The sequence below is a fragment of the Esox lucius genome, chromosome 11 (assembly GCF_011004845.1).
Source record: "Esox lucius isolate fEsoLuc1 chromosome 11, fEsoLuc1.pri, whole genome shotgun sequence".
NCBI lineage: Eukaryota > Metazoa > Chordata > Actinopteri > Esociformes > Esocidae > Esox > Esox lucius.
In genome coordinates, this window is record NC_047579.1 from 40,021,861 (window position 1) to 40,163,902 (window position 142,042).

The 142,042-nt window shown below is 42.2% G+C and overlaps 6 protein-coding genes across 12 annotated transcripts in view; 5 read left to right on the top strand and 1 right to left on the bottom strand.

The window, feature by feature from the left end:
• Positions 1–8,033, top strand: part of ube2z (ubiquitin-conjugating enzyme E2Z) — a 13,622-nt gene extending 5,589 nt beyond the window's left edge. The window contains exons 4-7 of the mRNA XM_010874655.3: positions 1,855–1,966; positions 2,982–3,094; positions 3,434–3,524; positions 4,505–8,033. Coding sequence (XP_010872957.2) covers positions 1,855–1,966; positions 2,982–3,094; positions 3,434–3,524; positions 4,505–4,681 — 493 coding nt within the window. The 3' untranslated portion in view covers positions 4,682–8,033. The remainder of the gene's footprint in view (positions 1–1,854; positions 1,967–2,981; positions 3,095–3,433; positions 3,525–4,504) is intronic.
• Positions 8,034–21,277: 13,244 nt separating this feature from the next.
• Positions 21,278–76,492, top strand: igf2bp1 (insulin-like growth factor 2 mRNA binding protein 1). Of its 4 annotated transcripts, none has more exons than XM_010874659.5 (15): positions 21,278–22,012; positions 23,241–23,301; positions 63,079–63,127; positions 64,015–64,066; positions 64,715–64,778; positions 65,471–65,758; positions 66,002–66,136; positions 66,345–66,467; positions 66,926–67,061; positions 67,796–67,912; positions 68,096–68,212; positions 68,384–68,458; positions 69,495–69,626; positions 69,843–69,956; positions 70,098–76,492. In XM_010874659.5, the coding sequence occupies exons 1-15, from the start codon at positions 21,838–21,840 to the stop codon at positions 70,248–70,250; spliced, it is 1,791 nt and encodes a 596-aa protein (XP_010872961.1). In that variant the 5' UTR covers positions 21,278–21,837; the 3' UTR covers positions 70,251–76,492. The 4 variants fall into 4 exon arrangements, with proteins under 4 accessions (XP_010872961.1, XP_010872962.1, XP_010872959.1 ...); XM_010874660.5 differs by having other exon boundaries at positions 64,724–64,778; positions 67,790–67,912; XM_010874657.5 differs by having other exon boundaries at positions 21,279–22,012; positions 67,790–67,912.
• A 965-nt stretch (positions 76,493–77,457) lies between these two features.
• On the top strand, positions 77,458–85,271 carry si:dkey-225f5.4. Of its 2 annotated transcripts, none has more exons than XM_010874662.2 (9): positions 77,458–77,556; positions 79,768–79,864; positions 80,592–80,715; positions 82,436–82,593; positions 82,874–83,016; positions 83,778–83,949; positions 84,119–84,258; positions 84,615–84,777; positions 84,985–85,271. In XM_010874662.2, exons 1-9 carry the CDS (start codon positions 77,534–77,536, stop codon positions 85,048–85,050), a joined length of 1,086 nt encoding a protein of 361 aa, XP_010872964.1. In that variant the 5' UTR covers positions 77,458–77,533; the 3' UTR covers positions 85,051–85,271. The 2 variants fall into 2 exon arrangements, with proteins under 2 accessions (XP_010872964.1, XP_010872965.1); XM_010874663.2 differs by lacking the exon at positions 77,458–77,556 and adding an exon at positions 77,572–77,635.
• A 1,201-nt stretch (positions 85,272–86,472) lies between these two features.
• nr1d1 (nuclear receptor subfamily 1, group d, member 1) lies at positions 86,473–103,483 on the bottom strand. 2 transcript variants are annotated; one of them, XM_010874666.3, is made up of 7 exons: positions 103,393–103,483; positions 89,534–89,827; positions 88,988–89,221; positions 88,212–88,864; positions 87,912–88,097; positions 87,576–87,786; positions 86,473–87,400 (listed from the first exon to the last, which is right to left on the bottom strand). In XM_010874666.3, the coding sequence occupies exons 2-7, from the start codon at positions 89,763–89,765 to the stop codon at positions 87,204–87,206; spliced, it is 1,713 nt and encodes a 570-aa protein (XP_010872968.1). In that variant the 5' UTR covers positions 89,766–89,827; positions 103,393–103,483; the 3' UTR covers positions 86,473–87,203. The 2 variants fall into 2 exon arrangements, with proteins under 2 accessions (XP_010872968.1, XP_010872967.1); XM_010874665.3 differs by lacking the exon at positions 103,393–103,483 and adding an exon at positions 93,241–93,711.
• A 2,913-nt stretch (positions 103,484–106,396) lies between these two features.
• msl1a (MSL complex subunit 1a) lies at positions 106,397–114,506 on the top strand. The gene is made up of 9 exons (XM_010874667.4): positions 106,397–106,455; positions 107,104–107,909; positions 108,505–108,710; positions 111,422–111,687; positions 113,026–113,090; positions 113,188–113,255; positions 113,401–113,525; positions 113,658–113,730; positions 113,843–114,506. The coding sequence occupies exons 2-9, from the start codon at positions 107,244–107,246 to the stop codon at positions 113,931–113,933; spliced, it is 1,560 nt and encodes a 519-aa protein (XP_010872969.2). The 5' UTR covers positions 106,397–106,455; positions 107,104–107,243; the 3' UTR covers positions 113,934–114,506.
• Positions 114,507–115,012: 506 nt separating this feature from the next.
• casc3 (casc3 exon junction complex subunit) lies at positions 115,013–127,097 on the top strand. Of its 2 annotated transcripts, XM_010874670.3 has the most exons (13): positions 115,019–115,231; positions 116,256–116,280; positions 116,383–116,438; positions 116,931–117,152; positions 117,235–117,380; positions 117,844–118,008; positions 118,176–119,059; positions 121,914–121,975; positions 122,126–122,234; positions 122,872–122,970; positions 123,101–123,303; positions 123,385–123,588; positions 125,490–127,097. In XM_010874670.3, exons 1-12 carry the CDS (start codon positions 115,046–115,048, stop codon positions 123,544–123,546), a joined length of 2,319 nt encoding a protein of 772 aa, XP_010872972.2. In that variant the 5' UTR covers positions 115,019–115,045; the 3' UTR covers positions 123,547–123,588; positions 125,490–127,097. The 2 variants fall into 2 exon arrangements, with proteins under 2 accessions (XP_010872973.2, XP_010872972.2); XM_010874671.4 differs by lacking the exons at positions 121,914–121,975; positions 122,126–122,234; positions 122,872–122,970; ... (1 more) ...; positions 123,385–123,588; positions 125,490–127,097 and adding an exon at positions 120,611–121,900 and having other exon boundaries at positions 115,013–115,231.
• Positions 127,098–142,042: the final 14,945 nt, after the last annotated feature.

Genomic DNA, 142,042 nt, shown 5'->3' on the forward strand with positions numbered 1-142,042 from the left:
CCTAAGGTACACCTGTGCAATAATCATGCTGTCTAATCAGCATCTTGATATGCCACACCTGTGAGGTGAATGGATTATCTCGGCAAAGGAGGAGTGCTCACTAACACAGATTTAGACAGATTTGTGAACAGTATTTTATAGAAATAGGCCTTTTGTGTACATGGAGAAAGTCTTAGATCTTTGAGTTCAGCTCATGATAAATGGGGGCAAAAACAACTGTTGCGTTTATAATTTTGTTCAGTGTACAGGGGCCCATTATCAGCAACCATAGTCCTGTGTTCCAATGGCACGTTGTTTGCTAATCCAAATTGATTATTTTAAATCAAATTGATCATTAGAAAACCATTTTGCAATTATGATAGCATCGCTGAAATCTGTTGTGCTGATCAAAGAAGTTATTAAACTGTCCTTCATTAGACTTGTTCAGTATCTTCAGCATCAGTGTGGATTCAATTACTGTGTCAAAATGGCTAAAAACAAAGTATCTTCTGTTACTCATCAGTCTATTCTTGTTCAGAGAAATGAAAGCTATTCCATGAGAGAAATTGCCAAATAAACTGAAGATCAGTTAGCCTTTTAAAAGGATGAACTTGGATTAGCAAACACAACGTCATTGGAACACAGGTGTTGGTTGCTGATAATGGGCCTCTGTACGCCGTCTGTTTCCTGCTGCAAAAGTAATTTACAACATTAAGTGTCTGCATTAAGTGTCTGCACTGTATTTCTGATGAAATTGATGTTATTTTAATGGACATAAAATGTGCTTTTCTTTCAAAAACGAGGACAATCCTAAGTGACCTAAACATTTGAATGGTAGTTTAGATGTTCGGTATCTCTTCACGCCTAATCTGGTCTGAGCAGAACTGTATGTGTTGGCTTTGTGTAGTGGTCTTCAATTGGTTGGAATGTGGCTGTTAATCACATCTCTCTATGAAGAGACAGACGTTCTTGCATGCCAGCGCTTCCTTTCGAATGTCTCCATCACTGTCAATATGTGGGGGACTTTGGCCCATTGCCGTCACTCGTCCTCCTTTAGTGATTAGACCTTTTACTTTGATAAGTATAATGTACCTGGGGATCATAATGTTTTCAATTTCGAAGTTGTCCTGTTGAATTATCATTTTCCACGGTGTGTTTGGACTCAAATTATCTAAAATGCCTTAACATGTGTTCATTCGTTTTGAAGAACAATATATAGAATGCACCATGGTTTGGGCAAACCATGGTGCCTTCCTCACTAGCCTAGTGAAGGCACATTGTGTTTGACACCAGTCATCCGATCAGACTGAGTAAAAATGCCAGAGGTCAGATAAACCAGTCCGAAGTATGAACAACCACAGCCCATCCCCTACAACTCAGTAATTTAAACTTAATTTGGCCACACTTCACTTGGAGCCTTATGTCAATATAATAGCCTGGTCATAGTCATGCAATAACATGAAAACATTTGACAGTTAGGCCTGTTGTGATGTATGGCAGTTTTATGACTGGTTATGTCCCCTACATGCATTTAAAAAAGATAAAGTACCCCAGAAGGCTGAATATTCATGTCATCGCAGTCCTGCATTAAGTCAGTCGTCATTCACCAGGAGGCAGAGTCATGACCTGCATTAGAAATTAATCCCAATTGTCAAAACGGAGCCGTGGGCTTGGTAGATGCCTGACGCTATGGCTACAGTGGTTATAATAGGGTTTGCATTGAGTGGTGGACTCCGCCACTGCCATGTGTTATGTCCAATGGTACAACATGGCCCATGCATCAACTAAAGTTGAACCCTTTGGCACTGCATACGGCCTCTCTTCCAGTCTGTGCTGTCCTTTGACCTTTGCTGTTTTCTCCGTGTTGTTATGTAGGACCTGGACTGGACCAGCGTGGAGCCCGGCCCAGAGCATCTCCTCGGTTCTGATCTCCATTCAGTCACTGATGACGGAGAACCCGTACCACAACGAGCCGGGCTTTGAACAGGTAAGCTTGTAGTAGCCTGGCAACTCAGCTCAACCACAGTCCAGAGGATGCTGTTCAGTCCCACTGCCTTACAGGAAAGGCTGCCATGATTGATGAAGCTGCTATGTGCCTGAGATGAGCAAGGCTTGTTGAAAAACCGAGCTTCGTTTGAAGCAGGAGGATGTCGATGGTGGAAAGTAATGATGGGAACAAGCTATAAATTGATGGACCCCTTGTAAAACGTCACTCACTGCTCTGGACGGACCTCCAGCAACACTCAGCAAATTACTGAATGGTTAGCATATCAGGGGTTTAAAACCACAAGAATCTTGATGTATGCCACTGTAGATGCCAGAAATGTGCTCTACAATGCAGCATCGCAGAATTACATTTTTGCAAGTTAATATCTTATGTGGCTGAAATACTATAAGCTCTCTCCCATATTTCCCAACAATCACTGCCCCATTGAATAGCACCGTCCCAGAGACCAGATGAGCGTTGGTGGACACATAACGATTTTTGATTCTCCTGAACCCGCTGGGTGATATGACACGGCTGTAATCCCACATTGGAAATTTTTTAATTGGGGTGTGGACAAAAATAAACTAGTTAAAAATAGGTTATCAAACTACCATTAGTCCCTTCTCTCAGTTTACAAAAGAAATACTGGTTTCTCGTTGGTCCATTTTGCTCCAAGAAATGCTTGCTTCTGCAGGATTTGGTGTTATATGACTCAGTGAGCGGATACGGAGCGATTTGGTTCCATCCATCTAAACCTCAAGGTCTAAAGGGCAGTCCACTGATCCACGCTCTATGAACTGCTGAGTCGCTGTGTTCATTCACTGATTGATGTACATCAGTGCCTTCGCTAAATCCCCAAGATGGTTATCTCCGTGTTAACACCAAGCATATACATGCATCTGTTCAGTCAGTTGCTTGACAATTTAGCGCATGTGCGTGCGTGTGCACGGCGAGCGTCGTTACCTACAGACAGGCCTGCGTCTTGAGTGGTGTCCTTCTGACTGTCCTTTTCCAGGAGAGACACCCCGGGGACAGCAAGAACTACAACGAGTGCATCCGCCATGAGACCATCCGTGTGGCCGTGTGTGACATGCTGGATGGGAAAGTGGCCTGTCCTGAAGCCCTGTGGTAAGTTATCTCTCCAAAATAAAAGTTTGGAGGCAAAATGTCAGCATCGTACCGCATTTCTTTCCCTGAGCAATTGTATTGTTCTTTCTTTGTTTTCATACAATATAGGGAAGCATTTGTATTAACAATTGTAGTAATTACCTTTTTCTTAAACTTTTTTTTTTGTGTTCCAAGAATTTTTTACCTAATTTACTCTTCTTAACAATTTGCCAGAGCCATGTTAACATTCACTGACTCTGGACTACATTTACAACACAGCTTTTAATGGTGATTCATTTAGCCATTGTTTAGCATGGGTTTTTCTGGTAGCCTTCTCCATTGACTGGGCCTCTTTTGCAGGAGCGTAATGGAGAAATCATTCCTGGAGTACTATGACTTCTACGAAGGGGTCTGCAAAGAGAGACTCTACCAGCAGGGACAGAACATGCAGGTACAGACGGAGAGCCTTCCTGCAGTATCTACGGTTTATATTCAGCTGCTGAAATTTGCCACCCACATTTTGTGAGGACTGTGGGTATCTTATAATTAGAAGTGAATGGTCACATTTAAGATGGCAAATGTGCAAGTCAGCTTCTTAAAAAAACAAATACCACCCTTTATTTTTTGAATGTATGACAGTAACTAACTTCAGCCACCAGGCTGGCCGAGTCAGAACCATGACCTAGATATACATCATAATCAAAAGTGGTTTCCGTTCTGATTTCTAGACTTGGCCTATATCAATGAATGGGCTTAATTCTATTAATTCTACATGCAACTGACTGAAGAGGGAACACACTCGCCTTGTTAAAGAGAACAAGCTCGCCAGTCTGTGTCTCTCAGAGTCTTGTCTTGCAATGCCGCAAATTCAAGAAAGTAGTCCAAGGGTTACCTCTTCCTCTCTGGTTTATTTGACGGACACAACTGCCCTCCGGCTGTTTCTTATTGGTCTAGTTGGGCTGTGACATGGCAAAGAAAACGAGTGAGAGTCTGCTTCATTTTACTAGTGGTTCTGGCAAGGACATCAAAAACAATAAAGCTTCAGAAATATCAGCTGTGTTAAAACAGCCTACCGCCTTGTCACTTCCTAGCAAGGAGTAGCTTGTCATCTTGCAGTTAGTGACCCTTGATTTAAGGAATTTGTTCAAAGAATGCCTTATTTTCACCCGCCGGTGTTGTTCTGTTGGCGGGTCATTTGACCTGAGGCGGCATCCTAACCTGGATCTAGAGGAACACTAAAGGATCTACATGCCTGACCTGTAAACACTAAGGGAGGTGCGCTGCTATTCGTGTACCGTCTGTAAATGTCGATACACAATTTTAACAGTCTCTGCGTACATGTAGTAAGAAAGCAGACGCAAAGCGAAATATCATTAAGCCTGCATCCCAACCCTAACACGCTTATAAAACTCATGCAACCTTTCTCTCCAGGACCCGTTTGGGGAGAAGAGGGGGCGCTTCGACTACCAGGGCCTACTGGCACGCCTGGGGGCAATTCAGAGGCGGATACGAGAGAAGTGCCCGCCTGAGGACAACGATGCCGACTCGGACTCTGACAGCAGCTCCTCGGGCACCGATCCGGACAGCCAGGGCAGCGCCCAGCCTTAGGCAGCTGGTGGTGCCAGAATGCCACCATTATTTCTGTGTCCTTTCAGAAAATGCCAGATGTTGGGGAGGGGAAAGGCCTGATTTTGGGAAGCACTTATAATGCCAAGGCATGGGATAGAGCCTGTCTGTTTGGATTAGTTATTTTCTTTCCCTTCCAATGACTGCCTTTTGATATATATTTTTTTCCAACTGATACCGGTAATCCATGTGTTAACTTGGATGGAGCTGGGAGTGTTTGGAAGCAGTTTGAAATCCATTTCTGACAACCTCTGCCTTTTGTTACCGTCTTTGTTTCCTTGGCCGTATTGGATTAAGTAGAGCTGACATCTTAGACCAACCATGCCATTCACACACCGTCAATACAATCATAAAAATCCACTAAATCGTATCACTGAACTTTTACTGATTTATACATACCTACTGCGCGTGTGCTCAAACACAAACTTTGCTGGCTAAAGGGTCCCTTTTTTATAAAGGCTCAGTCTGAACAAGATTACAGTTCTTAATACAATGAAGAAAACTCATAATTACCTGAATTTATTATAAATACCTAAATACTAGTTTAGATTATGTCCAGTTGTGGTCAAATATTGGTTGCCTTACAATTGACCGATTTCTCCATTCTGGCTAGTTTTGTGCTTAAGGCTGCAAGTCATGACAATTCAGATAAATTACGCAAAATAATATCTTTACCAAACAAATTAATTGGAACCTGCAGTGATTTATTTCTGGAATTGTTTAACTTTGAAGTGGAAAATTTTTATTCTGATTGTTTGCAAATGTCTATCAAACCAAGCGATTTATTATATTGGCACTGTTGCACACCTCTGTACTTATTGTAAGAAGTCCTGAGGTGTGCAAGAGTGCCGACATTTTGCTGCTACTCTACATACACAGACAAATAACTAAAAGGCGACCAGATTAAATCCCCAGGAGATAAATTAGGGAAATAATTGTTTGGTCATTGAGTATGGCAGTTATTCCTTATTTGCTCATCTCGATAATTGACACACATGTTAGTTATTGTATTATCATCTATCAAAAATGTATTTCTTGAGTGACACCTGAAGCATTCTTTTAAAGAGTTTTTTTTCTGAAAGAAAATTCTGTCTGATGTTTGACGTCCGTAATGATCAGTGAGCTGTATTGTTGTAGATTCAACCCTCATGCTTTTCCCCACTGATACTAGTATAAGATTCTAATCGCCATTCACAACGTTATTTTGTGGTGATTATAGAAAGCTGGAGCAGTGAATGTGTCCCGTTCCACCGACGCCAGGTCGTCATTGTGTTTTATTAGGAGCAGTTCCCCAACTGCCTCCAGACTGTTTTGGCAACATCAGCCCATCCCCAACTGTGACACTGTTTCACCTGGCTTCAGTTTGTTGAAAGCATTATTTATTTTTTTAGGATTGTTACAAAACCACCTGATATTTTGAACTGTCACTGACTTCAATGCTCAGAGTATATTTCATTTATGTTTCTTTGGAAACAAAGGTATCATCTGCAATGGATTTCTTTTGATGGTTTCGTACAATGATTTCTTGTGCTAGTTTGTACATTGGGTGCCAAATCTCCTACCTTGGCTTACATCAATGTCCAGTGGGTCTCACAGGCTGAAACATAAGAAACAAGTTATATTTACACCTAAGGTGGCATTCAGAATGACATGTGGATGTCAATTGATCAAAGGGGGTCGTCTTGGAAAAACCTCTTTGTGATCCATTAGAACAGAGGTCTTGTCCGTTCTCTCAGGGGACGATCTCTTTTTCCAAATGAATATGGACTTTTGGTGTCCCTTCTTGTCAACCCGGTGAGCCTGATGAAATGCTCAAGCACTACAGCTTTCACAATTGTCCCTCTGCAAAGTGGCTCAAAGCGTCCTGCTTAAAGCAGCTTACTTCTATGGGGGTCTTCCATAGAGGCACTCAAGTCTTTCTGATTGTATCGACACTGCTTAAAAATACTGCGTGCCAGACACCTTTACGTCACCAGGGAGTCCTTTAGTCCTGTCTTGCAATGGCGTGTTGAGAACCAACAGAGAATTATATCTGTGACTCCTGCCTTCGTTCCTTAAGGTTTTTGAAATCTGCCCACTCAGGATGTAGCACTGGCTTTGTAACAGCATTTCTGGACCACAAACATGTCTGCCCTGTCATGGTAATCAGGCCAATTCCAGAACGGCACCAGAACCAGAGTGGACCACCAACATACATCTACCCTGTCATAGTTATCAGGCCAATTCCAGAATGGCACCAGTACCAGAGTGGACCACACCCTTATGTGTTTCCATTCCTGGAAATGTTCTTCTATGCATTTCTTCTCTGCCCTTTCAGTCGATATAGACTGGGACTTCCTTGCACAGGAAATATCGCATTTAATAGGACTTTCTTGCCTGAGAAATAAAAATGGATTTTATAACTCTAGTGTTTGAAATCAACCTGCTAATGTTCTGTTTGAAGACATTTTTCTTTTCATCTATGAATCTCCTTCAAATGGAATGTTCAAAGCAGATGTTCTTCTGACCAGCTCTACTGGAAAGGAGTGGGTGAGCTGTGACACGCCTGTAAAATGACCAGTCTGTCTGAGGCCTTGTTCTGGTTTGGTGTGAATCCTGTCACATTCTGACATGATCTTCCCAGCGACTCTTTTACCCCAGCTCAGTGTATTGGTGAATCGCTTTCCGTATGGCGTCTTCAGTTCATTATGGTATGATTTTGTATATAGGCTTCTCCAGGAAGCGAAGTAGAGATGTCCACAGCAAGGTGATGGCAAGGCCAAAATATATATGTTAATCTGTAAGCCATTTCAATCAAATGAACCATATTCATATTGCGCAACAATGAGTTAGATATCTAGTAGTACATTTCGACCATAGAAATAGGATATATTGAATGCTTAGTAACTTCCTGTGATCTCTGTGATCCTGACCTTCAGCCTCCTTTATGTTTCTTGAAATGGACAGCTACGGTACACTGCAGCCAGTTCCCCAAGATTGACCCTGGCACTTTGAATGGTGCAGAGAAACTGCTAGCGGACTGCGATCGACGGGGCCCCTAAAGCTAGTTGTCACATTGAACAGCTGCTACACCACAGTAGAATTCCCACAGGTGCTCGTGGTATTCTTAATGGCCGTTCACCCTGTCAGTTGGAAGTGAGTGATTTACATGTTTGAGTTGACAGAAGATGTGGGACCCAGTTTAGGCCTTGACTTGATGTTTCAGGCCAAGGCATTAGCCCCAAGACTTTGACTGCCAACTTTATGCAAGACTTTTCATCTGACTTCATGTCTGTTTTCATTTTATTGTAGGCCTATATGTAAAAATTAAATAAAAATATAGACTAATAAAATATTCCAATGGCCATTTGGATTTGTGACATTCTGTTTTAGTGCTAATTTATATATTTGACATAATGTTTGTGAAAACTTATGTTTTGTCTTGAGGGCTCTAGCTTGTGTTGGTAAGGAGGACTACAAATCCCATAATCCATGTATGCACTGTGCTACTCCTGCAGTCATGACACCTAGAACATTGAAAATACTGCTTAGAAAACAGAACGGCAAGTTGTGTGCATTCACGTTTTGAACTTGTTAAAAACACATTGCTTGATTTCAAACAAGATGCATCAACCGTTAGCATGCTCAAAAACTAATATTTTTTATGACTTGTTTTGTACATCATGGCTGAAAATAATGTCATGGTGAAAGTTCACACCATTAAATTCTAACCACATTCATTGATAAAGGTAACCCAATTTAACAAATAACAAGAAAAAATCAGAAATAACCAAAAGGCAGTTTCATAGTGCAAAAGAAAGATTAACTATACCCCTACAATTACCATAAGAAGGCAAACATTTTAATCAATTCCATTACAAAATCATTAGAAAGTACAACCTTAAACAAAAATGTAAAACATTGTCTGGTTTGGTCTTAGCCATATGAGTGGTAACACATTATGCCAAGATCAGAAGAGTCCCTAAAGGTTATTGATGCCCATGAAGAAGAAAGTGTTGTCCGTGAGTCTGTGAGAATTTACAACAGGTCTTCCCAAACAATTCAGATCAGGAGCTTATGCAAAAATGCTTGCAGAATTCTCCAGGCAATACCTGGGTTAAGACCAAACCAACTTGAAAAGTGTGCTCTGGATTTGGCTGAATTGTTTGGCTGCGAGGCCAGATGCCATGTTTGATGAAAACAAAACACTGCCTTTGAGCTGAAAAAACTCATACTAACAGTAAAGCATGGAGGCGGTGGCATTATGGTCTGGGTTTGTTTTGCTGCCTCAGGAGCTGGCCAACTTGTCATGTTTGAGCCAACCCTGAATTCCACATTGGACCCATCCATACCTCTCAGGAATTATGTTCATATACAACTAATTTGTAAACCACAATGACTTTCAGAAATAACATAAAACCAGTGTTATTGGTTCTTAATAACTCACTGTTATGTTGTTCCTTAACGTTTCACTATGTAATCAATTCAAAATGAAAAACTCCTCATAATGAATAACATTTATGGTTAAGGTTATGTTAGAGTTAGAGTTTGGGTTAGGCATGACAGTACTGGAGTAGGGTTAGGAATAATGTTAGGGTTAGGTTATGGTTAAGGTTAGGCATCACAGTAGTGAGGTTAGGATTAGGATGAAGGGTTAAAGGTACAAAAACACGCCTGTATAAACCACACAATTCCACATCAAAAAATGTCTCACCTCTCACTGGAATTGAACTCGCCATCTGTAAAAAGCTGAAGCTAAACCCAACATGAATCTTTCAATGGGACAATTATCAAAGCACACAAGCAAAGCTACAACAGAACGACAAAAGAAAGAAATGGGGTATTATGGAATGGCTGATACATAGCCCAGATCTCAGTCCAAAACTGTGAAGAACAGTGGGCAAAACAATCTTCCCAGTAGATGTAACATACTGTTACAAGAAGTTACAAGACATTTCTAGATTAAAAGTAAATTTAGCAGAAAAAGAGGCAGCATTAGCTATCAATGATAGGGGTGTACTTTGCAGTTTGAAATTGCATTTCAGTTCAATTTAGTTGAGTATATGGTTTCCAAAAACATTTTGTGTGAGACTGGTTAAAGTGAGTTACTTTTTGTCAATGAATCTTGAGTTTTATCAAAACACATGTCCATGCCTCAAAATATGTTAAAAATAGACTTTTCAAGGGGGTGTACTTACTTTTTTCAAATGGCTATATAAGGTATTGGTCGATACTGATCTGGGGAGATTTTTTGGAGTTGTGTAGTACAGCCATTTAATTGAAACCAGCTTCTTGATGTGGGTAGTTGGCCCATTACCACGTGCTGCCGCACAGGGTAAGAAACTTTTTAGTTCGCGGGGCACTCCGGACAATATTTAAGATATGTTATCAGATTTCCGATCCAGCCTATAATAACTGTTGTGTTGTTCACGACGTTTAACCTAATCTCTCCCCAGAAGCCCATCATGGCATCTCTCCACACCAATTCGGAAGGTTTAGATTAAAAGTAGAAACAAAATCTGGGCGGTGTGTGTGCAAATATAATTTTTTTCCCAGTACGTTGACAGCACAAAAACGTATAGAAACATGTCCAACATTATGAGTTTGCTTGGCCTCAAATAATATAAACGATGAAAGTGATTAATTTGATCGATTTTATTGTAAGTGGCATATCCTCTTTAATTTCACTTTCATATCGACACACAGGATTTACTTCAATCAGCAACTTCCTTACCTTACCTAGTTAATGGTGTTCCTCACACAGTACGGCTGTAACACATTTTACCGATTTTTTTTATAGATCGTAGCTATTTCTTAGCAAATTTTAAGTTGTGTAGCAGTTAAACACAGGATGAAGCCCAGGAATATGACTATCGGTGATAAATAGTTATTCAATAATACAAGAAAGCCTACAACTTTTTAATGAAACGTATTGTTGATGTAACTCTCTATCACTACTGGGAATATTAATTGTATGCAGCCTTACTTGAGTTATTGAGTGCCTCGTCAACACTAACATGTCGCTATTGTTATATTAATTTTTCTTTAGTTACATTTTTAAACGACTTGAAGTTTCCCGAATGTATGGTATGCTATCCTTCTGTATTAATAGTGGCCTTCCTGTAGTAAATGCTGCCAAGAATCAAGGGTACAAAATCCCTTGATTCTTGCCACCCTCATGCGAATGTCGCACACTTGATTACTTAATTGATGGGTGATAAAACGCTTTTTTTCCGATCTAGAGCTACACCCGACAAAAATAATTGAATTTGTGAACTGTTGCCTAAATGTTTGTAATTTCTAATTTGAACAAGATTCAGTCAGAAAGTAAATAGCATCTTCGAGGTAGCTCCAAACATTTAGGTTAAACGCCTTTTTTCCTGTGGTGTAGTGGACCAAATATTGATTAACTCTCTTATGAGGTTTTGTAGATATTGAGAAGTTGGAATGTACTAAGCAGACAAGAATTCATCGCGTTTGGTGATCACCCTGAATGTTATTAGTCATTAATTTCTAGCCTATTATATATATCATTATTCAAAATATTATCGCAACTTAACTGTCATGATTATTTTCATTATTGCACAGCTTACAATAAAAAACTCAGGTTAACAACAGAGCTGTTCATGGAGGTTTTCAAGACTTTCTGTAATGTTTTAGCCTTGTGTTTATCAGATTTCGTTAACTTATATGTTGAGCTTTAAAATGTGTTTATTTATTTTTGATCGCTTTTCGTTAAGGCTTTCAATCAGACTTTTAATATGGGAATTAAAGATTGTTCTTTCGTTCCAAAACACAATTTATCATATAATAACAATTTCATTACACAATAAATTACCATGACTTAAACAGGATTCTCTGTCGTATAGTGTAATACATTTATTATGATAATTAGAAGTCAAATTATTTTATCAAGACAATCCAGAAACCTTCATTGCCAATTTTGCTCTAAAACTTTCAGGTAAAAGTTAGCTAAAATGCGTGTAGTCATTAAGCATGCCTCTTGTTGTGTTTTTGTTTTACGTTTACTTCGATGTGCGATCGAAATTAATAGTTTGTCGTTGTCCAGCGTACGTATAAAGGTATAACATATGGAAAAGGGTTTAAATTATGTTAAATTTTCATTGTTTTCTAGACTATGACATAGTGTTTTATTCAGATATGTAACTTTGCAGTTTTAGCTTGTATTCAATGTAAAAATGAACGAAATAAAAACCTCTTAAACAGAGGATGAATGGCTGTATTGCTAAAGTGATCATTTTATGAACTCCCTACCCAACATGTAATTGGATTACAGTTTTATTGAAGGACTACACAACACAAGGAGGACGGTCTTGGTATGTTGTGAGGTCATTATAAAACCATGCACTTGAAAGCATGTGTTTCGGTTCATGTATGTACAAATGCGATGCGTTATCTCCACATGTCCACTTGGTGGGGGTAGGTAGCTACGAGCAAAACACCCTTGGTGGGTAAAGCATAATTTAGCACCACCTCTTAATCAAGCCTTATTCTGAACACAGAAATGTTGATTTTCCAAAATATCTTCCGTAGCCAATTACAAGTGAAGAAAATTATTGGCAGAATTACTCAAATTGCCAGAAACTTTGACAAACAAACAATAGTATAGTTCATTATGTGGATCAATAAAATGGCAAACGCTGAAATTCCAGTGACAAATAGTATTTGTCAAGATGTTTAAAGCCATTCGTTTTAACTGCAGGTTCTGCGACGCAATGATAAAAAGTGGCTATGCTTTTTGGCCAACTAAAACTTTGTAACATAGGAAATAACACTAAACACATAGATTTTTATTTAGCCTACATGTTTAATGTTCAGTTAATACCGTTTTCATTGTTTTGCTCGAGTTTGTTCCTGTTCGCGCGCTCCTCTTTGGAAATAAGTTTCTTTCTCTCCCTTTCCCCCTCCCTCCCTCTCTCCATTTTGAGCATTGACTGAAACAACAGAAACTCTCCTATTCGATTGCAACACAAGAAGCATGAAGCAATTCAGTGGTAAGAATCAGATCTTTGAATTATGTTGCTGTTTCTGTTGGTTTACTTGCCCGTGGTCAGTTCCGTTGACTTTAAAATAATATAAGCAAACCTATAATTTGTATTCTGTTTATATCTTTCTTTTTACCACAAAGATCCTATAACATTGTTTTGATCACTAACCAACATCTCCAATTGATAATACCGGATTACAGGAAGCTCTAATAATGTTTTGCATCACATCATCAGAAGTAGGTCTATTCTTTGCAAAATTGCAAAAGACAGTATATAAACTGTAAAGTTTTGAAAAGTAGTATTTTAATAGAAAATAACATTTCATAATACATAACTTTGATGTTTCCTAAAACCTGTTTTGTGACCTTTGATCTGGCAGAATTACTCAAGCTGCCAGAAACAATAACAAACAATAAATCATTTCTGTAATTAACAGAATTAAGTTTAATAAAATTATTCGTTTTTTCTATTTAAAAAACAGAATCAAATTCACTGAAAAAGGTATAATGTTTTCAACAGTTTTTTTTGTCATGAAACTGAGGCTGAATTTAAAAAATGTAACTTGGCTGTTTGTAAATTTTCCAAGCCTGGACTTTTATCCTAAAAATGCAGGTTTGGTTGTACTTTTTTATTAACTTCTTGCAGTAAATGTTCAAATGTTGTTACTCTTACAACATAGATATTAGTTTTATTTTCATTTCCACTGATCCTGTATCAGGTTCTACAAACTTTTGGAATTTGAATATTTGTTTATATACAGCAGCTATGTCTCTGCCTGTTGCACTTTCAATGCAAAGCCATTCAGTGGTCAGTACTGACAAAGGGCTTTGCAGTTTTGGTTTAAGCTTTCTAAACTGATGTTTTAAACTGATGTTTTTTCTCACATCCCGTTTGATCTGAATTATTTTGTTACATTCCATTCCGGAAATGATAAGCCGAATGCTAAATCTGGCTACATCCTCAAATTGTCATATAAAGTTGAGTGATTTTGTATATATAAACTTTACAGATGAATACCTAATCAAAAGCAAACTGTGAATGTCATTGATTCAACCCTTCATTGATTCATCATGTCGACCTCTGTTCTGAGATGCAACCAGGGGGAAATCCCGAGTAAACACATAAAACACATAATTGTCAGGATCAGCTCGACCCAGCGATATCACAGAATAGATGCCCCTGAAGATGTCCTCAGTACAGATGATGTAAGGGGACCACAGGGACAGCAAAGAGACTCCTACACCAGGCCCTGTGGAGAACCCAGGGACACATCAGCTCAACACTGCCCTGTCCCCTCATTCAGATGCATTTATATCAACTGATCCTGGGATTCCCGTCAGCGAGATTACTTGTAAAACAACATCCCTGTAAGCTAGGCTGTGCTGTAACTCGCACACAGTTGTAACACTGTCTCATTGGACATTTCAAATGTGGAAACAACAAATGCTAAATGATGTTCTTGGACCATCCCGAGTGTCTGTTGGCCTCTGTTCCCTCCCCTGTGTCCAGTAACTCACATGCTACATTGTTGATCTCAGTTTGTGTTATTGTAGACAGCTATGTCAATGTGTGCCACCGGTGTATCAGCTACATCAAATTCTGTTCCCGGGTCTCGACTGTGTCTCACGTCATCCTCTTGTCCCTCTTGAATGTTTACAGTAGTTCTTCAGCATGTTTACTATATGTCTCTGTCCTACTTCTAGACATCAATCGGTCAATACCGTCATGGCCCTGAAACAAAAGTGGTGAGTGCACCCAGGCAAACTGACCGCCAGTTTTGGGCCGGGTTCCAGGACTCCCCCCCCCCCCGGCAGCAGCGGTGTCTTAGTGTCCTTGTTTGGCACCAGCGTGCATTTTTCTTGGGCACATTTGATTTCAACTTGATTTCCCTGTGTATCTTAGCTCATTTCATTTGAACCTGTTTAATCAACTGCAGCAGCTTTCACTTGCACTGCATCACCGATGTCACTGGTAGTCCTGGAATAGCATTTAATGATTACAGTGCTACACCGGAATGTATTTCACAATTACCGGACTGTATACAATACGCTATCTGTGTCAAATATGTGTTCGCAGTGATTTGTAACGTAGGTGTATTTTAATTGTATTATCGCTATATTGAATTTGTAAGGAAAAAACGGAAAAAGTTCAAATAAATCCTTTTGTTTCTGGATTAACATGCTCTTGATTGTAATTATTTCCGCATTGGTTATCTTTGGTAAAATAATTTGGGGAAAAAAGAATACAGTCCATGCTGTGATAAAATGTTTATATGTTTTGAAGGTTGCATACTGTAATTTTAGTAAGAAGGTCATATAAAAGGGGATTAATCATGTTAGGATGTCTTAATAGTATAATATTTATTTTGCCATTGTGTAATGATTGACTGAAATAACTTGATATAAGTTTTGATGCATGTAATTGCATGTAATTGATTTGCAGATTTTACTGTCTTTGTGGGTTTTGTAAATACTACTTGTAAATTTGGCAAACTGTTTCAGTTTTGGCCTACATGTAAACTATTTTGAAAAAGTGGATTCTGTTTAGACAAAAGTGCTCAAGCACAGTACTCTTTATTCTCCATCAGTTTGAGCCTCTGAAAAGGGTACTTTTTAGCATTTTAAGCAGAGATTATGATAGTCCAACTTAAATCATAATTTACATGAAATATATTACGATTAAGAAAGGCTAGTCCTTGACAACATTCTTTCCATGTAAGAGTAGGCCCCCATTAATGCCTTGTGTGTTATTAAACAAACAAAAAATTCTCACCAACTTCCTAGGTGTAATGTATCCTACAGGTTTTGGATTTCTTAAGATGTCTGTATCTGTCAGCTATAAGATGGAGAATCCAAAGAAACCCGAAACAGCTCCACAGAAAGTCTTGAGAAGACTCAAGCGATACCCTGAATATGGGAGAAAAGGCTACCATTGTAGATCTATGCATATGAACTTCTACCTTGGCTCAATCAGTGTTGTTTAGAGTGTTCCTTCCATTCTCAAAGTTGTCGCTACTTTTGTGTGTGAGGCAGTGTAACTCAGACACACCCTTTTTTATTTGTATTTTACCTGTACTGCATATTCACAGGGATTTCCAATTCCATTTATTTATTTATTTATTTGGATCCCAATGAACACTTATTGTAGAGCAGCTGTTATTGCTGGGGTCCATTCAAAACATAGAACTATTCAAGTAACAACACATACATTAAAATACACTTCTAATATAGAAACTATATAAACAAAAGTTGTAACTTTATTCATTTAGAAAAACAAAGTCGAGACCCAGGTCCCTTCTATAGTCAAGCTCTCTATTACCACAATAATAAAATACAAATGCACAGATAAGAAATACACACACACGTTAAGAAAAACAATCACAGTCAACTGAAAAGGGTAATTTGTCAAACATTTGGATTTCCTTATGGGCACCAGAACATCTATCTTAAGAGTACCCTGGAAGACATTTCATGAGCGCGGTTCATGGTAGTCAAAAGCAGTTTAACCTCACCATGCGCTCTCTAGGACGAGCCAGTCAGATTACTGCAGGCTTCCCAGTTTATTTTTAAGTACAGACAGTACGGACACTTACGCAGTAAAGCCTACATGAACATAAACAAGTGACTAGCCCTTCTTGAAGTCAGTGAGTCCCAGCCAACTCAAGTGTATAGGAGACAGTGATGTTTGTGAAGGTTTGCAACAGTGACTAAATCTATAACAAAGTACTGACCCAAAAGTGTCCTGTCCTGTTTCGATTCTGTGCTGGGATGCAAGATATTATTTGTTTCTATTAAATAAAACAGTCCTAAATGAAAAGAAAGGAACCTGTTATGTATTTTGAAATCAGCCAGTTATAGATGTTGGGACTGATAGCATATTATATAGCATATTATTATTGTTACTTGCATTTGGCATCGACCTAAGATCCACAAGTTAATTTTGTAACAATTCAACCAAAGAAATGTGTGGATAGTGTGTATGTGTTTATTTTGTTCAGGGTTATTGCACCTAATCATACTGTTTTTCTGAGTAGATTAGTATACCTAATCAATCCATGATGTTTTAAGGATACAGTATCAAACCTACTAAATCTACTAAAGCTGTATAAAAATGCTGTCTGGTATTCTGCCACCAATATTTACCAGGTTTTTCACTCCATGCAAAAAGTCCATTATTCTTCTTCTGCATTCCCGCCCAATTTATCCTCTGCTTATCCAAACCTCTTCAACTCTTTCTTTGCCTCTCCCCCAAAACACACACACACACAGTGACACCACCAGAGTTGGAGAAGAGGTAAGCTGGGTCCGTTAAGGAAATCAAATTGAAACACGAGTGGGTATTTTGTATTTTTTTTTGCATTGCAACTTTCCTAATACTCCAATTGTCTTTGTGTCCAAGCCAAAATCCAAGCCACACACCAGCCTTCAACCCAGGCAGTTCAGCCTGGTTGTTACAGAAACACACACGGTGCTGGTAGACCAGTAAAGAAGCAGAGGGAAGGGGAGGCTTTTGTGAACCTGACAACGAAGGACATCCTCATGGTGGGCCAGCGGGTGTCCACTGAAATTGCTGTTTTTGTATGCGCTAAATCCTTTTATCGGGGTGGCTATAGTGACTGACAGTGCATAACACTGACCGGATGGCATTCTCTTGTGAAACCTCTACAAGGAGGTTTCTGTCAAGTTGGCCATAAAACAGGAGAGAGAGATAACTGCAATTGATCCACTCAGTGTAACGAATTCTGGTCCCTCTCACTTGTTGTATCCTAGGGGGCACTGTTGTTCCCTTGAGCAAGGCACCTAACCCCTATACGAGGGATATCGTATCATTGCTCACATCTGTTTTTACAGCTTAATTCTTGGTGTGTTCAGGTGATTAGCCTTCTGGAGGGGTTGGGATGAAGCAGAACACAAATCCCTGCTGAAGATAATCATTTTCAATAATTTAACAGCCTTATTGGTTTTGTGACACAAGTTATAAAACTTGTGTCAACATTAATCAGTGTTCAAATATATTATATTTTTTCTAATAGGCACAGTTGTTTTTATGTGACTCCCCTTAATAGCTACACTGCATGAAACATTTAAATGAGTGCAAACTTTGGTGGCAATAAATAAATGTCATACCTAATCATTAAACCTGACTTTCCATTTAGAACATTACAAGTTGCTCAAGTTATTTATTTTCTTAACCTCAGGGTATTTTATTTAATTCATGTTAGTATTTTGTCTATCTAGAAACCTTCCAAATTCCCCAATACTCTCACACTGTAACAAAAAAACTCCCCACTGCCCAATACTCTCACACTGTACCAAAAAGCTCTACACTGCCCAATACTCTCACACTGTACCAAAAAGCTCTACACTGCCCAATACTCTCACACTGTACCAAAAAGCTCTACACTGCCCAATACTCTCACACTGTACCAAAAAGCTCTACACTGCCCAATACTCTCACACTGTACCAAAAAGCTCCCCACTGCCCAATTCTCTCAAACTGTTACAAAAAGCTCCCCACTGCCCATTTCTCTCAAACTGTTACAAAAAGCTCTCCACTGCTCAATTCTCTCACACTGTACCAAAGAGCATAAGAAATACTGAATCATTTAGGTTTTGACAAGACAGTTGGTTCTTGAGTTAAGTTCTTGACTTGGTACAGCAGGAGCTCACTCAAGCTGAGTACTCACCCCACAGCTGAGACAGGTAGTCGGCACCAAGTACATGATAGTATTATAATATTATTATTATTCTGCCCTATCATTCTCAACATATTTCAGTCTAAACTCGTTTTATTGCATTCACTAAGGTGACTTTAAAATGAGGGATATGGTACAAAACAAAGTAGTGATCAACAACAGGATCACTTCAAACCAATCTGAGTATCAAAAGCAATTAGGGTCCAAGCATTTTCTTAACATTGCTTCACTTATCAGTTATCACTTATTTTAGTTTTTATGACAAAATAGGTTCAGAGGCTGATAAAAAAAAAATGGTTTGGAGATATCTTACCACTTCTACATTCACACACAAGGCTGATATTAAAAGAATAGTTTGATGTTTTGTAGCTATTCAGCATTTGATTATACTTGCCATGGTAGCAAACACAAGATTAAGACAGTAAAACAGGATTACTTCTGGTGGGATTAGAATGTCAGACATTTTTAAATTATCAACTTCATGTTCTTCCAAAAATTATCTGGCTAATATTTTACTTTCTGCATCAAAGTCAGCTTGATCAGATTACCTTTAAAGACTCAAGATGTACAATTTATACTGTACAACGATCATAAATGACCAGAAAACACATGCAACGAAAGGTTTAAGTTAACGTTTCACATAATCTTTTTCACTAACGTGTCTGAGATATTTTCCATTGAAACATCATCGCTGATCCGTCTGTCAGTTTGCGTCAACTTGTAGTGCTCATACTCGCTTTGGACACACAGTTCTATCCCCCACAATCCCAAACCCACTCATTTTCCATGTGGACTTGTTAATACTATTCTGGTCTCATTCAGTAAGTGGGGAGGAGTCAAATCGGGCTGTTTTTTTTTAAATGTAGTCTTGTAAATGTTAGAGACAAACGTTCTACACAGTGCCCCTTTAAGTCTCTACAGTGAATGGACAACATTTCATGGTGTGACATACCAGTAAAGGTTATTGGTGTAAAAACAAACTACAAAAAAACTACAAAAGGTAGCAATAGGCTTACTAAAGGTTAATTTGAAAATAATTTGGTCAGTTTACTGTCAGTAGGCTACAGTTCTTACACTGTTCAATCTGCAGTAACTGTGTGAAGACAAAGCTGTAGCAATATCAGCTATAGATGATGTTACAGATTATTACTATTTTTTTTGGGGGGGGGTCACCATATTACAAAACTTTTTCAAGGTGGGACCCTTTTTAATTCCATGTACAACATTTGGTTTCAGAATTCTGCATTGAAACCTTGAAAGGGTTTAAACTGGAATCAATGGGGAATCTACTGGAACTCAAAATGTTCTACCTGGATCCCAAAAAAGGGTTTTGTGAGATTGTAATAAAACATTTTAAGTTGTGTCATTAAAATATAAAACTAATAAATTCAATTAATCTACTATTTTGCACAAAATAAGAAATAAAAGGGCTTTCATATGGGGAACCCTTTTTTGGTTCCAGGGAGAACAGTTTTTGTTTCCATTAAGAACTAGTAAGAATTAGAACTAGTGATGTACAATCATTTTACCTAGAACAATAAAGGTTTTCACCAAAACCAACTTTTTTTTAACCAGTGTAGCATCATATTATTAATAAATAACGAGAAATCAGTTTCATAACACGTGTTAAAAATTAACTGGGTTCGTTGCCCTTTGTTACAGATAATGACATTGTTGTTACCCCTTATTTAGACTTTCTTTCAACCCTGCAAAGTCTGTTAGCAAAAGTAATTTTACAACCGAGAGGTATAAGCTATACGTTGGAGCTGCTACAAACATGTCACGGTCAACTTTCTGGCTTAATTGTACTTCAGTACATAATTTATTAAGAGTAGCCCACAGGTTCCGTGGGAAAAGAGAATTGCATTATTACATTAAACGTATGTATAACTTCAATATATGCGACTTTTGATTTATCACAACTATCACGAACGCAGGCTGCAGAAACTGCATTACGCCTTCCACTGAAATGCTGCTCTCGGCGCTTTTGGGGCCTGCGCCAGCGTGTTCCGCTGGGTCCTCCATTTTGAAATTTCAATCGGGAGATAGGGCGTCTATCGCGTGTAGGAATCGTAGGCAATGCACCGAGTGGCTCCAGTGAGCTGTGGGCTTCCCATAAAACCTATAGAAATATAATGAAAGCGGAAGCAACTGAGTTATTTTTTGGCTTTCATGGGTCTCAGTTATGGATGTGTTGTAACCGTATCGGCTTGGGCGTATGTCATTGCCCTAAGTATTTTATATGTGCCTATTAATGCAAATTGATAAGAGGCCTGTATATAGGGCGAAATAATGGCCCAAAATGACGTATGGGTCCAGTAAGGCCTACCCCATGGTGGGCAGCGAATGCAACTATGATATAATTCTAAAATAACACAATGTAACGGTTTTCTTCCACACTCCCCACTTTGTTACAATGTATTTACACTGACTGACGGTTTCCTCGTTGCTTAACACCGTCCCTCAGCCTTTTTGTTCGAGCCTCTACTTTCGAAACTGACTTGAAGTTCACCACATAGGTCATTTATGTAACATCATAAGGGAGAGCAAATTCTTTACCACAATGCATATTCATAGAGAGGCGGGATGAATTCCAGGGGTGGGCTTAGGGAAAAAATGTCATGACCAAATGCAGTTACATTAATTAAACTGATGAACTAAGTCGACCTCAACTCACACACGTCCGCAGACATCCATTGTGTTCTCCGATCCGAAACCTGAGAATTCAATCTAAAAAGACAAAACACACATCCGTGTCTTGGAGGAAGTCTCTCCTCCCAGTGACTGAAATATTCAGCGCATAAGCAGAGCATACTCGCGCATGTGTGGGCTACGTATGCATAAAGCCTATAGGCCTACGCACACAGCACCGTGGAGCGCATAGCACGGAGGCTCGCTTCTCACACTCATCTGGTGAGCCGTTCGGCCAGGAGGCTGGCCCTTTCTCTAGCTACTCCGATACCACGTGGTTTCCTTTGCAAATAAAAAAAAATTAGTGAATTCGAGTCGGTTTAGAGGCGGTGCCATCGCCAGGCAGAAGGATCTGTGACAGTGCAGGGTACAACTCGAGGTAGAGGGGCAGAGAGAGGAAAACAATTCTCCCGATCCCGCCATACTTCTACCACTATTCCACCATAACCACCATCAAATTAATTCAAATTGATCAATTTCTACATAGTGCGATTAATTCGCTTAGGTTTGGTGCAGTCCAGGTTTCTCCACTTCAGTATTGGACGTAATCAGACTACAACATTACGACTACTTTCAACTTTTTCCTTTTTCTTTTAGTTGACTTTTCAAAAAAAAATCCTTTCGTTTTCTTTTACTGCTTGTGGACATTTGCAAGTGCTTTCAATCTGTGATCGTCCTGGGTAGATCCATCTTGTTGCGTTTTCAAAGAAAAAGTTTAGTTACTCAGATTTTTCATTTCAATTGAAGGACCTCTGTTTTTCAACATGAACAAGCTTTACATTGGAAATTTGAATGAAAACGTGACTGCAGAGGACTTGGTTAAAACCTTTGATGATTACAAGATTCCATACTCCGGGCAGTTTCTTATGAAAACTGGTTACGCGTTTGTTGATTGTCCGGACGACCAATGGGCTATGAAAGCCATTGAAACATTTTCTGGTAAGTAATTGAACGTAAATGAGCCCTTTCAATAGCGTCTGCCCTTTATGTAATTTCATTCGATGGGGAAATCACCTAGGCTCAAATATATGGGTTTGCCCATTCCCCTCACATGTCCAAATTTTATAATGTTCCGTAAGAAGGGGCGATCAAATGAAGAGACATCTAGTACAACAAATATTACATTTGTTTTCATTTAATGATCGAGGGGAGATATGAAGTGCCTGGCTGAACAACAAGATAGGCTACTCAACTTTTACCGGGAGACGGGGCACATCACATCTATTTGAATGTGGACATCAAGATATACAGATTTCTAATAGAATCATAATCTATTTTAGTTCCATTTGCTTACCCTGCTACAAATGTTAGTCCTGGATAGCCAGATGCCTATATATTTCGGCCTGATGTCCTCACGCTTCTAGGCTACTTGCCGAAACCATGCACTCTTCTTCCTCGCATGACAAGGTTCTGTGTACTCCGTAGAGCTATAGAATGAAATCGTACCCCTCCCCCTTTTGGCCAATAGGCCACTGTAATAGCTAAAATAAAAATGCTATTCTCTCATAGATTAACGGCTTTGATTTTAACATTATCAAATTAGTCTATCGTTCAGCTCGCACCTCACGGATTGGCTTGATTTCCTTAAATGTATTTTCATAATTTCCTGCCAAGCATGTGATGTGTGTTCTATATAGCGAGATGATCGCCATGCTGTTAGTGTGTTAAGCCTGAAATAGATCATGGACTCAAGGACAGGCAAAAGTGTATCTTCAGCTGTTATTAAATGTTTGACAATGTCATTTTCAGATGGACTATTAAGTTACACAAATATCAGAATGAAACACTTTAATAAGTGTTTTGTTTAACTGCATTAGGGCACGCGGGAATGGTAACAGTGAGTTGTAATAGATCAACAATGTTCTTAGGACCTGATATAGGAGTTAATGAGTTAATACACAGTTAAGACGTTGAATTACTTTTTCAATTTTGAGCCAGCAGTGTAAGTTCTTCAACCAAAACAAGCCTCTCGTGGCAGAAGGCCTCAGCTACATATTTTGAACACACTAAATGCATATTAGACATTACAGGACACAGAAACACACACAACTTAGTCAGTCACATGGTATATATTATTTGCAGACCGCGAATACTTACATAGCATTTTGTGTACTCTAACTGAAGGACATGGCCACGATGTTTTTCAACATACACATTTAATTCACAGGTAAAGTGGAGCTTCATGGGAAACGTATCGAGGTCGAACACTCTGTCCCTAAGAAGCAAAGGTATTTAGCACCCCTCCCCCAATATGACTTAAATTGTTGCACACTGTAATGTATGGCGTGTGGCTGGAAAAGGGCTATGTTGCAATTCAAGTTAATGCATCCAATACATGTCGAGTTGTATGCTGGGTGTGTGGAAAGGGCCTCGCCAATCCAATATTTGTGCTGTGTTTGTGTGTATGGCTACTCTTTAATGGCATTGCTGTAAACGGTAGCTTACTCATGTGTAGAGTATGTGGTGTCACGAGACTTGTCTGCATAGGCACGAAAGGATAGTGTCCAAAGGAACACTCTTTGGTCACTTTTCTTGCATAGAGAAGAGAAAATTTGTTGCAACGTCATCCTTAAATTGCGTTTGTTTTACAACGCGAAGGCCCCAGTAATGCCTTGCATTTAGGCCTTCCTGTGTACGTAATTATTTACTCGAACTGTGTAGGGCCACATACCTACTTTTTACGTGCAATGTTTACGGCTGTGTTATTAGTTACGTGATTGTACTGGCCTACTAGCCTACATGTTGACATTTAATTTAACTCACAGCCTAGTGACAATTGATTTGCAATGCCTATATTTGATTGAAACTTGATAGTTTGTCTCGCTGCTGTTAGTCATTACAAAGAGCGAACCTCTGAAATAACATTTATGCTTTTATTATGCAAAGATTAGAGCAATATAATGTAACGCAAGTGGAAGATATTGACTTATAATGTTGATTCAGCATTATTTTAGTCTTATGGGTAGAATTTTGGAGGAAAACATAAAACAAACATCAAGTACTGTAGCCTAGAAGAAGACGGTTAAGTGCATATACCTATTCTTCCTCTGGTTTAAATCGTGTTTTGTACCTAAACAGACATATTTTTGTGTGTGTTGCAGAACACATATATATTGTGATGAAATGCAATGCTCACGTGAATTTAATGAATTTTTATCAAAAATAATTTGGGTAGATCCCTATATATATCCCTATATATTTACAGCAACAGTCCTAACAAAATGGTGATATGTCTCCTTCGATTACAGTTGACCCAGCTAAAGATATTTCGAAATGTTTGCTTGGTTTAAAAATCATTAAATCTACCTTTTAACATACGTAGGAAATTGAAATTGTTTGTAAATGAAAAGACCTGTTGACGACTAAACATGAAATACATCAAAGACACATAAAGAAGTACCCAAATAGCATATATTCACGTTTTTTCTGTAAAACTAGTAGGCTATGTAGTCTGGTGGTTGGGCGTAGGCTAGGTACACTGTATACAACTCAGGAATACGAGGTAGCCATCAGCGTATAATTATGTGCATATAGAAGTCTGAATCAGCACAGAAATATGTTTTGCAACGAACGATTCCAGTATCATTCTTGGGTGGATTCTATGTCTATATGTGAAGAAAAATATTATACTTTTAATTAATTAATGGGTTATTTGCAGTCTTTGCCCAAGTAAATAATTCACAGATATGATTATAAGTGATTCGAATGAAGCTGCAAGTTACCAAACTTGAATGGCACTGAGAAATACAGTTAGAGGATACTAACTTAGGTGATATTCTGGCCACAACACGTGGTCCCCAGAACTCAGATAAGTCATCCAACGTCACTTGAGTTCGAAAAATGGCGAGCCTCAGGAATGGCAGTTGGTGTAATTTTGCAGTGTCGTTTATTCGCTGCTGCAAGGCACTCAACCCTCTCTGCTTCTTAATGAAGCTTTTGTAGTTTTTATTTTTTGCCACCGATAGGTCTTTATAGGCTTTAATGTTAACTGAAATATTATAGGCTAACCGTTTGTTTTGAATAGGCATCATTTATTGCTCACTCAAAATGGCCGCAATACCTCAACTACAGCGTAGGCCAAATTATCCTAAAACCTGAATTAGGAATTTTATTTCACGTTGTATATTACTTTCAGGGCCTGGGTAGTCTGAAATCATTCGTACCTTTTTTATTCAGTTTAAAAATCACCTGAAAATATAAAACATGACCAATTATTTGAGAATAATGTAAATGGAACGACAGTAGGCTATCCGTTGTGTCGTGTTATTTCAGACTTCCAATGAAAGCCAAGACTAATTTGATGTTGATGAGAAGCAAGGCCTCGCGGGCTTTAGTGAATACAGAAAAAAACAATTGAAGAAAGTGGTCACTTTATGAGGCACTGAATATTGTTCAAAAGCTGCTCCTTTGGCTGCAACCTGATGCTTTTCGAGGAATCACGTGACTTGACACGAGTGCAGTACCACCTCATTGTTATATTTCACCTGTACTGTAAATACAAAGTCTACTTTTGACTACATTGCTTTTAAATATTTCAGCGTATGATATTGATGTAATTTGTTGTCATGACGCTGGTAACTATTCAAACTTAAATGCGTTGGCCTATGTGTAATTGATTCTTTACATTGGCTTAAGCGGATTGATTCATACAACGTATATCTTCACAAGGTGTGTCCTTTTTGCAGCTGTGGGGGGGGGGAGCTAAGGCCTGTAAGTGACGTAGACCTGCTGTAGTGTAGCAGAGTGTGTACGTGAGTCTTGGGTGTGTGTCAGTGAGAGCGATAGAAAGAGAGGGTGGGACAGAGGTGGTGTCTGGGGAAGGGTCTTCAGAGGGAAAGTCCTTTCCGATTTTGCACTCCCCCTTTGCTCTGTCCCTCCTTATATAACTGCACTAGGAATAAAAAATGCATGCAGGGGGGAAAACACCCCCATTGCAAAGAATCTGGTGTGGCCCTGGGCATTGAAATGGCTCACGGTGTGTTGTTGTACTTGTGACAACTCAGTTTGTGTTGGATGTTTGGAGAAGTAAAGTATTATTTTTGTTCACTAACTATCTCGTGGACTTGGCTTGCCAAAGCTCAACAAGCAACTGTTGAACATTAGACTACGTTTCTCTTCTGCAAGTGTGGATTCGATGTAGGCTACGTGTGTTGTGTACGATACATTGTAGTATGTACAACACTTCATCCGCTTACAAACCCCAGGACCCGCGGTCCTGCTTCACCGAAAGCCTAATGGGGAAACTGTAACTTCCATTTGCAACTACAAAGACGTTACTAGAAACAACAATCACTGTGTTAACCACATGTGATTGTACAGCAGAATCTTTACGGTATCGTGCTTTTACCACGTTAGGCGACACTTTCTCACCTCAACTTTGCCAACAACGAAACCGATAACAATGGCCATGGGGGGGGGGGGGGGGGGGGGGGCATGGCCCTGTTTCCCCTTCTGCGGATTCCATATTTTTAGGAGGAATGCTACATAGCCACGGACCTGGCGGTTTGCTGTGTCCGCCATGTTTTGCTGTGCTGACACTTAGAGATCTTGAAATAGAAGGGCAGTTCCAGACCCTTTCTTAGATGCCAGTTGCTAGTAAAATATACATATATTAAAACAACAATAGCCTTCTCCTACTCCTACCTGTGAGGTTCTAGCATCACCCAACAAAAGTCAGGATAAAATTGAAAGAGGAAAAAGAAAGGTTGATTTCCTATACTGTGACTTCACGGTCGTGTTTTATAGGCTGCCAGGTCACTTGTTTCTGCCAGGCGGGAGGAAGGAATTCGCCATTAAATTCTACGCACATCTGTATTTGGGTGGCATTGTGGTCGCAGGAGTGCTTAGTGAAAATGAAAGCGTGCCCTTCGCACTCCTGATTGAGTTCATTACAGTAATTGTTTGTTTTGTAAAACTGTTCTGTAATTATCCTCCCATTTGCCTGCCATCCATCCTGTAAGGCTGCCTGTTACTGTTGCGCTGAAGTTCAACACCTACATTGTCCTCTGGATTAAAGTTAGACCAGACGTTGATAGAACTGTAGCTAATTGTGCGAGTATAGTTGGTTGCAAAACCCTTTTGCCTTTAAACGTTTTAAATTATGCGCTTTTAGGGTTAAATGAAAAAAAGATGCCATGGCGGAAAGCCCCAGATATGATTATAAAAAAAATTATTTTCTTTGAAAATAATTGAAATGTCTTTGAAACATATCTCTGAAACTTTGAGTCAGAAATATAGGATTGTTTTTATTTAGGCTATTCCTTCCTGCGATGTTGCAAACAACGGCCTAAAATAAGTGGCAAATGCATTCAGATGTAAAGTCTTTATCTGGTTCAATCAAACCCCTTTCTTGTTGGGTAAACACGTAGTACCGTAGTATAGGTCCGCTTTGCCTGTCTCAAGCCTCGCAGCCCGCACACTCACTCTTCCTATCAGGATTGTTGTACGACCAAAGGCTAGGCGGGGGCGTTGGGAGAGAGAGGGGTGCGACCAATCAGCTGGCTGGAACACCTGTGTGCAGCGCGGAGTCAGTTGACGCTGCAGCACATGAAAAGGCTGTCGGTCTCCCAGTACGTACGCATCCGGCAAAAAAGCACGTTCTGTGCTTGATTACATTCCAAAGACGTAACTTTTTGTATGCCTTGCAGAACGAGGAGAGAAAACAGTATGCGAGTGTTTCAGTGAGTGAGTGATAGAAAACGATACGAGGAACCGTCGCACACTTGCACGCGCACTCCCCTATAAGGTTATACGATCAGCTGCTCTCAGTCCCCTTTTTTCTCTTCGCTGTCTCTCGATCTTTCTCTAATTTTCTCTCTCTCTGGGGCTTCCGTTGCAGAAGAAAGTGTAGGGGAGGATAGGCAGGGGCGACATCCTTATGAGCTTTCAGAAGGAAAGAAAAAACGAGTGGGGGGTTGTGGTTTGGTGTAGATGGAGTGTGAGGGGGAGGGGTTAAAGAGGAGTGGGCCCATTTGTGTGTGTGTATGGATTTGAGAGGGTGGTGGGGGATCTGTGGGTGGGGTCTAGCAGGGGCAGAAATGTGCACCATCTCTTTAAGAAACCCCCAACCCCTTGTAAATGTGCCTTCTTCCCTCCTCTCTGGGTTGAACCATCTGTCCTGATTTTAAAGGGGCTGAGTCCCACTCCCCACTCAGATCCTCTCACAGTGTTCGGCTCCAGCCCTGACTTGCCATGTCCACCGCTAGCCCCTGCATCCACCCCGACTCCGCCCCCCTGCCACATCAACCAACCACAGCTGCCATGTGGAAAAAAATGCAGTTTGATTGAAGTCTCGTGAAATTTGGTACAAATTTTTAACCGTTGACCTGGAAGAAGCCAAGGGTGAAAAGGAAGAAAAGCAGAGGAGATAAAAAAAACTACAAGCTCTTTGAGTTTTGCAATGAATGGGCGAGCCTATATATTGTGTAAAGGAGTAATTCACTCGACTGGGATCATTGTGCGGCCAAGTGGATTCCTCGCCATGTATAAGACCCGGGCATTACTGAGCTGCAATTGGAAATTCAAGGGGAAACCAGCCCCAAGCCCCTCCCACCTACACACACTCGTGCAGGCGTCGCAGCAGCACATACATGAAAATGATGTGTTGTAGTCAGGAAACACATTCTGCCGAGCATGTGAGTAATTGTGACTCAGAAACAAAGGTGAAAGAGAGAGGGAGGGTGTAGGGTCGAAGCAGGGAGGCCCTGGGGTAGAGTCCCTGTGTGGATGAACAGAGGGGAAGGGGGCCCTCCATTTTGGAGGCTTGCCTCACCACCGTGCTCCATTCCACCCCACCCCACCCAACCAAGGGCACGTCACCCAGAAGAAGCCTCCTGGAGAGTGCAGATGTCCAGGGGTGGCGTTGCACCAAACAGCTGGAGAGGGGGGCATTTGGTGGGGGATTGAGAAGCACAAAACGCACTAGCTCTTATAACAAAATTATTAGGCATATGTGATGCATATAAGTGTTTTTACAAGGATACGTCAATGGGAAACTGAGGATGTTTTTCTAGACAATTAGATGGTAATGTGTCAATGTTAATTTGGTTGCGTTGTTAATAATAAAATTCACAGGTGTTATAGTTCCACATTTGATGGAGTTTTCTCAAGATTCATTATGAAAGTTTCCTGAGAACTGTTGAATTGTGAGAAACACTTTATTGAGTGGTTTCCATACCTTTTGAAAGTCTATTGTTTATAGGGGTAGAACCTTTTTCTGTACACCTGTGATCTTAATTCTTTCTAGTTTCATTATCATTCATCTTACTGGTCTTTTGGACCATCAATTGAAAAGCCACATTTGGCTGAGGAAGAGGTTTTAAACAAAATGACTGAAAGGGAAATCCAGTCATTTTACTTTATTTTATAATATTGTACGGACCATTTCAATTTGGATAAAAACATCAGAGTGTGGTGTAATTAAAGCTGTATAATATTTCATGAATGGAATAGAATTAAAAGTGGCCTCAATCTGAAGAGCTTTCATGACTGAACCCAGTATTCGTTCACTTTCACTTATCACATTTACAACCCCAACCTTTACTTCCTTCCCTCACCGGTTCTGGAATACTAACTCCTCAGGCCGGTTCAGCCTACCAGAACGTCTCAGAAAAACAAAAATAAAAAAACATTTCACTTCCTTGTGTAAGGAGTGCTCCCACCCCCAACCCCCTCGCCCATGACCTTGTCTGTTGGACTGGCTTTGCTGGAGGCTCACTGGGGTGAAGAATACAGTGAACTCATTCAAAAGGGCATAGGATGGCGGTGGGGTATGGGGAGTGGGCACTCCCCTTTGCCTTAGTTTAACAATATGTATTTTTCCGTTGCAACGAGAAATCAAGATCAAGGGACCTATGGGGAGGGCGTCCTTATTTGTTCTTTGAGTAGTAGCAGGGGAAGAGCTATTCTCTTACCCAAATGGATCTTGATGAACCTGAAGTGGACTGCTTCAAATCGTTTTTGCTGGCTTCCAAAGGACATATGTTTGCCAGTTTGTTCCCAGAGTGCAGCAGGTGCCGTGGGGAGTTTGTTCTGACTAGCCCTAACAAAGAAAAAATTCAGATCACAGAATAACTGCAGAATTTCTGTAATTACAGCCTTCAAACTTTCATAGTTGACTGCAGTTACTGCACATTTACTGCAGTTTTCCAAATCCTCTTTTTAGTTTTTTTGGGGTACAACTAACGTAACTGAGGTTAGGTTAGTTGTAGACAAAATTCAACACAACTGGTGTTCTGGGTTGATTAAATAAAACAGACATGATGTGCCTGTAGCGGATGTCCCATACCAGGATTGCCTACCCACTGATGTGTGCCAAGAACGTTATAATAGAAAAATATGTCACAGGGACATGTTGCAGAAGTATTGCTGCTAACATATAAAGATGCTGTGGCCGGCTGATGTTCACTCTTTATTTTGCTTCGGCTTCAATATGCTGCAGCTTTCTGTAAATAAAAATGAACCCGACGCAGTAATGGCCAGATAAGACTGACATCCTGGTGTTTGGTTTACTGTGGAATGAGCCAGGTGTTGTTGTCCTTCCTACAGTTACAGTCTAAATGACTGACATTTATATTGAGGAAAGGATTAAGGCTACAAGGATACAAAGTGTTTTGTAATCGTGAATAGATCTTCCCCTCCAAAGTGTGGAGCTAGTTAAGAGATGAATAATGTCATGGGTGGGCATTCTGTGCGATCTTGTTCATTTTGCAAATCGAGTCAGTCTGCGGGTCAAGCATCCTTATTGGATCATTCCTTCACTTTGTGGCTTTGAAAACTCAGCGCAGACACATTTGTCTTGTGGCCTTATGATGGCTTGTTATGGAACTGCCTATCACTGCTGTGTCTACCACGGCTGTTCCGCTGCGTCCTTCCGAGTTGATATGGGAAAAGCGAGGACAGAGTGAACAGTTCAGGTGAGCCCAGCCTTCAGGCTGCATCTCTGGATGTGAAACAGTAGGTTGGATGGTACCTGCTACATCTCTGGATGTGATACAGTTGGTTGGATGGTACCTGCTACATCTCTAGATGTGATACAGTTGGTTGGATGGTACCTGGTACATCTCTGGATGTGATACAGTTGGTTGGATGCTGCCCGCTACATCTCTCAGCACATTTGGCCACAGTCTATCCTCCCGTGGTTCTATAGGAACAGAGAGGGTGTGATAGTAAATGACTGGAGAGAACATTTGTCCACTTTGTGCTGCATAAGGTTTGAAGTAGTTATATGCATTAACAGATTAATCCTAGTTTAAAATAATATTGTTGTATATTAATTCTTATGAATTTAAAATAAACAGAAGTTTATGTACTCAAATATTTGTGCTAAATTTCAGAAAACAGAATAGAACACAATAGAATTTCTTTCCACAAATAGGTTTGAAGATATATGTATATGTATATGTATGTTTTGAATAAACAAATAATTAATTCCCAGATTTTTCATACTATTATTAATTACGTTAATTTGGATCGGGATAAACTGCAACAAAAACATAAATCTGAGAAGTGACTGAGAGGTGATGACACCAGATTTAGCCAACAGCTAACTCACATCTTTCCTCCCCAGGCTATTGAAAATACACTGTTCAAAACCAGTTCAAAACGTGTCTAGGCATTTAGAATTTCAATCCATACGCATTTATTTGGTGTAACTTTTTTCTCCAGCACAAGGCATTCTGGAATTTAACCCTGTACGTTACCATGTTTGCATATGCTTTCAAAGTGATGTGAGAGAAACGCCCCACAAACAACGGTGTGGGTTTCAATTAAAAGTCAGCCCTTTATGACCACATATTGAACATTTAATGTGGCTTTAAGTTATGACCTAGTTCTCTTCAATGTTGTGGTCTCAAAATCCTAGCTCCTGGGCCCTGCCAGACCTACAAGTCACAGTATGCCAGTTTGTGAAGTGATTATTAACTTCCATCAGGATCCACCCAGAGGAAGAATATTCAACAATTGGAACATTTTATCACCCGCAACTACACTCAGAATGATTGACATGTGATGAAGAATTTTGCACACATCACTATCTGAACCATCTAAACCGGGATCAAACGTCCCAGTAATGGGTGCCATAAATCCAAGCCATTTCCAACTTAATGAGTTTAGAATAATATATGTTATTCACCAATGTATAGTAGATCAGTAAATCAAGGTTCTCAGGGGAAAGTGTAGATCAGAGGTGTCAAACCGGTTCCACGGAGGGCCGAGTGTGCAGGTTTTTGCTCTCTCCTTGTACTTGATTGGTTAATTAGGTCACTGATTGGTTAGTTTCTACCCTCACCTGGTTGTGTAGGTATGAACTAGGAACCAATTTATAGGAAAAACCAAAAACCTGCAGACACTCGGCCCTTTGTGGAACCGGTTTGACACCTGTGGTGTAGATGTTAAACAAAGTGCTCTGAAAAGAAATCTACCTGCAACAAAGCATGTTGGGATTAGGATAAAGAGGTCTCTCAGATCTTTTTCCACTGAAAGGGTTAAGTCCGGTTAAATATGAAGTCCTTTTTCATTGTTGAGGCTTATTTAATCTAATTGAGTGTGATACAAACTTTGAGAAAATTGAAAAACGACATGTTGAAATAGCCCCATGTTGAAATTAAACATGGTCTGCATATTCACAAGTTTACCATCAACACCCCACATTGAAAATACTAGAAAGTATAAAAACGAGTTGTATCCATCAATTCAAGGGAGGCATTTGCGACTTAGTGCCTGTGGAATCAGAATTTTCCCCGGACAGCAAATTCCATTGTAGGAACATTTGAATCTTGTATTCAGTTTCTCTGCTTAGACTGTATACCATATGATGGGAAAGTAAATGTTTGTGTTTAAAATCTGTAACACTTAGAAAATACACTGTCGGTATGCACCTGTCTAGAAACTAAACAGGTAAAACTCACAATCATGTTACGTCAGTTTAGGATGGAGCTCATCTGGCATATCAAAAGGTTATAACCATGTCATAACATTTCAGTTTTATAGGCGTTGACCGATATTCACAGTTTCTGTTTTTGCTTCAGTGTCTCAATGGTTCCTCACCTAGATTTAGTTCACATTCAGAAATTGACTCACTACCTATTTTGCCTTTGATTACCTCCTTTCATCAAAGACCAAATGTATTCATTTTGAATGTTTACCATCATCCACCTGATGGATGAGCTAGGGCGACCATTTTGTCTCAGAATACTTCCTCTACACTTTAGCACCAATGAGCAGAGAGTGGGTGGAGCTTCCCATCACTTCCCTTGCTGTCCTGCTTTGAGTGGTGTTGTATTTCCTGAAGTAGGTTTGGCAACTGTTCCAATTTCTCCCTGCTGTGGATATCACCGTGAGGCTTGGCACCCTAAAGTGCCGAAACATGGACAGTTTGGTTTTCGGAAAGTGATAGTATTTTTGTTGCTGGTCTTCAGAAATTCTTGGCCCATTTTCAAATGGTATAGTCCAGGGGTTGAGAAGCAGCGGAGATCTAAATTGTTTGCCAATTTCTTTACATTTTGTCATATATTGTGTCCACAGTTTGTACATCTGCAACAATCAAATTCTGATTCATATGCACAGGTTCCCTGAGTGCTGCTCTGTCATTACAAGGTGGGGAACATTTTCAGACTACAGATGTGGAAAGCATAGGTGTGTAAACCTCACTCATGAGCCAAACAAAGGACAACAGATGGAATTCAAGAGCATATCTTTTATGTACTGCAGGTCGTCAAAGCACAGAGAGAGGGGGAGGGAGAGAGGGAGAATTGGAAGTTTGGCAAGTTCCTTTCTCGGTTAAAGGAGAATTTGAATATTTCACGACTTATTGATGAGTGGTTTCTCACCCAGAAAGTGGTGAAGAAGGGGACCAAGAAAAACTCTTTGCTGTTCTTCTTTAAATAATCATTTAACTTCAGTTAACTTCAGTCATCAACAGCAAAAAAATCTATGTAAGTTATGTAACAAATAACATGAACACAAATATGGAGTTCATTTAGTTAATTTAGAATTTTAGATAGTCGTGGTTAAGGTTAGCAAAGGTTTATAATGGCTGTTTGGAAACAAACTGAACCATGCAAAGTGCATTTTTAAAAACCTCCTTACATTGTGAAATTATCCTTTAATGGATAATTGAGCATTTGTTGTATATTGAGCATTTGTTGTATCTGTTTAATCATTTAAAATAGTTCAATGGAATTACAAAGAGGTTGTCGGCAGTGCATGTTTCTGTGTGAAGACGTGTTATATGTCTAAAATGGAAACATGATATTAGTTGATACTTCATCGGAGCAACGTAATCGAAAGATTGCTTGGTTGTTGTGTGTGTATAGAATGCATCAATTCAAGTTGTTCTCATTTGATTGGGTTTTTGGAAGTTACTTGGAATTTGTACCATTTTTAAACAATATTCAATTATAAAATATTATTTCCAAAATGAATAATTTTCTACTGCAGGATTTTATGAACAAGTTTCAACCCATTAGAAAATGTGTATATACTTTTACAAACCGTCTTTGAATGAACACGATGAATCTTAGTGACATTTTCCATTGACTTCATGGGATTTCTAACCTTGCGGCTTTGGGGCAGTGTGTGTTACTTGACAGAACAGGTGGGAGGTCAAAAACTACACTCATGCATTTTACATTACGTTTAGACAGTTATTGGCTTTCAAGGCTAGTTTAATGCCCTGTTTAATAGAACGATTGTCATTATTGCATTTTATAAGAGAAAAAACCTAAACGAGGAAAATTGTTCTTTGGCTAGCTCTACCTGTAGTCTATGGTGTCAACAACCGTTGACGCTTTAGGTGACAACTCCTGGAACCAAACCAGTGTTTTGTAAAGATCACAAGTCTACAATGTTTACAACTGATCAAGCAGTAAAATTGTAAGCGCTTGAGAACCAGACAAACAAATGTGCCTTTGTTTATATATTTTTTAATTACCTGTGTTTGGTGCATCCAAAATGTATGCCCTATCAATGGTATTGTATTTTAAAATAAGTGTTTGCCCTATCAATGGTATTGTATTTTAAAATAAGTCTGTAATACAACATCACGTGTAATTTTTTTTTAGCCTACACACGTTTAAAACTACCTTCTGTATTTTCTTAGCTCAGTTAAAAGAATTGCGAATTTAAAAATGTTCAGTTTTTCTGCTCTTCAAGACATCCAACATATCCCACTGATTATTGAACAATTACAAATCTTTTTTTTTTAATCATTATCACTATTTAAAAACGGCTTATGTCATGGTGACCAAATTTCTCTGGAGGCATTTCTCTGGCCAGGTTTATTGTCCTTCGATGTTGAAGTGACAGTTTGAGAGTTTTTGGAGGAAATAAATAAAGTAATGAAGGACTCTATTCAAGCTGAATTGCTGAAGTGTGAATAAAATGTAATGTTAATTTCCGTTTGAGCCTACATACGCAACATTTCCTGTAAAAACAGTCCCGCTAACAGGGTTGTCTTTAAGTTTTAGTCATGCTGTACACAAGGTAGCCTGTAGCTTCATCATTCTAACCGAGCGTTCTAGGTTCAAACCCAACTTGGGGACCAAGAGGATCCATAAATAAATAAATAAATAAAGTCCTTCTGGATAAGAGGTAAATGTGAAAAACCATAGAACCATAGAGGTAAATACAGATTTAATAGAGCTTAAAGTAACTCACCTCTCAAGGAACAGTTTAAGATTTTCGCAATTAATTAGTTTACACGTCTCTTGATCCCTCTATAAAAGATGTTAGTGGTAATATCGTTAGCCAACACTAATCCCAAACTATGACTTTCAATCTCTCATGTAAACATTACTCTAGTTTTTAGATGTGTATAATCCAAGTGTGAAATCAAGTGATGGAACCATTGGTAACAGTTTTACATCAGTGATCATGATAATTGTTTTAATAATTTCATGTGGACCCCTCTCTGCTGCTAATGTGGATACAAGTGTGTGTGTATGCATGTCTTCTTATTTTTTTATTCTCTCACAACTCTAGCTCTATTATTCTCTTATGAGGGCTTAAAACTCCTTGTTTTTATTCTGTTATGAGGCCTTATAACTCTAGCGTTATTATTCTCTAATGAGGCCTTATAACCCTAGTGTTATTGTTATCTATTGTGACCATATAACTCATTTTGTTATTATTCTCTAATAAGGCCTTATAACCCTAATGTTATTTTTATCTATTGTTACCATGTAACTAATATTGTTATTATTCTCTAATGAGGCCTTATAACCCTAATGTTATTGTTATCTTTTGTGACCATGTAACTCCTATTGTTATTATTCTCTAATGAGGCCTTATAACCCCTAGCGTTATTATTATCTATTGTGGCCTTATTACCCCTATTGTCATTATTGTCTAATGAGGTCTTATAAACCTAGTGTTAATATTGTCTTAAGAGGACTGATAACTCTACTTTTAATGTTCTCTTATTTGGCTTTATAACCCTTATAGAACCAACACCCATTTTCACCCCTTGTTTCTCTTGCATTCATTCTCTTCCCCTCCATCTCTGATGTGGAGTTGGTTAAAATGGAGCCCACAGGTCACATGTCTGCAAAACAGGCATGTGCTGGTATGGCCATACTATCCGCCTGGGCGCACACACACACATGCACACACGCACACACACACACACAAGGCAGACGGAGTGAGGGGGGGCTAAAACCTCTTTGCTCAGACCCCCTCCCCCATGCCTCGCCCCCTCTTGCTAGTCACTTCACCGTAGTGGGAGTGGACCATATCACACACAGGAGATACGCTCGCCATAGATGTGAGTGCAGTGTTTAGTTTCTGCATTGGACCCATTTACTGAGTTGTGGAGCACATGGACGGCAGAGCGACGAGGTCTAAATCCCTTCCTGTATGATGCATTGAGATACAACTTTGTCTGTCTGGAAAACATGCTAACATTTAACATGTGTGAAAGCTTTGTTATTTGGGACTGTGGATTATTTATTTTTTACCCCCCAGTTGTGGTTTAAGACAGCTTTCTTTAGTTTCATTATGTGGGGTGGGTGTCAAACACACTCTGACCGATGTTGTGAATGAAACCACATGCATTGGGGTTGGGGGGTTACGGTATAAGTCCTATTAAAATAACTGCTCCGTTGGCATGCCATGGAGTCATCTCTTCATTCCTATGTGACTTCATCGCCCATGTAGGTTTCTTATCATGAAATATATTTTTTTGAATTGGCAACCTCCGTAAGTTACTTCTTTTTTTTTTTTAAAGCAACTCTCTGTGCTTTCAATGTTTTTTCCACAGAAGGTGGAAAAGCTGGATAAAATCTGTTTACTTCCATCTATACTTCTCTAGACCGCTGTTTGTAAAGGTGTTGACTGATGTCTACATACTGGTTTGAAATGTGTTCAAACTCCTGCTCAAGTAATAATTCAGCTACAGTTATTTAGTCAAACAATTCCACAGATTTGGGGAATGTTAATCAAACACCCATCCACATAGAATCCACACAGTTTGCTAATGTCTTAAAAGAACATGTAATACCTTAAGTAAATGTCAAAAAGACAGTCTAGAAATCTACCTAAAACACCCTGCTCTGCTTTTGCAGTTTTGAGCAAAATGCACAAAAGAGAACTTCTTGAATACCTAAGAACTAATTCAACAATATTAGATGCAGACTAGGTTCTGAGGCTGTGTGGTCTCCCAGAACGAAGCTCCAGTGTGTCTTTAAACCCAGACCCAAATATCCCTGTCATATTGATCAGCAAATTCAACTCTGACCCGACGTTCCACTATCCATGTTTGCTGCAGCCACTGTGGCGTTCGGTTGTGCGTTTGAAGTTGCACATAAGAAGGAGATGAAATGGGATGGGGGTGGAGCGTGGGAGTGTCAGTGTGGGCTCCTTGCCTGTTCCTAGTAGTCATCTGCATATGGAGGGGACTGGCCCCGACATTCTGGACGTTCTATAGGTCCTTGGGGTTCATTGATTCAAAACAAAGTCAGCGCTGACGTCACAAGCTCTGACTGAGAAACCCCCATCTTGTTTCTGAAACGCAACACATTGTGGGCTGAGTTCTCTCTTTCCATTTCTCAAAGTGTACTTTGAGTTTTCATGTGCTTATTATGTTTAAATATTTTTCTTAAAGAGGTCTGGAGAGCTGTTAGTGGTAACACTGAGCAATGTGGATATTTTTGTTGAATGTTTCTGGAGGCAGGTCTTCCTATTGGTTGTTTATCTGTGTTGAGGGGAACTGTGGTTGTAGTGAGTGATTAGCTTTCTCACTGTCACTTTTGAAGGGTTCCAATTTCTTCAAGCACTGTATTTAAACATTCTCTGAAATTAGGAGCTGTTACATGGTAAAACTCTTTGATGTACCTTTTTAAAATCTCAACTGGAAGGACAATAGTAATTCTAACAAAAGTTATGTCACTACCAAATTAGACCAAGTTCATTGTTGACTAAAGATGATGGTATTGACAGGAACGAACTTATAGAACTTGGCACTTAGTAGTATTGATAAACAAAACAAAAATCAGAAATGCAATAAAAGAAGAAAACAATAGTCTTTCAGTTGTAGTGCTTTTTGCACAATTGAGGATATTTTACACAACTTGTATGTCATACAAATCGAATACATAATTTTTCCTTTCAAATTATATTCTTCACACAAATATATTTTCTGGTGTCCTTTTAGTTTAACAGTACATAGTGCTATATAATTGAGCATAATACAATAACATTGTATTCCTCTTTTTTATTGTTCAATTATTTTTATTAAAGTATTTACAATGGCAACCTCATAAACTATGTTCTAACTGACCAGTATGTTATGTTAAATATTTTTTAAAGGTTTCTGGGCTTCATTTTTATGTAGATAAATTGTATTGAATTCAGGATATTCTAGTGTTCACATTGTGGTTGTGTTGGGTTGGTGGCACCAGGCTTTCATACTACTCAATTTAAGACAACTGGCTAATAATATATTTCTCATTTTTCTAAACAAGGAGTAACAGATGTCCCCCTGTTCTCATGTATATTCATGTTAATTAGTGTGCAACATTAAGTCACTTTTACAGTTGATTCATATCAGAGTTAAACAGAAAATGCAATGTACCTTCATAGTAAAGTCCTAAATGTTATTTTACACAATGTTCAATGTAAATATATATAGGCTATATACATAAATATTTCATCTTTTATTTAAACAAAATTATGACTGATTTAGCAGAACTCAATAAGATTTATGCCAATTATTTCCACATTGTTAGTTCCACATAATTGTTTCTTTGGTACAGTACTACTTTATATTAGTTATATTACCATAGTATTGAAAAAATTATTTAGTTCTGAATTATTTACATCTCTCTATATACATAGATTTGGAATTTATGAATTTTTAGGCCTAGTCTGAGGCAATTAGTTGACAGGCAAAACATTGTGGACAAACTTGAGAATTCTGAATTGCATTTGTGTGCAAATAAGCTGATATTACCTGTTTCATCTAGATGTACTAATTTAGCATTTAATTATTTGTATACAAATCATTTTCATTCTGTGCAACATGAGTGAGAAGTTTAGCAGTTTAAAGTTTGGCTTCAAACGTTATCGTTTCAAATATACGTAAACACATGCTTTCAGTGCTCGATAACGAAATCTCAACAGCAATTAAACGCTTAAGCTTTTATCCTTAAATTGTTATATATTTACTGTCTGTCTGTAATCGCAAATGGATCTGGTATTACACACATTTCAAGTAGAGCTTTCAATGGGGTTTTATCGTTGCTTTCAAAAAATTATTAATCTGATCAAACCTTTGATGAAAACTGATACATTGTGTGACTGAATGGATTTGCCTTAGCATTCCAACTGCCAGCAGCCTCCCATTAAAGGCAATTAGGGCGGTCATTTTTGAGGTTTGAAGTTTCGTGTAATCTATAGGCTATAAGGTAGATATGTGTAGTCTACTCGTTTGAACACTCCTATAATCTCGACGCCATTAGAACCTACAGACACGTAAAAAACAAAACAAATGAAAGCTAATGGAAGTGGGGCCATGTTTTCACTTACACGAGTCGTTGTTAACTGTTAAACCGTTTGCTAGTAAGTGGTTCGCCTATATACTCTAGTCTGTGTCTTGACTTCTGAACAGTACAGCGTCGGAAAAACTAATTATCCCCGTCTACGTGTAGGAATGAATACTCTAAACTAAGACACTTCTAAAACAGGGCATATATGCATATCAGAAATGGGGCACTGTTAGAGATCATCAGCATGGTGAACCTGGCTATAGATAGCTGTTTGGTTCAGGCGTATTCTCTGGCATACATTGCAGCCATGCCCTCCGTCCTGTGTGTCTCTCTCCCCCGCCCCTCCCTTTCTCTTCGCTGGGTGGGCGGTACTGCTGCTTATAAAGAACCGCCTCTTCCACGATGCTGTAGTACTCTCGAGTAGTTACTGACTTTATGAATGAAGGCAGGTTTTCCTGCAAGCAGCAGCGCCGGGCTGTAGTGTAGAGCGAGCCGCTGGCAGCTGAGCAATGGGGGAGGTGTGTCGGTCGGAATAGCCACCGCACGGACGCAGTGAGAGAGAACTAGGGGGGTTCACATGGTCACAGAAATGCAATAAACTGTCATTCGTTTTCTTGGTTTTGAATGAATGAAAAACGCGGACCTTCATTAAGTTTACATTTAGGCAAAAAAAATAATTTGCATGTCTGTTGCCAAGTATTCTACAATAATAATAAAAACGGTCGTTGACAAATCTTTAAACAATAGTGATAGTATGGCAGGTGTGTTGAAAGGGTTCTGTGAAATGCATGAATATCTTAAGCCTTTGTTTTAGACTTGGTTAACCATACCGTAACCTAATATGTGATTGGGTGATTGACCGTGACACTCACGCATATCAACTTACTGAATAGGTGATGCTCAGATGAATATTAATTTAGCTGATGTTGCAACATGTTCTGGTGTAGCCTATTCTGCGCTGCCACATCACGTGACTGTATTTCATTGTGGTAATTGGGCGTTGTCAAATAAAGATGGCTGCCAAAGTGCTGGCACACATGGTTCGGACTTATCTATTGTCGTATCAGTCACTATGAACTAAAAGAAGCGGTGTGTCTCGTGGGTTGTAGGGCTATTATGTTCATTGTTTTTAGTCTACAGTCATTATTATATAGAAATAATAGAATGCACGTACCAATTCAAGTCAATTATGGCATGTTGGGTTATAGGTTCCAAGCACGAGAACCTCTAGCCTATTTTCTAACAATTATTCGTCAAGTGACTGCAGAAACATCCCAAACCAATCAAACTGCATTTACGTTTTAGTCTTTTTGCAGTCACACCGAATGGTAGGCTACTATGCCGAATCTAACTTGTAGGGTTTTTTATTGATTCTCACGTCAATATAAATTAATTGACAATACTGGGAACTGTTATCGCACGTGCTGCACATTCTGAATAGGTTTAAACGGGTTGCAGGGTATCTGAGGAAACCATAGAGCCACGAGCGCCTCTGGGCTGTGACTGACAAACTGAGGAGTTGCCGGAGAAGGGACAACGAAATGTGATTGTTTTTGAAGAGGCGTGGGCCTACATGCAAGAGAATCGACTAGGTAGCCAACTGCTACAAAGATACGTTTAAAGGAATTATCCTACCCGGTTTCACCTTTTTCCCTCGGCGATTTCTTACCAAGTCCATGTGACATATTCGTGTGATTATCAATCTGTATAGAACGAGTAGGCCATTGATTAACATTTTTAAAATGTATGGAATGTAAGTTGAATTCATGCACATTTCTGTATACCGAATAGACTGTGCTATCTCTAAACCACGCAGTGCATAACTATAAACTCCGCCACTGTTGCTTACCGGGGAGTGGTGAGGCATGTCGTGACGTTTACGTGTGGGTTCAGTCTACCCCTGTGGTCTATGTGCAGTGGTCACTGAAAGGATAGAGTACTGATTGCAGACCACACACACACACAGACGGTTCAAAGTTTTAGGGGCTCTGCTCGGCGGTGTAAATAAAACGATAACAACTGTCATGCATAAAGATGTATTTAGTATTCCATATCGCGCGTGTGTTAGAGATTACGGCACTTCACGCCCAGTGACATGCGTGTGGCCATTCCAGCCTACTGTTTAACGGAGACAAGTTTATGTGTAGAAGTGTATTTTAGTCAGCAGAATACGCAACAAAATATACAGCCTACAATGTGCGTTGACAAAGTGACAATTTGCCTGGAAGAATTCAGTGGAGAGCAATGCGTCGTATTCGAATATGGAGATTACGCACTGTTGCAGTGCGCTCCACACAAAATGGAGACCGTGCGGCTGCCATCTTCTGATGGCGACTGGGTCACTGCAGAGCTAGGCATAAACTTTGACCTAGACTACAGGAACGTCTCTCCATCTCCACTACTAAATTAATTCCAGTTGTTGTTCTTGCAGGTTCAGGTTCCTCTCTTCCTACCACCCATAGTAGCGACCAACCCCACCTCTTCCAAGCAACGAAACGACTGCGCTCTTTTGTGTGTAGGTCAGCCTAGTAGACTTACTTTCGACAATGAACAAGAGGGTCTTAACACAGCGCTTCGCGTCATTCCTACAACTGTATTGTCCTCAGCACTTCAGTGTATACTACTTGAATGTATGTCCGTATTTTGCTATAGAACAACGCTTAGCATACGGAAGCCACAGCTCGAGGGCAGAAGTACACATACACTAGGCCTACTTAACCAATCTTCAAAAGCAACTAAATGCATATCATATGTTATATTCTGTCTTTTGTTTGTTTACGTGTCATTTTGTATGGCTTTTATATATATATATATATATATATATATATATATATATATATATATATAATATATATGCATATAGGCCTATATATATATCTAAGCAATTACAACATTGTTGGTGGGAAAACAAATCACGTACTATAATTTAGATCACTATTCGTGATTTCATGTTTTTGTGAGTCACAGCTTTGGTCACCGAATGAAACGTGAAACTCACGTATCCCGGTAATAATAGGTATGATGTAATGAAAGAGGAGTGCTAGGGGAAGCTGTGAAAAAAGAACAGTTGTGCTACGGTGTTCCACATATCCCGGCCTGAGCGGCCTATTTTAAGTCAAGGGGAAGACCCACCCCCCTGCAATGGCGGCTGCACCTCAGCTGAGGCTATGGCCCCTTTGAGCCATTTAATTGTTTTCTCCAACCTCCTGCCCTCGCATACCCTTTGGCCCTGTCTAAACTCTTAACCTAGAGAATTCAGGGGGTCGAGATGTATGGTTTGGATTCACTGTGATGGAACGGGTTCGGAGGGAAAGCCTCCATAAAGTTTTTCTTTTGGAGGGGGGCTCGTGAACTGTGGAATTTTTTGGCGTACGGCAGAGGGAGAGGTGGGGGGAGGGAAGAATAGCGGGAGCTCCAGGAGAGGGAGGGGGTGTGGGGAGGGAAGAATAGCGGGAGCTCCTAACGTGATAACGCAGGAGAGGACCTGTGTTCTCACCCCTGCTGGTTGCCAAGGCAGAAGCCCCACATTCCTCAGCTGAGCAGCGAGTGTTTGTTACCTCAGCCCATTTGTGTGTGTGTGTGTGTGTGTGTGTGTATATTTATGTGTACGTGTGTGTGCGTGTGCGTGCGCACATGCGCAAATATGTCTGTGTGTGTGTGTGTGCTGCACTGATGCATGAGAGAGATGGTGACCATAAACACAGAGTCCCAGGGGCCTCAAACTGTCAGGACTAACCGCACCTCAGACGCACACACACACACACCACAGGGAGACACTCACACTCCTCCAGTTGAATGACCTGGCCGTTGTAGTTTCACATGGTCGTCTGCAGAACGTACACAGCACCGGAATAGTCACAACAACTCACCATGCCTTGGATTTTGGTGAACCAACGTGACATTAACGGTGACAACAAGTTCCCGGTCAAGTTATCTTTTAAGGGTTTAATGAACATTTACATTTCAGCCGTTTACACAAGTACCACTGAAACTCCACTGTTATTTATGGTGTTCTGTGGCTGTGTACACTGTAAACGTACTGGGCATAACTCGTGCCTTGAAGTGGGCTGTTAATGTCTAATAGTATGTTCTTGTTCTATCTGAGTATTAGTATGTTTATAACATTTCTCCGGTGCTGTCACTGGTCTGTAGTGCTAATTAATGTATTTAGCATTTGCAATTTGTTTATTTGTTTTTTTTTATGGCACTGTCAATAATATGGCAATCATATTTGATTACTATGTATTTGTACTCTGTGTATTAAAATAAAAATAATTTGAGCTTTTGTGAATCTGAAATAAATGGGCTGATAAAATTATTGGTGATATTGACAGTACTGTACTCTACTGTAACAAATTATGTCTTCAAGTCAATGTTCAGTGGACACAAAAGAAACTCCCCTTACCAGAATCAACAATTATCATTTTCTGAAAAGTAAATTTTTTGTATTTGTATTTGGCAAAAGAGAGTGAGCTATATAATGTTAGTGGTTCATATACGTATGGTTTGTTCTGCTCCTTTATTTATTTATGAATCATGAAATACTAATGTGTGGAAAGAAGCAGGACAACGTCAGCACCAGGGGAATCTCTATCTCTAGCTTCTGATCTCCACAACAGCACAGCCTCTCTCCCTCACAATTGCAAACAACCACCTCCTTCCACATCCAATACCACCATCGACCATCTCCTTCCACATCCAATGCCACCATCGAACACCTTCCACATCCACTACCACCATTGACCACCTCCTTCCACATCCAATACCACCATTAACCACCTCCTTCCACATCCACTACCACCATCGACCACACCCTTCCACATCCAAACCACCTCCTTCCACATCCACTACCACCATCGACCACCTCCTTCCACATCCAAAATCCCCATCGACCACCTCCTTCCACATCCAATGCCACCATCGACCACCTCCTTCCACATCCACTACCACCATCGACCACCTCCTTCCACATCCAAAACCCCCATCGACCACCTCCTTCCACATCCAATGCCACCATCGACCACCTCCTTCCACATCCAATGCCACCATCGACCACCTCCTTCCACATCCAAAACCACCATCGACCACCTCCTTCCACATCCACTACCACCACAGATTAAATGTACTTTTCTCGGCCGGCTGACGTTGTCTGAGCATTTTTAACTCTACTGGCCGTTTGTTCATTTTTGCCAACTCTGAGCTTTCAGAGGGTATAGATCCAGCGTCTATTTATGACATAACACGTATCCACCACGTTTTATCTGAGCAGGTGTGCACTGGACGCCAGAAACCGCACCTTAGTTGAGATTAAAATAACTGTAATATATTGACTCTAAAATCTGATGCCAGTAGTAAAAATTTAATGTAAAATGTATGAGTACGGGAGCCTATTTGATTTCCAATGATGTTGTGGTATCCCCGAACGCACTACGGCTTAGCGTGCGCGAAGAACCTGTCACCCCTGTTTTCAGTTGACTGCCTGAAGGAAGATCACCTAGCACTTCCTTCTCCCCCTCCCATACCCATCTTTTCTGTGCTCTTCGCTCCCTCTCCCTTTCGCCACCCCTCCCTCTTTCCTTCTCAGTCTTTCTGTACACTCGCTAGCTATTTAAAGGTTGGTGTACAGTATTACGGAAGGTTTCATGTGTCGGTCTTTGAGTGGCACACTGAGGAGAATTTACAGTTCAGGCTCCAGCAGCTATATCAATCCAAGCTGAGTACAGTTCTATAATATTTGTTTGGCTTTGCACCTTCACATTAACAATGAAATATTAATCTCAGATTTTATGCTTACTAGATAACCTCCATTAAATATTTACCCTAGCTACTTTTCTGTCCCATGTGCAAACTGCTCCTATAGCAAACAGTGTGAGGATCTTTTCAATTTTGTTAACGTTAACATGCAGGCGGCTTTTTAGGGTTTCCATTTCCCTTCACTTGGCTCTTTGCAAAATGTGAGTGAGCATCCTGATGAGCTCTTTATGTTCTGAAATGTCTTACGTTTTCAACATGCGTAGCAGTTCTGTGCAGTCAAAGTTTTCGGTTTGTTAAGAACTTCAAACTGTTGCTGTTGAGCCAGGTTTGGACGTGCTAACCAGCTGTTATGGAAATAATTCTGGATTGGACATTTTTCAAAACTCATGTGAGCTCCGCTGGCATTTATGTGTTTGTTAATAATGAGCACTGAGATCCAAACCTGCCCTTGTTTCCCTGTTATTGTTTTTGCTCTGTACCTTGTTTGAATTTGAGATTACATCCTCAGTAGGAATATCAAGGTCCAGCTGTTGTGATGGCATGCATATTTAAATGAAAGCAAAGAAAATCTTGTTTAGAGTGCCTTAGACATGAAGGACAGTTTTCAGGTCTCCCAGCTAGGATGGCTCCCCATTTGATGATAGTTCTACCTGGAAAATACCTTCTTCCTGTTGGGGTTTGTGTCCAGAGAATGTAGAGTTGAACTGTCCTTTTTAACTAATATTTTACAGTTGTAAAATGAGTATATTACATTTTTCAAAGATGATCATGTCCACAAGTTGTCATCCACAAGGTTGTAATTGGACTAAGTGGGCATAACAAAATTGGGTGTGACGAATAATTGGGAAAAATGTTGAAACTTCCAAAAAGCCACACCTCAAATAGGACAGGCTGGCAGCTATATGGTGCGTTATTGAAAATGTTAAAAACCAATCCCTTTTCCAAACATTTTGGTTACATACAAGTGTTCCTAGGTGACACTTCTCAGGCGGGTTCCTACATGACACTTCTCAGAAGGGTTCCTAGGTGAGACTTCACAGACGGGTTCCTAGATGACCCTGCTCAGACGGTTCCTAGAGAAAAAACTTTTAGAACCTTTTAAAGGTTCCACCAGTGTGGCAAATTCTAGAGCCACGTGAGGGTCTTCCAAATGCAAAAGTGTATTTTTGCCTCTGTAGTCGCCCAACAAGTTTCTCCACTCTTGACCTCCGTTTTCTAAAGTGTAGGCTACATTTCATTGAATTTCACTGTTCTCTTTCTTCCAAATTTTAAGGGCTCAGATAACAACTTTTATAAAACAGATATAGTTTTTTAGTATGAGATGTTAATGCTCGTAGGGCCTATCATTTCCCATATACCAGCTACAGATGTGGGACTGTTATTTGACCCAGTTTGCTACATCAGGGTTTTTATCCTCATGCAATATTTAACACCACATCTGCAGTGTCTTCCTGTCTATGTTCAGTGTTGGTTTTACTTTCGTTTGTCTAACCCTAATCCCTATTAAAAATATAAGTGGAATAACAGGTTTCTTTCCCTTTAAAGCAACATCCTGAAGTGACAGAGAGACCAACAGAGACCGACAGAGGCGGAGTGAGAGAGAGACAGAGAGAGAGTGACACTAGGAGAGACAGAGAGAGAGTGACACTAGGAGAGACAGAGAGAGAGTGACACTAGGAGAGACAGAGAGAGAGTGACACTAGGAGAGACAGAGAGAGAGTGACACTAGGAGAGACAGAGAGAGAGTGACACTAGGAGAGACAGAGAGAGAAATAGAAAAAGAGACAGAGAGCTTGGCATTCTACTGGCAGGTTTTTCTATATATTTGGGTGAATATGAGCGGTAGGAGTAGGCAGTGTCATGGCTGCCTGTTAAAGCAGTTAAAAGGCCCTCTACATGTGGTTGTGTGTGTGTGTGTGTGTGAGAGAGAGGTGGATCCTCCCACCAAAGTCCCCCGGCGTGTTGAGAGTTAACATTGCGCCTGCGCCTCCTCATTGCCGGGCGAGCAGAATGACCTTTCACCCCGATCTAGGGCAGGGCGTGTAGCAGCCTGACCTTTCACCCCGTTCTAGGGCAGGGCGTGTTGCAACAAGGAGTGGAAAGAAGTGGGGTGTGCTATCAGGTTGTAAGGTGAATGCAGATACGAGGGGGGGGGGGGGGGGTCAGGTGATGAAGGAAGGTGGAGTTGGGGGAGAATCTGTTGCAATTATACAGAATACTTTTTCGCCTGAAGTCAGTGCTAATTGCTTTGCTCCGTACGTCGATGGAGTCCTTTGGTCTTCGTGCTTTGTTGACATCTTCTCGGATGGCAGGCGACCTGTGTCACAAAGAACTGTGATTGAACACATCCACCATGTGTTTACTGAGTAGCTGGGCTCCACGGGTCTCATCGGTCCTGTCCTGTGAAATGCCTTCCTGAAGTCACGGCAACAATTACATCACGGGCTGGACCGCGTGGAATCTCTCTGTGTGTTCAGAAATACTGCCGTGTCACTCCTTTTACCATGTTCAACCAAACTGCTTTGAGGGATATATGACTGAAAGGCTTGTTTTAATTGTATTTTGTTTGATAGTTCACTCATAACAGTTTACGCATGATCATCGTCAGAGCTTTTTTCAGCCTTAAAAATCTTGAAAACCCAACTGCTGACATGCACACAGTGTTTGGATTGTGTTATGGGTGTTTTTTTAGTATTATATCCCTTTAACTAGTCTTTGGGAAGCGATTCTAATTTACTTCTGTAGTCCGCTTGTAATCTCTCTCTCTCCCAGGGCCTAATCAGCTTAGAACTTAGAGCAACCATTGGCCTGCTGGCTGTAGCTTCCCAGCTCACCCAAACTAACAGAACACACACAGACCAGGTCCCAGGAGGGGCAGCTGGGCTCCGGACCCACACCCTATATTGTTGCCCCAAGGCTCGATTAATCCTTACTACTCTTTGAAGAAACAGCACATGATAACAGACTCACCTTTGGTACTGGCCCCCTGTGGGAATTGAACGCACAATCAAGGAGTTTGCTCTGCCAACTGAGTTACATGGGACCCCACATGTTGGACATTTTGTTAACTTTGCTGATATGAGGGCCGGTACATCAGAGACGGTGTATTATTTTGTTGTGTAAAATGGCATTTTTCGATTGCTAGAGGTGCCACTTTCTGAGGAAGCGTGCGCCACATTTTCGATAGAGCTCCTTCTAGAGTTTTGCAAGTGTGAAGACAACTGTATCATAACTGTATCAAGTTTATGTGCATTGCTCAGAAGCTGGCATCTCTAGCTATTTTCTGCATTTACATTACAAATGTAGTGTAATGTAAACAAGCCCTCCATTTTTTAAGTGTTACAAGAAAAACACTTGACCGTCATCAGTACTCTCCCATCTCGAGGTATGATTGGTTATTAAGTGCACAGCTGCATCTCTCTTACCATTCCAGTGGTTTCCATAAGTATTTTCAAAGTTAAATAAAAATATCATCCTCCAACCCAAAGTGTCTCGTTTGGGAGAGTGGAGCGAGAGGCTTTCGGGTGTATGTAGTTTGGCGGTACAACAAAACACTGTGACTTCCTTCAATTGTGGCAATTAGTTCAGCTTTTCATAAAAATTGTACACATCTATAACACTGGCTGGCTAAATCCCTGCCATTTCATGTCTAAAAACCAGTTCTATCTGGCCCAGTTCAAACATTGTGTGTTAGGATTGGATTTGATTTCCTTAAGGGTTAAAATCCTCTGTAATTTTCCATTGCATCCCTCTGAATGACTTCTACCTTGTTTGGTTAGAGAATGGTTGTTAGGAATGTGAGATTCCTCTGTGCTGAAATGTTTGAATGATTGTTGAAAATCAAAATCAGTATTGAATTCCCCACTTGGTCAAATGACGCACTGTAGATTGCAGCATTAGGTGTTCAGACTTTACTATGTGAAGAATGCTCTGTATGTGGGTACTGTATTGTAATAATGTTTCAATGTTGCCAAATTGGTCTTCTTCAATGTGAACTCAAAACATTAGTTATTTTTCAAAGAGTCAGATTAAAAGTTTTTAATACCAAATACAGTCTATATCAGATGTTTTTGCTCATAATGGCCTATCATCTACCAAATCCCAGGTACAGATGTGGGACAGTAATTTGACCCAAATAGCTACACTACCATTCATAAGTTTAGGGTCACTTTGAAATGTCTCTTTTTTAGATTGAAAAGCAAATTTTTGTCAATTAAAATAACATTAAATTGATCAGAAATACAGTGTCGACATGCACTACATATACACACAGTGTCTACACTGACTTCCTGATAAATTTGGTGTTATTTTAATAGACACATTTCCTTGTTTTCTATTGACAGTATAGACATTGTTAATGTTGTAAATGACTATTGTAGCTGAAAACTTTCTTAAAGATTTCTTATGGAATTTCTACATTGACGCACTAAGGACCATTATCAGCAACCCTCACTCATGTGTTCCAATGTATACATTTTTAAATGCATACTTTTAAAAGGATAATTGATCATTTGAAAACACTTCTGAGTATATTTTGGCAGCATTGAAAATTGCTGTGCTCATTAAAAAAGCAATAAAACTGTCCTTCTTTAGACTCGTTCAATATCTTCAGCATCAGCGTTTGCGGGTTCGATTAGAGTCAAAATGGCCAGAAACAAATAACTTTCTTCTGTAACTCATCAGTCTATACTTGTTATGCGTTATGAAGGCAATTCCATGCAAGAAATTGCCAATAAACTCTCATACATCGATCTACTCCTTTCACACAACAGCGCATAGTGGCTCTAAACAGAATAGAAAGAGGAGTGGGAGGCCTCGGTACACAACTGAGCAAGAGGAAAAATACATTACAGTTTCTAGTTTGAGAAACAGATGCCTCACAGGTCCTCAACTGGCAGCTTCATAAAATTTTACCCTGAAAATACCAGTCTTAATGTCAGCAGTGAAGAGGTAACTCTGGGATGCTGGCCTTCAAGGCAGAGTTGCAAAGAAAAAGACATATCTCAAACTGGCCAATAAAAAGAAAATATTAAGGTGGGCAAAAGAACACAGACCACTGGACAGAGGAAGAACTCTGCCTAGGGCCAGCACCCCATTTTCTTTAAAAACAAGGACATTTCTATGTGACTCCAAACTTATAAACAGTAGTGTAAATAAGGGAACATAGCCATACAGCAAAAGGACATTTCACTTGTCCATTACATTCAACCTTTTTGAGTAGTACTCGGACAAGACAAGTATCGTAATTATATGGAGAATCTTCCGAATACGACTATGATATTTTTGTTGTTATTCGTGATTAAATGTATACATATATTTTTCAGCCTTGTATATCATTCTAAAAACACAATTTGGCTAGTTTGGCTGTTTGTCAAGAAACAGGTGGAATCTAGGTTAAGCCTGCTTCCACGATGGCTTTGAACAAACACCGTTCCTATTCCCTCATCACCCCGAGAGACACACACCTGCACACACACACACACCTGCACACATACACACACACCTGCACACACACACACACACACCTGCAAACAGAACTCGTCTCCAGTCCATTCATTTACTCAAACCATATCACCCCCTCTCTCTTAAAACAAGTGAGGATTAGAATTCCTAGTTAGCTAGTTACTATTGGTATTTGTTATCTTTTCTGTCAACTTTGTTGAGGCCATTCCATAGTTGTTTCTGTAGCAGTTAAAAGCAAACTTTCTCTGTTGTAGCTGAATTACTGAAGTCTTGTTGCTAAAATGTGAGCTGAGCCACTGCTGGTTTGCCAGTGTAATTATTTATTCATGCATATGAACGGAGCAATCAGCAGAAAATAAAATGACAAATGTAAATGTGACTGGACAGAAGTTGCAGCATGACTGAAGCGAGTGGTGTGCTCTTCTCTATAGTGCAACAATATGGGTCGATGTGTTGACCTTTGTCTGCAATTAATGTCCTGTAGAAGTAAGACCACTGCTTTAAGTTGAACAACGTGTAATTTTGTGAAGTCAGGAACGCGCACTTACTCCCGGTTGTATGTTTTATCAGCACGTTAAGCATACTCTCAGGTTTTTTATCATCACAAGTAAGTACAATTGCTAGTGTCAAGTGGGATCGATCAGATAACACAACGGATATTAGTATTTTTTTGTATGGGAAAATGTAGTGTTACTATTTAAAGTCAAATTTGTAAACTTTAGAAGTCTTTCCAAACCCTGAATACACTTTTAAGTTTGCATTTCCGGCTGTGCGGGAAAATTCCTGCTACACCAGGGTGGTGAAATGAAGAGACGGCGTCTGTATAGGAAGTCGACGTGAGTGTTGTGATTGATGTGCCTGTGCAGCGGCAGTGGGCCTACAGAGCCAGGATATTTCACAGATCTGGCAGTTGGGTGCGTAATGTCACCACTCCGCTGTTCTATAGGAGCTGTTAATCAGTAGGATCTGATGTAAAAAAAAACTGTTTTTAAACAGCAACAAAAAATAGGCACCTTTTACAAGTTCCCTCCCCTCTGCCCTCCCATCTGCCATTCCCCGCCTCTCTTCTCTCCCCATGCATTGAGAGGAAGTTAGCTGGGAGGGGGGTGTGTGCTATGGGGGAGGGGTATAGCTTTCGGATGGAGAGAGAGAGAGAATGTGCTCTGCTGTCTTGGAAGCCTATCTTTTTTTTCTCTCTCAACCCAACCCCCCACCATTCTCTGGGCTTCGTTGCTGATTGGCCAAGCCCAGGAGCGGGTGGAAATTAGACAGGAAGTAGCTCCGGATAAAAAGAAAAAGCAAAGCGGTGCTACATGACTGGGACTTCCTGTGTGCTCCGTTTCCTGCTTGACCTTTCACCTTGCCCATGGGCCTCACATGGTTAATTGGGTGGGAATTTGGAGTTCTGGAGCGACCCTGAGGCGTGTGTGTGTACACGTATGCACTCCTTTCATTCCGCAATGTGAGTTAAGCTGTTGTGGGCCTCTCTGCGTCATGGGCTGTATGTAGACCGCGTGTAGGCTGTATGTTGACTGCATGTAATCCTGTTAGGTAATTGTGTGAAATGTGCACCGGCTTCCCTAAACTGACTTTGGTCTTCAAAACCCCACTGTCTGCTGTAGTCAACCTCCAAAACAAATAAAGGACAGTTAGGGTTAGGGCAGTTAGGGTTAGGACAGTTAGGGTTAGGGCAGTTAGGGTTAGGACAGTTATGGTTAGGACAGTTAGGGTTAGGGCAGTTATGGTTAGGGCAGTTAGGGTTAGGACAGTTAGGGTTAGGACAGTTATGGTTAGGACAGTTAGGGCAGTTAGGGTTAGGGCAGTTATGGTTAGGGCAGTTAGGGTTAGGACAGTTAGGGTTAGGGCTACACAAGTCAACCACATACTTGTTTAAGGGTATTACTTAATCAGTTAATCACAGTTTTGTTTGTGTGTATTTGGGTGGGTACCTTGTTTTTGTGTGTGCGTAGTATTTTATCTATAGGTAGGTGCCCTTTGATTTCAGCTGCTGAGCTCAGCCCTGCATTTATAACGTGGCTTTTTGTGTGTTCTGCACTATCTTCTAAATCAAGGGTAATTTTCAAAGGGTGTATATTCACTCTAAGCATTGTGCGCGGGCGTGTTTGTGTTTACGACAAGTTGTGTGTCTGTGTGTGTGTGTGTGTGTGTGTGTGTTTTTATACACAGTATTTAGCCTAAATAATTGTGAGTGTTTTCTACTTTTTACCAGACTCCTCCTGACATATGTTCCAACGTGTTGCGTGCGTGTCTGTGGATGTGCGCGTGGGTATGTTTTTCTTCAACGCGTGCGTCTGCAACAAGGTCTCACATTCATCCTGGAATCCGATGTTTTTCAGCAGGAGATGAACGTTCAGGTTGAGGTAGTGAACAGAGGTAACAAGAAGTAAAGTTAGGAATTCCCTGTAATCGTTCAAGTCAGGTGCAGTGTCTGCAAAGTCAAAAACCTATATGAAATAATAATTAAAAGTGATAGGATTTGAATTCCAAACACTTGAGAGTCGGAGCGGGGCAGTTCCACAATCCCCAACCGTGCCAAAGCACCCCTGTATTTAAGTGTAGTGTCTGGTTTTCAGGTCATGTTTATAGAGGTTCTCCCCCACCTGGTGAAACGTCTGATGTTGTCTCTGGGCCTTGCGTGGGCTTCTGAACGTGTGTTTGTCGTTACGGGCCATGGAATGCTCCTCATACCGGGAGGCCTGTCCTCATCCACCAGACCCCGCTGAGATTGACCCGTCATGCAGGGTGACATACGTGCCTGTGTAGCAGCTTAGTGTGTGTGTGCGCGTGTGTGTGTGGTTTTTGTGTGTGTGTGTATGCATGGGTGTGTGTTTGTGTATGGTGTGTGTGTGTGTGTTAGGAGGCGTGTGTTTGTGTGCACACAAGGTTATGTACATTTTACCCACATCTAAACTCGCCCGGTTGGTTGTGTGTGTTTTTGCAGTGTGTGCAGTTGAGCGTTGTTTCGGCATGGGTGTCTAGAAGTGTGTAGGTCCTGATTTGAAACGTCTCCAGTGAAAATGTAAGAGTTCTATTTCACTGTTGTTGAGTTTTTGTTTTGTTTGTTTAATGGTGCATTGATACTGTAGGACAGATAGGCCTGTCGTTGAGTAAAATGTTGAGTCAGAGGTCTTCCAGAAATTGTGACATCACTGTAAAATAAACTGTTTATTCAATGTACGATTGTAAGGCAACCAGCTGCAGGCGGATTGCAAGGTTTCACAACAACTGAGCAATTACAAAAAGCAACACACATTCTGCTAAATTGTTCACTTTACCAAATATGAGCATATTTACCAATGTAAAATTAAAGCGACAGCCCAGTATTTTCAGATTGCTGTGCTTTATTTCTATAGAGACAGAAGTGAAAGATAGAGGAGACTTGAACGCCCAGCAGATTTCATCTGGATAGAGAACAAGTTGTTTAAACCACCCCTGTTGCTACATCTGGGATGTGACCTTTATGCTATCGTAACCCAAATTGCTGAAAAGTAAAACATTTCACTGGCTTTCCAACAATTATCATGCAGGCCATCACATGATTTAACATATGATGGGAAATTTGCTAGAATTCCACCTCTGGGCGTTTTGTTCTTTCTGTGGTCCGGGAGTCTAAATGGGTATTCCATCCACCTATGATTTGTTTAACACAAACATGATGTCTTCTGTGCTTTTCAATAGATTTATTTTAGATTTGTGGCCTGTATGGTTTTCCCTGGTTTGTTACTCTCCATTAAGTTAATTGAAGTTAAAAAATAACAGCCTGTTGATATTTGTCAAATCAATTCCTGGGTTAAAAAAAAACCTATGCTTCGTTCTTTCCTTACGTGAATGGAGAGGGAGATTTAGTAAAAAACAGTAAGGGGCTTCTCTACCTAAATACAGTATTGACAGTAAATTCACGCACAGAGGCTTCAGAATCTTTATTCTCTAAAGGTCAGAAAAAAGAGATCCACAGCCATGGCTTAATATATTCATGACAGTTAACCGCTGATTGGTCAGTTCACCATCCTCAGGACTGTGACATCATTCTCTGAGGCATTTTTTAAATGGTCTGTTGGAGATATGTTTGAGGTGGGTTCTTTGAAGGGCGTTTCCTCCGATTTATATTCTAGACACAAATACGGTTATAGTATGACTCAACAACATTGTCTGGGTATGAGTTAACAGAGAATCGCCTTTTAAAAGGGAGATCTTGATTAGGCACTTTTCGACGATACATTATTTAAAGAGGCAACCTTTGCTTTACATTTTTTGCTTTGTTATATAAGAAAATGTTCATGATACATTTGCAATAAATGTCAAATGTTACTCTTTAACAACATAACGTCAGAAATAATTGTGGGTTTGTTCACAAATGTGTCCTAAAATGCAACATTTCTATTGGTTAACCGAAAGCACACCGGCTTCTGTTGATAAAGGGGCACCCTCCCTTTACCGTTATTAAAGACACCTGATCATCTCTAATCAAAGAAACAAAGAAATCCCTCTTAATTTCCTGGTTGCTTAACTTTACTTCACTCAATTTATTTTAAAATGAGAAACCAAGCAGTGAAGAGTATAGGGCACCAATGTGCCATTTAAAACCATTATTTTACTAATTTAAATGTATGCTGAAATTGTATGCGGGTCGACCAAATGTGAAAGTCAAAATTGCCAGACTGATGGGTAGAGTTAGTTTGAATGCAATATTACCGAAATTCCATTAACTTACATAAGTTACATAATCATTGAGGGCCTATTTACACCCTAATATAGTGATCTGAAACTTCTGATTACCAGGCCACATCAAACCAGCAAATCACATTATGTGGGCTTGCAAAGTGATTTGTAATTCCTCTAACTACAATCTAGCCAGGATGAAAATATCCCAACAACCTGCCTTGAGAATGACTTGTCAATTTAGGGAGATTTATTATTGAGGCTACCTAAATTACATAAATGATTAGAAACATTTATTTATATATTGCTATTTTTGTAACTTCAAGTAAATAAAATGAATCAACATGCAAAACCACAAATATTGAAAAACTACATTTTGAAAATTAACCGACAACAGAGTATGTTTTCCTTAACTATATAATCCTCAACTTGGACACTAGACTCAATAAGTCAACTCGTACAGTGGGGAGAACAAGTATTTGATACAGTTTGCCTTAACTGTAAGTTGCTCCGGATAAGAGCATCTGCTAAATAACTCATTTTGCAGGTGACAAGGCAAACCCTAGCATGCTAAAGTTAGATTATTAGAACAAAGCTTAATGTCTGAATCATAGGTTTGACTAATGAGTTGATTTACAGTGGGGAGAACAAGTATTTGATACACTGCAGAATGTGCAGGTTTTCCCACTTACAAAGCATGTAGAAGTCTGTATTTTTATCATAGGTACACTTCAACTGTGAGAGAGGGAATCTAAAACAAAAATCCAGAATATCACATTGTATGATTTTTAAATAATTAATTTGCATTTTATTGCATGACATAATTATTTGATCACCTACCAACCAGTAAGAATTCTGGATCTCACAGACCTGTTTTCTTTAAGAAGCCCTCCTGTTCTCCACTCATTACCTGTATTAACTGCACCTGTTTGAACCTGTTACCTGTATAAAAGACACCTGTCCACACACTCAATCAAACAGACTCCAACCTCTCCATAATGGCCAAGACCAGAGAGCTGTGTAAGGACATCAGGGATAAAATTGTAGACCTGCACAACACTGGGATGGGCTACAGGACAATAGGCAAGCAGCTTGGTGAGAAGGCAACAACTGTTGGCGCAATTATTAGAAAATGGAAGAAGTTCAAGATGACGGTCAATCTCCCTCAGTCTGGGGCTCCATGCAAGATCTCACCTCGTGGGGCATCAATGATCATGAGGAAGGTGAGGGATTAGCCCAGAACTACACGGCAGGACCTGGCCAATGACCTGAAGAGAGCTGGGACCACAGTCTCAAACAAAACCATTAGTAACACACTACGCCGTCATGGATTAAAGCAAGGTCCCCTGCTCAAGCCAGCGCATGTCCAGGCCCGTCTGAAGTTTGCCAATGACCATCTGGATGATCCAGAGGAGGAATGGGAGAAGGTCATGTGGTCTGATGAGACAAAGTTGAGCTTTTTGGTCTAAACTCCACTCGCCGTGTTTGGAGGAAGAAAAGAGTGATGAGTACAACCCCGAGAACACCATCCCAACCGTGAAGCATGGAGGTGGAAATATCATTCTTTCGGGATGCTTTTCTAGAAAGGGGACAGGACGACTGCACCGTATTGAGGGGAGGATGGATGGGGCCATGTATTGCGAGATCTTGGCCAACAACCTCCTTCCCTCAGTAAGAACATTGAAGATGGGTCGTGGCTGGGTCTTCCAGCATGACAACGACCCGGAACACACAGCCAGGGCAACTAAGGAGTGGCTCTGTTAGAAGCATCTCAAGGGCCTGGAGTGGCCTAGCCAGTCTCCAGACCTGAACCCAATAGAAAATCTTTGGAGGGAGCTGAAAGTCTGTATTGGGCCAAAATGGGCCAAAATCCCTACTGCAGTGTGTGCAAACCTGGTCAAGAATTACAGGAAATGTATGATCTCTTTAATTGCAAATAAAGGTTTCTGTACCAAATATTAAGTCCTGCTTTTCTGATGTATCAAATACTTATGTCATGCAATAAATGACAAATTAATTACTTAAAAATCATAAAATGGGATTTTCAGGATTTTTGTTTTAGATTCCTTCACTCACAGTTGAAATGTACCTATGATAAAAATACAGACTTCTACATGCTTTGTAAGTGGGAAAACCTGCACAATCGGCAGTGTATCAAATACTTGTTCTTCCCACTGTAAACCAACTCATAACTCAAACCTATGATTCTGACATTAAGCTTTGTTCTAATAATCTAACTTCAGCACACTAGGGTTTGCCTTGTCACCTGTGTCAGCAAAATGTGGTAAATGTTGAGTTATTTAGCAGATGCTCTTATCCGGAGCGACTTACAGTTAAGGCAAACTTTACATTTGTGTTCGTATGAAAGTGCTAAACAGCGTTGTGCTTCATTGGACTGGAACGCACGGAAAGATGGAGTTTATTGAAGGAGCAGTGGGTCGGATGCAGCAACCACGATGCCAATACAGATGTAAAACGCAACCTCAAACGCGTTGTTGCTAGCCGTTCCTCGTGGACGGTTCGTCTGGCGCCATGCTAGGCGCGATCAGTGGCAGTCTGCTTCACAGCATGTGTGACCACCCTGTTTCACAACGTATACACCATACCATTACTTCACCAGTTGGCTCTGGGTACAAAAGTTTTGTATGTATAGGAAGGTGTGTCTTCGCCACTGGCCTGTGTCAGCATGTTCCTAATGTACTCATCCTTTTTCATTTTCAACTATGTTTTGTGTTTCTGATCTTCATGGAGCACGCTCTCTGTCTCTCTCTCTATTTCTTTATTCTTCCCACCTGCTGTGCTTCAACCCCCATCTACCCTATATTCCCAGACCATTATAATGTATTCTTTCACATGGTAAACCTTTAAAACAGCCCCCTCCCCCCCATTCAGATCAATGGACTCCTCTGCCCAAGTCTAAAGGCCCTTCACCTTTTACCCCCTAAATGCAAAGCTGTGGCCTTGAGGCCTCTATGTATCGAGTCCTCCTCCTTCTCCTTTTGTCCCATTGATATCAAAAAATATATATTTATGTTTGTCGCTACAATTGCACCGTAATAAAGTAATTCGCATTTGTGGAGCTTCCACCAAAAAAAGGTCAATCTTTCTTGAATGCCTATTTTCTAAATTATCTTGCATGTATATACTGGCTGTTTATCACTGTGAGCTACTGGACAGACACCAGTCCTGAAGTGAACAGAAACAGATGAACGGGTGCGACCATGTTGTCTTCTCGCATCTCATCCATCTTCTCCACCCCTTCCCCCTCCCCAGTCGCCGTGGGATCAGCCAATGAAATGCTTGGGATTTGGTAGGCAGTGTTGCCTGGGTTCATTTAAGTTCCCAGTTGGTATGGGTTCGATGGTTGGGAGTCTCAGGGGTGGAGGTTAAAGGCTATGGTGTGAGCTGGGCATTGAGTGTTGGTTGGGTCGGCGTGGGGGTTGGGTGAACGGATGGCTAGCTCTATTGATGCATCGCTTAAAGGGACAGGGCTTGGATGGGTGAAGAACACATTTTGCCAACAGAGGAAAGGTACCAGGAGTTTGGTGGCCGATATGACGCTATCAAACCTGTTATTAAACACTGCATGTGATCATCTTCATGATAACATCTAACTAGCCAACTAGCTATTTATTCAGCTAATTAGCCCAGTAGGCTACTGTAACAGCACTGTTTCCTAGCAAAATATAATTAATACATTTCTCAAAACCTAAAACAGATTTTTTGCAGTTATTAATAACCACAACATGACTACTAAATAAATGACCAAATCAGTTGCCTGTAGACACAGATCCAGGATCAGCCAATTTCCAGCTCTTCGGTGAGGGACTGTTACTCTCCCCAGATCTGAGGGGAAAATCTAGGGGATTCACCTCAGTTAATTCTGTCAGGGCGACATCATCCTTCTACTCCCAGCTAATGTCTAAACAGAGATACATCTGGAAGATCTGATAGGCTACTCCCTATCTTTCACCTCTTCATGTCCTCTTTTTCTCTCCTAAATAAGTCCCCCTGATCTCCTTCACATCACACATCTTCTGTGTAAAAGTGAAGTAAACATCTGCAGACCAATCTATGGGTGAATCTGTGAGTACTTCTTTGTTTCTAGTCCCATGTAGCTCTGTTGGGACAGGATTTTGTGTGCAGTGGCAGAGTTGAGGTTGAGATTCCTGTTAAGTATGGTAATGTATGCAGTTACTTCTGGACATTGTTCTTAATAAGATTTAGATTACTTTAGTTTTATATTATTATTTGTTTCTTTATTTTGGTATTTTCAGAATATGTTCAATGGTTCTTTTATGGAGATTCCCCTGCTCCAGTTCTTATGCACTACTCTATCATGCTGACCTACACACATTTGCTTTTAAATCTTTGTGTGGTCCAGAAACCTAACTCTTACCCAGGAATCTGTCTCAAACCTTAGCCTTAAACTTAACCTCAATAATCTAATGTTTTTGCCTAAACTAAACCAAGCCCTAAACCTAACCTCTAATGCCTAAATGTTAAAATAATTCTAATGCTATACCATATACACCCTAAGCCTAATCCCTTAGCCTTTATTCCTGTGTGGACTGGTCCAAAAAACTTGTGCAGACCGAGTTTTCAGGTTTTACTATGATGTATTAAAGGCAGGACAATCAAACTGAAACTTTAACTGACTGTCCTACACACACACACACACTCTCATATACACACTTCACATATACTCATACACACTTCACATACACACTTCACATATACTCATACACACTTCACATACACACTTCACATACACACTTCACTGTATTTTCTATTTACTCTGCCACCAGACCACGTCAGCCTTCTAGGCATTATTATAAATATTGGCCCAGATAGTATTGCATTGTCTTGTCACTCTTCCACGTTGATCCATTTCCTACTGCGTCATTGTATTGTTAGGGAAGGGTTCATTGGTAGGCACCCTGATCCACTAGCAGTGTCCAAATCTGTTGTTTTCGGCGTGGGTGATTTTCAGTGCGGGTGATTTAGTAACACTGGATTTGACTCTGTCCCTGACTTTTGTCACACTCAGCCCCTTTCTCTGCGTGTGCTCTGCTGCAGTCACTCTCTGCCCAACTCTCTGTCTTTATCTCTCTGCCCTGCACTCATTTCTTTCTGTATCACTCTGTCCTCTTTTCCTCTCTCTCTCTGTGTTTCTGTCTTTCTCCTCCTCTCCCTTTCTCTCTGTCTTTATCTGTCTATCTACCTCACTGTCTCTCTATCTGTGCCCATGTGTTGGGGACGTTCCAGGGCAGCTGGCAGAGTTCTACAGCTGTCGTCAGTGTGTCCGCTTTCAATACACCCATTCTTTGCCCTCACCCCTCAGTCCCTCAAACCCACCCAACCCCTGCATGCTCACACACACACACCCACACACTCTCCCTCCCTCCCTCTCTTTCTCCCCTCTCTTTCTCCTTCTCTCTTGCTCTCTCTCTCTCCCTCTCTCTTTCTCCCACAGTCTCTCTCCCACCCTCTCTCTCTCCCTCTGTCTTCCACCGTGTCTCTCCCTCCCTCTCTCCCTCACCTCCCCCTCTCTCCTTCTCTCTCTGTCTCTTTCTCCCTCTCTCCCACCATCCCTCTCTCCCTCCTTCTCTCTTCCTCCCTCTCTCTCTCCTTTGTCTCCCTCTCTTTCCCTCACTCTCTTCCTCTCTCCTTCTCTCCCTCCTTCTCTCCCTCCTTCTCGTTCCCCCCCTCTCTCCCTCCCCCTCTCTCCCTCCCTCTTTCTCCCTCCCTCCCTTCTCTCCCTCTCTTCCTCTCTCTCCCTTTCTCTCTCTCTGAGACCAGGCCGACAGAGGGATATACAAGCTGGCAGATGCTGATGATCTGAGCCACACACCCTCTTTCAGTGTGGCTCCTGTGTACTGAACCAGGATGTTGAAACCTGAATCAAAACACTGTGTGTGTGTGTGTGTGTGTGTCTGTGTCTGTCTTTGTCTATCTGTCTGTCAGACCTGACAGCTTTCTGCATTGGCAGTCAGTGCAATGAAGCTCATCGTTTTTTGTGTGGTTTTTTTATGGCCACAAACTTTTTAGTCGTAAGGCTCCAGTCTTGTCGATATACCTGTGACATGCTTTAACAGGCCTCTCTGTCTCTGGCAGCCATGCACACGGTCCCATTCCCTGGTACTTTAGGGTCCGATTCAGAGCCACTATTATCCGCAGAGTATATTTACACCTGGCCCAACATAAACTGTGTAATTTACACAAATCTTACACGTTATCTACATCCACATGAAGTATAAATTAACCAGCAACAGTGATTCCAGACTTTATATACATAGAGTTTAAATTACATTATATACTGTCAAACACATTGTCCAGATACATACTGTATAAAACACATCTACCTATAATATTTATTACATTATCAACATACCGTATAAAGTACATTATCCACATACTGTATATATCACATTATCTACGTAACTTATAAAACACATTGCTGTATACAAGACATTATGTAAATACAATATTTGTCACATTATCTATGTACTGTGTACAATAAATTATCCTCATTAAGTGTAAAGCATTATTGACATAAGATATTAAATACATCTATTTGCAGAAAGATCCAGAGGTGGTAAATCTTTGTCCTTCAACACAGCAGAAACTTCCTAGTTTAGCTGTAACAGACCTGGAAGCTGTGTTGAATTTATTGAACGTATTTTCATTCAGCTATGTTGGTCTGACATGTTGCCCAGGGACCAAGTACAGCAGCACCCGAAAGGAGCGTACACTCGATGTACTGTAGAGAACATACAGGCAGCATGAGTGTAATGAGGTGTCAACCTGAGAAGCAGACAACCCCAGCGTGATTCAATTAAATAAGGACTGACGTTTGATTATGTGCTGATATTGCATTAATTTGCTTTGTTTCCGAGTTTAGTGAATTACCATGTACATTTACGGTGCAATACTGAATATATTGGCTGAGATCAAGTATCCAGACACTAGGCAACATTTTGACCAATTCTACTTTTTTCCCCAGCCATGCCACATCTGTCTGTATTAGATACGTAAAGGATTTGCATCCATCTTTGACTGGAATATTTTCTAAGATTTCTTGACTTGTCTCATCATTTCTCTCTCTCTCTCTCTCTCTCCATTAAGGACCCGGAAACTCCAGATCAGAAACATTCCACCCCATCTTCAGTGGGAGGTGAGTCCCCCCTTAATCACCACAAGTGTCTGTTACAGTTTCGCCGCATCAATGTGTAAAAGTGGGCCCCTCGATGTCTTCAGAAGGTCTGTGTCAGCATATTCTGCACAACAGTCAGTTACCCGTAGGCACAGCTCCTACCAACAGGATGCTCTGTGTAGTCTAACGTCTGAGTTAGGAAGGTGAAAGGCATTTTCGATTGAACGCGGCTGTGGGCGCAAGCGTGCGTGCTCCTGTGCTCCTCCACGTGTGTGTGTGTGTGTGCCGATGTGGGCGTGGCATGGCGCACGCTGTCACTGACAGCTGGCCGATGACAGACCGCATGGCTGCCAAGGCGGAGCTCTTTCTCGCTCTGTCCCTCCCTCCCTCTCTCTCTCCTCCGCTACTTCCTGCCGGCGTGCTGTGCATGCTTCCCCAGCTGGCCACACGAGGGCGACGTCTCTCTCTCTCTCTGCGTCCCCGTTCGAGCCCTGGATGTGGGCCACAGCGTACCAACGAGAGGAGACACACGCCAAGTTGTCAGCATTACAACCCCACTTCTAATTGCTCACACCCGGGCATCAAACCAAGTGTCTGGTACCCATCCCTGCCTTTAAATCAGCACATCCCGTCCAGGGGATGCTTTTATCCAACGCCCGGTACAGAGTTGCAAGGCATTTGTTTTTGCATGGGTGACCTTCGAACCCGCGGCCCTTGACCTGTAAGATGAATGTTCCACCAGCTTATCTGCACCCAGCCTCTGTGTCTGATTTTAAAGTGAACACGTGTGAACATTTGAGGGCTGGAACTGCTTAACACAGCTGCAACATAAGAGACTGAGGGGGAAAATGTGTATCTGTGAATGTTGAAACACAACGTTAATGAAAATGTACTCTGCCCATCCAAAGGTGCTGGACGGTCTTTTGGCACAATATGGAACTGTTGAGAACTGCGAACAAGGTAAGATACTGAAGTTCCCTCTGGGAGAAATAAACATGTTACACTCTCAGTGATTCTGCCTTAATTCCTTCTGAGCTCCAAAATCTATGGATCATGTCCGTGCAATCATCTTTACCATTTAAAAAGCCAGATCACAGGTGAGGTTTCCCCTGTAGTCTAAGCATCGCCCATTGTAGTGGGTACAGGTCATTCGGACAGAGCTGTACAGGTCATTCAGAAAGAGATGTACAGGTCATTCAGAAATAGAGGTTTAGGTCATTCGGACAGGGATAAACAGGTCATTCAGAAAGAAAGGTACAGGTCTACCTGAAACCTTTCAAGAGGTAAGTCTTTATGTGAGCGGTGTATTGTTAGTTCTCAGTCCTCTGTCTGCACTACAGATTTGATCAATGGGAGATCCCACGTTTCATCTTAGATGCATGTCAGTCAATAGGAATGTCTCTTGGTGCTGGAATGTTCAGGATATGGGTCTGACAACAAGGTATGTTTATTGCCGCTGACTTATGCAATCTCCCCTATTTTCTCTTCTCCTCTCATTCATTTGAACCCGCTCCCTCCACTCCTCTCTCCTCTCCTCTCCTCCCCTCCCCTCTCTTCTCCTCCCTCCCCACCCCTCCCATCTCCTCTCACTCTGGCTCCTTTTCTTAGTGAACACAGACAGTGAGACAGCAGTGGTAAACGTCACATATGGGACACGGGAACATGCCAGACAGTAAGTCTCTCGTTGTCCTGTAATATCCATCCGTGTCATCCATCCGTGTCGTCCATCCTTGTCATCCATCTGTGTCATCCACCTGTGACATCCATCTGTCAAATCAATGTTAAGCAGATCTTTTGTAGATCTCTACTTCCTAAATATGCTTCTCTAGATTTCTGCTTCCTAAACATGCCTTTGGCTTCATACCTTTTACCGCCTGTTCTGCAAAACCTTTCCTATCCATATGAATTAAGCAGTTAATGTAAACAATTAGGCACAAATTTCATAGTATTGGAACAGTCCTTGTTGGTGATGTCACTCTCCTGACCTCTTGTGGTGTGATGTTAGGATTACAACTGGAAATGCTGTGTGCTGAAACAAATATCAAAGCAGTGAAAGCAATGACCTACCTCACGTGCCGCTGATGAATGTATCACCACTAGGGAAGGTTTCACCTATCAAAAGCACAATGGCATCGTTAGCCCTGGGTGTCCGGGGTGTCCGATTGTGCATCACGATAATGTTTGCGTAGAGGCAGCTAGCATGTGCTTCGAAACTTTCCGAATGAAAAATTCTGAATGTTTTGTGATCCTAGCAACGCCTGTGCAAAAGCGTCACTCTGAGAAATGTATCTTTAAAGGTCATTTGAGTAAAAACAGGAATAATTACTTTTTAAAAGTGAAATCTAACATCCACGTTTTCCCCAGGGCGATCCAGAAGCTGAATGGCTACGAGTTCGAAAACAACTCTCTGCGAGTCTCCTACATCCCCGACGAGACGTCCGACGTCGAATCCCAACGGGGCCCCGACAATGGCCGCCGTCCTGGTTATGGGCCTCGCGGTCCCCGCGGAGGTTCTCCTGGCTCTGGCATGCCCTCCAAGCACCAGCACGCCGACATCCCCCTAAGGCTCCTGGTGCCCACACAATATGTGGGCGCCATCATTGGCAAGGAGGGCGCCACCATCCGCAACATTACCAAACAAACCCAGAGCAAGTGAGTGAACATGCTAATGTCGTCTCAGAAGGTGAACATATTGCTAGAATAGACCGTACAGCAGTCATTGTTAAGGCAGAATGTTGCGGAAGCGTTCCACAATCCGAAGGGAACACGATTGAATTGGAACTCACAAAACGTGTGTAAAGTATAGTTTAATGACCTGCGTGCCAGTTTCTGGCCTACTACACTGTATGATGAAAAACTGATGCACCTGCCCTCTCCCACCTGTCCTGCCTCTAGGATCGACGTCCATCGCAAGGAGAATGCCGGCGCGGCTGAGAAGCCAATCAGCATCCACTCCACCCCTGAGGGCTGCTCCACCGCCTGCAGAATGATCCTGGACATCATGCAACAGGAGGCCAAGGACACCAAGACGTGAGTTCAGCATCCATGGAACAGTAGCAGTTTCCATCCTGCCAGTTCAGAACTTCGGTCAGTCAGTCCTTTATGGGTGATCCAACAGAATCCTGAACTCAGACAGGAGTGGACATTTATGCATGCTGTTAGGAAGTGGCACATTTGTTGTCGTTGGTTTTGTGGCTTCGGTTTCATTCTGCAATCTCCCCGTCTTTGGTCCCTGTAGGGCTGAGGAAGTTCCTTTGAAGATCCTTGCTCATAATAACTTTGTAGGCCGACTGATTGGCAAGGAGGGGCGCAACCTGAAGAAAGTGGAGCAGGACACCGACACCAAGATCACCATCTCTCCGTAAGTTACATGGAAATACACACATCCTGCACAAATCTGGAAACACACTTAAAATATACACATACGCACATCCTGTACACAATCAGGATGACATCTAAAAACATACACACATCTGGAAAGAAATCCAGAAGAATCTGGACACACATCAAAAAATGTGTAAATAATCTGGAAACATATCCTGAAACACACAGGTCCCTTGATACAAAGATGACCACGGTCAATGAGGAAAGATCATGCACCACGCTGACATCAGTGATGGAAACTGATCCAATGACTGAGACTGTTTGGATGTACCGACTTGTTTGTTCTTGGTTTCTGATGCTCAACCAAAGCTGACTGACAACATTCCTTGTGCTCTTTCTCCATCTGCTCCTCCATCCCTTCTTTTTCTCCTGACCTCTTTCCTCTCCTCCTCTTTCACCCCCCCTCCCCCAACCCCTTTCCCCTCATGTCCACAGACTGCAGGACCTGACCCTGTACAACCCAGAGAGGACCATCACAGTGAAGGGACCCATTGAGGCCTGCTGCCTGGCCGAGACAGAAATCATGAAGAAAGTACGCGAAGCTTACGACAACGACATCGCTGCCATGAATGTGAGTCAATGCTCAGTAAATGCATCGGCGTTACTCTTTGAAACACTCCAGGTTAGTCACATGACACGGTCCCTGTACTGGTTGAGTCAAAGCGGACTGTTGGTCGACTGCTCATCCACTGTTCAGTTGCTTGCTGACGGCACTCTGTGATTTGTATGCTCTGGCAAAACTGCTGAATATTCATACTGATTGAAAGTATAGAATGTTTTGCTCACCCCAATGGGTTCAAAGGTGTGCCAGTTTGATAGGGAACCCGAAAAATGTCAGACACTGGCTACTTGGCTGGTGTTGTCCACTCACTTAAAGTCTGCTTCATTAGTCAGCCACAGGATATGAGATGGGTCCAAATACAAAGGATTCCTACTGCCTTGCTAGCTGGCCAATGAAGCTAGTTATGACATGGTGAATACATTGTTTTTGGGGACGGGCAAGGATAGGCAGGTGCATGTCTGTAGTACATCTGTGAAGATGAGATAGCTGCACAGTATCTAAGTGTGTCTGGAGAGACCAGGTTCACTGGCTTTCCTGCTGTTCTACAGACTGTTGACTGATTGCCGTGAAACAAGAAGAGTTGGGGCAATGAGGGCAGATGGTTCACATTTCAGCGGGGTACTCTTGGTAGACATTAAGTTACCACTCAGCGTTAGCAGCAAACGTTCGTTATCATGTCCGCTCAAACTTATCCCTCAGATCAGTTATGTTGGCCCTTACCTGCTTATTGTCTCCAGCAACAGACTCATCTGATTCCCGGACTGAACCTCGGAGCTCTTGGACTCTTCCCGCCTTCAGGTTCCATGCCCCCTCCGCCACAGGGCAACTCTGGATCCGGAGCCCCCTACGGTTCTTTTGGGGCAAGTCCACAGGCTTCTATATTAGTTGGGTTGCTGTTTTTGATATCTCATTTGTTCTTGCTGGCTTGCTTGGGTTAGGCCTCGGGGGGTGGTGAGTGCATCTAGCTCGGTGGGGTGGCATTGATCGACCAGCGGCTGTGGTGTGGTGGTGGTGGCCAATAACTGTCCAGTGTGGCCCTGTAGGCACCTGAACAAGAGACGGTCCATGTGTTCATCCCAGCCCAGGCCGTAGGAGCCATCATCGGCAAGAAAGGACAACACATAAAACAGCTGAGCCGCTTCGCCGGAGCCTCGATTAAGGTGAGAGATTTGCCAGTGTCCAAAGGTGGCAGTTCGCATAGGGAAAACTGGTCAACGAGAAAACATGATGCCCCGTGGATTATGCATTTCGTCACTGCTCTTCATCATCACAGACCACAGCAAACAATGTTTTTACTCCTGTTTACATTGACATTACCTGTTACTCTCCAGATCGCTCCAGCTGAGGCTCCAGACTCTAAAATGCGAATGGTGATTGTAACCGGTCCCCCTGAGGCCCAGTTCAAGGTAAGGTAGGGTGGGAATATCGTGTGTTCTGTCAGGGACTGTGACTCCTTCCTCATGGTGTTCAAATCTCTCTTTATGTTTGCCCTCCACACTGTCCGGCTCTTCTCATGCCAGTGGTGGCCCACTCATTAAGGCGTTAGGAATTAGGCCGTGTTTAGGTTATGTTATACATTCAGAGAGAAGTGTGGTGGAAGTGTTAAGCTTTGGATTGCATATGAATTGCTTGCCTATGGGGAAGGCAGCATCAATTAGAATTAGAGAAATAGGACTGATTTGGGAGTTTAGACTTAAGAATTTGGACAGAGCGATCAATGCAAGCTGGACAGAGTTTTTGCCATAATGCAAGGTAACTGTGGAGTTTTGATAAATATACTGTATCTTGCTGCATATTGATGAGTTACCAGTCTTTGTTTTACTGCAGTCATAACACAGGCACTGTAGCTACTACCTTGTTTCTCATTTGACAGCATGTTTTGGTTACAGTGCATGGCCTAATTCGGTGGTCAGTGACAGTTCATGTTAAGCATTGGCCACCGGACAATAAATCTTATTATTGGGAATATGTATCACTTTGTTGCTGGCAACTCCTTAGATTACTTTCTGGCGGTAGCAAGGTAACTATCAAGGTAACCTCAGCAACAATGTTCAGGGATAGTTAGAATAGTCTCTGAATAACTTTCATATGTTTATGTTAGTTCTGGTTTGACAAAACATTTCTCTTAATTCTCAAAAAAAAAATACAAGAAATTCTGTCTGTCACTAGACTTGAGATACTACAAATATCCTTTGCTTCATTCAAACTGCTTTTTTGTGTCAGAAATAAAACACTTATCTTAGGGGGGAAGTCTTCCCCATGTTACTTTACGTTTTATTTATTTGTGTAATGAAGGGAGGGATTGCATGAAGGAATTGCATGAAGGGAGCAAAGAATATGTTTATATAAACATTCTGTTACCATTATCCCCCACTACACAGCGCAGCAGTTACGGTTTGTTTCTGCGGAGTAAAGTAACTTTGACTCTGTCGCCCCCTGCAGGCTCAGGGTAGGATTTATGGCAAACTGAAGGAGGAGAACTTCTTTGGGCCAAAGGAGGAAGTGAAGCTGGAAACACACATTAAGGTGGCAGCCGCCGCGGCCGGCCGAGTCATTGGGAAAGGCGGAAAGACGGTGAGTGTCAGCCGAGGAGCTTCTCTGGGTCATGTTCAGGCTCTATCATGTCGTGTCTTTGTTGTGGTTTGGACACTAAATTCTGTGCCTATTTTCTGTACCTCTTTTCCAGGAAAGCAATTTTCCTTTGGCTTTTTTTCCTTAGCGTAACTAAACATGCTTAACTAAGCATGCGACCAGTAATAAAAGTTGTTCTTAAACATCTTTGTTCCTCAGGTAAACGAGCTGCAAAATCTCACCGCGGCTGAAGTAGTGGTGCCCCGCGAACAGACCCCGGACGAGAATGACCAAGTTATCGTCAAGATCATCGGCCACTTCTACGCAAGCCAGGTGAGGATTTTCTTGTACTTTCACGCATAGGTTACCTGTGGAGCCTACCAAAATGCATTTGAAAATAGCCTCTACCAACTGCAGTTTCTCCTCCTTCAGTCTCTTCAACTGCTCACTTGTGTCTTGTTGTTCCACCCCCAGCTGGCCCAGAGGAAGATCAGGGACATTTTGACGCAGGTCAGGCAGCAGCAGAAGGGGGGCATGGGGGAGCGTCAGGGGCCCCACCCACAAGCCCTGTCTGAGATGGCCCCCCCCCAGGGACTGGCACAGGAGCCCCGGTCCCAGAGAAAGTGAGGGGGCGAAAGGACCTCGCCGGACGGACAGACCCGAAAGACGGACAGAGGACAGACGAACGGACGGATTAAAGAGAGCGACACACGGATCCAGCGATAGACAGGAAGTCAGAGAGAGGAAAACGCCCGAAAGAGGACAGAGTTTAGAGAGGGAAAAAAAAGAGGGGATTAAATCAACTTAGAGAAAACAGAGACCAGATGCCAGGCCAGAGCGACTGACTGGGAATGGTGGGGTGTGTAGAGGAGGTGGCAGGCTAAGGCCTCCCCCAGGTGTGTTTCAGAGAGGGTCACTCTGGATCCCGCCAGTGGGGTGGGGGGGCTTTTTACTGTGGTGAGCGGCAACAACTCTTCCTGAGATGCACTGGGACGGGCTGGCCGACCTGCTACTGAACCCTCGCTGACCTCTTAACCATTTCCAGCCAGCCCTATATTTTAAGGGTGTTTTTTTTAAAAGATAGAGATATATGTATAGAAATGTTTATGCAGAGGTATTATTAATAGAATGCAGCGAACGGGAACCGGGAGAGGGGGCGGGGAAGCCATTGCAGTGGGGGCGGCGTCATGGGTCAGATGACCCCATGCCAGCCAATGAAAGTCCAGCAGAGGGGCCGCAGTTGTTAACACAGCTCTTGGACTCCTTTGTAGAAAGCTATGAAGGAGAAAAAAAGAAAAGAAAATATGAGGTTGTAAATATAATCTTCATGAAATATAATGAAATGCTGCCATCGATCGTCTTGCCTGTAGGAGTCGCCTCGAGGCTCGATTCTGCCTCTTTCCCGGGAGCATTATCAGTTCCTGAGGTCCCACTACGTGTGGTTCGGTCGGAGCAGTGAGAGTTCAGTAAGTGCGTGGAGGCCGCGGCTAGTCCTGCAGTTCTATTGCAGAGTCTTAGCTCCGAGATGCGGATAAGGACGACAGAAAACCAGCCAGCCATGCTCGCTGGCAAGCGGCCCTCGCCTAAACGGCATATTTTATATATATTATATATATATGATATGTGAGTTAACCCGGTCCCTCGGGAGAATGAATTAAGTGCAGGGAGGAATTACTGTGGACAACTGAGACAGATATTTTAGTCCTGCTGTGACTGACAAAGACAAGTTTTAATTAGATTTTACTCATTGGTTTTTGTAGAGTCCAGACCCACCATGGATCTAAAACAGGTCCTGTATTTTTTTTATTTCATTGGATTCACATGAATAATGGTCACAAATGAGTTAGGAGACCAGATGCAATGGAAACACGGACCCACGAGTGTCCCTGACCTACAGAACAGGGACAGATAGGTTGGTCCACAGTTTTTGCCTTCGGGCGGAAAGGTGATAACAGTTAGTTTGGAATGGCTTCTTCTTTCTCTCTCCCTGCCTGAAGACCTGCCGGTGTTGCTTCCAGGGCCCACCTAATATGGAGGGGTTAGAAGCAGGGGGCGCTCTCACCGTTACTAGAAAAGATTAGAAAAAAGAAAATTAAAAAGAAAAACCTACCTCAGGGTAATGTTACCTCAGTATTCCTAACTTTTTTTTTTTGCTTGCTGGTGTTTTATACAAAGCTGATAGTCCTGAATATTTGTTATTTTTTTAAGGAAAATATTTTTTTTTTTTTAGGTTTTGTCTTGTTGCTTTGGTTATTTTTTTCTGTTTTTTGTTGTGACTTTTATTTTAGAATCAGAATGAACCAGAGGTGATGCTCCAGAATGGAAAGTAAAAATTGCAATAGACAAATGTTGGGTAATGCAGGATGATGTCATCGGGTAATTGAGAACGATGCCATACACTGTCATACCTGTTTTTTGGGGCAGCCTCTGGCTCTTGCTGAAGTTTGATTGGAGCATTCGGGCTTTAAAATCGGAGCATTGGCCAACGGGGAGTGGCGCTGTTAGTCAAGAGGGTCTCTAGGCACATGATTGGTCCACACCTAGCTGAGTATATCAACTTGTTCTCTTGTTTTAGATTATACCAAATTATATTTTACGAGTTGGGCAGGGATCAGTGTCAGTGGGAAGCCAGCATCAATGTGGAGTAAGTAGCACCTCATTGTTTGATCCTGCCAGCATTGATCACTCCGCATTCTGAGATATAAAAATGTAATAAAATGTGATCTAAAATGATGGAAGAAAGAGCTGAGACCCTTAGCTAGTCCAAACCCCACTGTGGGTGTGGCTTATGATCAGGTCGTGGTAATTATGTTTTTGACATGGTCAAAAGGACATTTATTATGATATATGTTTGTCATACAAGCTATAATTTGTGATAATGCTAAACTAGAATACTGACAGTCCAGGTTTTTGAGGCAGAACTACTTTCTTCTCAGGCACCAGATGTCATATATTTTGTTTCTATGACAACTCCTATGATATGACATGACCACTGTGTATCTGAGGCCTTCTTGTCTTTTTCACAATGACACCTTGTTAACGCGCGGAAACATTACTCAATGTGCAGAAACATTAACATTACATGCCTTGTTATCACATCAGTTGGAACTAGGAAACCCAGAAATGTCCGACAATTGGTTGAACAAGGCATCACATATAAAGAAACTAGTGCACTGTTTCCCAATCCTGGTCCTCGGGACCCAAAGGGGTGCACGTTTTTGTTTTTGCCCAGGCACTCACAAAAACAAAAACGTGCACCCCTTTGGGTCCTGAGGACCAGGATTGGAAAACACTGAATTAAAGAATTGTTGATGTGAGCCTGGAGAGCATTCTATCTTTCCCCTTGCTTTGAAAACACTGAATGTGAATATTTATTAGCTCTGTGCACTGACCAATCAGCTTCAGCCTTCCCCATTGCTCATGCTCTTGATGTGTGGCTGTGAGCATGTGGGCTTGGCTCTGTTAGTGTTTTGTTCATTGGTTTTAAGTGTTTCATTTATTTTGTGGGGGGGAAGTGCTGGGGTGTTAAAAAAAGCAGAAAAAAAGCTGAAAGAGAACCTATGGCCTCGGTTTGTGTTCCAAACCAGGGATATTCAAGAGCCTTTTAAAAATAGGAGTGAAAAAAAGCTAAGAAGTTACAGAATTCATACAATAAACAGATTTAACCTGTACATTACATGTGAAAGCAAACTGTTCACTAGACTTTAGTATTTTTTAAATAACTGGAGAGAAAAAAACATGACAAAATGATGGAAAACGCCAGGTCACTGATTGACACTGCCAGATAGTTTAACTAGCACAGTCTGCTTTATTCACTGAACACGCCCACTAAACTGAACAGCGGCTTTGAAACATACTGTACTTTCTTACCATTCACAGGTGAAGTCTATTCTATTGTTCATGCTTCCATTTTTTCTCTCCTTGAGACGACATCTTGTTTTGCCATGGGAAGTGTCCTTGGCGATGAGCGTGTGACCCCATCCTTATATCTGGGGTACAAATGCTCCCTAGACACTTTCTGGCATGTTCTTCTGCCCAGGCATGGCTGATAGCTGCCAGATCTTCCAATACCTGGATAGGTATTTTAAGTATCGGCTGACCACATTATGACATAGCAATCTGTCAGTCTATGACCAAGTCGATGACATTGGTTGATGCTTGCAATGTCTGCGCAGGGAAACGCCCTCGTCTTTTATTGACCCATAGAATTTTTTTTTTTTACAAACACCAAGACACACTATATTGAATTATTCAGACTGCAGCAAAAAATAATGTTTTTGTATAAAGCAAGCTTTATTTGGACATGACATCTGGTTACGTACTGTTACACTAATTGAAAAATGTAAACTGAAAAAAATATAGAAATAATGAGAACCTCCAGAACTTTTTTTAAACTTGATGCAATTTTGGTGAGGGAGGCGTAGAAGAATTATGGGGGAAGGGAGATGGGACTTTATTTTTTTCGTTGGGGGGGGGGGACATTTACCTACAATGTCAGAGAGTGATAGACTGAAGAGTGTACCATTGTTTGACATATAATATTTGCCTTTTTGTGTTCGGTCACTTGAAATGCAACTGTAAGTAGGCCTGTAGTCCGGTCAAATGAAATTAAGTCACACGCAGAACCTCTTCCCCTCCTCCGGTTCCTTTCACTGTTTTCCCACCCTTGTTTACGTCCTTCTATCCGCGCTCTCTGCCTGTTTTATCATTTCATTTCTTTCACTTGTCTATACACCACAGGATAAGGCGGACCTTCAAAATAAAATTACAAAAAAATCCTTTTATTGTTAAAAAAAAATTGAGTTATTGGTGAGTTCATCACCCTATCTTACGCTGGCCTCGATTGTGTTCGTTTTCTCCTTTCTGTTTAGGTGTTCCTGGTTTTATTACTTTTACTTCTTTTTTTTCTGTCTAGGTTTTTTTTTTTATTCTTGTTTTTTAATGCACAGATCTCTTTTAAAACGCACAGATCTCATGCTACTATATACAATAAAATACTAACATGTAATGCCTTACATGATGTAGATAATAATGGTGCCAAACACATTTTTGTACAAAAAAAGAGAAAGAATAAGAATTTGGTTTGATTTGTTATGGACACCTTGTCTGTTCACTCAGTAGCACACTTTTTGGCCCTCACACTTAACGTACTAGAACTTAACATACATACTCATTGTTTGTGGCAATACGATTGGCTCACCATTCTGTTAAACTTGAGTAAATTTCAAGCAAACTGAGGGATACGTTGACAGGTTGTATACATGGTCAACATTTGGTATGTGGAATGTTTATTCTTAGAAAACAAACCCACAATGTTATGACAAAACCTTTTGAAACTTTCCATCAAGGCTTCTAGCTTAGCACATTATAAAAACGAAGATGGAAACCGCAATGTTTCTCCCTGCATCAGTAGACTCTGATCTTTTCTAAAATTTGATATTATAAAAGGGTGCTACAAAGACAAAAAACAACTCACACATAACTAGGAACGCTACCTCAAGACTTAGCCATAAGATTGTTTTATCAACCCGACAAGAGAAAACAGTGCATGTTATTTTTATTTTAGAATTTTTTTTTTTTACTTTAATTTATTTTAATTTTTTCTTTTGGTTTGGATTTACCTCTCCGGAATAGAGTTGGGACTGTAAAAATAAAATACAGAGGGCGAAATAGTGTTGGAGCAAGAATGGAGAGAACCGTTGGTGAGGTCTGACTGGGTCAACCATGGGCATCCTCTAATGGGTCTGGGACATTGTCGCTTTGAGCAATTAGGGGCACACAGAGTTTTAAAACAGAGAACATGAACGGGAAGCTAAATCCTTGTTGGTCTCCTGGTGGGGCAGGATAGCTTGATCTCTCCTGAATATGAAACTGAGGGATGTTCCTATCCCCCGATAGATAATCCACACTGAGTGCCTGGTCCTCAGTATAACCAGCTCCCCCATGGCACCCTGGGGGCCCAGCGTCTCACCCTCCTCCCACAGTCCTCCTCCAGTTCTGTCCCTCTTACACCCCCCCCCCCCCCCTTTGTTCTCACTTTCTGAATCAAAGGGCACGATATCTGTAACCATGTAATTTTTTTGTTGATCTACCTCTTAGGAAAATATAGGAAAATGGTAAAAAAATAAATAATAATAAAAGGACAGAAAAAAAGTTTTAAATTTGAAAATGCTCAACTGACAAATAAGTAAATGAATACATAACTGGATAGCAGCAACTCCATATACTGTAGTTGATAGTCTATTAAAGGATATTAAAAAAGGTTTTCTTCTTCCAAAGATGATTTTGTTTTCAGCATTGTTAGAATTTTTTAAAAAGGATTATGAAGTGGGAGAAATGAAAGGGGTAGAGATTATACAGTATGTCGTTTTTGTTTTCAAAAAACGGGATTTCATTATTCAATTGCATTTTTGTTCTTCATATTAGACTTATGTTTTAACCTCCAAATTCTTCATCTTTTTTGTTTGATTTATTTTCTGATTGCTTTTTGAAATGACATAGGATTGTATTTCTTGTGTTTGGATGCATTAGGATTCTCGATCTGAACTGCAACATACTAGCACTCTGTGACACCTTTTCAGAGCAGTGTGATGTCTAAACAATTGGTTTTTTTATTTTCATTTTTAATGATTCATTTGAAAATACGGATGTGTTTAGCTGGTCAGGCTCTGAGTTGGAGGAAGACACTGAGCGAGAGGCCTCTTTATCAGGCTCTGGCTGGTTCCCAACCTCCCTCCACCTCATAACAGTATATGGACTACAACTTCAGCCTGCCTGATTACTTTAGTTTTCATCAACACTTGTTTTAAACTCCTTGTAAACAAAACAGAGCATAGATATGAATGTGTTATTAAAAGATGAGAAAACAGGGAAGACCCTCCTGTCTTATGTGTTCACTTGTTTATTTACTGGAACCTCTGCATTTGGTCTTCATCAGAAAAATGACATTGGGAGCACGTAACTGGAGAGATTCCTGTGCAGGGAACACTGTCGCTCTTCTGAAATTCAGCCAGAGGCTGGCGACATTTGCAAAGCACTCTCCAGTTAGTCTGGGGTAGCAATGTCTAGACAGTAAGCATCTTGCAAATTAACCATTTAGGCAACCAACAGAACCGACAGTTCTTCTTACATGATAATTATATAGTGCCATGTTTCCCAACCAGGGCTACTTGGACTCAGACCTGTCCACAGGGGGTACTGGGGAAGACTCATGAGACCATAGGCTTACTGGTGAAATGAAAATTAGGTGGTACTTCATGGGTGCTCAGTGCAGGTCAGAATTCTTTAGGTGGGACCGTTACTGCAAAATACATTTGGGAAGCATTGATTTAGCAAATTATGTTATCCAGGGCGACTCACAAGGGTGAGTAGATACATGTTCATACTTGTTTGTCCCTGACCTGCATTGGAATTAAACATGTAAGTAGCATGATTTACCAACTGAGCCACAAAGCATCCCTTTGAGAATGACTTGAGAGACACTCAGGAGTTGGACTGAATGTTTCAAATTTGAAGCAGTGTTTTGCATATAATAATTACTAATTTAGGGAAAGGTCCTGTCTTGGTCTGAATTTTAGAGTTCCTCCAAAACAAACCTTATTGACATGTCGCTTGTCAAGTTGTCATACATGTTTATTTATGCTAAAAGTAATGTCGAGTTTGGTAGACAGATGCACATGTTGCCTTTAAATAAATAAAAATACTTCAAGTGAATTAGGGAGAAAACATAAACTATGAAACATATATTTGATGCTTTTACACATGATTTCTTATGTGTTGCCTTATATGGCAATGATGAGAGACGCCGCGCCCTTCTTACAAACGCAAGGACTAGGTTCAATCTAATTGGACAAAAACCTATCCAACCACTTTTCACGTAACACGGCTGCCGCCACATTTTGAAAACAAAAATGGCGACTGAGAAGGCTCAAGCGTAAGTTCTCAAGCGTAACGATTTTTATTTTAATACTAACTTACGATGCATTTCAACCCTATTTCATTATATAGTGATTGTAAGTACGTTGTGAGGTAGCTATCGACATGGTAGCTAATTATTGTTGTAACAGCCGGGGTGTAAACACCATTAAAAGGCTACTTTCAATATAAATTACGTCGTTATGCTGTGAATGACAATGTTATTAGTGGTTATCTAGTTCAGTGTCAGCGCCTTAAGTCAGCCAGCTACCTTGTTACCGTCGCTAGGTACACGTTACCCAGGCAATTTTTAAATCAGCTTTCTACCATGTACAGTACCACATCAATTAAGATGAGAAACACACTAGGTTGTACCGCGGTATAGATAGTTTCATATTCACACATTCGACTACTCCCATGTACCGGTAAAACTGTCGTTGGTCCCCCGAGTGTCGTACAAAGCTATATCAGCGTGCCAAAGAAAGGACCACTTAGGGACCGGGGTAAAAGTGCAGTCCTCAGAACGATAGCTTTTTATAATACAGCTGGCAGTTTATTACTTGAAATAGCTTTCAAATTTTGAGATATTCATCCCAAATCGCATCCATATATTCCTCATTATATTATCTAAGAGCCTCAACTTCGATTTTTCCAAAATAATGAGGTACATAATATTTGTAAGGTTCCTTTTGAAAGAAGGGCAGCGCACACCACTGACACACCTGTTCATCGTTATTATGTGGTTATTTAATTTACTTGTTTTCACCTACACCTCCCTTGTTATAGAGTCCTGTTTAGTTTGAGACCTTCTGGTGCAGCATTTGCATTGAAAAAGGATTAAAGGATAGAAACTTTGGGTAAAACCTCCCGTTAAGTATACACTTATGACTATTTAACTGCAACATAAATACTTATTAACAACTGTATTAACAACAATGTAATACCACATGTTTTACTTTGTAAATACAGTAGAATAATGACTTTGGTATAGGTGATTACACATCTATAGTATATTATTCCAAGTGTATTACTACACACAATTTGTTTTCTTTAGTAATTACACAATGTCTTGTTACACAAGTAATCCTAACAGTGGCTGTACCTCCTACAGCTAGATGCTGACCCTCATACATAGCCTGCCATCAAGATTTCAGAGGGAAGAGTTATTCTACTCCGAGATTGTGCAGATATACTCAACATATTACATATCTCAGCCACAATTGGAGGTTTAAAAATAGGGTCAGTAATCACTCGTGTTGTTAACTGACAAACACGACAGGCCAACTTCCCATGCTTATTGCCAGTCTACAATGTTTTCTTCGATCAAATGTTATGTAAGAATATTATCTAAGCAATCTCTGAGTAGAATTACACTTACCTCTGAAATCTGAATGCTAGTCTATGTTTCAGGGCCACCATCTAGCTGTAAGAGGGACAGCCACCGTTAGGATTAGCTAGAGACAGCATCTTCGGTGTAGCTATTCATATGGTGCAACAGATCTGACTGCAAAAGTGTAATTCCAATATGTTTTATTTACTTGTGTAACAAGACATTGTGTAATTTCTGGAACAAATATGTGTGTAGTTATACACTTGGAATAACATCATACAGAAGTTTAATCACCTGTACCGTAAAATCATTATTGTAATTACAATGTAAAACATGTGGTATTACATTGTTGTTAATACAGTTGTTAATAAGTATTTACGTTGCAGTTAAATAGTAATAAGTCTATACTTAACAGGAAGTTTTACCCAAAGTTTCTATCCTTTAATCCTTTTTCAATGCGAATGCTGCACCAGAAGGTCTCAAACTAAACAGGACTCTATAACAAGTGAGATGCAGGTGAAAACAAGTAAATTAAATAACCACATAATTAAGGATGAGGAACAGGTGTGTCAGTGGTGTGCTCTGCCGCAATCATTTCCTGCTGGCCATTAGTACGCCGGTGAGGGAGAGTGACTTGGTATGAATTACTCCTAATTGAAGAAGTTATTTCTAAAGGAAACTTTAAAATAATAGTGGAAAATCTATGCTTGATCATTTGTGAAAAATCCAAGCTGAGGCTCTTGCATATTGTAATGGAGAATGTACTGATAGGACTTGGGATTAAAATCTCTGCACTCTGCGTTGGCAGACCAATGATAGTTTTACCTGTACATGGCTGTAGTCGAATGCAAAAATATTAATTCAGTTAGTTAATTCAGAGTTTGAACCATCGTTTTTCAGGTTGCTTGAAAGATGCGACCCTGAATATATCGATTTGTACGATGGCGAAGAATATCTGGAGGCAGGGGAAGCAGAGTTGATGGTGCCCTATCTATCTGTGAGTAGACGAACAACCTACTGAACAAATCAATGTGGGTCGTCGTTTTCAAAGCTAGGTACAGTTAGTTTTATAATAAACATTTGGTGGATATCTGTTCTCTTGTCAATAGCTATGAAGTCGTTCATTCCATGACAATGACATTTTTTGATTTTGAATCAGGATAGGATGGACTGCAATCCACACCTTTTATTTTTTCTAAATTATGACATTTCAAAGTTTAATACAAAAATGTAAATTCAATAGCTCCTATAAAAAGTGATTAATGTGTACAAAATACATTTAAATAAAAAAAAACCTGTAAGCCATGGATTGTCATCCATCCTCCATCCATATGGCATTTTTATACTCATGGGACACTTTGTATTGGAGCTGTTTTTTTGTTTTTTTTTGAGAAAACAAATTGTCCATCCTCCCCTGATTCAGAATATGCACTCTTCACAGTCATGGCACTATTTGTCTAGAAGGTATTGCATTTTTTTTTTTTCATTTTTACCAATAGTAGAAGTATAAGAAGCTGTAGATTGTTGTCCATCCTATCTCGATTCCAAATATACAATTTTCATAGTCATGGAATGCTTGACTTCATAGCTATTGACAAGAGAGAACAAATATCCACAAATGTCCATTACAAAATTAACTTCACCTTATTGGGTTAACAACTCTGCATCATTGTGAATGTGCACGGCACTGATTAAATTTTAAGAATATTTGTGTATTTTTTCAGGAAAGTCGCAGCAAACAGAAGATTTTGGGCAGACAGTTGTTTGTGCTGGATTTGATGATACAGCTTTTGGAAACTCTGGACTCCCCAGGCCAGCTACTTAATGAACCCTGCTCGATAAACCTGAGTAAGACACACAGTTGAACATAAACATAATCCACACCCATGCCACTCAGGCTTCAGTTCCCTCACTTCTCACCAGAGCTCGACAAAACGCTTGTCCCGCACAAATAAGAAAAGGAATAAAGTCAGACGAGAATGTAGACTGCGCTTGTCTGAATGGACAAGTGAAAGAAATCCTTATTTACCAAGTACATAGATCAAGCTAAACCAAATAGGTTTACAAGTTGGTATCTCATTAAGTCTTGTTTTTTTTCCATGAGGTGTGTGGGTTAGGGTTAGGTGTCTGCTAAGGGATTTTTACCCATTTCCCATCTCAAACATATTTTTATTCCGAGTCAGTAAGATATAGAGCACAAGATGGCTGAACTTATTCCTCTGTGCCAGTATATATATGAAGGTTGTGATTTATAGCACACACTCAAAATCTGCAAAGCTGGTCCAAAGTATTTGTCATTTACTTTATAGCTGGTCATAACAATGTCTTATTTTATTCTGCTGGGTACAGTGGTTGGTGCCAGACAGCTGTGTGGTTGCAGAAAGAGGACATGGGAAGTACGTTTTAGAAAGCATGTGTGGGAGTATAATTTGTCTCCTTAAATTACCCATGTTTACTGGCATTTTGTTTACGAATTTTGCTTTTTCAATGCATTATCCAAGTTGTTGGACATATTTTCTAGGTCCATACACATTGGGCAACTTAATGATAGGAGTTTGTGTGGTACATCCAGGAGGACCCCACTGCTCAGAGAGAGATAAGAAAGCCTACAATTTGCCATAATTCACCTCAACATGCAACAGTCGTCTGTGAATACTTGTCAGCTTTTTGGTACAGAACACCATGTCTGTGTTTAAAAAGGAAAAACATGCAGGACGTTCAGGGATGCTTTGGGGCTGCCTCTGGCACCTGGGTGTCTTTGAATGTATGCATGGCCTCATTCAATCAGGAGAACACCAAGGCATTTGGAACCCATTGTCTGAATGCTGGGTCTCCATCCAAGGTCCTGGGTCTTTTAACAGGACACATCCAGCAGTATTTCTTATCTAATGTAAATCCTGATGAAAGCCTGTGGGGAGATCTGAAAACAGTAGTTGATGTGCACTGTTTAAATCTGGGAGAACTGGATCATTTTACACAAGCGTGCCAAACTGCCCGTACAAAGGTGCAGGGTGCTAGTCCGTGGCTGTAGGAACTGCTTGATTGCAGTTATTTTAGTCAATGGCTCTGCTACCAAATATTCTCAAATTCTGTCTGTGCCAATTATTATTTTAAGGATATAATTCTAGTAATGCATTTGAATTCTACAGTGTTTTTCGTTACAAAAAATTTCTTGATCAGAGTAAGTATACAGTGGATATAAAGTCTACACACCCCTGTTAAAATGCGAAGATCCTCATTCTTTTACATCACAAGAACCTGGCATTTTAACAGGGGTGTGTAGACTTTATATATCCACTGTATATGTGATCTACAACCTGCTCTCTGTCGAGTGCTGATAATGATGACAGGCCTCTCAATACGGTCTGAATTAAAAAAAAAAGTCCTCTAATATTAACAGTGAAATTAAGTGGAGACCAAATACTTGGGCTGATTTCAGTTTATGTCTATGGGCAATTGTGTGGTTTTATGAAGTGCACGTTATATATAACCACGTAACGGAACTCTGAAATGGAAGTTGAACCCCAGATTAGTGCTGCTATGAATGAGCCTGGTCTCCTGTGTTCAGGTAATGATGCTCATGTACGCTGGAAGGCCCTGAAGACTGAATATAAAGATGGAGTCCAAGAGGTGGAGACTCTGATCACCAACTTGCTGGACAGACTGGACAAACTGCACCAGAAAAAGGACCAACTGACTTCCCTGCTCTTAGTCCTGGAAAACAAGGTCAACACACACACACGCTTTATTCTGACCATCACCATTTAGCTGGTTAGGGTGTCTGTGTTTTGAATGTCTTATTCCCTCAACCTCCACTCTGGACCTCAAGGCCAGTCCTGATCCGTTTTTTTCCATTGCAACGCCGATCAGGGACTTGTTTAGACCTGGTAAACCAGGTGAATGCAATTGATGACGAGGTAGAGCAGTTGATTTGCAGGCTTCGGAGCTCGTAGGTTAAAAGTTGAGTACCCGCGGTCTAATCCGTCTTTCCGCATCTCTCCCACAGAAGGAGCTGAGCCTGCAGTTGGAGAAGTCCCTCCAGACTGCCCGCAATACCATGCGTGATTGTGAGGGCCAGTTGGCCAAGCTGAGGGCGGGGGCTGATGTCACCCTGGACCGCTTAGCCAACTGTCAGCGCTTGAGAGATGTGTGAGTGACAGGCGGTGGTCTCAACCAATCAAAGCTTGTCCCTGAAAAGAGATGTGAGCTGAGCTTTCGGGATAGGGGCTGGCTGTTGGGATAGTGGTGGGTGGGCAGGCCTCTAGTCTAACCACTGAACATCAGTTACAGGACTACATAGAGGGACTACATAGAGTGGTGTAGGTTTGTTTCATACTGTAGCCCAACATGGCAGTTATTGTACTCTCTGCCTTGATCAGGAGCACAGTGGTTGGAGAAGGTAGAACTGTGGGATCCAGTGACCTTCTATTGAGATTTAATATGGGCTGCAGATAGATGCTGCCAGTTATTGTGGTAATTGGCATGGAGAAATTGAAAGGCCATGACACATGCTGGCCTGATTGACCAAATTGGGAAAAAGACAGCTCTTGCACTTATTTATCTTCAAGTTAAGCACTGTCCATAGTTCACAAATAAATATAGCATGTCTTAAAGATAATGCACTTTTTTTTTTATATACTGTTCATTTCGGGGCAAATCTTAACAAATTCAAAGATTGTGAGTGTTTTTGACTAACTAGAGAGGATTATGCGATCAATCTGGATTATTTTAATTGTACGACAGCACTACTAATTCAGTTAAGAGCGATTGTCATTTAAGAGCATGAGAAGGGCTGCTTTTTGCCCAGACTAGTGTCAACAGAACTCTTAACCTGGCCAATGAGGTAATGGAAAATAAGGGTAGGCACCTCACTGCGCAAGCCCTTACCGTCCACTGCCTCCTGTCATCAGGCTACAGGGCTGCCTGGAGGAGACACAGGGGGCGATGCAGTACAGGCTGCTTTCCCTGGGACCCTCTGAGCTGCAGTTGGAACTGAGGCCCTGCTTCTGTGGCCCCCCTGATCAGCTGGAGCCCCTCAGGCTCACCGTAACCTGGACCCCAGAGGACCACTTTGTCCTGCAGGTGGGCCGCCGAGCTGATCGCCCTTTGGTTACACTAAACCGGCTTTGAAGCCTCACAATAAGAAACATCTACATAGCATTTCTGATCCTGATTTAGATGAGAGAAATTTATTTTGCCGCCGTTAGTCACAGCTTCTAATTCCTCCCTGAACTTGCGCTTTCCTGTCCAGGTGTGTCTGGGTACAGCAGGGCTGTTGGAGGAGTCCGTGAGAGGTCGTCTGACTGACCTCAGTACTGCCCTGCTGGAGGTCATGCAGAGCTATGTCAGCCAGGGAGCCATGTTGACTGAGATCCAGGCTTTGCACTCCAGGTACAAGTGCACGCTTAGCTCAGAAAGGCCAGGAAAAAAATCATGATCACTATGAGGTACATTTTCCATTGTTATTTGAGGGTTTATTCATAGGCCCAATATATCAGGATTCCGGGTGATTTGAGACAGTTGGCTTGACTGGTGTTCTGGCTGGTCGGTTGTTTTAGTGTGGATGTTGTTCTCCTTTTTTAAAAGAGCCTTTAGATAACCGCCATACGAATGCAGAGGAATGCTAATTATGATGTTATGCTTTTTGAAACCTAAAGGTGTGTTCTGTGCGTTGCATGTTTTCGATTTCTGACATCAAATGGCCTTTCGTTCTTGAACACCCATGTGGTGACGTCAACCCTGTGTAGATTTGCCATTGACTGGCGCCCTGGCCAGAGACTGCTGGTGTTCCTGAAGAGTGCCTCTGTTGTCTGTAACATCGGGGTGGAGGAGGGCTACCCCTCGAGAGGAGCTGCCACCCTGATCTCTATTCGTAGGGACGGGGAACTGATCAACACAGACATCTTACAGGTAACCTCTTTGGATGTTTTTAGGCCAGTTCCATTTAAGTAGTATCAGTGAAGTGTCCTGGATCTTCATGTTATCCACCCTTACGCTGTAAGTTTATTTTTTAAATCCACTATAAAATCTGTCATTCACGTCCAGTTAAAAGTGATGCCTTTAATTTGTGCGTTATATTCCATTGTGTGAATATGTGCTTGGTGTTTGTGTTTGCAGCCAGCCCAGAAGGCTCCCTCTCTGACCGAGTGGCTGGAGTTCCTGTTGTCCAGTCCTCATGTCTGACCAACCATCCCCTCAACAGAGGTGGCTTTTTATCTATCTTGTCACAAGGGGGCGCCATTACCTCTTGTCTGTAAATACGAGATTACTACATTTTTAATGTAGCTCTGGGGTACATACAGTACTGTGCAAAGTCATAGGCACCTGCATGTCAAGCTAAGGCCATTTGTTTTGGTAGTGTTTCAATGAACAAAAATCATGTGTACAGTTGTAACAATAATTGCACCCACATGTAAATAAAGATTTAATATTATGTCTGACTTGTTCATATTATTGTGTTCATTTTCATTCGGACATTGATAGAATAGTTGTGGACATAGAGTAAATTCTAACTGCTGTCCCCTTTTGAGTTTTGACGGTGCTACTTGACTGTTTGAAAAGGAGTTCATGCTGTCCCTCTTCCCACTGTTACACTCACACTGGCCGCTTCCCTGCTTCACACAACACCAGATGTCTTTTAATTGGCTACTCAGGACACGGCCGGCTTGGCCAATGTGTGTGTGCGCGCGCGTGTGTGTGATGGAATAGAGTCAAAATTTCATCAAAATGAAATGCTTACATTACAGAATGCATGGTTTTATACTCTAATGGCAGTGAGGTTAAAATATTTTAATGGAAGTCAATGGGACATTTTTGTCCACGAAGGTGTCCAGAGGGAGTATCTGGCACTACATTAAATATACTAATGCAATCAAATCAATTTTGTTGCAAATCTTTGACATATCCAAGACTCTAATCACCACCAAAGCCCCATGCCCCTACTATTTAGTATATGGAAAATATGTTTTTAATGATTTTTTTTAATAAATAATGAGGTAATTCAAACAATCAAGCTGGTATTTAAAGGGTTAAAATCCTGAAAATTAGGTTGTTTTGAGCAGGTTTCAAGTTGTTTAAGAGATTTATGAAAAAAAAAGCTGGAAGAAATATTAATGTATAAATATTTTATGTCAGTTTATTGTACGTGTACATTTTTGTCCACAAAGTTGTCCAAAGGGTGGTACATTTGAGGGGCGCACAAGGGTTAACGCTACGCTGCCCTCACTGCTTGCCAAGTAGCTTGCAAGCAGCCGTGGCCCTGCACAGCTGGGTGCTTGACTTCCTGAAGAGCCGACTCCAGGTGGTCAGGATATATGGTGTCTTCCTGACCTCACCTTCCCTCAACCCAGACTAGATCATCAAGTAGGCTGACTACAGACCTGACCTCCAGCCATGGCGCGCCAGCCTATGGCAGGAGTGAGTGTTGGTCCTGGACGGCCAATATATAATTGTGTGGACTACATCTCCTGTTATGGAAGAGTTATTTTAAACTTATTTTGCTGCTTTCACAACATCTGCTGTAATGTGAGTTTAATAAACTTGAAACAAGACAAAACCACTTAAAGTACAGTATCAAGGTCAGTATTCAAGAAAAAGACACAGGAATTTAAATATGTTCGGTTTATAATGCCTCTGTAATGCAAAACATTTTTTAAATGCAGTTCTGGATATTGTTTTTCATATGCGCACGCTCAATTTAAATGTCATACATTTATGCTGTCACATTTCTAACTTTGCAATTTATTTCATCATAACAAAAAATATACTTTTCCCATACATTTCAAGTATTGACATTTGAAGACATTTACATGTGTACAAACTCGGTTTGTATTAGGAATCAAGTGTAGAAACACTGCACATGAATGACAGATTATTTACATGTTAAAACAGGATGGTTTAATATGCATACAGCAGCCTGTTTGAAGATCCCCCAGGCTTAGCTGGGAATGTGGGGCTGTAAAGCCCCATGCTGGTTTTGGTTCAGTTCAACCAACATATGGTCTCTGGCCCATCAGTCCAACTGGTGCAGAGGGGGCCGTGGGACTTGTCTCTAGTGGCCCTCCTGTGGTTGGTGGCTGGCCCTTACCCTTCCCTATTGTCTGGCGAGCGGCGTTGTCTCGTCCCCATTGGTCTGTGGGCCCCACCCCTTTCGGCTGTCAACTGTGTCTCTCGGCAGTGCCAAAGACTGATGCACACATTGGCGCAAATCTGGAGGCGGGTGTCCCTGAACAGGGCACCTCCCCTAACTTGCCCCAGCCCCTAGCCCAACCACCAATCTGTGAGGTGTAGACGGACGTTGAGGCCTGACGGTTCTCCGGTGTTCCGTGGTGACTTCCTCACGCGTCGATACGGAAGGACAGTAGCTTCTCCGAGTGCAAATTGTTCAGGGTGCGCAGGTCGGGCATCTTGAGTAGCAGTTTGGTGAAGCGGGAGGAGTCGCAGGGGCTGCTCTTGCCAACCAGTGTACGTAGCGCCCGAATCAGGGACTCCTGAAGCAGCTCCACCGAGTTGACGTTCTCAATGCCTGAGCGATCTGAGAGGGGAGAGAGTGTCGCCAGGTTATTTTCCAAATTAGCATGGACCAATGCTATGCTATGACAGCGAGTCAGGTTGAAGCGTCATTATGATTTGCCAGCAGCAGCGCACTGTAAATCTGAAGGCTTAGATAGCTGTTGACATTAAGGCGTTGGATGTCACAATGTCTTTACCTGCAGAAACCAGCACCACTGCGGTGAAGAGGCCCAGCTCCTCCGCTGTGAGCTCCAGGGCACTGAGCTTCTCGCTGAACTCAAACATGGTTCCCAGCAAGCCTCCCATGCCCATGGCCCTCAGGGCATCCCGGCTGTAGGTGGTGCCGGAGATAAAAGTGACAGTCTGTTCCTTCACGTTAAAGAGGGAGGCGAAGCGCACCATCAACACCTGTGATGGAAACAAGGAGGGGAAGTCAGTTTTTGGCTAGTCAGTGTATTTTATGTGCAGCGCATCCAGTTTGTTTGGGCGGGGTCACGTGAAGTCTGTTCATGCACATTCCCGTGGAAACCTACCTCAAATGTGCCGGCTTTGAGCAGAGTGACCTGGTCATTCTCGCTGAGTTCGCTGAACCCTGGGATGTGCTTAGCGAACTCCACTACCTCGCGCACGGCCGGGGTGAAGCTGAGCGAGAAGTCCTCCCAGATATCCTGGGGTGTCTTGTTGGGGTCAGCTTGGGGACACATATTCATTGGGCATGCCTGGAGGAGAGAGGAGAATTGCGCTTAGCATTGTTCTTTTCTACACACTAGGATCATCGTCCACAGAGGAACTTTAGCATTAAGGTCTTGTCGCTGCTCAGTTCCGTTGCTCACCAGCAGGATGTCCTTGTGGTTTTTCCACGAGCAGTTCTGCCTCCGGGGGAAGCTGGTGGTCTCACTGCCTTGGTGGCTCGCAAACAGGTTGCTGTTGTGGAAGCACCTGCCATTGCTTGGGTGTTGGCTGTCGGGCGTGGCCTGGATGCCGTGGTCACGGACGGCCACATTGTTGTTGTGGTGGAAGATTGTGTTCACACCGTTCTGGTGGTAGCCGGCGGGACATTGGTTGGAGCCCCGGTTGTCCGCCTCTCCGTTACGCTGCTGCCTAGGCTCGCCAGGTTTGTTGTGGGCGTAGACGAAGGTCTCGTGGTGCGCCCGGGCGATGGCCGTTATGGTGCAGTCCACCCCGGGGCTGGGGCACAGTGGCGGAGAGCTGGCCAACAGGGGTGGGCTTCGGGTGGACGGCGGGGGCAGAGGGGACGCCGGGGACTGGGCTGGAGGAGAAGGTGGAGGGGCCGCGGGCATAGGCTGAGGTGCCACGGTCTGACCCGGGCAGGGCGAGGAGGAGGAGGGTGGAGAGGGGGGAGAGTTGTGGGTCAGGCTGGCCAACTGGAACTCATTCTGCATGTTGTTCATGTTATTCATGGCGCTCTGCATTTCAGCGAGCATGCGCTGCTTTTCACGCTTAGGTATTCTGCCAAAGCGAACAGCTGGAAGGAAAGAAGAAGGGATGAGTGTCTATTGAACGGATCCTCGCACGGTAGAGATCGCAAGACACCAGCAATTTTGAGACTTTGTGTGTACCCTGTATTAGCATCCTGCGCTCTGCTTACCGTCACGGGACATGCCCACAGACAGACACTTCCTGAACCGACACTGCTGGCAGCGATTTCGGTTGATCCTCATGATTGTGCAGGTCTCGTTCTTCAGGCACTTTTTGTACTGGATGTTCTGCTGAATACTGCGCCGAAAGAACCCCTTGCAGCCCTCGCATGCGTGGACTCCATAGTGGAACCCCGAGGCCACGTCTCCGCACACTTTACACAGCAGCACCATCCCGTTCAGTTCTGCAATTTAAAGAAAGGATGGAGAATGAGTTAGAGCTCCAGAAGTACAGCGCTGCACATTGGATTTCCGGGAGCGGTCATATGGGATGCACTAGAGCGGGGCTGCCCAACCCTCTTAATGGAGACCTGACATCCTATTGGTTTGCACTCCAACCCTGACATAACATATCTGACTCCGGTAGCTCAGGGGTTGATGATGCTAATTAATATAATTAAGTGTGCTAAATTACTGTGGAGCTGAGGACGGTATATCTACGGGAAAAGGACTGGGCAGCTCTGCTCCAGATTAATACATCATGGTGGTCCACTTACTGGTAAGGTTTGCCACAGACTTGCTGGGAGAGCAGCGTGAGACACTGTCCTCGCTACGACCCCTGGGTCTTGGAGATCCTCCAGAACCAGAAGAGGAGTTGCCGTCATCACCATTAGAGGAGCCCGAGCTGGAGCTCCCACTGCTGGGATAGGGGTTGGAAGAGCTCTGATACCCCTGGAAGCCATTGGGGGAGGGCGGGAAGGAGGCCCCAAAGGAGTTCTCACTGTACATGGAGACCGGGCTAGTCCGACAGGGAGAGCAGCTGCTGGAGCCGATGTAGGAGATTACACCCCCTGGCGGACAAAAAGAGAGAGAACGACTTGTTAGAATGGGTGTAAGGGTTTTGGTTGTAAAGATATTCAGGGCTGCTTTGTGACTCTAATCGTTGTGATCAAAGCAGGGCATGAGGACCAATGGCCCTGAACACAGAGGACGCTGGCAGGGAAACCCACTGATTAGAACTGGAACTGTGCCCATTTATTTTCACTGCCAAACACAAGGGGGCGGCTGCGTCTGTGCATTTGCACATTTCAAACGTGTCAACCGTGGCCAGGGACAATTATGCAAGGGACCCCGAGGCAGTTTTCGGGTAACCATGGAAACAGGATGGCTTGGGACAGTCCGTGTGAAGACCAAGCGGCTGGAAAAGAACACGCCTTTCCAAGAAATGTTGGCAGGAAAGACCACTCCTGTTCCCAACACAGAAACCCCAACCACAGTGGGGGCGCTCTCGGGAGGCCATAAGGCCCATATTGTTCTGTCTGAGTTACGAGAGAACATCGAGAGAACATCACCGGTCCCACAGAGCACTGTTTCACTTAATGGAAGGAGTAAAACAGTGACAGAAGGCACAGACAGAGCTGCTACTGTTAAGGACTTCCTGGGCAGACGGCCACCCGCACCAGTGGATTTAGAAACCCCCCGGACAACTTTAACTTGGCCTGCTTTCCCTGCAAGTCTCCCTTTTAACTCTCTCCTCGAAACATCCTGCCGTTTTTCTCAGCCCCCCCTCCCCCCGGCCCTGTTCTCATACTCCCTTCTTACCTTTCTTTTTTCTCTCCTTATTTTTCTAATCCTTCTGTCTCAGTTTCCCCTGCTGTGAAAGCTAATTCCGGGTTCTGTCCGAGGATGACTTCAGCCACAGCTGGTCGTCCCCACATGCTGACTCTGGCCCAGGGCACACGGCTACAGTGAACAGCTGATCACTTTTAAATATGCGCCCCGCCCTTCGTCATACACAGTCTCCCTGCTGAATGCCCGAACCTAAAACACGTGCCTGAGATATTCTGCACTTACCATTGACTCTAATTAACCTATGTTCCAGGGCCTGATAAACTGGTGTTGTTAGCAGATATTATATGGTTAACAGATATTGTTAATAGATAACGCTGTTATTGTTAGCGGATATTATGCTGTTAAAAGACGTTGAAAGTAGATATGCTGTTATTGTGAGGAGGCTTGGATACCTTTCTAGGACATTCATTGATAATGTCCTTGAAGAGTATCTTCATGATATTATGTCCTTGCCTTCATGGCTGGCTGTCCGTCATATTTTGGGTAGGGCATATTGAATAATGCCATCATTATTCTGCGCTCAACAGAACTAAACTATCCTTATGTGCTGAATGCCTGACATTTTAAACAGGCTGAATTCCAATTCCCTGATTGTCCTTGCAGTGAGATAGTGAGGTCTGTCTGACCTGTTCGGTTCTACATGAGACATTCAAAACAATCTGAGTTGACCCAGCCAATCTTGGAGGAGATTACATAATCCACTGTGGAAGGGAACATAAGGTCATCGGGTCACTGTGATAGCTGTCACCACAACATCTACACGTGCACTGACTGGTGCTTCTGATGCTGTAGTACCAAGGCTCCTCCCTCTCTTTTCACATTATCATGTCTCCAGCTCCCTATCTACCTGCCTCCCTGCTATCTCGAAAGAATGCATTAACCACAGTAATAAATCAGAGTGTGGAAAATAAGATTGCTTCTTTTATCAAAATCAACAACCTGCCATTCGAAACACAACTGTGAAAGCGGGAAACAATATTTAAGCACTGCGTATTGATATAGATTTAATAGTGAAAACGTCTAAATTAGCGATGATCAGCATTCACTCTCGTACACATTCAAACTGAGTTTTTTTTAAAGGAATAAAGTAGTACATTAAAAACGACGCGTGGGGAAGCCACAGCATAATACAAGTTATGCTGCAGACTCGTGTCTCTCGAGGAACAGCACTCGTGTGGGCTGAAAGAAGTACATTTTAGTCACGCCCCTACGCAACGTGCCGGGCCTCCGACATCAGTGTGTTCAACGCGACTGGCAACGAGACGGGCTGCGCAAGACATGCCCTTTGTACACACCCATTTTTCTAGGACAACCTCACGTTCCCACCCGCCTGTTCCGGCGCTATCCATGGTACTTACACAATAACATGCATTCCAGCAAAATACTCGCTAAATATTCCTAATTAAAGCATACTTGATGATCGCTTGATGGATAGGGGTGCAGTTATCCATTTTCCGATTGCTATTTTGGAACAATATATTATTTTCTGTAGTACTTTTTTCTCAAACCATTTGAATGCTTTATAGACCTATTGCTTTGCCATAATATTAATAACATAATGATAGTGATAAATAATGAAAATGTATATAAAATATCCCAGTTATGCTTGTCTAGTTAGGCTATGTCAGAAATAATCAGTCATGTTACCTTACACATTACATTTATGTATCTCCTCAAACACGGAATGGATGCTGACCAAAATGAATCGCAAACCCTCTTCAGGTCTATTATCCAATAGAAGCGCGCACATGGCATCCAAGTCGCCCTCACCACTCCGACGAGAATTTATGTAATGAGCTTACGCTCCGTACCAATGGAGGGCTGCGTAGGACTGTATGAAAACAAAACGCACATGGCTAGCTTGGCGGTACATGTGAATTGGGCTAAAACATGCGTGGATGCCTGCATGAGAGGGATGTCCCTACACCTGACCTAGTTTCCCGAACTTTTTTTTAACACTAGGCCTATGTAATTTGCACTGTTCTATCACAAGTAGGCTATACAATCAATTTATAGTTTATGTGTAGCCTATGTAATTTTTTAAAAGTGTACAACTTCACATCAACAGTTTACATTTCAGAAGCTTCCAGATCAACTTACTCCGCACTCCGTGCGTGACAATTTCTTGAAGTAACAGAAAGATTTTTAAGAGGCTAGAATCCAACATTACGAAACACATTTAAAGAAATGTAGGCCTACAAATGAAACGGCTATTTCAAATCTCTGTTTTGCTGTTAGTCAGTCAGTAACCGACCATGACTACGACAAAGTCGAACTGTAGGTGTAAACACCCATAGACTACAGTAATGATTACACACACTCGTCAGTGAAATATTGTTAATAACTAGCACGGTGGGAACACATCAAGACTCATCAACTGTGGACTGACGTTCGGAATGAGAAGTAGGCTATAGATCTGCAAGGACAAAATGAACATCACCAATCTAAACGTTCCATTAGCCAAGTCCCCGTATCCGAAAGTGTCTATAATTAATCAAAAATATTTACGCATCACAGACTGATTAACTACAACCTTACTACATAGCTTCAAGAGACTGCCACTATGCCAGGTTGCCTAAACAATATTAGTAAAACACACCATATGCACGACCAAATAAATCCTAATATTTACCCGTATTGTTATTATTTGTGTCCATTGCCGTTGTCATCCTGAGTTCCAAAAGAGTCATGCAGATATCGTTGAAAATCGAAACCCACTTCGGAAAGGTTTATTTCCCTTCTGATAAGGTTTATTAGCAAAATGCCGGTCTACCCTTAAAATATGTTCTTGGTTACAACGATATAATTTTGGCTTTATTTGCGTTCGAAAACAGTCAAATATGTGTAACCGAGGTTGATACGCTGTAGCAAAGGTTTTATTTGTAACGAAGCAAGTTTCTTTGTAGTGTGGACCACATATCCTAAAGCAATGTCAGTGAAAGAATAAACGCAGCTCTTCAACGATCTCTGGCTCTATCTGCATAAGTCTGAACCGCAGTTTGCCACTCGGCCTGGTTTTGCTCTCCCTCCCTCATCGCTAGGAACGAAACTGGGACGCGCGCCTTCCTGCACGCGGCTGAAAACGGGACCATGTGACCCGGGGGAGTGCCTCGTGCCCCAGTGACACACTTTTTCTCCAAACACATCTACAGCGTCTTAAAAACAATATATGCGCACGTGGACATAGTAACTCCTCCCGCGAAAATGGGATTTGTAGTTTTTTTATTTGGAAAAAGCGCTAGCGGAGTCTTTAAACGTGAAGTTGTTTAATTGAGATATATATTTCCACTATACTTACACAATTTAGAGATATTTCCACTGCACATTTAGTACTGCCATATATAATGCATTTGAATTAATTGCACAAATATAGCCTACATTCCACTTATATATACATATACTTAAACCTCTACATTTTTCTGCACTCTTCTATTTGCACTTCTGGTTAGACGTAAAATGCATTTCGTTGTTATGTAGTTGAACTGTTCTACGACAATAAACGTGAATCTAATCTAATATGGTACATACTATATGCGCAGTATTTAAAGGAAATTGAGCAACGCCACGGCGCATGTTTCAACCATCCTCTAAATAGTGCACATTTTTGGTCTACCTTGGAGGGGTAGCCTAATATTGATGAGTAGTGGAAACTAGTGTGTACATGAGCTGGAAACGAATGATCTCGACAAGAAGTACACAAACTTTTACAAAGACCAATTCGTTGTTAGATTTGTAACAAAATATGTGAGGAGGGCAGTATCGTGATATGTGATCGGTATCCCCCCGACTGCAGGATGCGAACAAAATGGGCTACAAACTGCTAAACTGGAAAATGTGGTCATCAAGAATCTTACGGTTAACTTTAGCATATGAAATCCCTGGTTGAGGCTGTAATGTTTTACTGTGGGATTAGTTAATTTATCAAGATTACAGAGCGATTCCCGTTTTAATGGCGGGACAAATTATGTATACTACCTGTTGTGAAGCAGGTATCACCGTGAACAGTAAGCTTTGCTTAATCTTTTCCGGCAGAACCGCAATCAGGTCAGGAGACTGTGAGAGCGTGACGAGCAGAAAAGTACATCGACCTTGGTCTCGGTTGGATATCAACTGTTAACAACAACACGTGCTTTTTGTTATATTTAAACCAGGCAAACCAGGTTCGTGCACTAGTTTTGGTGGGCTGCGCATTGCGCTCAATGTTGGCCTTTAACTTGGATCACCTTTCATACCTCCCCCATTCTATCCCTCAAACTCTAAAATATTGCCCATTAGACTGAATAAGGTCATCACACAGGAAAGCTTTTGCCACCCAGAGCTACGGTCACGTATCTAAATTGAAAGTATTTATAATTCCTAATTATTAAAATTCCCGCTGCGCAGCAGGTGCGGTAAGGCACAGAAAAGGGGAGTCGAAGTCGTTTGTCTGAGTTAACTATAGACATTGTGCATTTTGGTGTTCGTTGACACGTGGAACAATATGATTAATTGCATATTGCTCAGCAATAGCAAGGAATAATTTGATCACGCGAGCAAGCGAGCCTGTGGAGCAGACCAACACACTAATATTACATTTCATTTTCTTACAGCGCGGTCACATTTGACTTCATGCGTTCTATCATGGATAATGGCATTACATGGAGGATTGGAGTTTATTATGCCGTCATTAACAAGTGCACATTGCTTGAACGGTGACTATACATTTTCTACCTCTTTCGGGGTGCGTTGGAATTTTTAGAAATAGCAAGTGTTGCTGTTTGGAGCATAGAATGCATTAGGTTTGTTTTTCTGTGTGCATTTGTGACACGTCAAAACGCGGATGTTTTTTATTCTCTGCATGTCAGGGAGGGGGGGGGCGTCATCAAGAGATAGACTCCGTTCGCTAGGATAAGGGAGTGTTGTTTTCGTCACGTTTGCTCATCACGTTATTACCTGGCCCGCCACCACGAGACAGCGGGGCGCGCGCATGAGTCATAATAACTAGCTCGTCGTTGCCTTGGATGTTTTGACCCACTCAGATTAATGAACTTTCGAAAAGGAAACGTGTTATTGATATAACCTAACGTTGTTTTTACGGTATACAGCCTAGCATTTTTCGATATTTTCGGTAAGATGTGTGGGAACATCAAACAAAGTCAGGCTACATATTGAAGCGGTCCAAACTGATATTTGTACATGACAATGAGACAAATCACTCAACACTAAGGTTTTGATGTGCTGTTGATGTGGTTGGGTGACACATTAAGGCTTGCCGATTCATGATGTCTGTGTCGTCGTTCTAGAAGATGGCAATTGTTACAAATGAAATTAGGCTACATGCGTAGGTCTGCAAACTTTGAAACAGTAACCATTTTCAAATTGAATGCGAAGTAGGGTGACCTATAATAACATTTTATAATCCTTAAAATAGGCCTACTGACGATTAACAGAAGGTGTCTGTATTGAAAAGGAACAAGTCGTTGTGCGTTCTCAAACCAAAAAAACATAATGGGGAACATTATCAAATTGTATTTGCTTGGCACTGTCTTTTACGCGGGGGAAAGGGGCCCTTGGATGACACAAAACACACAGTAAGACGTATTTGTAATGCCTTTTCACTCGCTCAATTTCGGATTGGCAACAGTTTATCCTGTACTGACCTCTTTCTACCGGTCACCGCTGCTTTGCATACCTATTGGACACCCAACGTGTCTATCTGACGTGTCCCACCCGACCGCATGAACTGAAATATACATTATTTCATAATTTGGGGTAGAAAAGCGATTTAGAATCAGTAGAAACAATTTAACTCTCAAAAAACACCTCGGAGAGGAGATGATACTGAAGCAAAGACCAAGTTACCAAACTCAGTATTTGGGGATGAGAGGGTGGGGTACTTTTTTGTCCGCTATTACAATAACATAAATAAAATGAGGACATAATTTGATAATTCATAATTCTCAATTAATTATTCATATGGCACATGACCATCACACAGGCTTTCACAGGCTTGATGCTGTACTACTCTATACCATAGAAATAATGTTGCCATGTATGTAGGGTATGAGTATCACCTTTAAGGTCAACCGGATAAGCAGCGTGTCATATATTGTGCCTTTTAGCTTCAAGGGTTTTTTGTGTCGACCTATCCATGCCACACGCTCTGATTATCAAGCGCGTCACCCGCGGTGCCCGCGTGTGGGTCCTCGTGAGAAAGTCCTTCTGTGTCATCAACACGCATGCTGCAGTAGTTCCGTCTCTATTTATCTAGCCTTGGTTGGATTACGTTTATAAGAAAAAGTTTATAAGCATCCCATAAGACCAACAAATAAATCAATTCCACGATCTGACATTACTACCTTTCTTTTCTATCCATTTAATGTCTAATGTAGGCCTACATTCCAATACGCTTTAATTTTGGATCGTATAAACATTTAATTGTGAAATATACCGTTTGGGTAAGCGTATTGTACAATTTCAACTATCTTCTCAGTAAAGAAACGACTGAAGTAAGTAGGTCACAAAGCGAGGCTTTCTGCAACGTCAGGTTAACCGCCTCCTGACCTACTGTCCGCGTGACTCAGTACATCCACGGCAAGTGCGGCTCGAGGACGCTAGCAGACATTGGGCGATATTGTTAATGCCTATAGGCTAGTGCCAAAAATGCAAATATTACGTTTTGTCGCTTTTTTCTTGGAATCAAACTTTTCATATGCTGACGATACACGTTTTACAAATTACTCCATCTAGTAATATTTTCTGATCATATCCAACGCACAAAGCATTATAAGCACATTTAGTTTTAGACATTTCACAACAGCTTGACAACTTATTTTCTTATTCACTAATCTTAGGCATAAAAATATATCGCATTAATTCCAAAAAAACATCAAAGTATTTCTGCCACACTATGCAGAGCACAAACACAGGAAAAAAATCCTTTCACACTAAACAGTGACATGGAATAATCTCAAAACACAGCAGCAGAGCTCATCAGTATTCGCGAGAAATCTATAAATAGAAAACGTAATTTCTCTTACTGCATCAATATATTTTTTATAAGGTGCACATACGCTATTGTCGCAGCGCAGGTTGCGCCATGTGAGCGCTGTAACATACAACCGCTTTGCAAGCCCGGGAGCGTGAGAGAGGAGTGTCGTCACTAATGAACACTGCGGCGGATACGGTGGTCACCGGGCCTCTCCACGTGAGGGAGCGCTATTACCACGGAAGGATGGAGTGGAGTGCAAAAGGGCCACTTCAGTGGGAGCTGATCGCCTGTTCTATTTTCTTGGATAAAATGCACTTAAAGTATAGCATCAGTCAATCAACATCAAACACATCGTAAATAAGCCGCAGAGAAATGAAATGGCATCACAGGATTTTTTTTTCTTTCTTTATGGATTTTTTTCTAATATTAGTCATAACTTATATAAAATATGAATCATATCTGGATGTTGTTTTATTGCGGTTTAAGTAGTATTATCCATAGGCCTATATGCATAAGAGTTTCTTAAATAAAGTCGTTAAACCTGAATGTCACTTGACAAACAGAATGAAGTTAATTTGTTGATGTACACACACACAAAAAACCTCAGTTCAAGATGCAGTGCAAGACTTTTGCAATGAACCAAATAATTTTTTCTTATTTACCAATTTTGGCCTGGATGTGTTTTTTTTTAACTTTATATACACATAATTTATATGTACAGGGGGTGGACAAAATAACAAAAACACCTAACAATATTTTAATATAAACAACCAAATAAGAAGTAGGGCCACGCTTTGCCTTCAGAGCAACTCCAGTCCTTCTTGGAAAGCTGTCATACAAGTCGTGAACTGTGTGTAGTGGGATGTTGCACCATTCTTTAAGAAAAAAACATCAGCAGTACTTTGGGGGAGGAAGGATGTGGAAATCACTTGGTGCTCCAGGATGTCCCATAAAGGTTAAATTATGTCCTGACCTGGTGATTTGGAAGGCCAAGAGGGCGACTGACATCATCCTGGAGTTCATACAGTTTGTCTTGCAGTGTGAATGGGGGCATTATTACCATAGGGGACACCTGGTCCTGTAAAATGACATGATACTCCATGGCTGTACAACCATGTAGAGAAGTCATGGAAACCAATGACTCCCACAAGATGGCTGCTCATACCATTACAATGGGTTGTACTCGAGCTCAGTGAGTTTAAACGTGGCACTGTCATAGAATGCCACCTTTACCACAAGTAAGTTTGTGAAATTTGTGCCCTACTAGATCTGCCGCAGTCAACTGAAAGTGCTATAATTGTGAAGTGGAAGCTTCTAGGTGCAACAACAGCCCAGCAATAAAGCGGTAGATCACACAAAAACCAGAGCAGGGCTACCGAGTGCTGAAGCATGTAGCACATCGTCAATCATCTGTTGCATCACACACCACAGAGTTCCAAACTGCCTCTGGAAGCAACATGAGCACAATAACTGTGCGTCGGGAGCTTAAGGAAATGGGTGTCCATGGCCGAGCAGCTGTACACAAGCCTTACATCAACAGGTGCAATGCCAGCGCGGCTGCAGTGGTGTAAAGCACACCGCCACTGGAACCTGGAACAGTGGAAGTTTGTTCACTGGAGTGACAAATCACGCTTCACTATCTGGCAGTCAGAGGTGCCAGGAGAACGCTACCTACCGGTATAGTGCCTACTGCAAAATTTGGTGGAAGAGAGATAATGGTCAGGGGCTGGGCTTTTTGGGTTTGGGCGTGGCCACTTAGTTCCAGTGAAGGGTCATCTTAATGCATCTTAATTCCTACAGGATACAAAGACATTAAAGACAATTGGGTGCTTACAACTTTGTGGCAACAGTTTGGGGAAGGCCCTTTCCGGTTCCAGCATGACTGCCTCTGTGCACAAAGCGCAGTCCATAAAGACATGGTTTGACAAGGTTGGTGTGAATGAACTTGAGTGGCCTGCACAGAGCCCTGACTTCAACGCCATTAAACACCTTTGGGATGAATTGGAAGAGATTGCGAGCCAGATCTTCTCGTCCCACATCAGCGCCAGACCACACAAAAGCTCTTTTGGCTGAATGGGCACAAATTCCCCCAGAGACACTCCAAAATCTTGCGAATAGCCTTCCCAGAAGAGTGGCGGCTGTTATAGCTGCAAAGGGGAGGCCACATCCACATTAATTCCCAGGCTTTAGGAATGGGATGTCCAACAAGCTCATTTGGGTGTGATTGTCGGGTGTCCACATCGTTTTGGTCTTATAGAGTATGTACAGCTAATTGGCAATTAACCTAAAACCTGCGTTTGTAATTGTGATTTAGTCACTTCAGAGTAGCTCCCTTTTTTCATCTGGTGTTTCCCTTATTTGGTCCACCCCTAGTACAGTCACTATCATACCTCAGTTAGCAATGAAATTCCAGGTTTAAAAGTGATTGGTTTTGATGACAGGGGACACGAAATGGCCAAAAAATGCAGATAGCATTTAGTTGATGGATTAGCCTAATTGGAGTAATTGCAGAGCATCAAACAACATTTTTATTCCTTGTTTTAGTGGAGTTTCTTTGCTTTTTCTTTGACCCCAGATTCTAAATTAGAGGACTGTTTGGCAAACAATGACTGGATAATGTGGGCATTCAGTCAATGGCTTCCTTAAACACATAGATTGTACATTGTACCTTCAGGGACGACATGAGCATTTCCAAACCAAAAGCCTTAGTAGCACATAATCTGTGCTGAGCTAAATGTCAGATCCGCTGCTTTTAAGGAGTGGGGGAACAAATCCGGCAAATCCGTCCTTGAGAGCAACTGCTGTTCCAGACGACTATGATTGCACTCTTCGTAAGCCTGTGCTCAAAGCATGTGCAGATGTATCCAAACGCATGTGCCTGCACGGAAATCCTCTCCCTGAAGCAATCTGTGCCACCAACTAGCTTCCCGATGGGCCGTCCACAGACTGTGAGAGTAGGCAACAACATGTCTGCAACAATCTCTTTCAACAAATGGCCCCTTTGGGGTGGGTGGGTGGGGGGGGGGGCGCTTAGTCCCTTTCCATTCTTGTTCATTCACGATGGCCTGGCAACACACAGCTCCAACAACACCATCATCAAGTTTGCCGGTGACATGACAGTGAGAGGTCTGGTCACGTCTACTGGGAGAGGAGGATGTCGGAAACCCGGCTTGTGTTGCCAGGAGAACCAGCCGTCCCTCATAGTCTGTGACACAAAGGAGCCCCCATTCAAACTGACACGGCTGAAGTGATGAGGGTAGGAAGCTTGCAAGAGAGCATGTCAGAGCCTCTTGTGCCCCCAGAGTTTTTGGCATGGGCGCCCCAGATACCTAAACAGTTCAACGCCTGCACCACTGGTAGCTTTTAAACAGGGCTGCCAAATGAAAGATTAACCACATGAAGTTATAGTCAAACATGACTTTTGTCAAACTTGACAACCTAAACTCTACGCTCACACTTATAGCAATGGCACACCCACACTATACACATGCTGCTATGGTTACTATCCACTGATATTTCTGGATTTATTTCAAAAATATATTTGCAAAAATGTTTTTGCTTGATTATTATGGGGCATTGTGTGTAGAGTGATGAGGCAAAAAAAGTTAAATACATTTTAGCATAAGGCTTTAACGTAAAAAAAAAATATATATAAAAGTGATAATACAGTTATTTATAGCAATAAATGCTTTTTCATGCATGCTTATGCTAATAAATATATAATTTCTGAAGGTTTTAGAGTAGAACATGGCTATTTTATATAGAAACCACTGTATTCAGTACAAATTCCCCCCAAAAATGCAACTGTACTTTTTCTCCCATCTTAATTTCATGATGTCCTGATTGTGAAAATGGCCTTGCATGGCCTTTCCATTTCTATGTCTCTTTCCTATTTACTGAGATGCATTGGGAGCTAATTTCAATTGGAATGGTTAAACATCTATAGTAAATGTTAAATATAAATGTAGGTATACAGGTTATGATCTTCATTCCTGTTATTATTGTACAATAGTTATCCTGTTTACACTGGCAGCCCAATTCAAGCTTGTTTTACTAATTGATATTTTGGCCAATCAGATCTTTTCATATCTTTATTAGTGCACATGTGTAAGCCCTGCCTATGTGATACAACACCGTATTTACCAATGGCCACCAACCGACACAAACCGAAAATGTGTATTATATTACCAACACAAACCGATGTCTATTAATTTTTATTATGAAAGTCAAGTTTACCAAATGTTTTGTTTCATGTCAAATCCCAAATTTTGGTGTCTTGATTTAGGACATAATAACATCTGGCATTGTCCAAATGATTTGGTTCCAAATGAGTTACGGTGTGACCAGTCCTGCACAGTCTACTTGGTACCTCAGACAAGGGCGTAGGAGTGACTCTGATATTGGCTACAGTGTGAATACAGTATGAATGTTAATGTATTCACCAAAATGCCTATTTAATATGTAGTTCTATGTGTTTATCCACTTCTAGAATCCACTTCTAGTTTGATTATCTTTGTCCATGACTACGTTAGATATAGACATGCTCTGGTTAAAAAAGGCGTTGGCATTATTGATCAATGAAGTGCAAATAGGACCAGTGCGACCGACAGTTTTGCTCAGAGGTAGTCTGGTTGAAAATATTAGGGGCGATAATTGTTTCTACAAAACTGGCTTTCAATACTCATTATGTCTGGGAAGGTTGTAGCAAAAAGAAAGTTACCACCAAAATGTTTTGCCTTTCTGTACCGACGCCTTGCGGGTGTTGATGGGACTCAAGTGCTCAGTGTGAAAATTCCAGTTTGACTTTAAGAAAGTAGTGATTTCTTAACATGCAATAGTCCTAACTAGCATTGATAAATGACACTGTGTGGGAATCTTTTGCATAGTGGAACTTTTCAGTTGGAAAGGTATTTCAGACAGATGATAATGTAACCAGAGCGCTTCTTTTAAAATGACTAATACTACAATGATGTTGGTAACATCTCAGTCAGGCATGTTTGTCCAGCTTTAAGTTTTCCAATCTGCTCCTATAGACTGCCTTGTATTAATACTTCTCCCTATCCTACCTGTTGGTTTGGGGCCTCTCCCTCGCTCTGCCTACCTTTCTGACCAGTGTTATTGTTATGACAGCCTCTCTTCTGCAGAAAGTAAACACATACAGTACAATCCAAATTCAGCTGCTGTCCTTTTATCAGAGATCCTATTCAATGACTCTGATTGATTTACATGATAAACAGATCAACAGTCTATCTTGGTGTGGCACTTACCAATGATTTACCTGTTGGTTTGTGGCCTCTTTCCGTCCCTCCTTGCCTGTTTTTATTATGTCTATCACTTTCCTACCATGATCAAATATTGAACACAATTTAGCTATATCTAGATGATTCAAAACATCAAAACTGAAGAAAAATTAGCCAGCAGTTGTGTGGAGATTGTTACCAAGAACCTTAGCTACTTAACACTCCATTCTTGACTGGTGGTGGGTCATCCATTACTTAGTTAGCTACTTGCAGACCCTCTAGTGAAGGCTAAGACAGAGATTGTGCAAATCATTTTAGCAGGCGTTCTTCCTTTCAAATCATCCACTACTGTAACACCTTTTCACCCATTGGAACTACTTAGTGTTCTAGCAAGCAAGCTACTGCAACGTTTGTTGGATTAAACTAGAAAATAAAGATAGCTAGCTAACTACATCTAACCATTGTAGCGAGGTCGCTACACAATTATTTTAGGCAGAAGAAAGCTTATATTTTATAACGTTTTCTCGTTCTATAGCTATGAAAATGTATTGACGTTTATACAGGTTGTACTTACTGTGAAAACAAAACTTATAGCTACACTAATCCACTTAGCCAGCCTACACACACTGCTCGTCATGAAAGAATGACTGAGAATGTTGGATTAATGTCGCAACGGAGACGTGACAAGGTGGGGGCGGGGGGGGACTTTAACCCGTTACTAATATTGGGGGGCATTATCCCCTCCGCCCTCCCGGCTCCTACGCCCTTGACCTCAGACATGTCAAGCCTTTTCAATGTTCATTCAGATGTTTTTGGGATGACCAATAAACCCTGCAGTGCCATCTAGTGGCCATCCCCGGCCTAACTCCTGTCTCAATTACATTGTTGAGACATCTTCTGTCCTTGCACGTGTTTCTTTTTAATCAGGTAAGTATGCTAAGAATAACATAATTTTTTAAAGCAACGACATAGGAGGAATTAGGGTTAACTGTCTTGCTCAAGGACTTTTCGTTAACTGGGCCGATCCTCTTGACCAGTAGACTACTTTGCTACCCACACTCCAAGCGGTCCTGCCGATGGTTTATTTTTAATGTACAATGCAAACCAGTTATGTGTTGAAATCCTAAACACCTAGTTTTACAGTTGGACAGTGCGGATTAGCAGGGAGAGACCAGCTGCGTCACGTGTTTTCATGTAAACCAGGGAAGCGTCTCCAACAAAATGTGTTGTCCGTTTGAAACAGAAAACATTGTTAGTGTAGTTTCTAACGCATGTTTAATTCTCGAACGGTGAACGTTATTTCTGTTCTATTATCGGATTTTAATACCAGTGAAGAGGAACATTGAATATGCTTTCACACAAAATGTAATCTATTTGAATGAAAACGTCTTGGGAAAGGATTTGTGTCGAGGGGGCATTGTTTAATTGTTTCACAATTAATGGAATGTTGAAAGGGATGATCTTACAGTGCTGTCTTGCCCCTTTTTGAATGTTAAATAAATCCCATGAAATTGGATTAACAAAAAGTACGAAAATATGAGTAATAAAAAAATTATCAAAGATATAAAAGGTCATTTTTATGTGCTTTTTCCTTTTACATTAATTTGAATCCAGTTTTTGTAAACTAACTAAATGTCAGCAAACTCTGCATTATCAAAACACGGCTCAAACTTGATTTTTTATATAATTGTCCTTAAATCCATATCTCTGTCTAAACTTTGATAGTGGTTACCTTTCTCCAGCATCATACCTTAGCTTACAGAAACAGCATCAGGGAGTTTCTTTGCTATTTTTTCTACCGATTGCCTGCTTTATTTGGGCAGGACAGAAGGGCGTTCCACAAAATGAGAAATACGATTTTCATTAGAGACTTTACAGGTGCTGGTCATAAAATTAGAATATCATCAAAAAGTTGATTTATTTCAGTAATGCCATTCAAAAAGTGAAACTTGTATATTATATTCATTCATTACACACAGACTGATATATTTCAAATGTTTATTTCTTTTAAGTGGGATGATTATAACTGACAACTAATGAAAATCCCAAATTCAGTATCTCAGAAAATTAGAATATTACTTAAGACCAATACCAAAAAAATATTATAATTTTTATAAATGTTGGCCAACTGAAAAGTATGAACATGAAAGGTATGAGCATGTACAGCACTCAATACTTAGTTGGGGCTCCTTTTGCCTGAATTACTGCAGCAATGCGGCGTGGCATGGAGTCGATCAGTCTGTGGCACTGCTCAGGTGTTATGAGAGCCCAGGTTGCTCTGATAGTGGCCTTCAGCTCTTCAGCATTGTTGGGTCTGGCGTATCGCATCTTCCTCTTCACAATACCCCATAGATTTTCTATAGGGTTAAGGTCAGGCGAGTTTGCTGGCCAATTAAGAACAGGGATACCATGGTCCTTAAACCAGGTACTGGTAGCTTTGGCACTGTGTGCAGGTGCCAAGTCCTGTTGGAAAATGAAATATGCATCTCCATAAAGTTGGTCAGCAGCAGGAAGCGCTCTAAAAAATCTAGACGGCTGCATTGACCTTGGACCTCAGAAAACACAGTGGACCAGCACCAGCACATGACATAGCACCCCAAACCATCACTGACTGTGGAAACTTTACACTGGACTTTACACAAGCAACGTGGATTCTGTTCCCCCCCTCTCTTCCTCCAGACTTAGAGACCTTGATTTCCAGAGGAAATGCAAAATGTACTTTCATCAGAAAACATAACTCAGCAGCAGTCCAGTCCTTTTTGTCTTTAGCCCAGGCGAGACACTTCTGACGCTGTGTCTTGTTCAAGGGTGGCTTGACACAAGGAATGCGACAGCTGAAACCCATGTCTTGCATACGTCTGTGCGTGTTGATTCTTGAAGCACTGACTCCAGCTGCAGTCCACTCTTTGTGAATCTCCCCCACATTTTTGAATGGGTTTTGTTTCACAATCCTCTCCAAGGTATCCCTATTGCTAGTACACTTTTTTCTACCAAATCTTTTCCTTCCCTTCGCCTCTCTATTAATGTGCTTGGACACAGAGCTCTGTGAACAGCCAGCCTCTTTAGTTATGACCTTCTGTGTCTTGCCCTCCTTGTGCAAGGTGTCAATGGTCGTCTTTTGGACAGCTGTCAAGTTAGCAGTCTTCCCCATGATTGTGTTGCCTACAGAACTAGACTGAGAGACCATTTAAAGGCCTTTGCAGGTGTTTTGGGTTAATTGGCTGATTAGAGTGTGGCACTAGGTGTCTTCAATATTGGACCTTTTCACAATATTCAAATTTTCTGAGATACTGAATTTGGGTTTTTCATTAGTTGTCAGTTATAATCATCAAAATTAAAAGAAATAAACACTTGAAATATATCAGTCTGTGTGGAATTAATGTATACATTATACAAGTTTCACTTTTTGAATGGAATTACTGAAATAAATAAATTTTTTGATAATATTCTAATTGTATGAACAGCACCTGTATATTCGCACGCCTATGTAATATGAATTGTATGCATTTTAATTGTAACAAAATCATTTGAGCGCATTGCCATCGCTGCGGATAGGCCAATCAAATGAGTATACAGGTTACGCATGCGCATTATCCTTATTTTAAAACAAGAACTCAGGGGCGCATCAAGGCGGTAGGTGAGTTCGAATGAGGACAGAGAAATAATATAGACATGTGTTATGAAATCATGTGTAAAACACAGTGTGTGGGTTATGATACTATAGATACAAACTCAACTTTGTAAAGCGTTTAAAGTTAAAATGGCGTCAATGAGACGGGGTTGGTTGAAGGCAAAGTGGCTGTCATTGTTTTGCTCTTTCCTGCAGACCTAAAATGGAGGACGCCAGCCAACCGGCTGCAGCTCAGTCAAAGCTTAGTTACAACGTTAACGTTGGTTCTTCTAGAGCTGTTGTACTTGTAACCAAATAATTGCCATTCTGTGATTATCGTATTCTTTAATCACCGGTTTTTCTTTTAAACGCTGACTAGTTATTTAGCTGCAAACAAACACTGTACTGTAGCAGTTATGGTAGCTCATTGCTGCTAGGTACAACGTTCCTTCGTTGAGGTGCGGGTTACCTTTACTCTCCGTGTGTACTTTCTGTTATTGCGTCAACTTGTTGGTTCTTGTGTCAGTATCATAAAAAGTGCATGCGCATAGTTACAGAACTGTGATAGATAATACCACCAACGTTACTAGGGCTTTTAAAACTTGAGTTTTGGGTATTTCTGACACACATGGCTTGTTGAATAGACTGACAGACCATTCCTGCCTTGTATTTCAGCGGTGCATGGACACCCTCTGCCGAGGAGAACCGGCCTCTGCGGTGTGAGGTCCAGCGCTTTGTGCCACCAACGCTCCTGTCAGGAGGACCTTGTCGGGCGTTGGTTGGCAGGGTCCCTGGTTGGTGGGTTCACTGCGACAATGACATCCACTGTGTTCACAGGCGGTGGATATAAGCTGGACACGGGGGGGAAGATTGATTTGGGCAAAGCCTCGTTAGCAGGAACGCCGGACTCCTTTATCGGCCTGCGGCGGGAGCCGAGTGAATACGCTGTTGGCGTCCCGAACGTCCTGGGGAACATCCACAACAGCAGTAGCCAGCAGCACCAGGGAAAAATTAAGCCGGGGATGCCAGGGCCGGGACAGCTTGCCTGCAGACCGGGACAGAACCTTGGGCTTGGGTCGGGGCAGGAGGAGAACTGGGTGCGCTTTGGGACCCAAGCTCCCCAGGGCAAACCGATGGGTGGCGAAAGCACCATGCCTGGCAACGCTAATACACTACTAGCGCAGGCAAACGGTGGTACGGGTAAGATGGACACGGTGTCTCTCAACACTATGAAACAGCCCCGGGAGAATGCGGCGGGCGGCGGGGAGGTCAGAGGGTCGGTCTCAGCTGCAGCCGCGGGGGCGCCGTCATCAGAACCAGGTCCTGAGGGCAAACGAAGGAAAGGACCCAGTCACTCCACAACACAGACCAGCTGTATACGTCAGATTCTCCTACTACAGCTGGAGCTCATTGAACAGCAGCAGCAGCAGCTCCAGTCCAAGAGCCAGGAGATAGATGACCTCAGAGCCGAGAAGGAAACGGTACGTCAGCAGGCACTGCCTAGAATAAATGCGTAGACCTGTAGATTTGCCATTTAGCAGGCGCCCCCCTTAGATTGACTTACTGGAGCAATTGGGGCTAACGGTCCTGGTGAAGGACAGAAATTATCTTTCGCCTTGCCGGCTCAAGGGGATCGTTGGAAACCTTCACGCACTGGTCAAATTCTCTTACCACTAGGCTGTCCGACAGCCAAACATGGCATTTCAATCTGCATTTTATGTATCATTTTTTTGGTCAGTAGATTTTGTGAACAATAGATGTTGCCAATAGACAGGTATTTTCCCTCCAACCCCGGTCGGCTCCACGTTGCCCCCAGTGGTGTTGTGAGGCAATGGCAGTGCAGCCCTACTATGACGTCATTGTTTGTATGAGATGTAATGTAATTCAAGTCAACTAAATCAGTCTCAAGCACATTACATATCTTTTCGTTTCACTCCTAAGGTCTGCAAGACCGTTAAGGGGAATAGGCGAGTCTTTCAGGAAAACCGTTTACCTGCCAGATTATAGTGAGGGGAATGTGAAATTCACCAGACAGTCCCGCTGACCTGACAGATTTGGTCTTTTTTGTTACTGTAGCTCCTGGCTCGGATCGAGCGTATGGAGCGCCGCCTGCAGCTGGGTAAGAAGGATGTGTGTGACCAACACACCACCCGTGCCCCCAGCCGGCAGGAAGACCAGGAAGCAGCACCGGGGACTCCTGAGAGGCAGGGGGCGTCTGACGGCCACAGCGGCCATGCCCCCCGAACTCTGCCTTTTGGCAGGGGAGGCAAAGGCCACAAACGGTAGGACTGAGATTGGTAATAATGAACAGTGCGTCTTCATGAGTGTTTTGGACCGTGACTCACGTTGGATTTGAAATCAATCCAATGAGGACAAATGGTTGTCTTTAATGACGTACTGGGTTGCAAAACCCTATGCCTTCGATGACTGCGTGAAGTTTGTGACCCAAAGACATCACCAGACACTGGTTATCTTTGGTGACTCTGCCCGGCCTGTACTGCAGCCATCTTCAGTTTCTGTATCGGGGAATTTTTGTCTTTTCAGTCTTTTCTTCATCAAGGGAAATGTGTGCTCAATTGGCTTCAGGACAGGTGACATAGCCATTCAAGAATGTTCTAATTTTAGGCCCTGAAGAACTCTTAAGCATATGTTTGGGCCACTGTCCTGCAGAATGGTTCATAAGAGCCGTCCTATGAGTTTTGAGGCATTTGTGGCACTTTTCCACTGCATGGTACCGACTCAACTGTATTCAGCTCGCTTTGGGAGCTTTTCCACCCCTTAGTACCAGCTCAACTGGGCTCTACACGCCTTGCCTCGGTTTGTTTTCCACTGCAGATGGTACCCTGTACCCGCCCATAGTGACATCACAGGAAAACTGTTGTGACACCACTTCCAACACCACACATGGGAACAACAATGGTGGATATTGTAAAGAAAAATCTATTGAATGAACTTTTACATTGACAAGCTTTGAACGTAATATGGCAAATCAAAAGAACTAAATCTGGATAACATGGTCACAGACCCTGTTTGAATAACAGTGGAAAAGTATAAGAATGTCATTATTGCCTGCGGTATAAAATATGACATAACTGCAATGTTCTGTTAGATTGAAGTGTATACACCTAACAACTCAACACCAACACATTTATAACGACCTACATAATCCCTCCATCCCGATTTAAAAGGTATAAATAATAGCCTTGTTAATTGCCGGCTTTAATACCACAACGACTGACTCGAGTAGCTACAACTGTACACAAGGCAGCGTTTATACCCGTAGTAGCGAGGAAGCACGCGTGAGCTGTAACTTTTGTCTTAATACATTGCAGACGGCAAAAATGTTTAGAAAGCTTGGTAGGCTGCTTCTTTTTGGCTTGAAATTACTACTTTGACCCGTGCAATATGTGCCAGTTAGCCTATAGAAAAACCCAGAGGAAAAGGACGAGGTCCTTCTGCAGGCTACAAAAACGGCATGTCTCTCACGGGGATAACGAGTTGATTTCAATGCCAGTGCGTAGGTCCAAACCGAGAGGAGTTTTGGGAAAATACGGTTGCTTAAATTACAAGTCTGGTCCTATGCACTGCCCCTGAAATTAACCCATTTCAATGCAAGGACTCCTAGGACAGACCCGCAACGACGTGCCGTTCTCGTCTCATAAAACCATTCTCCGACACTGGACGGCTAACAGCTTTGAGTCACTCTTGTCCAATCAGAAGTCTTCTGTGTTTTCACATCACATTTTGGTATCGCCTCAGCTCACTTGGAACCTCGACTGGGCAGGTACTGAAAAGTATCTGGTACCAGGTACTATCCCAACTTTTGCCCAATGGAAAAGCAGAAATGGTGAGTAGAATCGAGCCAGTACCATGCAGTGGAAAAGCTCCCACAGTGTCGATAAAGACCAAGCAGGCAAATTCCAGTGGCATCCATACATACCCCAGTCACAGCACTACCTCCATGTTCTACTGATGACGTGGTATGCTTTGGTTCATGAGCAGTTCTGTCCTTCCTCTATACTTTCCTCAATCCACCCCTATGGTACAGGTTAACCATGGTCTTATCAGTCCATAAAACCTTTTTTAGGTACTTTTCAGAAATCGGTAATATGTTCATTGTTCTTTTGACACAGCTAATGTTTGGGGTATGTCTTACTTTGATTTATTCAGATTTTTCAGCCTCAAGATGGCCTTTACTGGTAAGATAATACTTTGCTCATATTGAGCGACAGCTGCAGGACTTCTGGCAAGATGGCTTCTCTTTTCCTTGATAACGTGAATATTATTTTGGAGCGTACATTTCGTTTCATTCAAGTGTTACTACCCACTACTTTGGCTATGTTTTATTAGTCAACAGCACCTGCTGCAAGTTTAATCTGACAGGCAAACTGCATTTTGCTTTTGCCCACACTTGGAGCCATGGAGCAAACTAAAATCTATTGTGCAAATGTCTCTTTTTGACCTCCTCTTTTTATCAGTAACTTATTGTAATCCATTGGATCATTTAAGTCTAATTTATGTTTTTAGCTAGTTTCTAAACAAAATATAAAACAGCTCATTACCATTTTATACATTAAATAAATTGCGTGATATTATTGCATTTTAGAACCCGTTGCCCCAAGATGAATGGTTTTGACCACTAAAGACTCGGACGCATCATTTGACAGGTAACATTGTTTGTTGTTAATTATTCCCTCAAGGAGGGAATAAAATTTGCTACCCGCGTTAGTCTTGGAAGGTGGTACCTAAACGAGAATTTCCGGCCCAGGACAGGAATTAGGTTAAAATGGGGCGAAATTGGCCTCTGGTAAGTTCCTTTAAAAACAATGAGGATCTGCAATGCACTTTATTCATTTCTTTGGCAATTTTTTTTAGAGATGCATTTCCTGATGTGACAACATTGTTCCATTTGACTTGTTTTTATTTTAATGTTTCCTCTTGATGATGATGATTGTGGACTGTCATTTTAATTCTGTTTTGTTCTTCCCTACAGGCGGTTCCTCTTCCAGGACCCCAGGACAGCCAGACGACGGGCCCAGGCCAAGGCTTCGCAGTCCCCACAAAAGGAGGGCCTCCTTCCCAAAGAGGAGCCTCTGGACGAAGCAGAGTTTTCAGATGGGTCAACTGGAACTAGCTCGGTCACCACCGAGGACCTGGACTACTTGTCTACCACAGACATGTACCTGTGTCGCTGGCACGAGCCCCCCCCCTCTCCAACGTGGCGAGAGCCCTCGCCCAAGAAGGAGGAGCCTGTGGCCAGTGAGTGTTTCGAGCTCTCATTAAATAGCTGGCCTGGGACTGCAACGGAACTCCAAAATGGAATTAAACTCTCAGCGAGTCAAATATGTATTGGAGTGCAAGAATTAGGATGCTGTAGACGCAAGTATATATATATATATATTTTTGTTTTACTTGTTTGTTTAACCAGGTAAGCAGTGAGAACCAATTCTCATTTAGAGTGATGACTTGGCTGAACGAATATTGTTTGCAAGACAACAATTAAATACAATTAAAATGTTAGTAACCTTCAGAGAAGGGGGAAATAAATCCATACACTGATATATTGCTATGTTCTTTTTGCCCGTATTAAAATAAATTCTTAAATAAAAAAATTAATATTTTTTGTTAGTCTGTTTGTGCAATCCAGATAGATGTTACGGTATGGGCTTGTCTAGAACACATCCATCCGTTGTGACAAAGTATGCTTTAACATTTGCTCAAAGTACTTTACATACCACGCTGTCAGAGTAATATACTTCTAAGCAGTTAGCGTATTTTCCTGTGTCCTGCTTTCGTGCGGGTACAGTTGGGAAGATGGGGAAACCTGACTGGAATTGTATTACACCACATTGGTTTTGTTACCAGTACATTGTGAATTGGCAGTGCATTGTGGGTAGTATATATTCTACATGCTGATACTGGCTTTGTGTGTTTGCCACAAAGGTAAAAGCGTGCTGCTTTGTCTCTACAGCAGAGGTGTCAAACCGGTTCCACGGAGGGCCGCGTGTCTGCAGGGTTCCACTCTCACCTTGTACTTAATTGACTAATTCGGTCACTAATTGGTTGGTTTCTACCCTCACCTGGTTGTTTAGGCCTAAACTGGGAACCAATTTAAAGGGAAAACCAAAAACCTGCAGACAAACCCGCTTTGACACCCCTGATTTACAGATTTCCTATGACTTTCTCTACAGTGATTTCTCTACCAATTTTGTTTACATATTTTATTATTATAGATTTGCCCCATTTGCATTATTTAACTATATAATTATTCGTATCATAGGAATTTGTTATTGGGTCGGATTACCCTTCAATGTCAATTTTTCACATTTAAATTCTAGTAGTAGAATTTGAAAAGCAAATTATTGACTTGGTTTTTATCATTAGTATTGTATATTTTTGGCTGAATATTGACTTTTGAATTTATGTTTAGCATAATAATAATAATAGATTGCAGTGTAGAGCCTTAATACACAGAATCCCTGTTATATTGTAATGTGCGGTCCCTTGCGATTCCCATGCCGTCAAGCTGAAAGATGTTTGCAAAACGTAATTTGGGTGGTTATTAGTGACATGACCGCTGTCCGTCTTTGTACACAGTTCCATCGTGGAAAGAGAACTTTATGGAGCCTCTGGGAGAGGACGAGGCATTTGACATCCCTGAGGTGGGTACCTGTGTCGGGCTATGTGAAGCCTACCGTGGTGGAGGTCCAGAGTGGACCACTGGTCAGGAGGTCTAACGGCAAACTCTTGCTCTTACAGAACCTAGATGACAACGTCTTCCTGAAGCGCCACTCGAAGCACGAGCTGGATGAGAAGAGGAGGAAAAGGTGTGTGGTGGGGGAATTGCACTCCTCTGCTTGTTTGTCTCGCTCTTGTTAGGAGTCGGTCTGTTACTCTTTCTGACTTTGGCTTTGTTTCTTTGTCTCCCTTACTATGACCTCCCCTGGCTGTCTTTCACTCCTCCTCCCACAGATGGGACATCCAGCGGATCCGTGAGCAGCGGATGTTCCAGAGGCTACAGCAGCGCATGAACAAGAGGAAGGGCATCCAGGAGAGTGTACCTGAGGTGTTCTCTTTTTACCCCGACGCTGAGGACGGTAAGTTCCCCCGGACCGCTTCGACAGTTTGCTCCTTGCACACATCTGGTACAGGATTTTTGTTCGATATGGTAGTCAGTGGGAATACTGAGCTGTATTACGAGTGTCTTGTGCTTACGCTTTTACCCTCAGCGGAGTCCCTCATGATCACGCCCTACCTCCCAGTGGCGGCGTTTGGCCGACCTCTGCCAAAATTGACGAGAAGGTGAGTTGAGTTGTACATGCGCTGGTCCTTGAGTACAACCGAGGTAAGCGTCGTACATAATGCGATGTGAGTTCTTGCTTCCTAATTGAACCCCCCCTGTTTTTTCTGGAAGGAGCTTCGACTTGCCCTGGCTGGATGAGCGGAGCCGCTGCCGGGTAGAGGTGCCCAAGAAACACACCCCCCACCGGACCTGCCGAAAATAAATCTGTCCTCCTTAGGATACCCCAGTTGGCTTAAAGCCTGGCGGCACTCCTGTGTGAGAGCCTGCTTGTTGTTACTTGGGAGAACAACACTCATGGGGTGGGGAAACTGCATGCCACAATCCCCTAGCATCCAAAGGTGTGCCATGCCATAGTTTGCACATTGTTGGAATGCAAACAGATCCTTTTGTTGGTTCAATCATTGGGGTGAGGTTGATGTGGACTAGCTGGAGGAGCAGAGGACATATTTGGTGATGTTCCCAGATTTTCTGTTTTTTGAGGATGATTCCTCGTTGCCACTACCCAAAATATCCCCAAACAAACGGGCTGATGTTCTCCAAACTGTTCATATTATCGTTCACATTGACATGCATCGTATTTGAACAGCGCAGAATGTAGCTGTCTCCCATCTGTCTGTGATTGCCGTTGCATACTACAGAAAGGAGATCTGTCTGAGAGAAAAATGACTTTATGATGAAGCTGGAATGTGTTGAAAGTGCTTTCAGCAGCATTTATGGTTTGTTGCGAAGATGTTAATGTAATAATAATAATAATAAAACGCTTTCTGACCATTAATCCTTAATGATTTATTTTAAATTATATGATGTGCCTGAGTTGATGAATGCAAGATGTATTTGTACCTAGAAAGAACGGAACAGTAAAATTAAAATGTATGAACTACAGTGTAAGTCGGTGTGAATACGCGTCTGAAATTATGAAAATTAAAGCGCTGGCCCTTACATGGTGGTCTGCTATATACCTCTTGTGTAGTCGTTATCAGCGGGCTGGGGAGTTAGTGTTGTTGAAGGAATTCAGTTAAGGACGAATTCGGTCTAATACATCTATTCTACTGTCATTTTGTCTATGGGTAATAAACTAGATTTACCAACATATTTATTGTGTTTACCAATTTATTTTGATTGCAGAGTCTTTAAACGACCAATTACCGACAGTGTGTAATTAAAAAGATAACTTAGCAAATCACTGAAATACTTTCACATTTTTTTTTTTTTTTTTTTAGAAGAATCGAGAATGAAAGGGCGGAATTGCGTACCTAGTTACATTCACCCACCAATTCCTGGCATTCTTCCGGTTTCCTCTATTTGATTCCTAAGATGGCGGACCGGCGGCGGCGAAGGAGGCGCGCGTCCCAGGACAGCGATGAGGACGATGAATCTGTGTCGGGATCGGATAGCGAAAAGTCCCTTTCAACAACGATAAAGCCCCGTGGAGGGGATCCTGAACCTATTGAGTCACCTGCTGTCCGTGTGGTTCCAAAAATCGACGCTGAATCTGAATGTGTGAGTGCCTTGCTCTCGCGACTCGGAAGCTGTTCAATTTATAGGACTTGATAAGTTGGCTAGCTCAATAGCCATCCTAGGTAACGTTAGCTAAACATATCTAGCTAGTCGGCTAACTACTGTAATGGCCGAGGCAGCGAGTCAGACAGTTAAGGGAATGGGAGTTCTGCTCGGGTAGTTATCCAGTATTAGGCCAAGACATATCCCTGTATTTTGAGTTTGCCACGTCCAGCCCCCTAGTGTTGCTCATGAATCAACCCAAACTGGTGCTCGGCCCGGAACGATGTCCAGCGCCAAAAATGCTTGCTAAATAGACTAAAAACAGCAACTCGGTTCTTGTTGCTGTGTTAGTCTAGCACGTCTATTTGTAACGTTTGGTTGTGTTTGTTCCTTTAGTACTGTCTGCCTATAGGACAGGATTTCTTTGCCGATTCAGGTACTGAAATCGTTAATGTTTTAGTTAATAGAATGCCTTGTAAATCAGTTACTGAGTGACAGTAACTAGTGTTTATCAGTTAGAGTAGTACGTAAGTTGTCTGTAACATGCCAGCTAACGTTATGGGCATTTTTAGTCGTTAATTTCAACAAAAACCAAGGTGTTAATTAATGTTTTGGTTTGTTCACTAACTACGTACGAACGTGGTCATTAACCACTAAATTATTTAACTTGGTAATGTTGGTTAGCCTAATTAGCTAGCTTAGGAACATGGCGGCTATTTGCCTATGTCAAACCCTTCCCCATCTTCTGTGTTCTGTAAAAACAGCTTAAGATCTTTTTTCTTTTTATTGCCTTGATTGTTAACATTTAACCAATGTTAGCTCACGTTAAATCAGTTGTAGCTATATGTGGAATCCATGTTTGTCTTGAATTGTTGTGAATGGCCAGATCAATATTGGTGAAGTTTGTATCACACAAAGTGAACATTAAATGTCACTTTATATGTGTCATAAGGGGATCTTATCCCTGCCATCATGTAATCAGTTAATTACATTTATCGTTTGACTCTAAATTCTATATTTACAGGAAAGTGAAGATGGCGTGGGAGAAGGTGAGTCCGTTGGGATCTAATTGAATTATCCACACAGACCATTTCTGACACAGATTTGAACCATTGAACTACTTCAGATACATTTGGTTTTTGTTTCCACAGCTGTCATTTCAGACTATGAAAGTGAAGATCCTGACAAAAATTGCTCCCATTCAGAGGTAAGCTGCCAGCACTGACCAGATTCGTGCTGTGCGATATAACTGACATGCAGTTTGGTCCCTTGAATTTTAATGACTAATCAGACTGTTATAGTTTCAGTCATGTATGCTTCACTACCCTCCCACAAGACTTCTCGTTCTCTTGAAAGGATGATTTGTGTTTGACTGTCAAAACAAACGTTAGACTTGAAAAGGGTTAGATGTTTCTCACTTGCATATTGTTTTAGTCCTTCACCATGGAGGTGAGCTTGTTAGATCCACTCATACGGGTGCTGTTAATTAAAACACATCCCTGTTGTGGTGTGGCATCCCCGAGTGTATACAAACACATGAACAAATCCCCCAGCTGGAGGTGTCCGTGGAATCCACCTGATTGAGACTGCACCATGAGTAGGGACGGGATGAAGGGGAACTCATTTGGAGGTTGTTTTCAGTGCGAACTGTCTTGTTAAGGATCACAGTGAAAGTAATTCTTTTTTTCTTTTTTTTTAGGGTGGCGATGACGAAGAAGAAGAGGATGAAGTCCAAACGCCAGCCGCTGAGGCCAAGCCCAGCCCTGTCTTGGATACTGACACCCTAGCTGCGGACGAGCTGCACGAAGGAGTGGAGGAAGATGAGGGGCAGGAAGGGAAGAAGGAGGAACGTGTGAGTAAAGAAGTAAAGTGTGAAGATAAAGACAACCTGGCAGGGGAACGGCAAAGCGGGGACGGCCAGGTAAGACAGTTGACGTAAAAGAGAACTGAAAGAATCCCGGCATCGTGGGCCCATTCCTAACGTGACGTCTCCCTATAACCAGGAAAGCACAGATGACCCGGAGAATAAAGGGACTAAACCAGGCCTCAAATTGGATGATGATCAGGATCGGAATAACCCTGCCTACATCCCTCGTAAGGGAATGTTCTTTGAGCATGATGTCAGGGGTAGCACACAGGAGGAGGAGCGGTAAGAAATACCGTTAACATCATTTCGTGGAATGTTTTTGGCTGAATGTGTCTAAACTGCTGTCAGGATGGTTATCAAACTAGTAATAAAAGGATTGGGCTTCATTGGTAGATCGGTATAAAAGTAGGGCCACACTGTAGTAATTTCTGTCTTTGTGGTCACTTAGTGTTTGTCTCTGCTGGCTCACCCGTTGACAGCCCACAGCAAGCGCTTACCTTTTAGCCATTTGGCCTTGCTCACTCTCGCTAATCACAACCTCTGAGCTAATCATAAAACAGCATTATCATCAAGGGTGGGGGTCTTAGTGTTTCTTGTATTTCGAAAGCATGTGTTCTACAGGGTGCTGAGAGAGGCCAGTTTGCCGCGATTGCTTACTGGGACTCGGAAAGGGAGGTGCTCCTTGCTCTAGTGCCTGCATGTGCACGGCCCCTAACAGATGTGTCCTTTCCCTCCTGTGCACCAGGCCTAAGGGCCGTAACCGAAAGCTGTGGAAGGATGAGGGCCGCTGGGAGCACGACCGGTTCAGGGAGGAGGAGCAGGCACCCAAGTCACGGGACGAGCTGATTGCCATCTATGGCTATGACATCCGCAATGGGGGTGACCGCTCCTACAGACAGCGCAAGCCCAGGTACCCCACAAAACCCTACCCGTCAGCCGTCCTCGATCTTGCCAATATCCTATTGTCACCTTTTCCTAATAGTTTGTAAATTCATATGAATACGTTTACTAGCTGTATGCTTGCTATGCGCTAGCGGCATGTCCTGAAACGAGCCTCTCGTCGTCTCCCCCCTGCAGACACAGCACCTCCCCGGTCCGGGACAAGCGCTGGCGTGACGGAGACAGGGAGAGGCCAGTCCGTGGCTCCTGGCAGCAGGGGGGGAACCCCAACAGCCGTGCGCCCCCAGCCTCATCCCCGCAGCAGTCTGGCACTTCCCCCTTGAACGCCCCCAACACCCAGCGCAACCCCACCTCCACCACCCGGCCCTCCCCACAACCCCCACCCCGTGGCTTCCAGGGCAACAGGCCCCCCCAGGCCCAGCACAGGGTCGACAGGAACCAGGAGTCCCAGCGACCGGGCCCCAAGGCCGAGCCCACCCATATCCGGAGCTCGCCCTCCGTGGACGGGGAGCGGACCCCCAGGGGCAGGGGGGGCTGGGGGTCTCACACGGAGCGCAGCCCCTCGGTAGTGGTGGAGGACGTTCGCAGCGAGGAGGATGATGAGCAGAGTGCCGCCACGGCAACGGCGTCACAATCCGCCTACCACCACAACCACGGCGGCAAGGGGGACCGGGAGAGGGAGAGTGACACCCCCCGACGACAAGAGCAGCACAGGGGTGGGTCTTCCCCCGCGGCGGACAGCACGGCCACGCGTGACGCCTCCCCGCCCCCCGAGCGGCCCGTGGAAAAGAAGTCATACTCCCTGGCCCGGAGGACTCGTACCCGGCCCACAGATTTGGGGAAGCAGGCCTCCCTGGAGGAGTCTGCCCCCGGTGTCTCTCCCTCGACTCTGAAGAGTGAGCCGTGGCAGGGCCCTGGGCCGAGGCAGGGTGAGGGCGATCCGGGAAGCGGTAGCCAGGGAACCGGACTCACTGGGCTGGACCAGAACCTGGCCAGGCTCAGCCTGGCCGGGCAGAACTGGGCCCAGAATCAACCCTCATACCTACGTGCTGAGATGAGCGGTACGTGTTCGGTTTTCTCATTCTTGTGTTCAACCCCCCCAAACCCGTTCTCATCGACCCTCTTTTTTCCTTCTTGACAGTTAGGCTGCGTATCACAGGCATTTGGCTGAGATTGTTCGCTGCAATTATTCCTGGCAGTCTGGTGGCTCCGGAAGCACTCCTTCACCTGCTTGGCCTCCGGCTCAGCGGTGTGTTTGGCGTCCATGCCCTGTCTCTCTGGCATTGTGGGACCACAACCAGCATTGCAGCATGTCGCCGTGAGGCTGGTGCAGAATGCAAGTGTTTCTCTGAAGCCGGCTGATCCTATCAGAATGCCGGGGACGGGGGTGCTTCTCTGCGGGTGGTCTATAGCCTAGGAGGGCCTTGTGCTCAGTGTTGGAATTGAAAGGTGCCCCGATTGTGTCGTGTTTCAAATGTGGACATTTGTCAGGACTTAAACCCTAGTTGGAACTACCAATTGATAGTTGCGGGTAGGCCTGCAAATGTAATTAGATTTCACGAAATTGTAATATGGACATTGTTCATGCACTACCAGAATACAAGATGCTACAAAGGTGAGCGGCATCGGCTTTACGTTAAAATCTGAAGCTCTGAGTCTAGTGTACCCTGGTCCTTCATTGGGCCCTGACCCATAGTTTTAGAAACCCTGCACTGTAATGAAGTGCTGTGTTGTACTCTTGTAGAGAAACAATTGAATTGGATCATCCTGAGTCCTGATTGAATCATATTCAAATCAGTTCCCCTTGCATAGCACTTCCTGCTGGAGCAATGCCGGTATAGCAATGATTCTGTTCTGCTGCCGCCAAGTATACAATGATGTTAATCAGTATAGTAGTCTACGCACCCTTACTAAAAATGACGCTTTTATTTATTTAAAGGCTGAAAGGAAGACAAATAATATGGTCAGTGCCTAGGTCACACCCTTTTAATGGCTGTTGAAACTGTTCAGATTTAACCGATCACATTCCATGTCATGTATGAGGGGAATTTTCCATCACCTGACATCAAATGAAGGGATTCTGATTAACACTGCAGATTAGTTACTGTCAGGCATGATGACAACACTGTCATGCTATGGGGCCTCTTTTGAGAGGGGACAGGGCTTCAAGTCAGGATAGTGGGCACAATGAATAGCTCTTAAAATCAAGATATTTTGGCGCAACCTGCTGCCCTTTGCCAGAAAGCTGAAGTTAGTTTCACCTTTCAACACCACAACGAACCAAAGTGTACAACCAGATCCACCATGGAATGGCTTGCAAAAGCAAAGATCAGTGTACTGAAATGGCCCAGTCCAGAGCCTGGACCTTCTTGTAGAGGGCAGGGCAAAGTAGATCCCCTTGCAATTAGCCTGCACTCAAAATTCAAGTTTCTTAGGTGAGCTGAGATTTGTCCCAACAGCCTTGTTGTTGCAACCAATGCATGAATGAATAATATATATATATATATATATATATATATATATGAAATGATCCATTTGTATTTTTACTTATATTATTGGTGACTGGGTTTTAAATGTTAAGAAAGGTCAGACGTGATTTCTCTTGATTTCAGCCTTTACATCTACAAAAGCTGCATTTTCAATAAGGGTGTGTAGACTTGATATCCACTACATCTGCCAGGTAAGCCTGCTTTTAACCGTTTTAGATGAGGGGTTTTTTGGCACGGTCAAAGTATTTCTGTCAACCCAGAAGGCATTAAACAGGATACATATTTGGAGACGACGCTTGCGCTGCCCAGACATGGGCAATAATGTTTGAAACGAATGACCAGGCGTGGTGGTGAGGATTGGTTCTTGAAGTCAATATTGGCTCAACTGGCGGCCTGACATCAGTGCTCTGTTGATCAGAGATTAGCTGGGAGCCTGCACTGTGGAGCGCATTAACAAGTTGCATAGCTAATGTTCATAATTGTGTGGCGGGATACTTAAGTTGTCTGTGGTGATCTCCGTGTTGGAGACCCCTCCTTATTATCAGTGTGGTTCTATAACTTAAGTAATAATATAATGAAAGAAATGGTTTGGATCCTGGATGCTGGTTGAGTAATTCCTGGGGTCCCTTATGTTCCCTGCCATTAATCAACGATCCTTGTTTTACATATTTTTATTCTTCCGGTAAGTTTCGTGAGGACAGATTATTTACAGCAGCGACCTGGCAGCCATAAAGTTTAACTTTCCCACTCCGAACGACAGGGTTTTTCACCTTGTCGCAGTGTTTTCGTTTTCTGGCCTAATGCTCTTGGCTGCATTCCTGAACACCCCAGTTCTGGTTAACAGGTCCGTTTCAGTCAGTGCAACATCCCAGCAGGCCATTTGTAAACCTTCCCTCGACCCAAGTGTGGAGTCATGAACCCTGTTTCACCATTCTGCCAGTTTGTACCGCCTAGTTACAACTTTTCAACCTTTATGGCTTACAAGATGTACATAAAAAACAGCTGTAGTCCGTTTTCCTTGTAGCGTCAGCTGAAATCCGTTGCTCCTGTTTTTTCCTGTAATACATTTTGTTAGCCCAAGCTCACCCAAGATATTTTATAGAATAATTGCCATATTTTATTTTTTTGTTATTGTCGCAGGGACAAGTTATAGGACTAAAGTTAAATAAATCTGACCAACTAACCAGCAGCTGTTGGTCCGGTAGTTTCCTGGTCTTGCGTGTTGTCCAACCCGTGCTGGCTGGTCTTGCGTGTTGTCCACCCGTGCTGCTGGTCTTGCGTGTTGTCCACCCGTGCTGCTGGTCTTGCGTGTTGTCCACCCGTGCTGCTGGTCTTGCGTGTTGTCCACCCGTGCTGCTGGTCTTGCGTGTTGTCCACCCGTGCTGCTGGTCTTGCGTGTTGTCAACCCTTGTCTGTCTCATTGCAGGCATCCCTAACAATATGCATATGGGGGGAGGATCTGCCCAGTACAGCAACATGGAAGAAATGGTGAGTGGACCTGCCCCAACGGCTTGTGTGGTCCTGTACAGAGGGGGCTTTCGGTTATTTTATTGTGGAATTTTAGAGGAAATCTGAAGTTTCCCCTGCTGTTTAGGCTTCTGTCCGCCTCATCTCCTTCTCTCTGTCTTTCTGACCCAGGGGGCTGGGAACCGGGCGAAGCGCTACTCGGCCCAGCGCCAGAGGCCCGTCCCAGAGCCAGCTGCTCCTATGCACATAGGGGTCATGGATGGCCACTACTATGAACCCAGTGAGTTAGGGGATGTGCTGCCACCAGGGGGCGGGGTGCCACCAAAAACATGCTGGCATAGCCAAGCATCAGTACACATTAAAGCAGAGGTGTCGAACCGGTTCCACGGAGGGCCGAGTGTCTGCTGGTTTTTGCTCTCTCCTTGTACTTGATTGATTAATTAGGTCACTAATTGGTTGGTTTCTACCCTCACCTGGTTGTGTAGGTCTGAACTGGGAACCAATTTATAGGAAAAACCTGCAGACACTCGGCCCTCTGTGGAGCCGGTTTGACACCCCTGCATTAAAGGAAATTACACACCCATGCGCCACTGTTTTCTGTGTCTACAGATCACTATCTCCTGTTTACCCGATGGGTCAAAAGGTTTTATTTCAAGAACTTCGTTATTTAGAAGCCGATACAGACCAGTTTGGCCACACTGTATGTAACCTATAAAACGTTGACGGTTCTGGAAATTAGGCGCCATGTTCAAATGGAAGGCTTTCACCAATGAGCTGTGAATGCATTCAGTGAATGGAGCAAATAAAAGCCCAGGCTGTTCTGTTTTGCGGCTAAATGTTCTGGTTTTGGTGATGTACTGTTGTATTTGACTTGTAGAGGACAAATGGGAAACTAGACTCTATTTTGCTTCCTCCAGTGTCTTACCAAGGACCAATCTACACCCATGGGGATGGCCCCGCCCCTCTCCCGCCCCAGGGCATGCTGGTCCAGCCTGAGATGCACCTTGCCCACCCAGGTTAGTGTCTGTGGTTCTGCTGCCCAGGGAACCAGGTTAGTGTCTGGGGTTCTGCTGCCAGGGGAACCATGTGATGGGTGTGGGTTGCCTCCATCTCTGGTCCCGCCCGTCAACCTGTCCCTCCTCACAGGTCTCCATCCGCACCAGTCGGCCGGCCCCATGCCTAACCCGGCTCTCTACGCGGCTCCATCCGTCTCCATGTCCCCCGGACAGCCGCCTCCCCAGCAGCTGCTTGCCCCGCCCTTCTATCCTCCACCAGGGGTCATGACCTTTGGGAACACCAACTACCCCTATCCAGCAGGAGCCAGCCTGCCCCCCATGTACAACCCCCAGGTGACTCCTCAGCATGCACACGTGCACACACTCCCCGCACTCCCTCCCCCCAGTGTTCTAACTCCTCCTGTTTCTCTTCAGGCCCAGTCCCAGGTGTATGGTCAGTCCCAGGTGTATGGGGGAGTGACGTACTACGACACCATGCAGCAGCAGGCCCAGCCCAAACCGTCTCCTCCTCGTCGCTCCTCCCAGCCCGTCACAGTCAAACCTCCCCCGCCCGAGGTAGCGTATGTCCCGGAGTGAGCCCCAAAACCCCAGCGACCCCCACCAACCTACCAACAACTGGCAAGTCTCTCCCCCTTCTCTCCCACCCACCCAACCAGAAAGCCACCCTACTTGGTCCTAGCTGGTTGAGCTGGGGTCCAACAAGGGTGATGGTTGTTGGTTTGTTTGTTTTTTGTTTTCCTGACCTGTTTTAATAATGGTAATTGTTGTTGGGGGTGGAAACATTTGGCGTGACAGTGGTTCCATAACGGGTCGGCCCCCTGGCCAGCCATTCTATGTATTGGACTTTCCTCAAATGTAGCTGTGATACGATAACGTACCCCCTCCCCAGATGATACACAACACTCATTATAACACAATTAATTTTACTTCTCTCTGTTACATGGAGTCCAAAGGCCTCCCTTTTGATTTTACTAGAATGAAACCAATGAACTGTGTCGTTGTGACGGTGATATGAAAACACCCTGTTCATTCTTTCTGGTTTTCTAACGCGTGAATAGCTTATTGTACTGTATTTGACTGACTTAACCTACTAGGTAGCAAACAAAATCTCTTGCTATCATGCAAAAAATAATGCCTGTTAATTCAAAATCTCTTTGGAAATGGTTTAACTACATGGCCAATTTTCACAGGTATCTTTCTATGGCTGCCTTTCTCTTTCAAACCTGCCGATAAGTTGTCGGATGTGATTGCACAGCTGCATTATCTAATTGCATATAAGTTGGCATGATTACATGCCTGTGGGTACATGACTACAGGAGCCTTTGGGTGGAGTGAAATGTAGTCTGCCCCACAGAGACGCCTTCACCATCGGCCTGAACCTCATGGTTCTATCGGGCACATTGCGATGTGATCTTTTTCCTCATGATTGTTTATTCTGTCTATTTAGCGAATGTTGGCTACTTCGGGATGAGATAACAGGACAGGGGTATCAAAACAGGATGTGTTGGTGTTCTTAGGAGTTTTGGCAGGAACAATTTAGGTTCCTGTGCGCTCGTTGGTTACCCACCAAAGTGGCTGGTAAAGTTTTATAGACAGATTTACCCACAGATACCTGAATTTCCCTTAATTTATTTAAATTTGGTACTTCTGTTCCAACCAATGTCCTGAGTGAGATGCTCGTGTCACTCGACCTAGAACATCAAATCCACAACACAAATCAGTTAATTAACTTACAGATATGTATCGATGCATTTCTTCATCCCTAACTGGTCTGGTTGGTTGGGAGACCTCTGAGACAGATTGAGGTCACTGTTAACCAGATGAGAACACTTTAAAACTGGAAGAGTTTGGCCTTTTGAATAGTGCTCATGTGACTTTTATTCCCCTTTAAACACCTTCAGCCATAAATACTCCGGGTTCCTCATTTTGATCTGCAATTCGTTTTGTCCTGGTGAATGTCTGTTTTGCTTTTGCTGTGTGGGCTAAAGCTAGTGTTTCTCTTGAGCTTGTGCTGTCCTTCTGAGGTGCTTCTCTCATCCTTGAGAAGTTCCACTGTTTGGTTACTGAAAACAGAGTCCTTTCCAAGAAAGGTTTTAAGCATAATTTAAAATAAGAATCATCCCACTGGAGCCTCCCAAACGGCTCCCAAACAGCTCCACATACACCATGTATTTACCTGCATTATTATAGTTATTACAACGTATGATCTCCACAGTATCTTATGTTAATTGTGTTCCGGCCATTCTGGGTTTGATGCCTCAGTCAATGAAGAATTTCTGCCATGTTCTACAGAGATGGAATGTTTCAAAAGAGCTCCTCTCATCTGCTGGAGCTCACGCAGAAAGCCTTTCTCGCCCTGTAGTAGTCATGCTGATGCTTTTATCCACTAGAGCTCACTCTGAAAGAGCTTCTCGTCCCCTAAAGCTCATCTAGCACCTCTCACTTGCCTAAACTGAAGCTGGTTCAGATTAACCGTAGCAATGACTTTGCTTATGTGGTTGTGTTTTTTTTTTCTCCAGGACCACAGTGGGAAGCCCGGTCAGGAGGTCAGATCCTAGGACGACGTTCCGAGTGGATGTGTCCATCGGAAGAACGAAGGGGGCGCGGTCTTCAGTCAAGGACCAGCACCATGTGTTTAGTGGATAAATAGGATTATTTTCATCGAAGGACATTCTGCCTTGTTTAGACACGCCGGCGGGTTGTCCTTCACTGTACTGGGGCTTTTTCTCATTCACCTGTTCTTGTCCACCTTTCAGTGTTTTGCCCCTCAGTGGTTTTTACCTATTGACTCGAGTGTTGTCTTAACCTGAAAAATATCACCTGATAAAGCGTAAACAAAAGCCCGTCCTAACAACTCCCTAAGAATTTGGTGAAAACGTCAACAATGAAATTTGTTCGTCGGCTCCTTCTAACAAACTGTCGCTCAACTGTAAGTGTGTTAATGCAAAACGCGTTGTCAGCTGGAACCGTTTTTTTGTATTTTTTTAAAGACTGGCTTTAATGCGTACTGTATGTAAAGTATTATGACGAGTTCTGAACCTGGTTGGCTGTTTTTGGGCTGTCTCAGGCACCAGACCCAACCTCTGACAGTCTCCCAGTCTATCCATTACTTTGCTTTTTGTCTCTGTCAGAATGTCCCCATTTCGTCTGTCAGCAGCATCCTAGCTCACTTACTTACGGTCCCCTAAATGTGTCTTGCATACAGATGGTGCTTACCTGTAGCTAATAGCGTAGAGTCTGATACGAACCTCTCCAGTTAGCAAGACTGTGAGGCATGTCAACGTTCTGTTTGTTTTTTTCTCTTGATACCTTCCACACTGTACAATTATTATAATTACTTTTTTTTAATGTAATACTGTATAACCAGACAACCATTTAACCTTGCCTGATACTGGCGTACCGTTCAGTGCTACTGCTTGGTGATAGCTTTCTAATGTAAGTGTATATAGATAAATGTATATTACAACCTGTGGTCTAAATGAGCAGTAATACTACCACATTGTTCCGAATGAATACTGTTGCTAGGAACAAACGTCGACAGGGACCGTCAGTTTGTATTCTGGATGCAGTTTGCTGGACTGATCAGATTGCCGATTCTCTGGTTTTCCAGATTAAATCTTTTGTTTTGGGGTAGTGTGTTTTGTTTTTATTCCCATTATTTTCCTATCAATTCTTTTGTATAAGTGACCAGTGAACTGAATCTGAATTTTTCATTTTGACAGTTCATCCCAACATTTTATTTCCCTATATAAATTTAACTTCCAGATCTACATACATGCATGTTATTGAAACAGAAATCTGGTTGTCAGTTCAGTTGGTGCTGGTGGCTACATGCTGTTACTGTGTCCAACTGGGGTAAGTTGATAGATTGTTAAAATGTTTTTTCAGCCATTGACCCAAAACGGTATAAACTAAATTTAGTTTTATTAAAAGCTTGTAAGAATATTATTTAAAATGTTAAATTTTCTCTGCCTTAATGATAAATTGGTTTGACACGTTTTCTTTTGACTAGACCTGCCAACACTGTGAGGGCTTGTATGTTTCATAGATGTTTCAGTATGTGTTTTTGTTGTTTGTGGTCTGGAGCTTATTTTGTGAACACAAACATTAAACAAACGCTAGGAGAACCATGACTAGTGTGGATGATTTAAAGCCAAAGGGGCGGTTGTTGGTTATTTTATTACATTGTTGGAGTAATACGCATGATCGGTTACCTTTTGGGTGAGCTCGAATCACATTCCTCCACAATATATTCATAAAATTCAGTCCTCTGTCGATCCTGATACCGGTGTGTTTTAAGTCCTGCAAAAAACTGTTTATTTGAATAGTCGCCTGCTACCACCTGATGGCGGCGTTGTTCCTAGCCTTCAGACAAAGTACACCATCGGCCTATTTAATGACATTTCGAATTAGTTCTGGATTAGAGACCGTATGGGTGTTTTATTAGGATCTATACCTGTACGTTCCCTTGGTTTTTTTTAATGGTCTAGCTTGAGTTACATGGGATGGCTGTTTCTCGTGGTCAGTGTAGTGCTATACGCCTCCCAGCCTCGTTGACTACGGACTGACAATCGTGATCCTCCTACCGAGGACATGATATACCCCGTTCGGTATTCTACATGTTTGTTCAGACACTCTCGATGTTTGGATGTAACAAGGACGCTGAATTATTTCCGTTTCCCTGTTGCAGTATAAAGGGCCCACTAACGGATGGTGAAACGGCCCCGTTTATGTTAGGGGAGGTCAGCGCAGACGCTGAATGATGCCTTGCTGTGGAACTGCAGGGATGAGTGACAGCGTGATGACAGGGAACATTACCAGCAGTTGATTTTAATATGGTTTCAAGAACAATGATTTTGTATCTAAATAAACCAGCCGTAGTCTATTTATAGCCAGCGTACAATAACACTGCGGCTGATTGGTTCGCTACATTGTATAGGTTACCATAGTGATGCATGCACGTAACTAGTGCGTCTGTCTGTCTCTATACCAATGTTTGTGCTGGCCTTGCCCGCGGGGCGGGTATCTCGCTTTTCGCCAAACAGTAGTTAATGTCATGACAGCCTGTGGGGAATGTAGGACCGATGTAGACGCAGAATGATGCCCGCAGCTGTGCACACAATCCGTGTGTTAACTGTTATAGTTAGTGTTACTAACCAAGCACTTGACAATCGTTAGAATTTTGGCGTTGTAATCTGTGTTCCGGATGACTCCTTACAGGCGTTGATGAGAAAATGTTCCTATTTGACGTATCTGTACAACACTTTCCACCATCGTTTGTCACCGACCGCTTTTCATCACAGAAGCCAGGTGTAGGCCATCGGGGAATACTGCAGCTGACACTTAGCATTGAAATACCTGAAGAGACATCGAGAAGAACCAGGCTTTATAAAAGCTAACGGTTGTTTGGTCTGCTACTGGTCTGTGGGGAGAGAAGACGAGCCTGGGGCTACTTCTATGCCACATTATAGTGTATGAATGAGGTCAAACTCAGAATATTGTACGACCAGAAAGCTAAAAGCTGAACTAATTCGAACTCCCTAGACTATTGTAGAAGTTCACTTTCATCTTGGTCCGTGGTATAATATGTATTTTAGCTGAAAGCTTGTGTGTTAAGCCTGTTAATATTCAACACTTTCTGTCTTTGAAGGTTAGGTTGGATTGTTGCTCATAATCTTTTACAGGATGAAAATGAAAGGTTTTATTGAGACAAATATTTACATACATAACCAAACGTAAGTACTTGGCATTTTTTGTCAACATTCATTTTGCAAAAGGGAATATAAGTTATTTTTGTTTTTTTGTCTAGTAAATCTAGAAAAAATTATGTTTTTTTGTCTAGTAAATTTTGCCTTCAGATGCACTTCTATTTTGGTATACATTAGAGATAGATGGGAGAGACTTTTGTGGAGTAATGGATGAGGGATGGTGTATTGAATATTAATTGAGATGAGACTAATTTGTCCACACAGGCTTTTTACCAGTGATCCCTCTTCAGAAATAATCCAAGTTTATAGAGAATATTTATGGTCAGATAGGGAGGCTTCACCCACCAGAAGACAGAAAATCAGCATTGCAGTATTCACGCTCTAGCTCTTTTTCCTAGAGACCTGTTTGGGGTACTGTATAATTCTATAGTACTGCCTGGGTGACCTCTGCTAAAAACAAAAAAAGTAAGACCACTCCTGACCATGTCATATTGACAATGGCTTGGGGCCTCACATGGGGTTGTGTAACTTGACATAGCAATGTCCCAGGTCTGGCGACTCCTTGTGGTAGGACGGCTTCCTGCAAGCTCAAACCTCCTTTTTGATCGATGAATGCATTGTCATCCAAGTGCTTTGGTGCTGGCTATTATTTCTTTGTTGAGCAAGCAGTGTGGCGAGATGTGCTTCAGAACAAAAAAAAATCTAAAATAAGTAAAGACACACTGCTTAACCATTGCTATTGTGGGTTAGCCTAAGTGATTTGGTTCTCTAACACCCAGACAGTGTGAATTGTAAAGTAACTTTAATCCTGGACTTCATTTTGGATGTTTTATTTGGCCCCAATGATGAAATCTAAGATGAAACTATGGATCTGTCTCCCTGCATACATACATCACTTATCACTGGGGTTTTGACGAAACTTGGTTGAATGATGCAACGTCCAGTACAGATTGCAAATAACAGTAATTGCTGCTTTAACAAGTGAATGACAATGCTAAGTCACAAACCTCCTCCTATTTTACCCTCAAATCGTGTACATGTACTGGTAGTCCTGGAGACCGTTAACGGAGACCCCACATGGTGTTAGTCAAATTAGGCCTGAATATTCTGCTTATCAGGTAATAGGCAAGTGTCTTGCTCTCTACTTTCTGCCTCCCATCAGAAGGACCACATTTGTATTTAGTATTTATAAAATGTTGTGAAAGAAATCTTTAAACACTAAAACACAAAATGTACAACCTACCTGGCCGCAATTGACCAATAAAAAATAGTTCAAAGACATTTGAATTTTAACAACAGGCAAGACACAACACATTGAAAAAAAATCATATTAAACACACAGTAGTGCGACAGTGGCCTTTTGTTTACATCTCTTGATCTGTTTGACTCAGAACGATGACATTTTGCAGTAATGCTCAGGGGCATGAGTATTGCTAACCCACACGATATGTCAGACACTGCTGGGATTTTTGAGGGTGAATAGTATGTCTTGTCACAGAGATCGGTCGATTACACTGATTGGCCATAGGAGGGCACTGCATCCTTGGTGGGGAGGGGGGGCGTGATTACTATTGCCTGATTGGATGTAAGCCCATAGCCTGTACTACTCATTTTGGAACCATGTAATAAGTAGCCAAATATATTCTAAACATTGGGAATGAGGGGTCTCTGAATTTACATTGCTATCTCTTATCCACTGTGCTTTCCAATAAAGTGTGCCTTCAGTGTTTTATTGATGTACTCGAGGAGTACCACATTTTGGGATATTTTGTGTGTGGCGGCAGCCGGCATGTGAAGTGTTCGATTGACTGATCTCACCTGTGCCGTCCTTCTGTTTCTGCCGGGGAGGGATGCAAGGCATTTTCGTTATGTAATCGGGTTTTGCAACAAAAAAAATTGCTCTGTGAAATTGTTTCACGACACCTCCCACACAATCAAGGATGCTGGCCGTGTCCTCACAAATTCATCCTTTTTTGCATGAAAAAAGCTCATTCATTCACTCCCCCTCTCTTTCGTGCAGACCGTCTTCTATCTGTTCTTCTGGTTTGATGCAGTAATCCTATTCCCTCCCTCATCGTCACCCAGCTTGTTTTCTCACTAAGCCCTTTTCTCCATATCCTCTATTCCCTTCAAATCATTTACCCCATACCAACCCTCCCCCACCCCTCACACATTTAACTGCTTGCACCCCTTCCCCCAACCCCTTAAACATGTCCTCCTTATCCCATGTCTGTCCACCCCTCTTTCTCCAATCCCTGAGTAAGGACTTATGGATTGCCTCTCTCCGGGTCCCCCCCCTCTCCCCCTGTCTTTTGTGTTTGACCCTGTCTATCTGTGGACAGAGTTCAAACAAATGTCTCTGTTTTGGTTGTATCTCTGGTCTTCACATCCACCGTCACGGATTGTGTATGTTCTACACATTTGAAGCGAGAGGCAGGCTGAATTGGGGTCGTGTGTTATGCTGTACATTGGTAAGGGAGAGGCAGGCTGAATTGGGGTCATTTATTATTCGGTACATTCGAAGGGAAAGGCAGGCTGAACTGGGGTTGTGTGTTATTTCATGGAATCACACAGGGTCTGGATTGGGGCTGCTCAACTTTAGTCCTGGAGCTCCCGACCCAGCATATCAGGTTACTGCAATTACTATGAGTACCAGGTGGAATCAAAAAGACATTTCCAGGATCTGAGTTTAATAGCCTTTGTCTAGTCTGTGGCTAATTAGATTGGTTTAGATTCAACTTTATACATGCATTTTTAATGGCTCATCTTTGACAGCCCTGCATATTGAACACAAAGAGCCCGGGTCCTCGTTTTGTTCTGCATCACTGTTTCGGTCAAGGAGGCGGAGGTAGTCCTCCCACCCTGTCACAGTCATAGGTCATTGGCAGCCAAATGGAACACCCTGCCACCAATGGGGATGATGTCACTGCAAACCCACCCCTCTAAACCCCCACCCGCTGTGTGTGTGTGTGTGGTTATGTGACGAGTCATTAAACTCAGGCTTGATTCATGGCAGCCGCCCCTTCCTCGTGTTAGTCCTCCGTGGACTGATGATTTGTCGTCGAGGCTGCGTCTTCTGACTGTCGGGGTAACACCTCTCATAAGGTGCAGACGCTGCTTGACATCCTGGATGCTACACATACGCAGAGACATGACTCTCTCACTCCCTCTCTCCCTCTCCATGCCGCCATCTCACTCTACTCTCGCGTCACTTTCTGGCCTGTCCCAACACGTCCTCTCTCCCTATCCCTGGTGTTGCCTGGTTCCAATGTCATCTACAAGTCTGTGTTCAGTCCTTTCATAGCAGAAACACCTACAGAAAACAAATGAAAATGAGTAATTGAAATTGAGTAATACATTTTCGTGCCCAGACTATGTGGTATGCAGCTGGTCAGTTGCGACTTTTCTTCTAGGTAACTGAGATTAGACGTTTAGATTAAGAGTGTATTTCAACAAAACTAGGAGAGGAGAATGACACTTATTAGGACTCTGAGCAGTGCATCTCTGGCCAGTGCAGAAACGGATTCTTCTTATCCGGTTTGAAATCGTAGAGGTGATAAAAAAACAACAACTGCAGAGCCACAACGATGGCACCTTCTGTCGGTCCTCGCCGCAGAGGGAACATTGAGCAGCTCTCCAGATCTGCAGCATCAGAAAGGCATGTGTGGATGGGAGTGATGGGGAGGGTGTTGAGAAGCGAAGGCTCCATACTTCAGAGTGCCTGACGGGGGAGCCTGCCGCCTGTTCAAGGAGTTAAGGATAATCTTTTTAGGGGTGGAACGGCCCCAGAGGCCAGAGCACCCACCCACCCTCCCTCCCTCCCTCCCAGATAACCTGAGGAGCGACTGAGGCTCTGACAGTGAGACAGTTGATCGCTCTCCTCCAGACACACTCAGGTGACCGGCCTCATTTACTGTATCTCCAAGCAGGGCATGGCTCCATCGTGTGTGTGTGCGCGCGCAGCCTGCAGTGACCTGAGGGAGTGTGTGTGTCATTGTATCTGCTGACCGTGTTTGAACTCACATCTGATTCACTGTCTTTATGGAAGAAGCAGAATCTGCATCTACACTTCTTCATCCGCCAATCAGCACATCTGTGTCGTGTCTGTATGCGTTTGTCGGCAATGAAAACCTGTCTGTGTTTACATGTGGGGACCCGAAAAATAGGTCCACACGGGTTGGTACCTAGCAGGGAAAATGTGTTTTCCCACTAAGGTAAATGGAAGGACGTATCATTAGCCTGTCAACATTTTCATTAGTGTTAAAATTTAGCATTACATGTTAGGTTTTTGTTTGGGTTAGGGCTAGTTTAGGTTTAGGCATAAAAGGTATGTTATTGTGATTATGATTAGGTTTAGGTGTTAGGGCTAGGTTGATTTAGTCATTATCGATTAGGTTTGGCCATTAGGGCTAAGTTAGGTATAGACATAACCTATGTAACATAACTTTTTAAGATTAGGTTAAGGTTGGGTTTGGTCATTATTGGTTAGGTTTAAATATTAAGGCTAGTTTAGTCTTTAGCGCTATGTTGGATTTTTTCATTAGGAGTAGGTTAGGTTTAGGCATATAAGTGATATTATTGAAGTTAATATTAGGTTAAGGTGAGCAACGAGATTAGGGTTTTTGGTTTAGGGCTAGGGAAAATATGGAACATTCTACAAACCCGATTCCAAAAAAGACACTGTACAAATGTTTTTTTTCTCTGGGCCAAGGATCATTTAAAAAGGACTGTGGCAAAATGGAAAAGTGTTCTGTGGTCAGACTAATCAAAATTTGAAGTTAATTTTGGAAAACTGGGACGCCATGTCATCCGGACTAAAGAGGACAAGGACAACCCAAGTTGTTATCAGCGCTCAGTTCAGAAGCCTGCATCTCTGTTGGTATGGGGTTGCATGAGTGCGTGTGGCATGGGCAGCCTACCATCAATGGAAAGGTACCATCAATGCTGACAGTTACACTCACCTAAAGGATTAATAGGAACACCATACTAATACTGTGTTTGACCCCCTTTCGCCTTCAGAACTGCCTTAATTCTACGTGGCATTGATTCAACAAGGTGCTGAAAGCATTCTTTAGAAATGTTGGCCCATATTGATAGGATAGCATCTTGCAGTTGATGGAGATTTGTGGGATGCACATCCAGGGCACGAAGCTTCCGTTCCACCACATCCCAAAGATGCTCTATTGTGTTGAGATTTGGTGACTGCAGGGGCCATTTCAGTACAGTGAACTCATTGTCATGTTCAAGAAACTAATTTGAAATGATTCGAGCTTTGTGACATGGTGCATTATCCTGCTGGAAGTAGCCATCAGAGGATGGTCATAAAGGGATGGACATGGTCAGAAACAATGCTCAGGTAGGCTGTGGCATTTAAACGATGCCCAATTGGCACTAAGGGGCCTAAAGTGTGCCAAGAAAACATCCCCCACACCATTACACCACCACCACCAGCCTGCACAGTGGTAACAAGGCATGATGGATCCATGTTCTCATTCTGTTTACGCCAAATTCTGACTCTACCATCTGAATGTCTCAACAGAAATCGAGACTCATCATACCAGGCAACATTCTTCCAGGCTTCAACTGTCCAATTTTAGTGAGCTCGTGCAAATTGTAGCCTCTTTTTCCTATTTGTAGTGGAGATGAGTGGTACCCGGTGGGGTCTTCTGCTGTTGTAGCCCATCCGCCTCAAGGTTGTGCGTGTTGTGGCTTCACAAATGCTTTGGTGCATACCTCGGTTGTAACAAGTGGTTATTTCAGTCAAAGTTGCTCTTCAATCATCTTGAATCAGTCGGCCCATTCTCCTCTGACCTCTAGCATTAACAAGGCATTTTCGCCCACAGGACTGCCGCATACTGGATGTTTTTCCCTTTTCACACCATTCTCTGTAAACCCTAGAAATGGTTGTGCGTGAAAATCCCAGTAACTGAGCAGATTGTGAAATACTCAGACCGGCCCGTCTGGCACCAACAACCATGCCACGCTCAAAATTGCTTAAATCACCTTTCTTTCCCATTCCGACATTCAGTTTGGAGTTCAGGAGATTGTCTTGACCAGGACCACACCCCTAAATGCATTGAAGCAACTGCCATGTGATTGGTTGATTAGATAATTGCATTCATGAGAAATTGAACAGGTGTTCCTAATAATCCTTTAGGTGACTGTATATCCAAATTCTAGAACAACATATGCTCCCATCCAGACGTCGTCGCTTTCAGGGAAGACCTTGCATTTTCCAACATGACAATGCCAGACCACATACTGCATCAATTACAATGTCATGGCTGCATAGAAGAAGGATCCGGGTACTGAAATTGCCAGCCTGCAGTCCAGATCTTTCACCCATAGAAAACATTTGGCGCATCATAAAGAGGAAGGTGCGACAAAGAAGACCTAAGACAGTTGAGCAACTAGAAGCCTGTATTAGACAAGAATGAGACAACAGTTCTATTCATAAACTTGAGCAACTTGTCTCCTCAGTCCCCAAACAGTCTGTTATAAAAAGAAGAGGGGATGCCAAACAGTGGTAAACATGGCCTTGTCCCAACTTTTTTGAGATGTGTTGATGCCATGAAATTTAAGATCAACTTATTTTTCCCTTAAAGTGATACATTTTCTCAGTTTAAACATTTGATATGTCATCTATGTTGTATTCTGAATAAAATATTGAAATTTAAAACTTCCACATCATTGCATTCGGTTTTATTCACAATTGTACAGTGTCCCAACTTTTTTGGAATCGGGTTTGTAGATTATGGTCAGGTTTCAGGTCCCCACAAGAATAAATCAACAAACATTTGTGTGTGCGTGTGTGTGAAGTGGGGGGGTAGCACATGGCATAAGGACAACATTGTGACAGCGGGGGAGTAGTCGGGGGGTTGTCCAGAATGAGTCATTGCAGACGGACTGCCCCCCCCCCCACCGTCCGTCAGTTGAGCAAAGAGTGAAGCGAATTAGGCCCTGGGGTCATTTGTCATCTCACTGAAGAGGACCGCCAAGCATCCCGTTCAGTCCCGACAGACGGTTAGGGTTACTCAACCACCAAGGCAATGTCGTGCTGTTGTTTCATTCATGGTGGATATAAATTCACAATCGTTTTTTTTTTTTTTTTATTAGATCGCCCCACAAGTGAAGTATGTGACTGTAACCTAACCTATCATGCTTCTATTAATTCCTAACAACCAAAGAACGGTACATATAGTATGTATTGACTGAGGAATACAATAGAATTCAAATTCCATTCTGCTCACTTCAGTCAGCCAAACAGACCAAATCAAAAGACATTAAAGAGGTCTCAAAATCTGTAGCTGTGTCAAACATCTGTCAACAAAAGTATATCCTGTCTGTGATCTGTGACCTTGCTGACCTTTGGCAGTCATGGAAGGGGCCTGTTCCCGTAACACGTAACTCATCCAGTGATCATATCAGCGTCACCAAGTCACATTTTTCACCAGCGTGTGACCGCCTCTCTCATGACCTGCCCAGTTACTTTTGGCACATCTGAGCTTCCCCTAAAGTGGAGAAACTGGTTTCCCCCATAGTCCCGTAATAGAGTGTGAAGTGAAAGGGGATGTTCACATTGGCCTTCTAGGGGAATCCTCTACCTAGTACCTAGCAACTGCCTGGGCCGTTGGAGAGGAAGCAGAAGTGGAGGGAGGGAGGGACACAGAATGGCAGCACAGTTGTGTGTATGATGAGAGCCTCGTTTAGCAATGTGCTCCATCAGACCTTGTGACTGAGGATAGTGCTGTCCACCACACACTGTGCAACATCGCTCTGCGTTATAGTTTGTGGTTGTACCGTCTCTCCATAGACACCGACAGGAGTTGTTGTTTCATGGAAGTTATTTTTAATGCAGGGCCTTTCCCAGAAATAGAGGAGTACAGAATAGGGCCGACGGCTAAATAGAGATCTACCCATCCTTCTCTTAAAAATAAATAAATAAATAAAACATATGTTTAAACAAAAAATGAGGGTCACTTAAGGCGAAGGTACCTGAACATATTTGACAGTTGACTGTATTGGTTTATCTTAAAGTCACGTCACACATTCCTTGAGCCCTCTTGCAGCCATATCAGGTAACAACTTGAGCTGCACCTGCTAGCTAAATGGGTAGACTTTTGACAGCGGCAAGCTTTCTGGAGAGTCAAGTTGGAGATTAGGTTACCTGTTGTAAACGGCCAAATGTAATTTAAAGGAGTACTTCATTATTTTACAACGAGTCACTTTCCCTACACAAGTTTTTTTAAATGTTTGTTAGTCTTCATTCATCATGTAGCAGCATACATGAAGCAACTTACATAGGAAGGATTGCTTTCAGCTACTATGCAACACACTCACCTTAAGCTTGATGTTCTTGTGCCAATAAGGAATTACATTTCTATTGTTTATTGTAATTGTTTGTCTGAAAATAGCTTTAAATAAAATGGCTTTATCTAAAATGGCTATAGATAAATGGCTTTAGTTCGACTTTCAGGTGCCTAAGGATTTTGCACAGTTCTGTATACATGTATTTTTGTTTTTATAATAGGTATATGTATTTGTTTGTTTTTATTACAAGTGTAATATGGTTCCCAACTGTAAAAGAGACCTAGGTCTCAGTTTGATTTCCTTGGGTAAATAATGGTAAAAATATAAGAACATTTATTAAACTTCAATCTATACCTTGAAAGGATAGGTATATTAAAGTGGTTTAATTTCCCACTTACCCAAAGTCATGAATAACATTTGTTTGTCTCTGCATATGTTGCTCAAAAAAAGTTGTTGTACTATGCAATCCATAACTATTTGGACATTTTTATTTTTGAAAGATACATTTGGGGATGTGTGGTTGCCACTGGAACTGGCTCACTTGTCTTCATTGATGTAACTGCTGAGCAGAGCAGCAGGACTGAATTCTGAGGTATAACGAAAAATCTTCTCTTCTCAGTTCCAACCAAATACCTCAAAACAGATAATACTTCACCTTGAATGAAAAAACAATAAACTGCTAAAGCAACCAAGGATTTTTTCAGACAAAAAGTGGCTGTCCTTGACTAGCCAAGTCAATCGCCTGACTTGAATCCAACTGAGCATGCATTTTGCTTGCCGAAGACAATTGGGTTGAAGTTAAAAATGCCCAGAAGAAATAAACAGAAACCTAAGAGCAGAGAGTCACCAGGGAAGATATCCAGTGACTTCTTATATCTATGGGTCACAGACTCCAGAGTTGGGTTTGAAAACAAATACTAAATATGATGACTTTAGGATTATGTTAATTTGTCCAATTATTTGTGGTCTCCAAAAATGGTGGTGTGGGAAGAACAAGTATTTGATACACTGCCGATTTTCCAGGTTTTCCTACTTACAAGGCATGTAGAAGTCTATAATTTTTATCATAGGTACTCTTCAACTGTGAGTGACAGAATCTAAAACCTTCCTCATGATCATTGATGCCTCACGAGGTGAGATTTTGCATGGAGCCGAAGACTGAGGGAGATTTACCGTCATCTTGAACTTCTTCCATTTTCTAATAATTGCGCCAACAGTTGTTGCCTTCTCACCAAGCTGCTTGCCGATTGTCCTGTAGCCCATCCCAGCCTTGTGCAGGTCTACAATTTTATCCCTGATGTCCTTACACAGCTCTCTGGTCTTGGCCATTGTGGAGAGGTTGGAGTCTGTTTGATTGAGTGTGTGGACAGGTGTCTTTTATACAGGTAACGAGTTCAAACAGGTGCAGTTAATACAGGTAATGAGTGGAGAACAGGAGGGCTTCTTAAAGAAATACTAACAGGTCTGTGAGAGCCGGAATTCTTACTGGTTGGTAGGTGATCAAGTACTTATGTCATGCAATAAAATGCAAATTCATTATTTAAAAATCATACAATGTGATTTTCTGGACTACTGGACGTCTTTGGTGGATACTGGCTGGCTCCTCTCAGAACTGGAGGAAAGGTGCTAGTTGGACTTGCCAGATTATAGGTAAGTAATGGGTAAGTGGGAAATTATCCAAAATGTATATTACCCCCACATCAGAATAATGAAAGCAAAACTGACAAATGACATGTAGCATCTGTTCAGTTACTGACTTTCAAATGTTTCACATGTCGTAGGACTGACACGCAGTTAAAAGTCCCTTGGACTTGACATGGTAAATATTGACTGTGGGTCAAACACCATCTCTCTGAAACAAGTCTATATGTGTGTGTCAAGGGGGGCTCCATGTCAGTGATATGGGGCTTACCCCCTGCCTTCATTTGCGCCCCCCGAGAAAAAAAGTCTCCCAAAATCCCTAAGCAGACTTCATTGGGCTTGGCATTTTGCCAGTGATGTGGTTTGTGTGTATGCATTCTTGTTATTCACAGAGAGGAGCTAGGGAGCTGGTGCCTTGTGTCAATAGGGGCAGCTAGTGTGGATGGACTGAAGGACCCATGGACAAGGATGAGGTCATTTCTCAAGGCGACCAGACAATCAGAACTATTGTCTCAGGGAGGGGGTCTTACAAATCCATGCAACCCGCAGCTATAAATGCAAATACATTGTGGCTGGTTGTATATGATATAGACTTCACTACTGCTTGCTTTATTCATTGCAAATGCAGTCCCCTGGAAAACAACTGGCACTTTTGATAGAAATTTGCAAAAAAAAGTAAATTTACAATGACACAGGTAATGTATTGCTCTTCAATGTTTGAAGGGGTCTAAAAACGAAATCCAAAAAATATTTCAGTTTTAAAAATGTTTTAAGTGTAAACATTTCTGCATACTCATCCTTTTTTCAACACCAAACCCAACAATGATGGATGCCTCAGAGCTCTGTTTTTTGCCTAACCATATAGCATCCGGGTTCCAATCCAAATTCCAATGTTGTTTGGTCAACTCCCGAAGCTTACTAAGTCTCAATAAAAGCTTTAATTTGATAACGCTTACAAACACGCTGTTGGAACAGGGAGTGGGTCTAATTGTAGATTTGATAATGTGGTGATCCCCAAAATGCAGCCAAGAAAACCCTGGATTCATATTTGACACCCACAATGGGGCAGTGCAATTTCCCATCTCAGACCAGGGTTGGGGGTTAGTCAGTGAATATGGCAGCTTTGCTTCGTCATGCTCTAGAGACTCCTTGTGGAGGCATTGGTGCTTTTGAGCTCAGTTGAGGTTGTTAGCTATAGAGAGCGTTCCTTTGGGGCTGGGTATTCCGACATACACTCTCTGGTTGAGTGAGCAATGTGACAACAAGCATAACAGCATCAGATGCACTTTGGAGGTCACGTCAAGACTTCAACCCTTCGAGTTACGCAGTGAAATTAAGACGTGGGGCTACGTACAAAATGTGTAATTTGTAAATAGTTCATGCTGCATTGATTGAAATACCCTCAAATTAAAGATGACAGTCTGCACTAACACTGTTGTCATTGGATAATTTCCAATCCAAAGTGGTGGAATAAGGAGCTTCTTGGGTTCACAAAATTTAACAATTAACCATTTCTCTGATAATTAGTATGGATTTCAGAATTTTTTTCTATTCCCATTAAATAAACCTTATTACCTGTTGTTTATGTCATACAGCCTTTTCTGGAGGGGAATGACACCATTCAAAGACACCATTAAATCATATCATTTAACAAAAACCTGCTCACTAAGAGCATGTTGTGGTTCAGAAAAATCCACACATTTCAATAGCAAGCAAGTTTATTTATATAGCCACCAGTCATGAGCTTTCTACTAGGGCAAGTGTTGTGAGCTGGACCAGTTCACATCACATGGCCATATTCACTCCGATACAAAGTTTCAGCAGCTCAAAGTGAGCACACAGTCTCCCCACTGCAGTTCTGATCATCAATGCGACGATGCTGAAATCTGTGAACATCTGACAAGTTTCCCTTTTCATCGCTTTTAACTTAATAGAACAGCATGTCTGGAAATGATATTTTTGACAGATGTTCCCTCACTGACACTACTGAATAATTTGTTGCATTGAATGGACTACCCAGATCAATATCACTCAATGACCTAAAACTGGCAATTCAAATCGCGTGCCATGACTCCTGGAACAATGAAGTCACACGAAACACCAGCAGCAATCAATGTAACTGCAGTATAGGCCTACTAACACTGACCTATATATTCTATTGCCACTAGTTAGGGCACAAATGACAGACGATTGGGTCACATTTGAGTTGATTTACGGAAGTTGTACAGGGCCCAGCACAGCTGTAAGGCCCTATTCAAATTCACTAGGTATTTCAGGTCAATTTACTTAACATTTTAATACCATGTTGTTTTCAGTTCACATTCCAAAAGGAATTATACGAGCCAAGACTGGGTTTAATTGATGCCCTCTCAGTATTAAATTACTATAAATATTACATTAGCCATTAGCCTAGGCAAGGCATTGCAAACATATTCACCAACTATTCACCAAAATGCTGATAAAAAAGTAGATTGAGTGCATTTGGTCTCAAAGACAAACTCTCCTTCTCAACAATGTGCATGCAAAGGTAGCCTTTTTAAAAAATGTATTATAATTAATTAAATTCTTAAACATAACCAGGAAGTGTACAGGCCATTTTCATGAATAAAAAGAAATTAAAAAACACAAATAAAATTAATGACAGACAAGGAAGAAATTGTAGTGGTTAGATCATTGGCAGAAAATAACTCATCTTAATACTGGACAGTAAACAAACTTCTCATTCCTTAATAACTTAAGAGACTCAATTATTGAAATAAAACCTTTCAGAATGGATATGAATCTTACCAGTCAAAATCATAACATTGGTTGTCCATTTTAAGGAATTCAGAGTACATTCAAAATAGGTTATAACATTTTCAACTGGTATATGGACAGTTGTAAAATGTTACAGACAGTTGTAAATGTTTAAATTTTTATATTACAGAAGGAGCATTCGTTTTCAAGGTCAACAAATCTTGACACCATTGTGTTGGAAAGGTACATATTGGCAGGTACGCCGACAGGAATGACAGGGCCCGGGACAGAATTTAATGTTTAGGATCCAAACCACAGGCCAAAAAATATATTAATAGTAATTATATTACTGTCCAAAAAACAAGTCATAAATATGCTATTGTTTAATGTTCTAATTCATAACTAGGCCACATTCAAATCCCTTTGTTTTCAACACATGTAATTAATAATCACATCTTTTCAATTCATAACCTACTCAGTCCCAATCAGCCATTACTTAACTGCTACACATATTTGGACCTTCTCTGTTAGATTTGTCCTTCCATTTCTGTGCTCCTAGTTTTGTTTGATTGGGGGCAATGTTTTAGCCAGATAGCTACAGTACTGTAGATAAACAAATTTACTGGTTAATATATATTTATTTTGTTGTATTATGTAGGATTTTTTAAGCAAAAAAA

Excerpts from the sequence above, each read along its gene's own strand:
- nr1d1 (XM_010874665.3), bottom strand. The coding sequence starts at position 93,298 with ATGACTCTTTTGGAACTCAGGATGACAACGGCAATGGACACAAATAAT. Across the intron at positions 89,222-89,533 it reads GTCTGTGGCAAACCTTACCA|AACTGAACGGGATGGTGCTG; the intron begins GTAAGTGGACCA and ends TTTAAATTGCAG. Across the intron at positions 87,787-87,911 it reads TCAAAGCCGGCACATTTGAG|GTGTTGATGGTGCGCTTCGC; the intron begins GTAGGTTTCCAC and ends TTTCCATCACAG.
- casc3 (XM_010874670.3), top strand. The coding sequence starts at position 115,046 with ATGGCGGACCGGCGGCGGCGAAGGAGGCGCGCGTCCCAGGACAGCGAT. Across the intron at positions 117,381-117,843 it reads AGCACACAGGAGGAGGAGCG|GCCTAAGGGCCGTAACCGAA; the intron begins GTAAGAAATACC and ends CCTGTGCACCAG. Across the intron at positions 118,009-118,175 it reads TACAGACAGCGCAAGCCCAG|ACACAGCACCTCCCCGGTCC; the intron begins GTACCCCACAAA and ends TCCCCCCTGCAG.
- igf2bp1 (XM_010874657.5), top strand. The coding sequence starts at position 21,838 with ATGAACAAGCTTTACATTGGAAATTTGAATGAAAACGTGACTGCAGAG. Across the intron at positions 23,302-63,078 it reads TCTGTCCCTAAGAAGCAAAG|GACCCGGAAACTCCAGATCA; the intron begins GTATTTAGCACC and ends CTCTCCATTAAG. Across the intron at positions 66,137-66,344 it reads GAGGCCAAGGACACCAAGAC|GGCTGAGGAAGTTCCTTTGA; the intron begins GTGAGTTCAGCA and ends TGGTCCCTGTAG.
- msl1a (XM_010874667.4), top strand. The coding sequence starts at position 107,244 with ATGACATCCACTGTGTTCACAGGCGGTGGATATAAGCTGGACACGGGG. Across the intron at positions 107,910-108,504 it reads TCAGAGCCGAGAAGGAAACG|CTCCTGGCTCGGATCGAGCG; the intron begins GTACGTCAGCAG and ends TTGTTACTGTAG. Across the intron at positions 113,526-113,657 it reads TTACCCCGACGCTGAGGACG|CGGAGTCCCTCATGATCACG; the intron begins GTAAGTTCCCCC and ends TTTTACCCTCAG.
- si:dkey-225f5.4 (XM_010874662.2), top strand. The coding sequence starts at position 77,534 with ATGGCGACTGAGAAGGCTCAAGC. Across the intron at positions 79,865-80,591 it reads TGATGGTGCCCTATCTATCT|GAAAGTCGCAGCAAACAGAA; the intron begins GTGAGTAGACGA and ends GTATTTTTTCAG. Across the intron at positions 83,950-84,118 it reads AGGACCACTTTGTCCTGCAG|GTGTGTCTGGGTACAGCAGG; the intron begins GTGGGCCGCCGA and ends TTTCCTGTCCAG.